At 43.4% G+C, this 144,179-nt stretch overlaps 2 protein-coding genes across 5 annotated transcripts in view; both read right to left on the minus strand.

The window, feature by feature from the left end:
• Positions 1-7,402: 7,402 nt before the first annotated feature.
• Positions 7,403-91,760, minus strand: Tjp2 (tight junction protein 2). Of its 4 annotated transcripts, none has more exons than XM_090329675.1 (23): positions 91,703-91,760; positions 51,065-51,118; positions 49,736-49,860; positions 47,440-47,542; positions 45,013-45,613; positions 39,617-39,720; positions 38,705-38,858; positions 35,336-35,444; positions 35,104-35,237; positions 33,316-33,382; positions 31,672-31,822; positions 29,051-29,159; positions 27,557-27,767; positions 26,564-26,751; positions 25,351-25,446; positions 24,250-24,329; positions 23,101-23,311; positions 15,823-15,923; positions 14,479-14,691; positions 13,234-13,344; positions 11,914-12,243; positions 9,757-9,842; positions 7,403-8,412 (listed from the first exon to the last, which is right to left on the minus strand). In XM_090329675.1, the coding sequence occupies exons 2-23, from the start codon at positions 51,107-51,109 to the stop codon at positions 8,247-8,249; spliced, it is 3,495 nt and encodes a 1,164-aa protein (XP_090185801.1). In that variant the 5' UTR covers positions 51,110-51,118; positions 91,703-91,760; the 3' UTR covers positions 7,403-8,246. The 4 variants fall into 4 exon arrangements, with proteins under 4 accessions (XP_090185801.1, XP_090185800.1, XP_090185799.1 ...); XM_090329674.1 differs by lacking the exon at positions 91,703-91,760 and adding an exon at positions 80,254-80,394; XM_090329673.1 differs by lacking the exon at positions 91,703-91,760 and adding an exon at positions 58,424-58,518.
• A 42,410-nt stretch (positions 91,761-134,170) lies between these two features.
• The window catches only part of Fxn (frataxin), a 10,734-nt gene continuing 725 nt past the window's right edge, over positions 134,171-144,179 (minus strand). The window contains exons 2-5 of the mRNA XM_090329677.1: positions 140,834-140,934; positions 138,653-138,773; positions 136,817-136,914; positions 134,171-135,640 (exon numbers count right to left, since the gene is read on the minus strand). Coding sequence (XP_090185803.1) covers positions 135,490-135,640; positions 136,817-136,914; positions 138,653-138,773; positions 140,834-140,934 — 471 coding nt within the window. The 3' untranslated portion in view covers positions 134,171-135,489. The remainder of the gene's footprint in view (positions 135,641-136,816; positions 136,915-138,652; positions 138,774-140,833; positions 140,935-144,179) is intronic.

Genomic DNA, 144,179 nt, shown 5'->3' on the forward strand with positions numbered 1-144,179 from the left:
GGCAAGCACTCTACCATGAGGCCAAACTCCCGGCCCTATGATCATCATTTTTAAAAGCAGATTTTTGAAACTATTAGCATTTCAGATACTTTACTCTACTTAGATTCTGGTATTAAGGCATTTTAAACGTTTGGAGAAGGCATAATATCTTGCATTTTCATATTTCATCTGTTTCTAGGTTGTGATTTGTTCCTCTATTAGGATGGATGTCTCTTCTAATTTTATTCAGTTGACACCTTAGTGAGTAGACTCAAGACAAAACACATGATCATAACAGCACCATCCGTGTCAGGCGATAATGGACTGTGGGGTCAGGCCAGCCAAGGTTCAGCTGAACCTCCAAATATTATATATAGTGGTAAAGCCCAACCAGAAGGAGTACATGTTAGTCAATATATCTATGACACTTCTAGAAAAGTCCAAATTATAAAAAAAAATCCTGAGCAGTCTCATTCATGGCTCAGAAAGAGAACAGGGATTACTGCAGCCAGCCCTAAGGGGTACTGTCAGAGCCAGAGCAGGGCTGCCATGAGTCTGTGGACAGCTGCTTCGCTGTATAGATTTACTAGAATATATTGAGCAGTGATATGGAAATTATATCCCTGGAAAAACAGTTTCAAAGGAGAAATAACACACTTTCCAATCTTTTGTATTTGTTGACATTGTCTCCCTATCTGTGTTTATCATTTTGCCAAATTTTCCATTCTTATAACAACTTTACTTTCAGCTAAACATACCTGTTCATAACTCCTTTGGTGAAAGTCTGGAATGCTAAAACTTAGGTTTTGCCTTCCTAAATAATCCATGTATTTCTCTCCCATTATTTTTCCATATCAACGCTTAAACTCAGGGCTTTGTGCTTTTGCCTGGCTTTCTGCTCATACCTGGTACTCAACTGCTTGAGCCATGACTCCAGTCCAGCTCTTTGCCGCTTAATTGGTAGAGTGTCATAGACTTTTCAGCTGGGCTGGCTTTGAACCACAATCCTCTATCTCTCAGGCTCCTGAGTAGCTAGGATTACAGGCATGAGCCACAAACACCCAGGTTCTCTCTTTTTGATTTGAGCTGAATATAAAGCTATGAGCTCAGTTATATAAAATAGTTATTTTACCTTCTACTTCACTGGGGTTGGGCTTGTGTCTGACTTTGCCTATTCCCAGAACAAAGTCCAGCAGCCCTGCGATGTCTATTTTATTCACTCTTATTTTGAGCCTGATGTTTGCTTGGGAATCTTACCTTCGTTGACTTCTGAGAAGAGGGGAAGTGCGGATGCAGGGAGGTTTGAGGTTTTAAAAGGCGCATCCTCCATACCAGTAAATTACTAGACAGTGTTTAAAAAAAAAGGAAACAAACAGCAGCATGGAGATACTATTTAGAAAAGGATGGTTGCATGTAAAATTCAGAAGAATAAAAGAAGGGTACTGCTGACTCACACCTGTAATCCTAGCTTTTCACAAGAGATCTGAGAATGGTGGTTCAAAGCCAGTCCAGGCAGCAAAATCTTTGAGACTTTTATCTCCAATTAGTCACCCTAAAACCAGAAGTGGAGCTGTGGCTCCAGGTTCTAGAGCACTAGCCTTGGACAGAAGAGCTCAGGGATAGTGAATGCCCAGGCCCTGAGTTTAAACCCCACAATAATGAACAAAAACAAGACAAAACAAAACTCCACAAAAACCAACAACAGATAAATGAGTTTGAATGAGTTTGGCTCAGAGAATGGAGACAGGTAGAACAGGGCTTGCTTCATTTTGTTAGTTTTATTTATTTATTTATTTAGTCAGTTCTGGCTTTGAACTCAGGGCCTGAGCAATGTCCTTGGGCTTTCTCAAGGTTAGAGCTCTACTACTTGAGCTACAGCACAGCTTTTTCTATGTATATGGTATCGAGGAATCAAACCCAGGCCTTCGTGCATGCTAGGCGAGCACTCTACCACTAGACCAAACTCCCAGCCAATTTTTTTTTGTTAGTTTTAATGAAACACTTGGTTTCTTAAATATAGGTTTGTATTAGAGAGTAAAATACTTACAATGAAAGGCAAACCAACCACAACGCATTTACTTAGGGGTGCACAAATAGAAACCTCAACTTCAAAAAGTGAGAAAAACTAGTGGCTCATACCTGTACTCCTAGCTACTCTGAGGACTGAGGTTTGAGCTAACCAGTGAGGAAAAGTCTGCAAAATTCTATCTCCAATTAACCACCAAAAAGCTGGAAGTGGAGGTATGGCTCAAATGATAAGAGTACCAGGCTTCAGAAAAAAAAAAAAAAAAAAGCCAAATGAGATCCTGAGGCCCTGAGTTCAAGCTCCAATACCAGATGTACGAAAGAATAACTGGCATCTCAAGAGTGGAAAACTGCCTCAGTTTCACTGCATCTCACTGCAGCACACTACTCATGGCAATGTAATATTGCCAGCATTGATGCAAATGTAGCAATGAAATACCTTGGACAGAGGATATTCTTCACTCTCAGAAGTTCAGCTTTACTCTTCATTCTCTTGTGCTCCAGACACTCAAAAGGGAAACCAATGAATTATCAATTCATTGTATCCTGTTATTCCTTTATTCAACACCTGCCATATGCCCCTTGCCATGGTTTAAATGGAAGGAAAAGAAGCAATTCCTTGTCACAGAATTTAGAATCTGGAGGAGGAAAAGGCCACCCAAGAGAGCACTAAACAGCATTTCATTTTGTGTTGGTACTGAGATTGAACTCATGGCCTGGGTGCTGTCCCTTAACCTTTCACTCAAAGCTGGGGAACTACCAATTGAGCCATGGCTCTCCTTCCTGATTTTTGATGGTTAATTGGCGATAAGAGTCTCACAAATGGGCAGGGGGTGTGGCCTAGTAGTAGTAGCATGCATGAGGACCGGGGTTCAATTCCTCCGTACCACATACACAGAAAAAGCCAGAAGTGGTGCTGTGGCTCAAGTGGCAGAGCACTGGCTTTGAGCAAAAGGTGTCCAAGGACAGTGCCCTGACCCTGAGAAGGCTCCAGGACTGGTGAGGAAAAAAAAAAGTCTCTCAGACTTTCCTGCCTGGGCTGGCTTTGAAATGATGCGCAAAGCTAAGCCCTCTGAGTCGCTAGGTGTATGAGTCACCAACTCCTCAGTTGTAAGCAGCACTTTTTTGGGGGGTTAGTCATGGGGTTTGAACTCAGGGCCTGGGCACTGTCCCTGAGCTTTTTCATTCAAAGCTATCCCTCTACCACTTTGAGCCACAGTACTACTTCTGCTTTTCTGGTGGTTAATTGGCGATAACTATGGGCTTTCCTGCCCAGGCTGGCTTTGAACTGTAATCCTCAGATCTCAGGCTCCTGAGTAGCTACAATTACAGGAGCGAACCACCAGCATCTGGCTAGTAAGCAACCTTTTGGACAGTATGAATTGTTATCACTTAGGAAAAAGCATAAGATACAGTGTAGTCTTGGAAGGCTTCCTGGAATAGGGAACTGTTATGAAATATTCCTCACAGACTTATATGTGCCCCTGATGGTGGCACTATTGGGGGCGGGGAAGCCTTAGGAGGTGAGCTTAGCTGGAGGGAGAAAGTCACTGAGGGTGTGGCTTTGAAGATGATATTTGGTCCCCCATTCCCTTCCTTCTGGGGGCTCTATTTCCTAGTTACCATGACTAGTTCATGCTCCATATTCTCCCCACCATAATATTCTGCTTCAAGGCAGGTCTGGAAACAGCCACTTTAGCTCAAGTAAATCTTCCCCCTGTTCAGCTGCTTCTCTTGAATATCTGTCACAACAGGAACAGCTAATTATTGGCATTAAAGGGAATACTTAAGGGACACCAGCAATTCAGAACTCGAACTGTTGAGTAGAATTATCTTTAAAAGAGGGAATGGGTGTGTGGGAACATCTATGAGTCCCTTTAGGGTAGCTAGAGAAGTCTAGGACACCAAGCAAGGTGCTTACTGCTGACTGAAGACAAACCACAGTAGAAAGATTCTGCTACTTAACAAATGTTTTTTTGTTTTTGTTTTTTTTTTCCCCCAGTCATGGCGTTTGTGCTCTGGGTCTGGATGCTGTTCCTGAGCCTTTGTGTTCAAGATTGGAGCTCTACCACTTGATCCACAGCTCTACTACAGGCTTGTTTTTGTAGTTTAGTGGAGATAAGAATCTCATGGATTTTCCTGACTGGGCTGGCTTGGAACTTGGATCCTCAGATCTCAGACTCCTGCATAGCTAGGATTATAGGTATGAGCCTTGACACCTGGTTCAAGAACAAAAAAAAAAGTTTTGCAGAAGAGATTTCCACGAGCAGACTAGGAGACCCAATCCTAAAGTTTCCATTCTTTTTCCTGCTCCCTTTCTGGCTGGTATTTTGGCTCCATTGTTTCTGGAAAGGCCCATCTTCTATGCAGGGTTTGTGCAAGAAGCGGAAAGATGTTTACTCTAAGAACTCAGGCAAGAGGCCTGCTCAGGGCAATACTGGAAGAAGCTGGAGGAACTTTCTACACCATGCTAAAGACTCTCCTTTCTTACTGGGCAACTCCAGTCTTCCCTGGACACTAGGGGCAGTAGAAAGGAGGATGTGTTCGTGAAAGGAACAAAGGGAAACATGGAAAGCCTGGGTTTGAGAAAAGAAGCAGCCCCTTCCTTCCCTCATTGCTCTGCTCTTTTTTAGGCCTCTTTAGCTTCCATGTTGACTTTTTTGTTGTTCTTCTTGGTTGTAGGGCTTGAACTCAGGGCCTGAGCTTTGTCCCCCAGCTTTTCTGCTTAAAGCTAGTGCTCTACCACTTTGAGCCACAGCTCCACTTCTGATTTTCTGGTGGGTTAGTGATCCTCAGCCTCCTGGGTAGTTAGGATTACAAGCATGAGCCACAAGTACCCAGCTATCTGAAGTTTCAGTTAAGAGGAATTTCAGAAGTTTCAGGACAGGAAGGAAATCCAAGTTCAAAGTACCACTATTCTTCTCTCTGTAGGTCTAGGCTCCACAGTCCTGTCTGATTCTGGCTCTTTCTTCCTGTTCTTAACATTTCTCCATCAGACTGCTGGACTGTCAGAGGTAAGAACAATCCTACTTCTGCTCAGCCTCTTTTGTCCAATGTCCCCCTTCAATATCTGGAAATCCACACAGTGAATACTTTTCTCTTCTCAGAAGGTAATTTCAAGCAAAGGCATCTGCCACCTTCAGGGTAGGCCTTGAGGAAAGAGATCCATACACACATCTCAAGGGTCCTGGGTCCTGTTTTCACATAGCACCCCAGAGCTTTTGTCATTTTTGTGCTACCTCTGGAATGTCACTATGTTAACAGCACAAGCCCTCACTCAAGACATTGGGAATGTGACCCTACAAGTCAAGCAAGAGACAAAGATCTTCAATCTCAGATCTATGCCAAGTTCCAGCCCGTCTGTGATACCCTAGTCCCCATGCATTGCTGGAGAAGAATGTGTCAAGGAGCTTTGATGAGGTGACCTTTGCCTTCAGAGTTTGGCTTTTGTGTATCAGAAGAGTGCCATGATTAATTTTAGTAGGGAAGACCAAGACAGGAGGGTTGCTTCATGCCACCCTGGGCAACATAGTGAGACCTCATCTCAAAAATAAGACCAATCTCATGGAATGGTAACCTCTCTGTTCATCACCTCTATCGTAATAACAGCAAACACAAAAGGACACATAAACATAAGGGTTCTGTCAGGGAGCAGAAAATTTCAATCCTATTGGATGTTTTGTTGTTGCTTAACTTTGGAGCCTTGTTCTTTTTTGTTTTGAAAATAGCATAGGGGAAACTCAGGTCTTACACTCATGTCAGGAAGGGGTGTGGGGACCCCCAAAACTTTATTTATTTATTTCAGCAGGAAAGTGCATCTAAATCCATGTGATTTCTTAATGGTTGCTAAGCTGTATGTTGCTTATAAAATGCACATAAAAATAAAATGCATATAATCTCATCTGTTATTTCTAGTGTATACAGTTGTTGATAAAGCAATTCTAAACTACTTAGTGTATGAAATCTCTTTGTAAACTCTAAAGAATCATGCAAGTAAGAGAACTTACCATGTGACTGTTTCAAGCGGGTGGTAAGTCATGGTTATTCTGTGGTGCCTGTGTTTATTTGCACAAAGACGTTCAATTCATTTAAAATGATTTCATGCCCTCCCACCAGAGCCTAAGTTTAAAGAATTAATCTTTCTAATGATCTACAAAATAGGTGGTGGATAAAACATAATAACTCTCATAATGATTATTTAGTGGAAATGTCACTGATCAAAGCTCCTGGAGTAAATTAACTACCTATTAAATGTGTAGATTTTAATCTGACAGAGAATGGCAAATTATTTCCATTCTGGTGGGAATGGTAGCTAACTACAAAGTTCTCTTTGCTGGTCTTTAAACATTAATTAATTAAAAAAAATATTTTTTTGGCCATTCCTGGGCTTGAGCTCAGGGCCCGAGCACTGTCCTTGGACTTTCTCAAGGCTAGAGCTCTACCACTTGAGCCTCAGAACCACTTACGGCTTTTTTCTATGTATGTGGTACCAAGAAACTGAACTTCGTGCATGCTAAGCAAGCACTCTACCACTAGGCAAAACTCCCAGCCTCATTAACTAATTTTTTGGTATGTAAGCTGATGCTAGGTCTTGAACTTAAGTCCTCATGCTCATACTGGGCTTTTTCATTTAAATCTCATGAACTTTCATGCCTGGGGCTAGTTTGAACTGCGATCTGAGTTGAACTGAGTAACTAGGATTATAGGCATGAGCAACCAACCCCTAAGAAAGGAACATTATTGATAGAAGATTAGACAGAAAAAAAAAGGGAAACCAAATGCAAATATAATATATCCTCAAGTACCACCCACAGATATTCATGAATATTTAAAGGGGGAGGGTTAGGGTTATGGGCGATGAGCATTTTCTTCTTTTTTCCTTCTTGTGGGTACTGGGCCTCAGCTCTGTCTCTGAGCGTTTGTGCTCAAGGCTTAGCACTCTACCACTTGAGATATAGTACCACTTCTGGATTTTTTTTTTTTTTTTGTGGGTCATGGGGCTTGAACTCTGGGCCTGGCTGTGGTACCTGAGCTCTTTAGTTCAAGGCTAGTGCTCTACTACAAGCCACAGTGCCACTTCCAGTCTTTTGGTGGTTAAATGGAGGTAAGAGTCTCATGGACCTTTCTAAATGGACTAGCTTTGAACCTCAATCCTCAGATCTCAATCTCTTGGGTAGGTAGGGTTATAGGTGTAAGCTACCAAAGCTTGGATGAGCATATTTTTAATATAGGCCTCCATTCCCAACACACACACACACACACACACACACACACACACACACACACACACACGGAAGTTGGAGGGGTAGCTCAGTTGTAAAACTTATGCTTAGTAAGTTCAAGCCCTTGGTTCTTGTCCCCAGCATGAAAGAAGTGTAGAAATCCACCACAAAGCAAATTTATTTAATGCAATGTACTCATTTTATTAAATTATAAAACTGCTGTCGACACATACACTTAGGGAAATAAAATACATTTTTCTCAAGGATCTGCTTTGGGATAGCACATGGTTTTAAACAAACAACAGAAATCTCCATATCTCCTGCTAGTGGTCTGCTTTTTATTAACACTTGCAGCCAGACTTACCAAGTATAACTCTTCTAGGTACAATAAAAATGTATGGAAAATATTACAAAGACAAATGCCTTGAAAAGAGGATGCAGCACAGGGAGGGAAACACAGCTATTAAACTGGTATCAAAATTTAGTCAAAATAAAGTTTTAGTTCACTAAGGCTTTGCATAGGAGCTTCAAAAGAAGAGAATTTAAAGACACTTCTCATCAAAGGCACTTTATAAAGTTTTCATAAAATACTTCTTTAAATTTAATTTGACTCCAACAGATTCTTTTAAAATTTCTTTTTTCACATCTGCCTCACAGTGAAACAGTCCTAAAGGAAGACATTATTGCTCCTTAATATACATATTTAAAAATACACAAAAAGGATTAGTACAGATTTTGGTCCATGGAAGCAAGTGATGTTATCCGACTGTGGTGGTGTTCTTAATTCTGAGCCCTCCCCTTTATTCCCTATCTCCAAAAAAAAAAAAGAAAAAGCCATGGAAATAAATTGCTCCAGTGTCATCAACAGAACCTGCTGTTAGTTCTGTCTGCACTGGCTGTAACCTGGTCCCTGTCACATCTCCACAATGCCCTAGAACTGGAGAAGTTCCTTTCTAGCCGGGGACTCTCACAGGAATGTCCATTGAATGCCACAGGTGAGCTCAGTCCATGTTACCCCGTCTATAATTCAGTGTCTCGGTACCTGGAGGACGAGTTGTAGTAACCCCGTTTTGTTTGCTCAGCCAGTTGCTGGCGATACTGCTCCTCCTCTGGGTCACTGCCGAAACTTCCCCTGGTGTCGTGGTAAAGCCTGGAGGGCCCTTTCTGTGGCTCAGGAGGCCTAGAACTGACAAGGTGACGGTGTTACACAAGTCCAAGGGCACAGCCAGTCCTCTAGCATCCCCTTAGGGGAGAGGCTGGAAGAAGAGCAGGCCAATCACCTGGTGTTGGGAGTTGAACTCATAGCCTCAGTGTTAACCCCCCCTTTTTTTTATTTTAAGGCTAGCACTCTAACACGGAAGCTACAGCGCCACTTCTAGTTTTCTTTCTTTCTTTTGGTACTAGGCATCAAATCTAGGATTTTGTACTTGTTAGGCAAGTGCTTTCTTTGCCACAGAGCTACGTGCTAATCCACGCCTCTTGCTTTCTACTGAAAAACTAGTAGTAGTCCGAATCACTTCAAGAATATGTGATTTAAAAACTAGGTGTTGGGGCCAGGAGTTTGCCCTAGTGGTAGAGTACTTGCCTAGTATGCACGAAGACCCAGGTTCGATTCCTTGGTACCACATGCATAGAAAAAGCCAGAAATGGTGCTGTGGCTCAAGTGGAGGAAAAAGCCAAGGACAGTGCTCAGGCCCTGAGTTCAAGCCCCAGGACTGGCAAAAAAAAAAAAAAAAACTTAGGTGTCAATAGTACACACCTACACCCCTACAATAGTACACCCCTAGCTACTCAGGAGGCTGAGATGTGGGGATTGAAGTTTGAAGGCAGCCTGGGTAATGGAGTCCATGAGACTCCTATCTCCAATAAATCTCCAAAAAGAAAAAAGTAGAACTGTGACTCAAGTGGTACAATGCTAGCTTTGAGCAAAATTGCCCAAGGTCAGTGCACAGGCCCTGAGTTCAAGCTCTAGGACCAGCACACGAGCATACACACGAGCATACACACACACACACACACACACACACACACACACACACACACACACACACAAATGTATGATTTCTTTCTTTCCTATTCCCAGAGGAAGGAAACCCTCAGACTTAAGATCTCAACAGGAAGAAGCTGGGCTAACTTCTGGTCCATCTTCCCTATGCTGATAAGTTGCTTGTGACCATGCCTTCAAACCCAGCTCAGCACAGTGGCCTGACTTTGCTAGGTGGTACAAAAAAAAAAAGGAGGAACTTGGCCAAGAACCAGAAAACAGTGACCAAACAGGCCTAAGTTCTGAGACTTCTGCTCCTCTGCTGTGCTGACACAACCTAATGTAACTTAATTCCATCTGCCATAGGACACTTAGCAGAATCAAAAATGCAGGATCATTTTCCTTGTACCATCTGTACAATTACATGTGACAGAATGGGTAAAGAGAACAGCACTTGTCACTCAGAAACATGTGAAAAAATTCTCTCTCTCAGTCCAAATGGCAGAGAAGGCCTATCCTTTGGGCACTTGCCTTGAACACGCTTACCTCATATAGTGGGGCAGGCCGGCTTCTGGCTTGGGCCCTTTCATTGGAACAGCATAGATATCTGGATGCTTCTGAGCAATTTCCACCTGTAATGATTAGGGAAAAGGGAGAGAGAATGAGGCACTGCCCAGTTCCTTTTATCTCCAGCCACCCCACTTCTCTCCCCTACCCTATCTTGGTAAGAGAGAACAACAACAACAACCAAAACAGATACACCTCTAATTTCCTAGGAGTACCTATGAAATCTCTGTTAAAAGACCCTATACCATTCTACACCTGCATGAACCTGTGAGGACACCCCACTAGGGACAGGAGAGAAGAGGTTCTAAAATCACCAAATTCAGAGACACAGACAAAATGGGTTGCCAACAGCTGGCAGGAGGAGAACATGAGGTTACTATCTGATGGGCATGAATTCTGCCTAGGGAGGATGAAGGAAGTTTCTGGCAATGGATAGTGATGACTGAAGCATGACAGGTAGAATGGCACCCAATGCCACCAAGGTATGCATTTAAAGGTATGCTGAAGTGGAATAGCTTATGTTAAGTACGTTTTATCACAATTAAAAAAAAAAAGAGGGACGTAGAAGTGTAGTTCAAGTGGCAAAGCTCCAGCCTTGAGTGGAAAAGTCAAGAGGGAACCAGGCGCCAGAGGCTCTTGCCTATAATTCTAGGAGGCTGAGATCTGAGGACTGCAGTTCAAACTCAGTCTGGGCAGGAAAGTCTATAAGACTCTTACCTCCAATTAATCACCAAAAAGCCAGAAGTAGAGTTGGGGCTCCAGTGGTAGAGCATTAATTAGCCTTGAGTATAAAAACTCAGGGATAGCATCCAGGCCCTGAGTTGAAACCCCAGGACCAGCATTCCCCCCACCATTAATAAAAAATAAAGCCAAAGGAGAGCCTAAGCCCTGACTTTAAGCCCAAAACAAAAAACAAACACTAGGAAGTAGCACTGTGGCTCAAAGTGATAGAGCACCAGCCTTGAGCTGAAGAGCTCAAGGACAGTGCCCAGGCCCAGAGTTCCAGCTCTACAACCAAGCAAAAAACAAAAACAAAACAAAAAACCCCAACCCCCCTCAAAACAAATACTAATGAACACTGTAATGTCAGCTACTTAGAAGGTGGAAGCAATAGGGCTATCTGAGCCTAGGAGTTCCAGGCCAACCTGGACAACAGTGAGGAGGAGGAAGAGGGAGGAAGAGGGAGGAAGGGGGAGGGGAGGAGGAGGAGGAGGAAGAAGGGAGGGGAGGGGAAGGAAGAAAGGAAAATATGTTCAAACGCTGTTGTGACAGAATAAATGAATAAAACTCCCTTATCCATTGGGACAGACTATACCTAAACTTACTTAAATAATTATTCTTTCCCCACATCCCGCCACCACCCACAGATGCGATCCCCTGAGGCTGCGCAGGCTAGTCTTGAACGACTTGACTCAATTGATCCTCCTGCCTCAGGCTCTCAAATAGTTGGAATTACAGGGGTGAGTCACCATTGCTTAAATTGTTCTCTGACACTGAAAGGTTACACATACACACAGGACAAACATTCAAACAGTCCTATTCCATTTTAGCACCTGAGGTCTTTGAGGAATAGACAAAGGCTCAGGTACCAAATAAATATCAGCAACATTCTAACCAAAACTACTTCTGAGAGGCACTGAGCCTTATTCCATCTGCCCGATCCAGAAGCAGATAGAATGATGAGGAGGGCCACCGAGGGTGGTAGCACTGCAGAGCCTTATCAGTCATGTGGGGCTCATGCCCCAGTACCTCATAGACAGCATGGGACACAGACTATTCATCTGGTCCACTCGTTGAGTGGAAGAGAAATGGTTCTGCAACAGCGAGCAATATGAAACGGGCACATACAACACTGTGCAGCTGACCATTTCTGTCATGTCTGTTGCAGTGTAAGAGGACTGTGTATCACTGCACTGAAATCAAACTATTTACTTTTAGTTTTTTTAACTGTAGATGTTTTTCTTTTCTGGGGTTTTTTTTCCCCCTTTTTTATTTTGGATATTAGAGATGGAACCCAAGATGTTGGCATTTGTTGGCTAGGCAAGTCCTTTGCCACTGAGCTATATCCCAGTCCAAACTATTTCAGTCTCTTCCCATGGACAGGCTGTGGTTGTGTAGAAATGTATAAACAATTACCCTGGCATTCTGGGCTTCTTGGAGCTCCTGCATTCTCTGCAATCTGGCCTTGTGATCCATCTTCTCAAATATTTTGACTTTGCCCAGAACTGATTTGGGAGCGTTTTCTTGCTCGTCAGTACTCTCTTCTGCCTCCTCACCCTCTGGGGGAGGGATGGAAGTGGAAGACTTCAAGATAGGTCGACCAAAGAGAGGTTTTGCTGCCACCGGGGGAGGGCAACTTTTGGTAGATGTGGTGAGAATTTCATTTCCGGCCATGGCTGAGAAGTTTGGTTTGTATTCCTGGGATTTGGATAAGTCATAAGATTCTTCTCTGTTATGGCTTTTAGCCTGCAAAGAACAATGACATGGTTTTCCTTTGGGTTTTGAATCTTTTTATTTTATTTTTTTTTAAATCTACATTAGTGATTTAACACACTCCATTTCCTGATCAGTTTCCAAAGATGAGGTCAACAAACGCCATTCTGATAAGGAATCAAATGTGGCAGGGCAAATGGCCCTTAGCTGGGCAATCTTGAGCCTACCTTAAGGTGTTGGGAAGTGTTGGGATGGGGACGAGGGAATGTGCTAGGCAGTAGCAAATGCTAGAGGTAGAAAAGACCTTGCATAATTATTCCTGGCTGCTGTTCTTATCATTTAGATATATGCAACCTCCTATGTCTTCATGTTGATTCTGTTCTGGATAACAATAAGTTGTTATAAATAATAATCAATAAATGAAGTTGTCCTCATATAGAGAAGCATGCTAAACAATGATAGGGATGCTGATGCATCTGAATTAGATTGTGGGCAGAAAACTTTCATTTGACAGGAAAAGAGAAACTGATTCTGAGAATGGTGATTCTAACAAGCATCATTTGGCAATTTTTCACTTTCTAAAATAGATGAACAAGTCTTTCTCCTTTTTCTCTCTAGCTCTCTCTCTTTCTTTCACTAGTGTCCTACCATTTGAGCTCTAGGTGCACTTCTAACTTTTTTTGTTGATTAACTGGAAATGAGAGTCTAAGGGACTTTTCTGTCTGGGATGGCTTCCAACCTTAATCCTCAGATCTCAGCCACCTCAGTAGGTAGCAATGTAAATCAGGCGTGAGTCACCAGCGCCTGGTGGTAACTCTTATTATCACTATGCTCTCTTCATGTTGTCTTTCCTTCCTAACTTTTCTCTACTTCATTCAAGAGCCTCTCCATCAGCCTAACATGATAAATTAGCTCTACTACCAAACACTGAGTCAAACCATTATCAACACCATTTTGTTTGTGTGCTTCCTCTTGGCTACCCATGGGGTCTCTGGAGATTCCTTTTCCTTCCCAGCCACGTACCTTGGGCGGCTCTGGCTTGAATGCCGGAGGTGGACTATTATCCCTAAGGTGATCTCGGCTAGCAACCCTCCTCATCTGAGCTCGTGGCTCTGGGCTGGGTTTCCTTATGCTCTACAAAACATAAAGATTCATTTACAACAAGAACATCCAGGCAGAGAGACGTCCATACCCTGCTTTGCTGGAGTTCTGCGAACTTGGAGAGGGTCTGCCACTGACTTGAGGAATAAATACCAGGTAACCTTTAACTAGCAACTGCTTGAGACATGTTTTATAAAACTGGCTGCATCCAAGGCAGGGGCTCTACCTTTAAAGTACAATTAAAACAGCAGTGACAAAATCCTCCTGAAGTTGAAAACAATCATGACTATTTCTAAGCAAGTTTATCTGTATGCATAAAGATTCCGATCTTTATAACTTGTCTAGTTACACTAATGTATTATTGGGGTGATGGATTCACCCCTTCAGTTTATTATATTGTAGAGGTTTTGTTTGTTTGTACTTCATAGCAAAAAAAAAATATCACTCACTAGAATGAGTCTAATGGCTAAAAGGAAGTCCAGACCTCTAATTACCCAAACATGTTTGGGTCACTGATTCTACAAACAAAGATCAATCTCCAGTGTTCGCTCAGGTACAATGAACTGTTCTGCTTCTAAATGAATCGATGCCTATTGATGCAATTTCTAGGACGCGTAAGCTCTTGACCCCTGGCTAGTGGATGCGCAGTACACGTGATCAGAGATATAATCAATCATGAAGTCAATTTTAAAAATTGAAATACAAGAGAGAAGGAAACTGATGGGGAAACACTCAGGAGCAATGGTAAGATTAGAAGGTTAAAGGCAGGTGGAGAGGAAAGGCAAGGTCTCCTAAGAGTACAGAGAGAGAGGTCTAATCAAAGGTTACAAGCAAATATAACAGGATCATATTTAAAAAGACCATTCTGCTTGTGATATTTGCACAGCTGGCCCATCAAGCCATTCATTCCTGTCATCTGTCACACCTGAGGGCAGAGGAGAGCTGACCACTGACCACTCAGCCTCTTCCAACGCCACCTGCTGGCCCTCTGTCCCACCAACTAAGTAACCACAACCTTGGAGGCACTGACTCAGAGCAAGACACTCCTTAGCCTACGCACCCCTTCCACAGCGCCCTGAGTTAACTGGCGGACAGGAAGGAAGCAATGTATACTGAATCGCCTTTCTTGCCTGTGGCTTTGCAGCCTGTGGGAATGCCTGGCCTCACCTCCTCGTGCTGCACCGGCTCAGAAGAGCGGGTGATGGAAGACACCAGCGGCTCCTCGGCTGGCTCATCCAGCTCATTGTCAGTGTAGGCACCTCCCTCGCCGTCGGTGTCTTCAAAGTCACTGATGAGGCGGCTGTCGCAACTCAGATAATCCGCGCCCATGGCGGTTAAGTAGGACATGCGATCTTCAGGATCATCATCCAAACCTTCCATCTAGAGGAATTGGTTTCGGAGGGTCAGTGGGGCCTGACGTGGCTCCTGGGAGTTGGGGAAGGAAGCTCAAGGAAACTCCCAAGGGCACAGCCAAGTTGTATAATATCTTGACATGTGCTATGAAGTGAAGGCACCTTTTCTTTTCTGAAATCACTTGGCTTCTGGGCAGATGCTTCACTTTTATGAAGGGACTCAAATCAGGGACCCTCCAAGCCTATCCTTGTAACTATCCACATCTGAGCCAGACTTCCTCAACTGCTGAACTTTTCCTTTACCATCTAGCTCTTCTTTAGCTTTACCTCTTGGTACCTGTCTTCCTGGCGATAAATGTACATGGCCTTATGTTATGTACCTACCTATCCTTAAGACTCTACATAGATAGAGGCCATATCCTCAAGCTTAGGCCTCCAGAGAGAGGATAGCCTTGAACCTTGTAGACTCAAAGGAGATGCCCTCATCATATACCCAGTATCCAAAAGATACTGGGTGACAAAGCTGTCAGTATAAAGACTCACTCACTGCCTCAAACCAGCTCATGTATGCAATATTAGTACTGAAGGCTCCTGGAATAAAGAGAACTAGAAGTTGTATATTCTCTTGTTCTTTCCTTCCTCTCTCTCATCATATTCATGAGACGTTGGCCACCCCAACTTATAGAACTATTCAGCAGAACTATTCACTATCTGCCAACTTCTCGTTCTAAACAAAATAATTAGCTTTGGCCTGTTGTATTGATTTTTTTTTGTTTTAATTTGTAACCTATTTTTTCCTCAAGGTCCTCATCCTTGCCTCTCATCTCTAAGTCTCCCATGATCTTAGTAAGCTGTGGCACACAGCACGAGATCTTGTAAACTCTGATTAGTGTACTTGGAATAGAGTAACTAGTTGCTACGTTAAAAGTAAAAGGGAAGTGAATGTAGGATTGTGTTCATCGCATTCTGCTCTTTTATAAAGTTCCCTTCTTTTTTTTTTTTTTTAAACTTAGTTGAAGAATTCACAACATGTCAGACCTGATGAACACATATGCTGGCGGGACTTCCAGCGGACATAGTATTACTACATTCACTGCCCTCTTGTGGAAAGATTCAGACACAAACGCTCACCTCACAGCAGCAAATCTAGGCCACATACCTTTCCTTCAGAAACCCAAACCGCTTCTCCCTGCTGATGCTCAATGGTGTCCTTCAAGCTGCCAAACCAGCTGTCATTGGCTGAATTTAGGTTGATGGTGGCTATAGAAATATAGAATAATATAGAAATATGGAATAATTTAGAAAGCCTTCTTGCATAAGAGGGTTAGGCACACAGTGGTAGAGCATCTGACTGCAAAAAAAAAAAGGCCTGCACTGATTCCAAGAACAACCTTTATTCAGGAAGCTACGGACATAAAACTTACATCTAATTTCTATCACATCTGAATTAAAACTGAAATGCAAGCAGTCTGAACATACATGAACACTGAATTCTTTTATTTTTTTTGGTCAGCCCTGGGGCTTGAACTCATAGCCTGGACACTGTCCCTTACCTTCTTTTGCTCAAGGATAGCACTTTACCACTTGATCCACAGAATCACTTCCTAGCCTTTTCTGTTTATGTGGAGAAATCTAACCTAAGGCCTCATGCATGTTAGGTAAGCACTCTACCACTAAGCCACATTCCCAGCCCAACAATGAATTCTTCTAAGTGAATGTAAGTAAAACTATTAACCATCTAGCTATTATAGTTTATATTACAGATAGATGTTGCAAAGTTTGCATACTGAGCTTATTTTCAGCATATCTGTTTTTAAAATTTTTTGCAGTGCTGCAGATTGAACTCAGGGCCCTGTGCATGCTAACCAAGTATTCCACCACTAAGCCATATGACCATCTCCCTCTCTCTCTCTCTCTCTCTCTCTCTCTCTATATATATATATATATATATATACATACATATATATGTGTGTATATATATGTATAGATAGATAGATATAGATATATCTGTCAGTCATAGGGGCTTGAACTCTGGGCCAGGGTGCTGTCCTTGAGCTCTTCAGCTCAAGGTTACCACCCTATCCCTAGAGCCACAGCCCCACTTCCTATTTTCCAGTGGTTAATTGGAGATAAAAGTCTCATGGTCTTTAGTGCCAGGGCTGGCTTTGAATTGAGATCCTCAGATCTCAGCCTACTGAGTAGCTAGGATTACAGGTGTGAGCCACCGTGCCCAGTTTCTAAATATATACTTTTAAAAGGGTCTGCTTACAGGAGCACAGATAATGGAGGTAAAACAAAAAGACAATATTTTAAATACCCTTACACAGATATGTATGCGTTTAAAAAATTAATGTATTGTCTACATCTAATAAAGTACTAAAAAGAACACTTTAGTGTGATTATTTTTTACACCATTCAGCTTTTTTAGAATATGTGATCCAATGAACCAAATTCAACTAAAGATATCACTTTCTTGGGGCTGGGAGTTTGGCCTAGTGGTTAAAGTGCTTGCCTAGCAAGACCCAGGTTCGATTCCTTGGTACCACATACATACAAAAAAGCTGGAAGTGGTGCTGAGGCTCAAGTGGTAGAGCTCTAGCCTTGAGAAAGTCCAAGGACAGCGCTCAGGCCCTGAGCTCAAGCCCAGGACTGGCAAAAAAAAAAAAAAAAAAGATATCACTTTCTTTCTATTCAGTCCAAAATATTTTTTACATGACAAGGGTTACTAAGGGTCAACCAGTCACTATTGCAAGTATGTTACAGTATTAGCTCATCCCAAGTTAGGGAGCCCATCTTACTAATGAGAATCTAAGGTGAAATGAACAAGCCCAAGGCCTTATACCTACATAAAGGAGGTGAATATCAACTCTGAAATTTATCTTCATTCAGGGCCTGTGGCCTTGGCAACTACAATTGCACAGTTCATCTAGAAACATAAATGTAGAGCCTAGATACAAATATACTAACATAACCAAAAATACTAAGAACTGTCTTTTGTTGGTGGTGCTAGTGGTCATGGAGCTTGAACTTGGAGCCTGGGTGCTGTCCCTGAGCTCTTTTTGTTTAAGTCTAGCACTCTAGCACTTGAGCTACAACACCACTTCTGTTTTTCTACTGGTTAATCAGAGCTAAGACTCTTAAGGACTTTCCTGCCCTAGCTGGCTTTGAACTGTGATCTTCAGATCTCAGCCTCCTGAGTAGCTAGAATTATAGACATGAGCCACCAGTGCCAGGCTCAATATATCTTTATGAACCTAATAAAGATAAACCAGGCAAATGTATCCAAAACTAATCAATTAAACTGGGCCTGAAAGCGGCAGTTTGTAGGTAAATTAGGATTGAAAGGAGTGGTATTGGGAGTTGAATTCAGGCACTCAACTATTTAAACCATGCTCTTAGCATTGATTTAGTGTTTTGTTTTTTTTTTAAAGTCACACTATCATGCTTTTAGAGAGCAGAGGTTCATATCACTTCTAAAAGAGCCATTGAACAAATTTTGTGAGCAGCTGGGCTTTAAGTTTTCCTTGAAGTAACATACAATTTCCATTTGAGAAATTCTAACACTGACCTTGAGGAATAAACAGATACACTGAACAACCCAAGGAAAATTAACCTTGATAGCATGGATTTGATTTTTTTTTCAAGTCCTGGGACTTAAACTCAGGGTCTGAGCACTGTCCTTGGGCTTTCTCAAGGCTACAGATCTACCACTTGAGCGACAGCACTACTTCCAGCTTTCTCTATGTATGTGGTACCAAGGAATCACACCCAGGTCTTTATGCATGCTAGGCAAGTAGCCAAACTCCTGGCACCATAGCACGGATTTTTGATGTTCTTACCCTGGTACTTCACAAGGATTATTGTCTCACAGCTAAAATATGATGCCATGGACTTAAATATAGAAGTGAGAATAAGCACTCCAGAAGAAAAATAAATAAATGATCTGTACAGGACATAAAAGAATGTGAAGCAGCTTTCTAAAGCTTTCTATTAGAAGCTGTCTAAGTATGGTCTTTATTTATCATAAAAGAAATCTAGGGGCCAGGAGTTTGGCCTAGTGGTAAGAGTGCTTGCCTAGCATGCACGAAGACAAGGGTTTGATTCCTCAGTACCACACACATAGAAAAAAAACTAAAAGTGGTGCTGTGGCTCAAGTGCTAGAGCCCCATCTTGAGAAAAGTCCAAAGACAGTGCTCAGGCCCTGAGGTTAAGCCCCACAACTGGCAAAAGAAAGAAAGAAAGAAAGAAAGAAAGAAAGAAAGAAAGAAAGAAAGAAAGAAAGAAAGAAAGAAAGAGAGAAAGGAAGGAAGGAGGAAAGGAAGAGAGAAAGGAAGGAAGGAGGAAAGGAAGGAAGGAGGAAAGGAAGGAAGGAGGAAAGAAAGAGAGAAATCTAAAGTTAAAAGGTTTATTTTAAAAATACAGAAACTGGGCACTGGTGGCTCACACCTTTGGCTACTCAGGAGGTTGAGATCTGAGGATCTCAGTTCAAAGCCAGCCCAGGTCAGAAAATCCTTGAGACTCTTATCTCTAATCCAATGTCTCTTATCTTCTAGAGACTCTTATTTTCCAGAAAGAGACGTGCTAGAGTGGTAGCCTTGAGCAAAAGAGCTCACAGACAGTGCCTACAACCACCACCACCACCAACAAAAGAAATACAGAAAACTGCTGGGTGCCTGTAGCTTACACATTTCAGGTGTGAACCACTGGTGCCTTGCCAAGAAGTATGTACTTAAATGGGATAAATTGTGTGCTAGGATAAATTGCATCTCAATAAAACTATTATTTGTGTGGTTCCCTCAACACCCAGATCTTGACTAAATAGGGAAGCAGCAGCAGTAGCAAGAGACCCTGCACTCCAGGGAAAATTGAGAATTATCTACTATCGTGTGGATTTCTCTCAGTGGCTCAGGATATACTAGTTGCCAGTCACAATTGTGATCCTAGTTACTCATGAGGCTGAGATCTGGAGGATTACACTTCTAAGCCAGCTGGTCAGAAAATTCAGACTCCACCTCTAATGAACCAGAAAATAGTGTGGCTTGCAGGCATAGTTCAAGTAGTAGAGCACCATCATAGCAAATACAAGACCTCGAGTTCAAACCTGAGTACCAGATTAAGAAAACAAACACAAAAAGCACTGCTTTAAACATACACACACACACACACACACACACACACACACACACACACACACAAACACTCAAAACCCAGTAATTTCTGTGGCATATACACATAAAGTCTATTTTATAGTAAAAATTGTTTTAGTTGGAAAGGGTTGAGACAAGGTTAACATGTTGGCTCATAATAAAGCATCTCTTGTTCAATCAAGATCATAAGGATAGATATTTTAATATTGTCGTAATTACGATTTCATCTGTACAGAACAGGATTTTCTTATTATGCAAAAAAAAAAAAAGGAAAGGACACTGAGTCTAATGATACTGCATGCAACATTAACTTGACTTCAAATTGCTGTGCTCATCAAAGCAATTCTAGTAGTCTCACTAAGTCATAAAAACTCTGTAAATATAAAATTATGAAAAACATGAAGTATTAATACTGCCAAAAGTTTCTGCAGCTCTTATTTGAAAAGTAGGGTTTCTGGCAGGAACAGACTACCAATCTCAACAGGTGGATTGTGAGTGAGTGTGAAATGCAGGCCATGGGAAGGAGATCAGAGTCTTTGCCAAGTTTACATGGAGCAGTCTCACAGTGCTCATGCCTGCAATCCTCACTACTCAGGAGGCTGAGATCTGAGAATTGCACATTTAAAGCCAGTCCAGACAGGCAAGTCCATGAAACTTATGTCCAATTAGTCAGCAAAGAAAAGTCAAAGGTGGAATTGTGGCTCAAGTAATAGAGCTCTAAATTTGAGCAAAAAGGAAAAGCACCAGGCCCTGAGATCAAGCTCTATTAGTGGTTCATGCATACATGTGTGCATGTACACACACACACACACACACATCTAAAAAATTATAAAACACTATGACGTAGTAAACTTGAGGCTCTTGTATCTGTTACCCAGCATCCTGTAGTACCAATACTGAAGATATAGCTAGATAAAATGAAGTGTTCACAGTGAATATCCATCTGAAACACTGGCTTTCATTTTTCCTCAACCTTTCCACCTCCTGATGGGTGCTGAGACAAAAATAACTCATGGCTGAGTGTTAGTGGCTCATGCCTGTAATCCTAGCTACTCAGGAGACTGAGATCTGAGGACAGAAGTTAGAAGCCAGCACTGGGAAGGAAAGTCCATGAGACACTTATCTCCAATTAACCACCAAAAAACCAAAGCTGGCACTAAAGCTCAATGTGGTAGAGCACTAGCCTTGAGTTGAAGAGCTGGGACAGCACCCAGGCCCAGAGTTCAAGCCCCATGACTGACTAACAAACAAACAAAAAAACAAACAAAATAGCTCATGACAGACCACTTTCTCTGGTGCACTGTCACTCAGTTACAAGATGCTACCATTGTCTAAGTGTGGATACTGGCCATCTGCTCCCCATCTCATCCCCCAATGTCTATGATATCCCCCAAAGACAAAAGCTGATGACCAACAGTGAACTCAAGAGCTGCTATCACCCTAAGATATTAAATCCATGTTCTATCCTTACGTGGCTCCCTCAAAACAAAGCATTGATTTTTCACCTCCAATTTATGTAACCCTCTTCAAGTCTCCATTGAACACAATTCACAGCAAACAGTCCTTTATTTATATAATGATAATATATATACATAGATATCTAATTACTACAGAGTCTCATGGACTGTGATCCTTCATGTCTCAGCATTCTGAGTAGCAAGAATTACAGGCACGAGTCACGAGTGCCAGGCAAGGGATTCTTTTTTTTTTTTGCCAGTCCTAGGCTTAGGCTCAGGGCCTGAGCACTGTCCCTGGATTTTCTCAAGGCTAGAGCTCTACCACTTGAACCACAGCACCACTTCTGGCTTTTTGCTACGTATGTGGTACTGAGGAATCGAACCCGGGTCTTTGTGCATGCTAGGCAAGCACTCTACCACTAGGCCAAACTCCTGGCCCAGGATTCATTTTTTTTTTAAAACAAAATTACAATGTTATCATCAAAATAAAATACAGAATAAATCTTTGAATCATTAATATCCAGAGTGTTAAAATTTCTATTGGGGGAGGCATTTTTAAATAAGAAGTAGAATAAGGAAATTATTCAAATGTGGAATGTAAAATCCGGCTATGACTCCCTCAGAAATAGTAGAGCAGATATGGCATTTGCACTTTGAACTTTGTCATTTTGATTATACAAGTGATCATAAAAAGAGCCATCATGGCCACAAGTTTGGCCTAGGGGTAGAGTGTTTGCTTAGCATGCACGAGGACCTGGGTTGGATTCCTCAGTACCACATACATAGAAAAAAGCTGGAAGTGGTGCTGAGGCTCAATTGGTAGAGCTCTAGCCTTGAGAAAGTCCAAGGACAGTGCTCAGGCCCTGAGCTCAAGCCCAGGATTGGCAAAAAAAAAAAAAAAAAAAAGAGCCATCATGCATTTGCAGGGGAGTGGATGAATCTAGAGCAAATCATGTTGAGTGAGACAAGTCAAGACCAAAGGAACAAAAAGCCCATGGTATCCTTAATATATGGCTATTAGATCCAAACAGTACAAGAGCGAGGACTCAAAAGTTGTATACCCAATGCTATGGACATGGTATTGGAAATATAAACACAACTACATAGCCATTAAAAACTTATGACTCTATACATATGTTTTATTACATAGATTAATATGTATCTACGACATACAAACCCTCAGCCTAATTTTGACTCAAAAGTTGTATACCCAATGCTATGGACGTGGTATTGGAAATATAAATACAACTACATAGCCATAAAAACTTATGACTCTATAGATATAATGTTTTATTACAGAGATTAGTATGTATCTACAACATACAAACCCTCAGCCTAATTTTGATTATGTTCTAAAATCTAAGTGCCAGTGATTGTATATAGATTCCTCTTGAATATCTGTTTGTTAAACACATCATTTGAAATATGATGTAAAAATCAATGTTAATAAATTCTTTAATTTAAAAAAAAAGAGCCATCATGTGGTAATAATCATTCTGATGAGGTTAAAATTTCTGTGCAGGACTGCAAGGCTAGAGATTGAATTGAGCTCATCAGCCAGTTCCACCTTTCCCAACACCAGATTGCTCTCTCTTGTTCTCTTTGGTTTATGTGGTACTGAGGAATCAAACCCAGGGTTTCATGCATGCAAGGCACTCACTCTACCACTAAGCCACATGCCCAGTTCTTATTCTCTTTCCTATCACCATTGCATGCATTAACATAAAAAAGAGAGAGGAACTTGTTGCAATTATTTTTTAAATGTCCTCCAAATAGAAACCTGAACACTCTGCATATTGGATGATTCAAGGATTTATTTTCAGTTTCACTGACCTGTAAAAAGATGTGAGCAAGTTTTTTTGAGCTTGTTGGCCTGGTCAAATAACTTCCGGGAACTTTTGTTGGATGTTGGATTCAACCTCTGTCTCATGGCCTTGACACCTTGTCTGGAGTCTGGGTTGAAAAAAATCACAATCGGAAACCACTGGGTATAATTCAGAAGGTCCACAGCTTTGGGAGTCACATCCAGGAGTGCGTGCTTGTCCTGTTGGGGACAGGTGAAGTACCACAGTATCAGTCTGCCTCCCTGGGTAAAGGCTGTGCCACATAAAATCTGTGTATTTAAATCAGAGAGCATTCCCTTCTAGATTGCAACCTACTTCCATATTAGCAGTTAGAAGAGCCCTAACAAAAGGAATTACAATGGTTTTTATCTCCTAGTTTTATCTCTAGCTAATAGCAAGTAAAAGAAAAAGGGTCAGTATAGCATTGTATATGGGGTGTGTGTGGGGGGGTTCGGGTGTGTGTATATATGTGTGTGAACTCAGGGCTTTGTATTCTCACTTGGCTAGTTCAAAGCTGAACGTGGTGCTCTACCACGTGAGCTACAACTCTTCTGTATAACTCTTCTGTTGGTTAATTAGAAATAAGTGTTTCATTGACGTTTCTGCCTAGGCTGGCTTTGAACTGTAATCCTTACATCTCATGCAAAACTTTTATTATAACATATGTTTTTAATTGTCCAGTGTTTACAATTGTTCAATACTAATAGTTAATGCTGTTTATTTTTGACTATCCCTAATCTATCATATATACATATGTATATATACACAAATATATGACAAAGTTCAATTTATAAATATGTATTTATGTATCTACATACAGATACATAAGGATATTTAAGGTTTGGTGTTATCCATGGTGTTCTAGGCATCTAACAAAAGTCCTAGAATATGCCCCACCCCAGATGAGGGGGAACTACAATTAATAGGTTATTTGATAAAACATTAAATATTCTGGAAAAAAAACAAACACCTTACTGCCATTGGACAGTTACTGGTGAAGACACAGTGAGACGGCTCACATTTGTATAAAGTAGTTACATTTATGATGATCAGAATTCAGATTCTACTCTACAAGAGACGAGCAAAGCATGATCCCCCTTTAGTTCTAACAATGTGGACTTTGGATGAATTTCCTTACCTGTTCAATAATTTGCCTCACAGTATTTAATCGAACAACTCCATTGGGTTTCTCAGATCCTGCATCTTTCGGTTCTGTCTCTGCAAAAGTAAAAATAGGGCTAAATAATGGGTTTTTTGTTTTTGTTTTTATAATCAATGACAACCAAAGGCTCTAACATCTGTATAATAACGAGACATCTGGGATTAAAGGATTCATGGGAGGCAGTGGTGAGGATCCATAGCACATATTTCATGTATAAAACCCAGAGTCTTGGCTGGTACCTGTGGCTCACGCCTATAATCCTAAATACTCAGGAGGTTGAGATCTGAGGATTGCGGTTCAAAGCTAGCCTGGCACAAAAGTCTGTCAGACTCTTATCTCCAATTAACAAGAAATTAATCACTAGAAAACCACAGGTGGTACTGTGGCTCGAAATAGTTAAGAGCACAAGCCTTGAGATGAAGCTCTCGGGGACAGCACCCAGGTCCAGAGTTTGAGCCCCAGGACTGGCAACCCCCCCTTTCCCCCCCCCCAAAAAAAATCCCCAGTCTTGTGCATCACTAGGCAAGAGCTTTCTACCATAGAGCTACACCAGAAGCCTGTTTAACTCAATTATAACCACAAAGAAATGGTTACGCTGGGCCAGTGGGGAGCACTCCATAAGCCAACTGGCTTGTAGTCTCTAAAACATTGTCCCAAGTTATTTAGAAACAGAGACTGGGACTAGAACTACATAATAAAAACCATTTTAAAAAAGAAAAAAAATCCTAAATATTAAATATATAATCCCTCTTTGTACCCTGAATTTAAAACAAAACAAAGCAAAGAGTTAAAGAGGACATAATAGGGACAATTGAAAAGAAATTGAAAACATTTTATACAAAATACTAACATCACTAAATACGAACTTATTTAGTATTTATTTATAATTATACTAACTCTATTTAGACTAAGTACTAATTTATATTAAATACAGGTTGAATTTCCTTTATCAGAAATGCTTGAATAGTATATATAGAAGTGCATGCCTGCCATCTCAGCATTACTATTTCAATGTTTCTGTTTGAATTTTTTCAAAGCAAATACTTTTGGAGAAATATATCACTGGCAGATACTCACTAGCAGTTTGAAAGAAGTCCGGTAACTCATTTGCCAACTTCTCCATAGCTATATCAGCAATGGGGCCAAAAAAGACCACTGGTCTCTTGAAACCAGCTGCAATGAGAAAACAAAGGTCACTGAAAGATAAGGCTACCTTTACTTCTTTCCCTATCTGGATCCCTTTTATGTTTCCCCTTGCTCTCCTGTTCTTGCTAGGAATTCTAATATTATGCTGAAGAGTTGTAGACAGCATGGACACCCTTGTCTCATTCCTGATTTTAGGGTTAATGGCTTTTGTTTGTCAGCATTAAGCATATTGCTGGTATAGGTTTGTCATAGACAGCCTTTATTATATTGAGGAATATTCCATGGATTCCTCACTTCTCCAGAGCTTTTATCATAAAGGGGTGTTGGATCTTATCAAAAGCGTTTTCTGCATCTAGTGTGATGATCATGTGGTTCTTTCTTGACCTTGGTTTTGTTGATGAGAACACAAATAGTATAATTCTTTAAGTCAAAGCCCAACAAAATAAACACCAGGAAATGGGTACATCCAAGAGGAAGGGATAGGCAAAGGGAAGAGGGGAAGATGAATGAAGGGGGAAGGACAGGAGAATGCAGCCAATGATGGGTTGTACATACCACAAAACTAAGAAAAATAGGGAAGGTGTAGGTTGAAGAAGGGTGAAAATGCTGAAAGGATGATACTGATCAAGATTTACTGTATTTTTTAACTGCTTTGTAACATGGCACCTTCTATGTACAACTACTTAAAAGATTATCTTAAAAATAAATTCTAAAAAAAGACATGTGCTAGCCTAAGTATTCAGAAAAAAAAAAAAGGCAAAAGAAGTTGGGCGCTGGTGGCTCACACCTGTAATCTTAGCGACTCAGGAGGCTGATATCTGATGATCACGGTTCAAAGTTAGCCTGGGCATGGAAGTCTGTGAGACTCTCAGATCCAATTAACCACCAGAAAACCATAAGTGGCACTGTGGCTCAAGTGGTAGAATATTAGCCTTGAGCTGAAGAACTCAGGGACAATGCCCAGGCCCAAGACAAAAAAACAAAAACAAAAAGCAAATGAAATTTGCTTCCACTGAAGGCTATGAAGTACTTGCTTTTTTGTAAGGCCCGTTATTCAAATGATTCTAACACTGTACCCGGCTTTTCTAGGAGGTGTCGTGGGTCAGGCAGAGGCCTCAAGCCTCGCCCCATGTGGCTTCCTTACCTTCTCGCAGCAACACCCTCTCGTAAGCTGGGAATTTGGTGCTCACAGACACAAGAGCTGTTAAGTCTTCCCGGCTCTTCCTCAGGTTCTTCTTCACCCCAGATCTCTGGCCACGCATTCTCCAGAAGTCTGCCCTGTCCCCAGCATTGTCTTTCTGCGCATTCTGGACACTAGCCATTTGTTCGGCTCTGAGAAGAGAAACCATGGGACGTGAGTTCTCAAGCCAGGAAATGGATGGAGCACGTGTGCATGCCATCAGCAGGAGCTAGCTAGTTTTACTTAAGAATTTGGATTAGGGAAGGCGAACCTATAAAATAAATGAGTTTAGAGTGGGGAATTGGGATCTTCCACTTCTCAATAAAGTTACAGAAGGGCAGGGCCCCTATGAAATCTATCCGAAGTAGCGCAGCACTCAACACACAGTATTTGGCTCATCTGTATTTCCTATACGTAAGAAAAGCTGTCTTTTCTATCCAAGTGGCTGGCTTAAAAGTTCCTGCTTTGACCTAGTGGCAAGCTCTTGACTATTCTGCTAAAACAATATCAGCAAGTAAAGAAAGGAAGCCAAGTACTGGTGGCTCATGCCTGTAATCCTTGCTACTCAGGAGACTGAGATCTGAGGATCGTGGTTCAAAGCCAGCCTGGGCAAGAAAGTCCCTAACACTCTTACCTCCCATTAAACCACCAGAAAACAGGTAATATTCCCTAGCCAGCAGCATTCCCTAAAAGGCAAAAGCATCTCTGCAGAATGAGGACTGAAGGAATACTTGTGTGTATTGTCCATAGTGGCAGAAAATCGTCACATGCAGCTAGGTGCAGCCACCTATCTGGGATGTGAAATACAGTAAACCATCTGTATCTACACAGCTCCAGGTCCTCTCCATAAAAGAGACATGTTTATGAAGTCATGTGTGATTTCCTTTGGGTCATTCTGTTGCTTTTTGTTGGGAGAAGCGATTTAGGATGTATGGAAATGTGTAGTCAGACACGTACCTGCTTTTGTTGGGGATTAAGCCTTTCTCCAGTTCATTTCCGATCCTCACTGCCAGCCAGTGGCCCAGCTTGCCGTCATACAGGGTATCTACCACCCGGAAGATCTCCCCTCTGGTGAAGGCCAAGCTCTGTGGACTCTCCTTCTCACACTCGAAGTGGCTTCTTATAAAAAACGAGTCCCCTCTGCCACAAGCCAGGATGTCTCTATACACTGAAAGATAAAGGCACGGTCTGCTGCACAGGGTTGAGCTGAAGACCTTTGCTATGTTACCAGCTTCTCCCAGCTCCAATCACCCCTCCTGCCCCACTCCATGCAGTGATTTCAGTGCACAGCCCTCACGGCAATCATAACCCCAACAGTAAGAAGACCCCACACTAACTTCATGAGATGTTATGAGTTCATTCTATGGGTCAACCTGCCTATGGATCAAATGTTCAAATATTTGATGGAACATTATTCTAGGTGTTTCTGGGAGAGTGTTTTCTGGATGAGATTAATCATAAATGGATGGAGTGAGTAAAACAGACTATCCTCTCTAATAAGAGTGGTTCTCACCCAAGCAGCTATAGACCTGGATAGAACAAAAGCCAGGCTATAAATGAGTCCTTGGGGTTTCACTTGAGCTACTCTCAGCACATTGCTATAGGCCTGGGCTGCTGTAGATCACACAACAGGCCAGAGCCAACAACCCTTTCCACCCGATAGCCTTTTAACTGGGATTTCAGCTTTCTTTCTTCCTGTCTCTGTACTACACTATCAGCGGTCCTGGATCCCAGGCCTTCAGATTCTCCTGGAAGTAAACATCACCTCTGATGAGCCTTCATCCTGAGAACTCACCCTATAGATCTTAGGACTTGCCAATTTCCATAATCATGCCACTCAATTCCTTGAAAGTATATGTCTCCTGTTGATTCCTTAGCTCTGATTGGTCCTGCTTTCGTGCAGAACTCTGGCTAATAGTGTTGCCAATCAACCCTCCAAAACAACAGAAAATATGCTTGCAACTCCATTTTCCAGATAGAACAAGGCCTGTCAGACTGGTAACGTTTGCAGTTGGAGCTATCAGCTACCATGGGCCCTGAACATGTGTCATATGAAATATAATAAAAACTACAGGCAGAACTTGAAGACACATCATTGTTCGGAAAAGCAGATGTGTTACAAATTCATACAACTTGTGAAATTACTTCAATAAACAAATATTTTTGTACAAAGTTAAAGGCAGCCAAATTTTTTCCATATTTTTTATATATGGAAAATAAAAATAATTATATATAATAAATACCTCATATATCATTATATGCTATGAACTATGTATTTATATATAATTATATGTACATATATTATATACAATCATTGTATTAATTATAATGATTGATGATCAATTTTACATACACACCTTCACCTGAATATGCCTACTTTTTCTAAGCCTAAGAAATCACCTTTATTCTTTCCACTTCTCTCAAGGAAACTAAATAACCAAACTTGCTTACCATCAGCCCGGCTCTGAGCCAAGATTGTCACCATTTCACCTTTGGGGATTTCTAACAGATACAGAACAGCATCCTCCCGAACCAGCCCTCTGAAGTCCAGTGTGTTTACCTGAGAGGAAGGAAAAACAGGAAATAAAAAAAAAAAGGGTATGTGGGGGGGAAATAATCATAAAGCGCTACCTGAGCATTTTGTTTGTTTTCACCTTTCCCACAGCAAAACCAGGATGTAGCCAAACTCTAGCATCTCTTCTATAACCCTTTCCAGCACTTGCTATAGGTCTGGTTTATGTGGCTCCCATTCCATCTTCCTGCTTCCTAGTTCTGACAACCACCCCATAGGGATAAACCTTTGAACTAAGGTTTTGTAACTGGATCATGTAAGAATTCTGGTCTGTGTTTGTCTCCCTCTCATGGAATCCCCCAGGGGTGGTGAAGGAGGTAATATACAAGTATGAAAATAATGATAGTAACACAATAAAAGGGTGGTGCAGCTCATGGTAAATAGCCCCAGCACTATACTTTTTGTAAATTGACTCAAACAAAATTCACAAATAGAGATCTTGAATAATTTTACTGTTCTTCTATAGTTCAACCAAGGGTGTTTAATGCCAGATATGAAGGTATACACCGATAATTCTAGCTGGAGGACTGAGAGTTGAAGACTGGACTATTTACGTAAAATCTTGTCTTGCAGCAGGGCGCTGGTAGCTTCTGTCTATAATCCTAGCTACTTAGAAGGCTGAGGTCTGAGATACAGTTCAAGGCTGGCTTTGAATTAACCTCCAGAAAACTGGAAGTGGTGCTGTAGTTCAAAGTAGTAGATCACTAGCCTTGAGCAAAAAGAGCTCAGGGATAGCACTCAGGCTCCAAGTTCAAGCCCCCGACAAACAACAACAACAACAAAACTTGTCTTATAGGGGCAGGGAGTTTTGCCTAGTGGTAGAGTGCTTGCTTAGCAAGCATAAAGACCCAGGTTCAATTCCTTGGTACCACATGCATAGAAAAAAGCCGTAAGTGGTGCTGAGGCTCAAGTGGTAGAGCTCTAGCCTTGAGAAAGTCCAAGGACAGTGCTCAGGCCCTGAGCTCAAGCCCAGGACTGGCAAAAAAAACAAAAACAAAACCAACTTGTCTTATAGACACAGAGCCACATCAATAACCCCCGCCCCCTCACCCCACAAAAACAAACAAACAAAAAAAACTATAACAAGTACTTGTGAAGTTGAAGGCATTGGTCTTACATGTATAGCTGAAACACACAGGCTTACATAATCAAGCTTCTCACCCTGCCCTTGCTTTTGGCAAAAAGCCCCACATGTAGTCCACAAAGATAGCGCATTATAAATAGCTCTAGGAAGATGAATGTCAGAGCCAGCGAGATCAGAAGGTGTCACAAAGAAAAAGACACTTGAAAATCCTAATACTAGGGCTGGGGGTTTGGCCTAGTGGTAGAGTGCTTGCCTAGCATGCATGAAGACCCGGGTTCGATTCCTCAGTACCACATACATAGAAAAAAAGCCAGAAGTGGTGCTGAGGCTCGAATGGTAGAGCTCTAGCCCTGAGAAAATCCAGGGACAGTGCTCAGGCCCTGAGCTCAAGCCCAGGACTGGCAAAAAAAAAAAATCCTAATACTTCCTAATACTGTACCTTTAAAACTATTTTAAAGCCAGGACTCCTGGCTTTCTCTTGGAATCCTAGCTACATCACGAAGTGGTGATAAGCTATAAATCAAAGATCATAGGATCTAGGCAGACATTCCCTCATGATCAGTTTCAGCCTACTGCCTTATGCATTAGTGCTCAAGAGAGCAACACAGGACACATAAACATTTATAAGATTGGCATTGTGCCCTGGTGGCTCACATATAATCCTATCGAGTCAGAAGGATGGGTTGGAAGTCATTCGGGGCAGGAAAAGTCCATGAGACTCTTATCTCCAATTAACTACCAGAAAATTAGAAGTACAGGGTGGCTCAAAGTGGTAGAGCACTAGCTCTGAACACAAAAGCTCAGGGCTAGAGCCCAGGCATTCAGTGCAAGCTCTACAACTGACAAAAACAAACAAACAAATAACAAGATCTTTAGAAGTTTCATTCATATCAATTCTTAATAGCACTGTGTGTGTGTGTGTGTGTGTGTACACGTACTGGTCTTGGGGCTTGAACTCAGGTCCTACATGATATTCCTTTTCCTCAAGGCTAGTGCTATGTCATTTAAGCTACAGAGCTACTTCCAGCTTTTTCTGAGTAGTTTACTGGACATAAGAAACTTAAGGACATTCCAGCTTCAGGTGGCTTCAAACTTTTATCCTCAGATCTCAGCCTCCTGACTGAGTAGTAAGGATTACGGGTGCGAGCCACCAGCTTTGACGTGTTTTGCATGTGTAGTTAATCAAACTAATAAAAAATAGTGGCTAGAGTTTTCAACACTATCAATTCTACAGGCATAGGAATGAGTTTGGGGTTCTAAAAACTGACAAAGCAGGACCCATCTGAGGTATATGGATTCTTTAAACTGGACGTCCATCAAGTCACAGTCTGCCTCCTTTCAGAATCTAGACTACTTTTGCATTTTTTCATACAAAAATACCCAGACAGCTCCAGAAAGGGGCCACGCTTCCCTTACCTTCAGAATCTGGTCCCCTTCTTGAAGGCCTTCCTGTTCTGCCGAGGTACCTTCCTGAATGCCAGCCACAAATATCCCCACGTCATTGCCACCAGCCAACCGCAAGCCCACGCTCTCTCCCTTCTTGAATCTCACCATCTTGGTGTTAGGGCTGTGGTGCATTTGGTTTCAGGAAGGAAAAGTGAATGAGTACAAAAAGGGGAATGAGTATATAGATGAGAGATCTGATTCCTTCTATCCCCAGAATGATTAGTTTAGTTTAGCAATCTCTCTTGTTTTTCTCATCCATTCTTTAGCCTTATCTTCCTGGGGACAGAAAGATGAATGTCAGCAGTCTCACAGCACTGGTAAAGAAAGAGAAATAGAGCCAGCGAGGTGGCTCATGCCTACAATCCTAGCTATTCAGAAGGCTGAGATCTGAGGATCAAGGTTCAAAGCCAGCCCGAGCACAAAAGAACCTGAGACTCTTATCTCCAATTAACCTCTAGAAAATGGGAAGTGGGGCTTGCTCAAGAGTAGGGCAGTAGCCTTGAGCTGAAGAGCTCAGAGAGAGTGCCTAGGCCAAAGTTCAAGCCCTATGACCCCTCCCCCCAAAAAAAAGAAAAAAAAAAAAAGAAATAGATACCAAGACATGTGAAAGGGTATCAATGTATGTGAATTAATGCACCTTCTATCTGGCAAATATCATGTAACCCTTCTATTAATTACAATAAAAAATATATGCAAAAAAAGAAATAGATAATAACTCATATCAACTTATTTAAGATGATAGTGCAAATTAAGGGTGATTATGGGGGGCTAAAATCTAGCTATCAGACTCCCAGCTTATGATTCTTCCAGAGGAAAGTTCACTAGCACTCATAGGCCTTTGTCAAATAAAGACACAGCTCTGATGTAAGGAAGGTGGCCCTAAAGCCATGTGGTGCCATAACATAGTAAGTCAGGACTCCTTGACAAGTGCAGAGCTCTGCTGTCACTCCCCTTTCTCCCAACCACACTAGACTCCTCTTGTCTCTGTGGTCCCTACAAAGGCACTCTGGGTAAGAATACTTGACCAGGGCCGGGAGTTTGGCCTAGTGGTTAAAGTGCTTGTCTAGCATGCATGAAGACCCGGGTTCGATTCCTCAGTACCACATACATAGAAAAAAGCCGGAAGTGGTGCTGAGGCTCAAGTGGTAGAGTTCTGGCCTTGAGAAAGTCCAAGGACAGTGCTCAGGCCCTGAGCTCAAGCCCAGGACTGGTTAAAAAAAAAAAAAAAAAAAAAAGAATACTTGACCAGTAAAGATAACTATGTATCTGGTCAATGCAAATATTCAAAGAACATACAAAAGTAGCCAGCTAGGGGGACAAGCACAGAAAGTACAAATGTCACCAAGTTCCTGTACTTCCACATTCTGCTTTTCTTTCCAAATGATTTCTTATGAACAGTAGCAAGAGTTTGGGTAATGATGATTAATTATGGGTAAAATCATCTGTTAGTTAAAAAAAAAAAGCAGCATTCTTTTGATTCTGATTCTTTTGGATTTCAGTTAAGGAAATGAGCTGAGAAGAAGGTAGGTGTGTGTGTGTGTGTGTGTGTGTGTGTGTGTGTGTGTGTGTGTGTGTGTGGTAGGGGGGTAGAGATAAGGGGATGAAAGTACCTACCCATATATTGCTTCATCTTCAGGACTAGGACGAAGGAAAGTTCTTGGAGCTGCTCTGGGCTGAGGAACTGTGGATGAAAAACCATTTGTGAATGAGGGTATCCCTCAGAATGTAGCTAGCCTATCACGAAGGAGGCCCTCGGCTCAATCCCCAGCACTGTAAAGCAAAAAAACAAGACAAAACTACTTATCATCTTATCAACATGTAAATAGCAAAACTGAGCCAGGAGCTGTGACTTACACCTGTAATTTGAGCTAGTTGGGAGGCAGGGATTGAAGCATAGTGATTCAGGGCTATCATGGGCATAAAAAATTTGTGAGACTATCTTGGATCAATGGCAGAACATGGTTGCACATATCTGCTTATCCCAGGAATAAAGTAAAATACATCTAAGAGCATGGCCAGTCTAAGAGGGTCTCAAATAAAGTACCAGGTTCTCAGTTCAAATTTCTCATCTCTTGTTGTCCCTCGGTTATTCTCGTATTGTTACAGTATCTTACCTTGTAATCTGGTATATTTTATATATGTCTACTTGTTTATTTGAAATAGGAAAGGGAGAAACAAGATGAGGGGAGAGGGTGGGGGAGGGAAATGGGGGCCAAGACATGAGAAAGGGTATCAATATATGTGATGTAATGCACCATCTGGTGAATATAATGTAATCCTATTAATTACAATTAAAAAAATTTTTAAAGCAGGTAAAATCCACAAAAATTATGTATTTTATTCTACATACATGTTAACACATTAAACACAAAGAGAAATCCTCTGAAATACAAGATACACAAGAAAGAGTATCTTAATGCACCTTCTATCTGGCAAATATCATGTAACCCTTTTATTAATTACAATAAAAAAAATAGTTCCCCCCCCCAAAAAAGAGTATCATATCATGCAACAATGCTATTCTGCTCATGGGCAAAAATCTTTATGCAAAACCATAATGACAACTTCAGAGTGATGGGAGCAGAGTTATGTCGAGAAGGTAGAGATCATTAATGGAGGAAAAAAGAGCTAACTCACAGCTGGCTGCCAGTGGCTCCAGCCTGTAATCCTAGCTACTCAGGAGGCTGGGCAGGAAAGTCTATGATGCACTTATCTCCCATTAACCACCAGAAAACCAAAAGTAGCATTGTGGCTCAAAATGGTAGAGGTCTAGCCTTAAGCAAGAAACTTCAGGGACAGTGCCCAGGCACTGAATTCAAGCCAAGCCCCATGACTGACTACCACCCTCCCCCCCGACAAAAGAAAGAAAAACCAATTCAGAAAATATGTCAAATTGTGACCAATTCTAATGGCATGCAGAATTGTATTTATATTTTTTCAATATTGGAAGAAAAAAAGAAGGTCCTGTTCCATTTTAGGATTTTTTGTTTTTGTTTTTTTTTTGCCAGTCCTAGGGCTTGAACTTAGGGTCTGAGCACTGTTTTGGGGCTTACTCAAGGTTAGGCTCTACCACTTGAGCCACAGTCCCACTTCCACTCTTTCTGTGTATGTGGTACCGAGGAATTGAACCCAGGGCTTCATGCAGCTAGGCCAGTACTTTAGGACCATGCTCCTAGCCCCAGGAGTTATTGTTTTGCTACCTATTATTTTATATATACATTAAAAAGATTCTCTGTCTCTCTCTCCTTCCAACTACCCTACATAAGTATATCTAACATATACTTCTAAACTCTCTTTTTGAAAATGAGTGGTCCTGAGTGATCTTATGTTTAACTTGTACAAAGGCTCAGGTTCAACCTCCAATACTCCATCCCACAAAAGGAATGATCTTAAAAGTCCCACCTGGGGGGTCCTCTTGGTATCTAGGCTCCTTGTGATTCTCTGCAACAACGGCAGCTGTGATATCCCCTGTAGACTTGAACGGGGTCGGGGTGGCACCCATCTTGGACAATCTGTTCGGTGTGTCCTCCCTTGAACTGAAGCACAGGCACGTTACCATCTCAGGTGTTATGTATGTATGCATGTGTCTGCATTTACAGTGACGTGTGCAAGAGGAAAACTTGCATCAGCTCACCTTGGCTTTTCCTTTAGCTTCTCATTAGAAGAATGATAATCATAATCCGAATACTGCTGGCGTCTCTCCTCTGGAGAAAAGGATCGGTTTGACTCTATCTCTGAGATATCTAGTTTCAAAATAATGAATTTTTAACACAATATTGAAGACATGACCAGATAATACACTAATCTCTGGAAAGGAAGACTTGGAAAATGAAGCTAAACAGGCAGAATGTGCTATTGGTTTAGTAATCGTTACATCCCTTGGAGTTAGTAGGAAAAAATGAATGATAACTTGAAGAGAAAGGCATTCATAAAGATGGAAAATTTAGAATTTTGTTTCTTTTTCATTTGGATGGTACTAGGGCTTGAACTCAGGACCTTGCACTTGCTACCACACACCTCTAGATCTTTTTATAGTGCTGACTGTCGTGGTCCAGGCAGTGGGCCCCAGTCTGCCTATTTTAGGCTTTCCATCATAGGTAGGATGACAGGCATGTGCACCTATTTCTAGCTATGAGACAAGAAGTGGAGGTCTCACAAACTGCTCTGACAAGGCTGGCGTTGAACAGTGATCCTCATGATCTCAGCTACCCAAGTATGTAGGATGACAGGCATGAGCTACAAGTGCCCACTTGTAGTGTCTCTTTTCCTTCCACTCCCTTTCCTTCAAAGCTGGTACTGAAAGTTAACAGTCAACCCTTAGTATCTGCAAAGAGACGGTTCTAAAGGCTACTCCCTAACTCCAACTCCCAGATGCGTAAGCCCTTTCTATAAAATGGCATCATAATTTGTCTATCATTTTCTGTGTGTTCTCTTGCATACTTTGAATCACTTCTATACTGCTTACAATACACAATACAATGTAAATGGTATGGAGGTAGCTGGGCTATATTGTTTGGGAATAATGACAAGAAGTCTTAAATAATGATCATTAATTAGAAAGACTGATGACCTGTGAATTGACAGGCAGTTACATTAAAGGCATGCACATGTATCATTTTATTCCTGTAAATGTAGGACAGGGCTTAGCATCGGACAGATTTTACATTTTGGAGCTCTCGAGGCATTCCCCCCTCTCCTTCCCGTAAGTATTTCTCAACTGTAGTTGGCTGAATTCTCCAGCGGAGAAGAACTCCAAAGTTATGGATCTCAACTATATTGGTCATTTCCAAATTTACTCATCCTTACCAATTACATTAGTGTGTGTCAAATTTTAATGTGTGTTCATCTAGAGATCTACTTAAAACATAGCTGTTCTGCAGCAGAGCCTGAGATTTTGCAATTGTAGTAAGACCCCAGATAGCACCAGGGTTGCCGAGGGCCTAAAGGATACATACTGAGTAATAAGAAATGAAGTAAGAAGTAAGCCAGACTCAAAGGAACATAGGCTCAATGCTTTCCCTCACTTGTCATAATCAGTAGAAACCTTGGGCTCTCCTAGCAGAGATTTACAATAGAACAAAACCTAGATACATAAGGCCATATAGAATGATGCTAAATGAAAGGACCTCCAGGATATTGAAACAAAAGCCATATAACGAGTGATTGTTGTCCTTAATATACTATGTTACCTCTCTTCTCTTTTGCTGTCTCATATTGTTACAGTATTTTACCTTGTTATCTGATATATGTGTCTGATATATGCTTTTTTTGGCTATTTGAAATAGGATAGGGAAGGGGGGAAACAAGATGAGGGGCAGTGGTGGGGGAGGGAAATGGGAACCAAGACATGAGAAAGGATATCAACGTTTGTGAAGTTATGCACCTTCTATCTGGTGAATATAATGTAACCCTTCTACTAATTACAATAAAAAATATGGAAAAAAAAAAGAAATGAAGTGAACACCTCTGGTACACAGGGACTGTGTGTGTTTTTCAACTACATACATTCCAAATAACCAAATTAACTTTCTTTAATATATATATATGTATATATATATGCATACCAAAAATAATTAGGTACCAGTGGGTCATAACTAAAATACTATCTACTCAGGAAGTGGAGATATGTGGGTGCCAGCTTGAAGCTATCCCAGCAGATAAGGCTCTTATATCCAATTAACCAGCAAAATGTCAGAAGTACAGGTGTGGCACAAATAGAAGAATACCAGCCTTGAGCTGAGCAACCTAAGGGAGAGTACCAGGTACTGAGTTCAAGTCTCAGTACATATGCAAACATCAACAAATACCTGGCAGAAAGCCTAAGAGCTGTCTGGAACTTGGTGGTTCATGTTTGTATCCTAGCTACTCAGAAGGCTGAGCACTGAGGACTGTCGGTTCAAAGGTAGCCCAGGCAGGAAAGTCGATGAGACTCTTATCTGCAATGAGGTACCAAAAAAGCCAGAAGTGTGGCTCAAGTGGTAGAGTGCTAGCCTTGAGCAAAAGCAGCACAGGGACAGAGCTCAGGCTCTGAATTCACTCCCCAGGACTAGACCGCCCCCACCCCACCCCCCCCAAAAAAAGCTTAGAAGCTTATTATTTTCTTAACTTTGTGCACAAAGGTGATTGTAGATGGTTAACAAAGAATATGAGTACTTGTTACTGGTAACTCTTAAAGTGCCAATAAAGTTAAATGTTAAAGTTAAAATGTTCCTCCACGTATAATGCATACTCAAGTAATAAATATAGATTTTAAAAGAGGAGAGGTGGGGCCAGGAGTTTGGCCTAGTGGTAAGAGTGCTTGCCTAGCATGCACGAAGACCCAGGTTCAACTCTTCAGTACCACATACATAGAAAAAAGCTGGAAGTGGTGCTGAGGCTCAAGTGGTAGAGCTCTAGCCTTGAAAAAGTCCAAGGACAGTGCTCAGGCCCTGAGCTCAAGCCCAGGACTGGCCAAAAAAAAAAAAAAAAAAAAAAGAGGAGAGGTGTCCTAGATTACTAACCAATAAAAATCACAATTTTTAGTCATTCCAAATGACTTTTGCAATCTCTGACATTGTCTCCTTTTTGTTGAAAGATACCTACTTTTTAAAAGATCGACATAAATGTATTCAAGAATACACTATTAGGAAATGTAAAAATAGCCTGGTTAGTTCTTGGAATGGCTCACACATATATTATTTACTAACAAGTTTTGCTTTCTGTGGCCTAATTAAAATAAGTCCTTTGGGAGTTCCTAAGTGCTTTGAGAATTTCATACTGAAAGCCTAATTTCAATAGACACTTTAATAATCAAACAACCACAGGCCACTTCTCTTCTGGAATTAAAGTTTAAAAGGAAGGAAGGCTTCCACAGAAAATTTAATCTGCAACTGAATGGCTTACTTAAGAGACGAGACTGAAGAAGGGCCATCTTCCTGACTTTTAGCTGGTCATTCATCCTCCTCCCCTTCTCTCTCTGCCTTCTCCCATCTCCCCACCTCCCCTTTCTCCCCCTTCTCCTCACCTTCTATTTCTGAGTCGCTGTCATTTAGTGAGGGAATGTTGATTAGGGTCTGCTTGCTGTCTCTCAACACCACCAGCTGAAGTTTCCCTCTGGATTTCTCTATCAGTTTTCGAGCATCCGTTAAAGATATGTTCTCAGTGACAGTTCCATTGATCTATATTTATGAACAACAATAATGTTCCATGTGGCACAACCATTTACAGCTCAGTAGAAAATGCCTATTTCCCCTGTGCAAACCTTCAAAGGCTTTGCTTGGATATCCTGACATGAACTTCAGGATGACTGATGGAATCCAAATAAATTGCCCTTTAAATTAAATATCACCCCACATGCCTGGATCCCAAACACAGGTGAGAAAGAGTGACAATGTACTTAAGTTACTCTGTTAATTTATTTAACTTCCAAGCTCAAGATGATAGCTTGATTTACCACTGGAACATGTTTTCTGACCAGAGAGGGTTACAGAAGCCATTAAATATTCAACATTCATATTCAAACAGCTGTCTCATCTTTCCTTAGTTTAGGAAATAGAAGCCTAAACCTTAAATAAACAATGAAGACAAAAGTATTCCCTAAGAGTTAATGGTTGTTGGATCTGTTTTTTTTTTTTAATTTAATTAGTAGAATGCCTCAGTCTGGTTTCATCTCTTTTCTTTCGGTGGTGCTGGGGATTAGCCAGTGCTTCATACATACTAGGCAAACATGGTATATATGAGAATGAACATTGTTAACCATAAGTCTGATTTTAAAAAAAGGACAAAAATAAAATCTCACCAAGCTACTCTCCCTGGACTCTAGTTTGCTACTGAGCTACCACATTAGTGAAACTGTTTTCTTATATTGGTGCTTGAATATAGAAATACAGACTAAGGTCACGTTCATGTACAACTTGCTCTGCCCTCATCCACTCACCTTAAGTATAATGTCTCCTTCATGAAGGTTGCCATCTTTGGTTGCCAGACCTGTTTTGGTCATTTCCTTGATGAAAATCTGACTCCCCAGGCGGAGGCCATACTCTAAGAGACATAAAATACACATGTATTCCATCAACTTGTTCAGAAAACTTAGTCTGGCTTTTCAGACTAAAGCCCTATCTACAAATGTAATTTTGCATAAGGGACATTCTGTAATACCAACTGGCCTGGACGCTTCAAAATTGTTAACATTATAAATTTTTTTCTTTTTTAAAGGCCGAGAGTTTGGCCTAGTAGTAGAGTGCTTGCCGGGCATGCATGAAGATCCAGGTTCAATTCCTTGGTACCACATACATAGAAGAAAAAAAAAAAAGCCAGAAGTGGTGCTATGACTCAAGTGGTAGAGCTCTAGCTTTGAGAAACCCAAAGGACAGTGCTGAGGCCCTGAGCCCAAGCCCAGGACTGGCAAAAATAAATAATAAGTAAATAAATAAATAAGGATGCACAGGATTAAAAAAGTAATGCAGGAGCTAGGAGTTTGGCCGAGTGGTACAGTGCTTGCCTAGCATGCATGAAGACCAGGGTTTGATTCCTCAGTTCTACATACTTAGAAAAAGCCAGAAGTGGTGCTGTGGCTCAAGTGGTAGGGCTCTAGTCTTGAGAAAGCCCAAGAACAGTGCTCAGGCCCTGAGTTCAAGCCCCACAACTGTAAAAAAAAAAAAGAAAAAGTAATGCAGTTTGTGGCTACTGGCTCATGTCTGTAATCTTAACTACTTAGGAGCCTGAGATCTGAAGTTCATGGTTCAAAGAAGACAGTTGGGGCAGGAAACTCCATGACACTATTATCTCTAATAAACTACTCAAAACAAAAACAAAAACAGAAGCAACACTGTGGCTCAAGTGATAGAACACTTTCCTTGAGCTAAAGAAGCTCAGGGAACCACTATGGAAAGCAGTGTGGCAGTGCCTCAAAAGGCTAAACATAGAACTCCCCTATGACCCAGCAATTCCACTACTTGGCATTTACCCAACGACCCAGAAACAAGGACATACTAAACCCACTAGCACAACCATGTTCATTGCAGCACTATTCACCCTAGCAAAGATATGGAACCAACCTAGATGTCCCTCAGTTGATGAGTGGATCAACAAGTTGTGGTATTTGTACACAATGGAATTCTATGCTGCTGTCAGAAAGAATGACATCGCCCCATTTGTTAGGAAATGGAAAGACTTAGAAAAAATCATATTAAGTGAAGTAAGCCAGACTCAAAGGAACTTAGGCTCAATGGTTTCCCTCATTCATCATAATCAGTAGAAACCTTGGGCTCTACTAGCAGAGATTTGCAATAGAGCAAAATCTTGATACATAAGGCCATATAATGTGAAGCTAATTGAAAGGACCTCCAGGATAGTGAAACAAAAGCCATATAATGAATGATTGTTGTCCTTAATGTACTATGTTGTCTCTCATCTCCTTTGCTGTCCCTTGGTTATCTCATATTGGTATAGTATCTCACTTTGTTATCTGATATATTGAACTTATTTGTATTTGGATATTTGAAATTTGATAGGGAAGGGGGGAAAACCAAGACGGGTGGGGGGTGTGGGGGGGGAGGGAAACGGGTACCAAGACATGTGAAAGGGTATCAATGTATGTGAATTAATGCACCTTCTATCTGGCAAATATCATGTAACCCTTTTACTAATTACAATAAAAAAAAAAAAAAAAAAAAAAAAAAAGAAGCTCAGGGATAGTTCTCAGGCCCAGAGTTTGAGCCATAGGACTAGCACCAAAAATGAAGTGATACACAAACCATCGTCAGATTAACATGAAAGTAGGGTGAGATGAGTTCCATTATTTTAGAACAATTTCAAATTGAACCATCCTCTATTAAAAGGCTATTTGTATTTATCTCCTTAATTACGATTATAATAGTGATGGAGACGGTTATTCCTGTCCTTGAGATTTTATTCCTGGGAAGGGGTAACACTGTCTGTAACTCACTTTCAAGAGCTCTAAAAAGAACCATTGTATGAGAAAGCACAAGGAGTGGGGGTAGACAGGAAAGAAAACCTGAGAAGGAGGAAGAGAAACAAAGCAAATACAACAAATTTTTCCCAAGAGATAAAACTCTGTCTAAAGGCTACGTGGGTGTGTACAAGATGAACAGTTTTCAAATAAAGAAAGAAAGGAGGGAAGGAGGGAGGGAGAGAGAGGGAAGGAGGGAGGGAGTGAGAAGGGGAGAAGGGAAGGAGGGGAGAAGGGAAGAGGACTTGTAATTAAGTTAACAGGAAAGATATGGAGTCAACTCATAAACTTAAGAGTAGACTTGTTAAAAGTCACCTTCCTGCAATAATAAAAAGGATGTATACACATACTCCGCATACTCCCCCCCCCACACACATATATACATCTTAGAATGCAGAAAATCAAAACCTGAAGGGGACAGGGACTTCTTCCATGAGTGCTGACATGTATAACTCACTTACATTGTTATACTGCCTTTATCTTCTTACAAACTTAATTTGGGAAGTGGCCCTGTGGCTCAAGGGGTAGGGCAGTAGCCTTGAGTTGAAGAGCTCAGGGATATTGCCCAGGCCAAGTTCAAGTCCCACAACTGAAAAAAAAAAAAATTCACTTGTAGGATAGAGGGGGTGAGATTGAATGGAATACAGTATAAACATGTGGAAATGTGAGAAAATGTCTCCTGTATAACTGATGTAAGCTAATTTAAAAGGTAAATAAATAAACTCTCACTATAATGTTTGCAAATAGACTTACTGGTACTTATCCAGTGGGTATCTCTTAAAAGAAAAAAGTAGCCAGGTGCTTAGCTACACAAGAGGTTAAGAACTGAGAATTATGGTTCAAAGCCAGCTTAAACTCTGAGTTTGGGCACTGTCCTTGGACACTTTTTGCTCAAGGCTAGCTAGCGCTCTGCCACTTGAGCCACAGCACCACTTCCAACTTTTTCTGTGTATGTGGTACTGAGGAATCAAACTGAGGGCTTTGTGTATGTGAGGCGAGCACTCTACCACTAGGGTACACTCCTGCCCTCCATGAGTCTCTTATCTCCAATTAATTCCAAAAACCTAGAAGTGGAGCTGTGGCTCAAGTGGTAGTGTTAGCCTGAGGCAAAGAGTTCAGAATAGTACCAGGCCCTAAGTACAAACCCCAGGACTGGCAAAAAAAAGAAAGGAAGAAAGGAAGGAAGAAAGGAAGAAAGGAAGAAAGGAAGAAAGGAAGAAAGAAAGAAAGAAAGAAAGAAAGAAAGAAAGAAAGAAAGAAAGAAAGAGAAAACCATAAATTTGGCTGACCAATTTTTAAGACTTAAAAGATTCCACACAAAGTCCTTATATCCTACATCTTCCTCAGAAATTTCACAATCTCAACTTTCACCCTCCCCCCCCTCCTAGCCTGGACTCCAGGTATCCCATTACTGATCTCCTTGAGCTATTCTTGGGTTGTTTGAGTAGGGATTCCCTTTTATAACTCAGCTCTTCAAGAAAAATCAAGGGAAAGAAGCCCACTCACTGGTCAGGCTACTTAAAATGCAAATCCCCAAACTAAAAAAGCATAGTCATTCATTTGGTTTCTTTATCTTTTTCTTTTTCCCTCTCTTGCTCCTTATCATATTTTCTTCTTGAAAGAAGAGCAATAAGAGAACAAAAGGCATGTCACAAAGAACTTTTAAAGTCAGAAGATAAGAACAGATCCTAGGACACCAGGAATACCTCAGCGGCAGGCTCAAAAGCCCAGTGCATTCAACTCCCAGCTTCAGATCTGCTGTCTCAAGGGATGCAGCTGAGATTCCAGCTCCATCACTGATTAGATTCCACCCATGGGCAAGTCACTACCCTGGTCTGAGAATCTTCTCACAGTTCACAGGTGTGCTAACAGCTTACAGTCACTGCCTGGGACTTCAATGGATCGGTCACAGGACTAAATATTAAGTCCAAGGATCCAGGATTATAGCACAGGACAGGAGGATGGGGCCTGTCCCTACCTCCTCTAGGATATACTCCAACTGTATTCCTGATCCTGAGCTGTAACAGCTCATTCCTATGAAGTTGCCTAGCACACACACTTGTGAACAATACAGCATTTACTCAGCCCTGTCCTTGGCATAGAGGCAAACTCAATCAAGATGGGCCTGAACACTGCCTGCTCTCTTGGCTTCTCCAACTTCAGATGTGTCAAGCTCCTGGAGAGAGCATGTTATTTCACACGTGTGCATTGTAGGGACCTACCCAGTGTGCTCTGATTCAGTGGGGGGGGGGAGGGAGGTTCGGCCTGAGATCTGTTGGGGAGGTGGGGGAGGAAAGGGGCTGAGAATCTGCACTTCACAAATGTCCAATTAATAAATTGCTTTGTTCCATTAGCCTTGAAACACAACTTTATGCAACATCTGTGCTTCACTCTCATAGAATAAACATGTAGAAGAGTAAAAGAGCTCTCTCTCCGTGTGGCTGGGAGGCCCAAACAAATTAATAAAAGCTAAGGGGTTCAAGCCACTCTGCCACACATCTTAAGATGCCAGGTCAGCCAGGTTAGCACAGGACTTCTGTGCCTCAGTCCCATAGAATAAAGATGCAAGAGCCTAAAAGAAGTATCTTCTGAGGAGGCTGTGGGGATTAAATAAGCCAGTAGGATCCAAGCATTCAGGTTAGATGCCAGCCAATAGGAACCGGCTTTCAGGTTAATGCCAGTCAAGAGGAGCCGGGCTTTCAGGCTAATGCCAGCCAAGAGGAACCGGCGCCCAGGTTAATGCCAGCCAATAGGAGCCAGGAGTTCAGGTTAATGCCAGCCAATAGGAACCGGTGTTCAGGTTAATGCAACCAAAAGGATCCAGGCATCCAGGTTAATACCAGCTAATAGGAGCCAGCGTTCTGGATAATGCCAGCCAATAGAAGCCGGTGTTCAGGTTAATGCCAGCCAATAGAAGTCGGCGTTCAGGTTAATGTAACCAATAGGAGCTGGGCGTTCGGGTTAATACCAGCCCATAGGAGCCGGGCGTCCAGATTAATACCAGCCAATAGGAACTGGGCATTCAGGTTAATGCCAGCCAATAGGAGCCAGGCGTTCAGGTTAATGCCAGCCAATAGGAGCCAGGCATTCAGGTTAATACCAGCCAACAGGAACCGGCGTTCAGGTTAATGTCAGCCAATAGGAGCCAGGCTTTCAGGTTAATGCCAGCCAATAGGATCCGGGCGTTCAGGTTAATGCCAGCCAATAGGAACCATCGTTCAGGTTAATGCCAGCCAATAGGAGCCAGGCGTTCAGGTTAATGCCAGCCAATAGGAGCCGGGCGTTCAGGTTCGGCACCAGGTCGGCACTACTGTTACTGTTGGAGTGATGCTCGCTCGTTGGCCTGCATCACGCATGCCTACCTTCATTCGCTTTGCTTTTGGTCAGAAGGACCCCGATGGGCCTGTCGGGGTCCAGGCGGCCCCTGGGCTCGGGGCTGGGGCTGCGTGAGCGCAGGAGCTCCCGGCTGCGGCTCCGAGCGCTGTCATAGCGCGCCTCGGGCTGGGCCTGGCGGCGGTCGCCAGCACCAGGGCTGTAGGTGGGCTCGAAGTCAGGGTCATAGCTGCGGTGATAGGTGCGCTCGTAGTCCCGGTCAATGCTCCGGCCGCGGCTGGGGTTCCGCTTCCGGGATGACCCAAAGTCTTCATCCAGGCCGCGCTCCAGGCTGCGGCCCCGGCAGCGCCCATAGTCATCCAGGCCGCGCTCCAGGCTGCGGCCCCGGCTGCGCTCCTGGCTGCGGTCCTGACCCCGGCTGCTGCTCCGTGTGCGATGCTGGGCACGGCCCCGGTCCGAGCCATCTTCCCAGCTGCGGCTGAGCCCCTCGTGGCTGCTGTGATGGCTCCTCTCGCTAAACCCGCTACGGAAACTTCGGCCATCAAACTCATCCATCACTTCAAAAGCCTGGTCATCATGACTGAGGGCTGGGCTGCTATGCGTCGGGGCCTTCCGGGGCCGCTTGACCACCTGTGAGTACACAAACACAGTCATGGGAAAGATGACCGAGGGTCCTGGTTCTAGTTTCAGTAAAGCTATGCCACCAGCCAGGCGGGTTGGCACAGCACCTGTGATCTGAACTTGCAGAGGCAGAAGCAGGAAGATGCCCAGTGCAGGCCTACCTGAACTTCAGAGGGAGCGAGGCCCTATCTCAGAAACATCCACAAGGGATGATGGCGGGGTTCTGCATACCATACCTGCCTACCCTGCTGCCTTTGCAAAAACGGAAGAGGAAAAGGAAGAACAGAAGAGGAAAAGAAAGAACCACAAGGCTGGGTTCTGGTGGTTCACACCTATAATCCTAGCTACTCAGGAGGCTGAGATCTGAGGATCCAAGTTCAGAGCCAGCTGGGGGCAGGAAAATCCATGAGATTCTTAACTCCAATTAACCACCAAAAAAAAAAAAAAAAGCCAAAGCAGAGCTTAAGTGCAAGAGCACCAGCATTGGGTAAAAAGGCAAAGCAAGACCTCAAGAACTGGAATTTAAGTCTCAGAACTGGCATGTACATACACACACACACACACACACACACACACACACACATCTCTTAAACCACTTTGTTCTTCTCAACTCACTAAGCCTCAGGCTACTCATCTAGAACCAGAGGCATAAAAACCTCACAAGGTTAGAATCGCTTAGACAGTGCCAAGAACTAAGCCTGCTTTCTGTCCAACTGTGAAAAATCAAAGGGCTGAAACGTGCCCACTTATAAAGATCAAAGGAGAACTCATGAAGTGAGATACTCTGTAAATAACTTCCTAAAGTCTTCAAAAAGTTAGTCATTTTGGAGGTGGGAGCAGAGTGGAGAGGCACCCTTCTAAATAAAATCTAAAGAGATAATCAAATTCAATGAATGAACTTTGATCCTGGTAGCAGAAAATATCAAAAGAAGGTCTATTAAAAAACATTTTGTTTAGGTACTCAGTGGCTTGCACCTCCATAATCTTAGCTACTCAGGAGGCTGAGATCTGAGGATTACAGCTCAAAGCCAGCCTGGACAGAAAAGTCTGAGTCTCTTAACTCAAACTTAGAAAAAGCTGGAACCAGAACTGTGGATCAAGTAGTAGAGTGCTAGCCTTGAGCACAAAGATGCACAGGGACAGTGCCCTGAGTTCAAGCCCCATGACTGAACCCCCCTACCAAAAAAAAATCTTGATATACAATGTATAATAATGTGGAGCCGGGAGTTTGGCCTAGTGGTTAAAGTGCTTGCCTAGCATGCATGAAGACCCAGGTTCGAATCCTTGATACCACATATAGAAAAAAGCCAGAAGTGGTGCTGAGGCTCAAGTGGTAGAGCTCTAGCCTTGAGAAAGTCCAAGGACAGTGCTCAGGCCCTGAGCTCAAGCCCAGAACTGGCAAAAAAAAAAAAAAAAAAAAAAAAAACCCACAATGTATAATAATGTAGTTATTAGGTATGATTACAGCATTAAGAGCATGTAAAGAATGTATTCTTTCTTAGCACATGAGCACAGTAGCCAGCAAGACTGTGATTATCAGATTCTCTGAAACTTTTCTCAGTTAAGAAATATTTACCTAGCATGCCCAAGGAGTCCTGGGTGCAGTCCCCAGTGCCACAAAGTAATGGAAAAAAGAAAATACTCCACACTTGGATCCACTGGCCGTAGCAGAAAGGCAAGTAAGACTGTAAGGATAATTTACACATATCTTCACACCATCCATAACTAAGGATTCAAGGCATTAACAGGTCCTAGATTACATAACTCTTCAGCAGCAACTAGTAATTTTCTACTGGGCATGGAAACAAAATGTTCCAAGCCACCCCAGCACTTACAATGGCAGCAATCTTCCCGCTTTTTCTCAGCTGCTGAACTGCAAATGAATGGGGTACATCCTCCATGGGGGTGCCATTAACCATGACCACCCTGTCATTTTCTCTGAAATAAGAAATAAAAATGAGTTGTGGACAACTCCCACTTTGGATATCATAATAGACTAGAGGCTGCAAATGCAGATTTTCCCAAAGCACTTATGAAAGACCCAGTGTCTAATGGATCTCAAATGTTGCTGTCAGCTCTCCTAAGGAGAGAAAGTAAGAGGCATAAGCTCACTTTTTGAGTGTCTCCTGCGAGCCCCAGAGGGGGCCAGAGCCACCTTCTCCAGGCTATCCCAAGAGACCTCTATAATGGTGGGGTTCAGACATCAAAATCCATTTCTCTATCCATCCTGTTAGCTGACGTGCATGAAAAATGCATGGATGTTTCCAATCCTTATTCTCCTAAAACACATGCAGATCTATCTGTGCTTTATGTGAAGGGAAGGTCAAGAATGTTCCTCAGAGTCTCTTTATGAGGTGATGTTGTGGTAATGGTTGTTTAGGGTTTGAATTGAGAGTGTTGCATTTGGTAAGCAGATGCTATGTTCCTTGAGTCACATCTCCATTCCATGTTCCTCAGATTTGCAATTTTGGGTGGGTTGTGGGGCTTGAACTCAGCCAGCGCGCTGTCCCTGAGCTCTTCAGCTCAAGGCTACCACCTTTCCCACTTCCATTTTCTAGAGGTTAATTGGAGATAAGAATCTCAGGTCCTTTTCTGTCTTGGCTGGCTTTGAACCTTGATCCTCAGATCTCAGCTTCCTGAGTAGCTAGGATTACAGGCGTGAGCCATAGCACCCGGCTGCAAGAACATTTTAAGACCTTGGAGTTCTATTACTTTATCTCATCCCCAAAATAATTCCAAGTTTTGTATGGCTTCACATGAAGGACTGCTGTTTTTGATAAAGCCAGAGAGGCTTGAAATACTAAAAGATCCTCAACACTTAAGCTATCTAGCCAAGGACTTAGGCACTGTCTCTTCAGGCCAGAAGAAAACTGGCTATGGGAAAAGTTGTGTTTTTCTGTAGTGAATTTTCCTATTACTTACATCCCAATGACAAACAGGTAACTAACCAAAAGACTCTTCATTAAATTCTTGTGTGTGTGTGTGTGTGTGTGTGTGTGTGTGTGTGTGTGTGTTTGGGTGGTAGGGGGGTGCTCGGGTTCAGATTCAGGGCCTCATACATGCTAGCACATACATGATTTATTATTTAGCTTACATCCCCAGACATTTTCATTAAATTCTTCAAAAATATAAATAGAAATAAATATGAATAATGTTTGGTAGACATGGAGTATGTTGCTTTTAAATTTAACTTTTAAAATCATTTCATTATTAAGTAGCTATGTACAAAGATTACAAGTCAAGTATGAGTACAGTATTTCTTGGTCCATGTCACTCCTTCCTTAGTTCCCCACACACACATTTTCTTCCTTCCCATCCCTTTCCTCAAATTAACAGTTCAGCTTTTACATAACGTACATTGAATATAATGACTGCATTTGGTCCCCCTCCCCTCCTCCTTTCCTTATTCTTCCTCAGTGCCCCTCCCTGATATGCTTTCACTTCCTGGCATTCATTTTGTTAAACAATTCATGAACTGTTCAGGAGTTACACTGTTGGACTCCTCCCCCAAAGAATTCCATCCCTTAGTCAGTTTGTATGTGCATGTGTGGATAGATAGGCATAAAACCCTGCATATGTTAAGTGATGGCTAAAACATCTAGATTAGTAAAGCACACTCCTGTGGATAACTGAAGATTTTCCTAGAGATTTTAATTAAATAGAAAAGGTCTTTCTTGAATGCAGGTGGCACATGCCCATAGGCTGGGGCCCCAAATGAAGGGAATATGAAATAAAAGATGGACAAAGAAAAAGGCTTAGAGAACAAACTGCAATGTGAGCTACTCTGTTTACCATTCCCTCCCCTGCCAGGAAGGACTGGCACTGACAGCCAAAATAAGTGATCTCTCTCCTTAAACTATTTTCTCAGGTCTTTTGTCATAGGGATAGGAAGTTTAACGCAGGAATGACTCTTCCCTAGGAAGAATGCTTGTAATTCCCTTCCTACAGAAAACTATGCATCCTGCCACCAAAGCTTGAACATTCCCCAAGGTTTAAGAGACTGGGAAAAATACCAAATGCTAGTTGTAGTTTCACATCCCACTTGAAACTTTTCCACTGTTCTATAAAAAGTGTTTTATTTTTCATTTAAAGCACACACCAACCGGAGCCCCCCGTCTAAGGTCAACTCACTGAAGCAGACCATCAGCAGGGCCGCCGGGAAGCACGTCAGAAATGACGATGGACGTTTCTCCATTCTCAAAATGGGGATTGTCTCTGCCTCCAGACACAGCAATTCCAAATCCTCTTTTGGAATCCTGTTGGGGGGGAAGAGGTAGGAGAAAAAATGGAAAATCCTCCTGTAAGTGGCTTTCAGGATTTATTACAAGTATTCAGTAAAAAGGTCAAGTCAATAACCAGAGACAGCAAGAGCAGATGGGACATGCAGAAACAAATGAAAACCAGATAAAGCATCATTGTGGTCAGCTGATGGGTTTGTAATGGGGGGTGAGGGGAAGAGAACCCTTATCTAAAAGAAACAGCCTTGTCAAACTGGAAAACATTGACCTGCAGACTGGAGCCAGAAACTGGCAGGGAAGGAACAAGATCTTCTGTGTAAATAGGGGGGTGCTGGCAGAAAGGAACTGTACCTGTTTGTGTCATGCTGTCCTGAGCTGGAACAACTGCAATTAAGATGAGATCTGGGCTAAAACTATATTTTTAAAGTACATCTTGAACTTCAACGTAGATGTGCTAGCGATTTCATTTGAATGTGGGATGCAGAGAAGCGTATAGGCTTTAAAGATAAGAATCTGTCCCCTGGACTTAGGCAGAGACAGGAAGAGTGAGTTCCAGGCTGGTCAGGAATTAAAAAAAAAAAAAAAAATCAAGCTAAACAAACAAGATAAAAATCTGAGCATAAAAGTAAGTGCATTGAGGACCAGGAGTTTGGCCTAGTGGTAAGAGTGCTTGCCTAGCATACACGAAGACCCAGGTTCGATTCCTTGGTACCACATACACAGAACAAGCTGGAAGTGGTGCTATGGCTCGAGTGGTAGAGCTCTAAGTCTTGAGAAAGCCCAAGGATAGTGCTCAAGGCCTGAGTTCAAGCCCTGGGACTGGCAAAAAAAAAATAATAATGAGTGTTGAGCTTTCCTGAGAAAGCAAAGCAGTCAACCATTCCATGAACAGCAATGTATACCAGTGAGCCAAGATAATGTATCATCGTAAATTATTTCAAGGTGTATAAAGCTAATCCCAGTTTCATCCATAGACATGGGTAAATGTGGACTCTTATCTTAAATCAGGTTGATGATGTCAAAAGTTACTCTAAGAATAAAAGACAAGTTTTAGTTTACCACCAAGGAAAAGCCAACCCACGCTGCCAATTGACAACAAACAACTGCACATTTAAACCAAGGCGAGTCACTGTCTATGAATCATCCAGACAACAATGGATCTGGAAGCAGCAGCATCAAGCACCTGATTCAGACACTGCCATGTGAAATGTGCACAACTCACCTTTTGCAGGGTCACAGTATACTGCTCCCATATCAGCTCTTCCATGTCTGGGGCCTATTTGAAAATAAACGAAACAGCCTGATCAAAATCATACATACTTTAGGGATAGAAAGAAAAGCGTCATTTGAAAATAGCTCAATATGAAGTCCAGATATTTTCTATATGCCAAAAACAGGATAATTATCCATAATGTAATATCTATTTTAATGCAATTCTCCTTCCTGAAAATAGTGATCTTAATAATCCTAGAAGTTAGAGAGAGAGAGAGAGAGAGAGAACGAACCCTTACAGTGAGTGAGATGAGGAGCCTTTTAATATCTCCACTCTAATAAAACACTGTCATCATAAAAATGTCTTTAAAACTATTTAGTTTCAGCTGGGTACTGGTGGTTCACATCAATATTCTCAACTACTCAGGAGACTGAGATCTAAGGATCTGGGTTAGGTTCCAAACCAGCCCAGACAGACAAATCTGAAACTCTTATCTCTAATTAATCAACAGAAAGCTGGAGCTAGAGGCCTGGCTCAAATGGTAGAGTACCAGCCAAGCAAGAGCACGAGGCCCTGTGTTCAAGCTCCAGTAATCAGCACAAAGCAAACAAAACATCTAGTTAGAGCAGATTTATTTTTTTATTTTATTTTATTTTTATTTTAATGGCTTTTTCCTACCTCCCCTTCTCCCCTTTTTCTAGCCAAGTCTTCTGCATATTTAAACCTACAGAAATCTTTTACCCTGGTAAAAATCCACTGCCATTTTACTCTGGCTTTTCCTCTACCAGGAACAGTGAATGAAGAAAGCATTGCATGCTTTTTGTTCAAGGCTAGCACTCTACCACTTGAGCCACAGCATCACTTCTGGCTTTTTCTGTGTATGTGGTACTGAGGAATTGAACCTTCGTGCATACTAGGCAAGCACTCTACCACTAGACTACGCACCCAGCCCTAAACAATTCACTTTTATTTCTTTTGTCGGTCGTGGGCACTTAAAGAACAACATTTTGTTAAGGCTAGACATGTCAAGAAAGCCACAGATAAAGCTGGCACTAAACAGGCATTTCACCAGGAGATTGGGAAGACACAAAGTTAAGACAGCACCAGGGTAGGAAATGAGAGCCAGATACATTAGAAAACTCTCTTTAGTGTTTGAGGGGAGAACTGAGATGCTAGCCTGCCTGCCCAGGGCAATTGTAGAAATAACTAAAAATATCTCCCTGGAGACATCTCATCAATAGAGCTGGGTGAAGATTGGGAAGTAAAATCGCTATGGGTATGGCCATACACCTTCCCAAATCTGCCCCAAATGGTTTGGCATTGAGAGTACCACTAAATGCAGTTGCCAGGCCTCTGCAAGACAGCTGCTTTATTAGAGAACCTCCCAGATATGTACCTGAGGAATATGAGCTCACAAGCAGGACAGGTACACAATGCAAGTCACCTTTGGTGAGTTAAAGGAAACAAAGGACAATTTGGCAATGTCAAACCACAGACCAAAAGACAAATGGATATACAGTGTGCAGTCTTCTGTTTTACACATGAAGAGGCATTAAAAGCAGAAGTGTCATAGATTGAAAATAAACTGAAAGTAGGCAACATTAGATTAAGACAAGTAATAAGTTAGAAGATCAACAAGAAAAAATGACCCAGAACACAAGGGTAGGAAGTGTATCAGAAGCCAGAAGCACAGGTTCCAGGTATTGTGCAGGTAAATTGTAAAAGATGCCAGGACATCCATGAGAGGAGAAATCTAATATCCAAGACAGTGATGGCCTTTCTTAAGCTGAAGGTTTCTTTGAGTCAAGAAATCCAAAACAGCTAAATGCCGGTGGCTCACACCTGTAATCCTAGCTACCTGCGAGGCTGAGAGCTGAGGACTGCAGTTCAAAGACAGCTCAGAAAGGAAAGTCTGTGAGATTCTTATCTCCTAGTAACCATCAAAAGGCCAGAAGTGAAGCTGTAGCTCAAGCAGGAGATTGCTGGTCCTGTGCAAAAAAAGCTCTAGGGCAGAGCACAGACAGCACAGTTCCTGAGTTCAGCCTCTAGGACAGACAGACACAAGAGATAAAATAAGGCAAATAAAAAAACGCAAAGCATCAAAAGGCAGACTTAAGGGGAAAAGAGGGTTAAGAGAAATGAGAGTAACAGGGGTTTTTAGAAATGTAGAAGGGAAAATGGGGGAAATAAGAACCGGGGGGGTAAATATGATAAAAGCATGTTATGTCATAAATGTGTGTATAATACACATATCAATCAAACAGAAAACAAAGACAAAAAGAAAAGGTTAAAATGAGAAAAAGTCAAATCTAGTGGTAGAGTGCTTGCCTAGCATGCATGAAGAGCCGGGTTTGACTCTTCAGTACCACATACACAGAAAAAGCCAGAATTGGTGCTGTGGCTCAAGTAGTAGAGCCTTAAGAAAGCCCAAAGACAGTCCTCAGGCCCTGAGTTTAAGCCCCAAAATGATACCATAATTGAATTATATAAATAAAAGACACTGGTGGGTAGCATACAACCTAAAATAATTTCAGAAAAACTCTCGAGCTCTAGATTTAGAAGATACTTTTGTAATCCAACTGACCAGTCCTACAGTGACACAGGAGAAATGTACACAATGTGAAAAATAGTCAGATAATGTGCTCCTCTGCTTCTTATTGAGCAAACGCTCCAGCTCAGGGTGAAATGGTGGGCACAGTATAAAGGCAATTATATCCGTTGGTGTCTGTGGCAACAGATTAGTAGAGGCAATTTTGTTTGCCCAGAAGATCAGCAACTGTAACTAATAATAATTTCCTCTAAAAAATGAATTATCTTTAATTCCTCTCCCTCTTATTTCTGGGACATTGACTTAGCTAAAACAATCTGGTTCCAAAAGATTAAAAAAAAAATTTCAAGGATTAAAAAAGAAAAAAGCAATTCAAACAAATCACCTATAAAGTTTAAAAAAAAAAAAAGACAACCAACAGGCCAGGTATTTGCTGTGGTTCATGCCTATAATTCTAGCTATTCAGGAGGCTAAGATCTAAGGACAGGGGCAATAAAGTTTGTGAGACTCTTATTTCCAATTAACCACCAGAGGTGGCACTGTGGCTCAAGTGGTAGAACGCTGGCATTGAGCAAAAGCTCACAGATAGCCACGAAACCCTGAATTCAAGTTCCAGGACCAGCATAAGAGAAAGAGGGATGGAGGGGGGGTAAAGAGAGGGAGGAAGGGAAGCAAAGAGGTAGAGGAAGGGACAGGGAGAGGGAGGGAAGGAGAGAGGCAGAGAAGGAGAGAGGGAGAAAAGGAGAGGGAGGGGGGAGAGGGAGGGAAGAAGAGAGAAAGAGAGGGAGAGAAGGAGGGAGGGATGGAAGAAGGAAAAGAAACAAAGAAACAAAGAACACAAGTGAAGAAGGGCAAGCAAGCAAGTTGTTCTTGTGTGCCTGCAATGGAGGCAAGTTTCAAGCTACAGTGAAATACATAAACATCCCAGAAGATTGTCATCTAAGCTGTGAAAATCTTGTGTCAGGGATCTTTGAGTACCTTCAATTTTCTTCTTCCTTTCAGCGGCATTGGGGTTTGAACTTGAGACTTGAATTTGTTAAGCTGGTACTTTTCTACTTGAGCCATTTTAACTTTACTTCTCAGATAGGGTCTCAGGTTTTTCCGAAGGCAAGCTTGGACCATGATCCTATTCTCTCTCTATGCCTTTCTTAGAGCTGAGAATACATTCTCAAGCTGAGAGGAGGGAGTCTCACTTTTTGCCTGAGTCCAATCTCTGTCTCCATAGCTCGGATTACAGTGTGAACCACTCAGTCTGTTTACTTTTGGTATTTAGATGCCAGGGCCTTGTGTATGGAAAGTAAATGATCTACTGCTAAGCTACACTCCTAGTCCTTATAAAAAAAAAAATTGAATGTTCCTATAGTATATACATTATATGTAGTTGATGTTGTTTGTCAGTACTGGATGGGGATTGTCTGGCATAGAAGAGGCATTCAAAGTTTTTCTCCACAATAAACCAAGATATAGTCCCAATCAATTCAACCTTTCCACTAAGTTGTCTGGTGCCTGAAGACCACACAATTTGGTATGCAACTGAGCTGACTCTAACAGACTATGTCTTATCTTGCTTAGTAAGCTGAGATATTAACATTAACTACTAAATGTAGTATTAAAAAAAAATTCTGTCCTGCCACACACTGTGATTATACAGAATCTTACATTTTAAGAAATGTGAGGAAAATGCGGTAAAACTAAATTTTTATGGCATTGGAGGTATATAGCTCAGTGGTAAAGCAGACACTTTGCACTAAGTTTGCTCCCTACCACCAAAAAATAAGTAAATAAATTGGAAAAAAAAGTGTTCCCTTAAATATTAAAAACACACAACTATGTACATTTATCCCACAGAGCTTTAGCTTTTTGCGAAGTCTTCCAGCAAACCTGGAAGTTGTTCACTAATTCATCCATTTGTTTCTTCAAAAAAATATTTACTGAAGCAACAGGTGGTGGTTCATGCCTATAATGCTAGCCACTCAAGAGAGAGATCAGACAAATCATGGTTCCATGTTAAAAAATCATGAATAAGCTGGGTGTGGTGGTATGTGTCCATCACGCTGGTCCAAGCTAGCAGAGCAGAAAGGCTATACTATATTCAAAAACTCATGAGCCAAAAGAGCTGGGACTTCCATGGTAGAGCACTTGCCTACCAAACACAAACTCCAATACCCACCACCAAAAATATTCTTTTTCTATTGAACCACCAGGACATGCCAAGCATATGGTTTGTTGTATTCAAACACTTCAGAGAATAAAATAATCAAACACAAGCTGGGTGCTAGTGCCTGTACTCCTAGCTACTCAAAGACTGAGATTTGAAGATCTAGGTTTGCAATCTGTAAGACTCTTATTGCCAATTAACCACCAAAAAGCCAGAAGTGGAGCTGTGGCTCAAGTGGTAGAGTAAAAAACCTCTGGGACAGACTGCAGGCCCTGAGTGCAAACCTCAGTCTGGCAGCGCAAAAAAAAAGAAAAGAAAAGAAAAAGAAAAAGGAAAAAAAAGTCAAGGTCTTGTGGAGTGTACTGGTTCCCATGGGTGTACCCAGAAAGTAAACCTCTGTCTTCCCTACCTCATTTATCTGTTATCTCTTCAGAAACACACAGCACCCTGCTAATCACACTTGTTCCTCCAATATCAGTGCTGGGTACATCCCAGGGGATGGACTGCCAGCAGAGCTCTCTCCCTGTTCAAACTGGGCCACAGGGCTCTCTGGCCCGACCCCACCCACCAACTCTGACTCAGTGTCAATGCAGAGATCTTCTCAGCACAGCAAGAATACCAGCAGGTGGCTGCTGGTGGATTGGGAAGGCCGCTAAGGCAGGACAGGGGTGGGGGCATAGCACACACGTGTTAGAATTACAGGTGTCTATGCTCTATGCTCTACAACACAATGACTCTCCTGGGCAGACAGAGAGGCCATAGGGTATCTAAGCAACAGCATCCTCAACACAACACCTGCAAACAACCCAGGAATTCCTCAAAAGCACAATGGATATGCATATCCATGGTATCACCCATATGATAAGCATAACACGTTGCACTGCAAGGAAAACAAGACAGACACACAGACACACAGATACACAGACACACAGACACACACACACTCACACACACACACACACGCACAACTGAATGCTACGTGAAAGACATCCCAGATGTACAATGTGGCATCATTTTTATCTAATTAAAAAAACAACTGGAGCCAGGAGTTTGGCCTAGTGGTAGAATGCTTGCCTAGCATGCACAAAGATCTAGGTTCGATTCCTCAGTACCCCCCCACACATGCACACACACATACACACACAACCGGAAGTGGTGCTGTGGCTCTCGTGGTAGAGCTCTAGCCTTGAGAAAGCTCTAGGACAGTGCCCAGGCCACATAACTCAAGCTCAGGGGAGCTTATACATAGAAACTAGATCCAAATTATAAACAATACGTGAAAAGACATACAGGGGTATATGCATATATACACAAACAAAAAGGATGCATATATACATATACAAAAAGGATGGTATACTCAGGGAAGTATTCCAAGGTGTAATTCCTTGAACAAATATCGAATTGTTAGCAAATGAATACCAAGACGCTAAAACTTTTTTATGGGGGAGGGAGGTAGGGGCAGAGGGCTGGTAGGGCAAACAAAGAGAAGTGGGCAAATACAGTCATTATATTCAATGAAAATGGAACTACATAACCTGAGTGTTACGTAGGAAAAATGGGGGAAGAATAGAAAGAGTGACATCAATCAAAATGCACTTATAACGTAACTTGCTCAACTGAAATAGCTTCATACAACTCCTTAAAATTAAAAAAAAATAGCAAAGTCTTGTTTGTACAACTTTTAGGTTCTATGCCTACCAAGTGCTGCTTTTCTTTCTTTTCTTTTCTTTTTTTTTTTTGCCAGTCCTGGGCTTGAGCTCAGGGCCTGAGCACTGTCCTTGGATTTTCTCAAGGCTAGCGCTCTACCACTTGAGCCTCATCCCCACTTCCGGCTTTTTCTATGTATGTGGTACCGAGGAATCGAACCCGGGTCTTCATGCATGCTAGGCAAGCACTTTAACTACTAGGCCAAACTCCCGGCCCCCAAGTGCTGCTTTTTAATAATGGGAGTCGCAGCTCAAAACAAAGACTACCAAAGCTGTGTATGGGGCCAAGCTGAATGAAAGCCCCCATCCATGTAAGTAAATCAATAAAGTTACATGTTACCCATCTTTAAACTATTAAGAAAGGGAGGGGAAAAAAAGAAGGCAGAAGTATTTCAACAATTTCTAAGACCTAAGAATTTCTAGGCATAAGAATAAGAATGTAGATTTCTGCCGTATAAGAAAGCAACACAAGAAATCCTCAAACCCACAAAACAATACTTACATCTCTAGGCATGGAGGAAAACAGGGCAATCTACCCCTAGTCCCCAAGCAGCCTTTAATTCACAAATGCAGAAACCATCCATTCCTCTAAGAACTGCTAGTAATAGAATCTGGGAGGGTAAAAAAACTGGGAGAAAAAGAGGGAGGGGGCAACACTGTTCAAAAAAAATATGTACTGATGACCTGACATATGTAACCGTAACCCCTGTTCAGCACCTTTTACAAAAAAAATAATAATTAAAAATATAGGAAAGAAAAAGACAAGGCTTTCAAAGTCCACCTTAGAAGGCAATGCAGCCTGCAGTCTCCCCATTCCATTTACTCAAAGCACTCAGAACATAACTTAATCCCAGGAAAAATAAAGGGGTGGCAGTGAGAGGGGGGCTTTGCTCCCCACTATTCCAGAAAAGCAAAGATGGCAAAGAAAAAGGGGGAAAGCTCACTGAGGGACTCACATGGCCTTTCAATCGCCCAAACTTTTTCACAGCCTGGATCCACATTCTCTGGAGGGCCTGAGCAGGCTTCATGCCGCTGCAGCAAGGAGCTGTGCACTGCCTCCCTCCCTGCGGCTCACCCATTCTCCTCACTCCACGTGGTTACGTAAGATGGATACAATAGTGGCCCACATTCCCTCCCAGCAAATCCTGTTGTCATCTTGCACAGTGACACATCCATACGGGGGGGGGGCGGGGGGGAACCACTGCTCTCGGTGAAAAGCACCACTTGGGAAGCCCCAAAAAAGAAAAAGTAGTTTGAATGTGCATTGTCTTAGCAGCCTTCTTGCCTTCCTCTCCCACCCCAGGATCAGAATCTTTCCTCCAGGCATGGAGGATGATCTGGCCATTCTAGCAGGATTTATTATGAGCACTTGGCCTTCCAATCTACAGGTCCTGCATCTTCAGATTCAACCCAGTGCATCATAAGTATTTTTTAAGATGAAAGAAAAAAAAAATCAGCACTTAGAAGACCAGGACTGGGGGAGGGGAGGAGATCTAAAGTCCAAGACCAAGCAGGACTACATAATAAGACTATCTCAAAAATGCAAACAATATCTGACTGCAACCATTCTGTACATCACCTTTAGCAATGAAAAATGAATAACAATGATGCAGAGACTTTTTCCGTCATTATGACAACTTTACACAGCACTCACATTACAAGTGCAGTCTAAATCATCTAAAGATGCTTTGGACATGTGTGTTACACACACACCAAACCACTTTCATGTGAAGGATCTCAGCTCTGAACATGTGAGGGTACATCGATATCCTAGATTCAATCCTTCCATGAGAGGAAGGATGACTTGTCGACGACACGTTCTAATGGGACCCTGTAGACCCTCTGGGAACCAAATCCAGTCAGCTAGAAATAAGCTAGCAGCCTTTCAGATAAACTGGACTGCTGGTGATTACATAGAAATTTAAAGTCAAAATGTTCCACATTCTTGAAGATAAGCAGGGGAAGATAAGACCTGGGCAGTTGGTACAGCGAGGACCTGACTCAGGGACAGAGCCCAGGCCAGCAAAGTTCTCCCCTCTTCTAAACTTGGCATAAAGTTAGCAGATTAAAGAACAAAAGGCCCAGCCATTTCTCTGTCCATGTGATGTGGGGGGGTAGGGGGATGTACTTCAGGGATGGGGGTTGGAAATAACAATTTAGGATTCTCCCCCCCCTTTTTTTTTAAAGAATTCTAAACAGAGCAAATTGTATGGAATTGCTGCTACTTTCTAGCTGAGTGCAGGATTTGGGGGCCTATGAGGTAGATTAGAAGGCCCCGGGGTATGAGTTACACAGGTAGACTGCTATTAAATCTTGTGTATACACTGTTAAAGTTAATGAAGCATATTCCTTTCCATGTTTATGTTTTTTTCCCTTTTACTGGCACTTTGAACTCAGGGCCCAGCTTAGTGGTTGAGGTGAATGTTATCTTGTGCCTTTTTTTTTTTTTTTTGGTCTAGGCTGATATATGAAACAAGATCTCCCAATCCCCTCTTCCTGTGGCTCTAGGACTACTCTTGGTGTGAGCCACCATGACTGGCTTATTTTCCTATTCTTTCACAGTGTTTTGTTCACTTTAAGCAAACAGACATCTTCCCCTGCTGGCCTCTGGTTTTGCAAATATTACACTTCTCCAAAGTGGGCTTTTCTTGCCTACTTTTGATCTTTATCACCAACAGACAAGCTGAGCTGTAAACAGGAAGGAAAGATGGCAGAGGCAGTGACAGCAGCAATGGTGAGTGAGTGGCAAGAGGTGACAGCAGTCGAGGACCCAGGGGTGAAAACAGCAAGAGGCCAGAGTAGCAAGAACACAACTGTAGAGGTCAGCTGGGGCAGAAATACTAGGAAGCTGAAGTCATGCAGATAATGGATGGCTGTGAAGAGCTCCAGGAAAAAGGGTTCCAGGGAGCTGCCAGGCCTGAAGTGCTAAGGCTGTCCAAGACGTGCCCCACGGTCCAAGACATCCAAGACCTGCACCACGGCCCAAGACATCCAAGACCTGCCCCACGGTCCAAGACATCCAAGACCTGCCCCACGGTCCAAGACATCCAAGACCTGCCCCACGGTCCAAGACATCCAAGACCTGCCCCACGGTCCAAGACATCCAAGACCTGCCCCACGGTCCAAGACATCCAAGACCTGCACCACGGTCAGGGAATGAGAATTCTAACATGCATGTCATTATATAGCTGAGAGTTCCAGTATCCAAGGCCTACTCAGAAGCTCTAACACTAGTGGGCATTGCCTGCCACTGGAAGCTGGAAATCACAACGACTGAAACTATTGCTTCTAAAGCCTGGAGCCATGGGTTCCCTAGCTCTCTGGGCTTGAGGCTGTGAGCCTCTGGGTTCAGTCCTTAAGCCTTAGGCACTCACAGGCTGGCATCTGCAACACTAAAGAGTTTTCCCTCATCTACCCAAGATTGCTCTCTGGGTAGAACAAACAGACGCCAGCCAACTAGTAGGGTGTCCCAGGGCATCCTTGTTGTCACGCTGCATATTATATACCACAGAAATAGGCCAAGAAATTTGCAGATGAACAGTATGTCATGTGATAATTTGAGACTGAAATGGTCATCAATTTGGACCATGAATCAAATAAAGACATCTCTTTCTCTCTGTCTCTGTCTCTCTCATACATTCACACGTACCAGTAAATAATTACATCAAAGACCTCTACACCTACAGTGCTGGCACATTAAGCCATAATTGAAACAGACCATTATTGTTTGTAATTACAAAGAAGCCATTAATAAGCCAAAAAGGAAGCTACTAATTTGTCAACAAAGACACATCCTGGTCTACTCTGTGATTTTTCCAGCCTGACTCAACCCACTTAACATTAAAAAAAAAAACACAGCTTCACTTTAAGTACAAACAACCACCCCATAGTGGATACCAAGATAAAGAAAATTATACACTGCTTTGGGAAAAGTCAGTGAAAGCCTGCCTATTAGAGCTGCTGGGCCACATGCTGCCAGAGGAAGTGAATCCCACACGACATACAAGGTAAATCATCCCTCCCAGATGTGTGGCACCCACAATGTGATAAGAGGGGGACAGTTCCTGCTGTGGATCAACAAGTCTGGTTAGACCCTAAAACCCACAGAACATGAAGAGACCTGAGTCTCAAAGGCAGTCTCTCCTACCAGAGTGCCAACACAGAAGTGTAAAGACACTTGCCTTTCAGTACAGCATTAGCCAAGCGCTTGTGAGAAATGCAGTCTGTTAGGCCCTACATGGGACCTGTTCTTAAGACTAAACATTTCACAGGCCAGGCCTGGTGACACATGCTGGGAATCCTAACTTCTCCAGAGGCAAAAGAAGGGGATCACAGTCTGGGACAGGTCTAGGCAAAAGCATGAGACCCTATCTAAAATAAAGCAAAAAGAGCTAGAAGTATGGCACAATAGATGACTTGCCCAGCAAGTATAAGGGTCCCAGTTCAAACCTCAGTTCTGACTTCTACCCCCCAATAAAAGCATTTTCAGCAGAGAATGTATGCGTTCAAGTTTGAAAAGCACTTACACATGGCAGCCCTCCCCCACAGAATGTTCTGCAGTGACAACACACCAAAACTTTGCTCTCCAGCATGAAAACACTCATCACAGCTGGGCACAGTAGCTCATGCCTGTAATCTTAGCTACTCAGGAGGCTGAGTTCTGAGGATCTCGATTCAAAGCCAGCCTGGGCACTAAAGTCTGTGAGACTCTTATCTCCAATTAACCACTAGAAAACCAGAAGTGGCACTGTGGCTCAGGGGGTAGGGCAGTATCCTTGAGCTGAAAAGCCTAGGGATAACACCCAGGTCTTGGGAAGGGTGGTAGCCTTGAGCTGAAGAGCTCAGGGACAGGGCCCAGGTCCAGAGTTCAAGCCCTACAACAGGCAAAAAACAAAGCAACAACAACAAAAACACTAATCACACATGACCATGTAGGCAGTGTGACTGTGGAGGTTCACTTAATTTGAATTCATTAAACTGCGTAAATACTCATATGCACTGCTTCACACAAATAGTTCTAAGACTTTTTTTTTTTTTTTTTTTTTTTTGCCAGTCCTGGGCTTGAGATCAGGGATTGAGCCCTGTCCTTGGACTTTCTCGAGGCTAGAGCTCTACCACTTGAGCCTCAGCACCACTTCTGGCTTTTTTCTATGTATGTGGTACCGAGGAATTCAACCCGGTCTTTGTGCATGCTAGGCAAGCACTTTAACCACTAGGCCAAACTCCCGGCCAGTTCTGACTTTTTGAAAAGATGTCCCATATTTTTTTTTTTCCTGCCATGGTACTGGGCTTAAACTTGGGACCTCGTGTTTATACCATTTGAGTCAGGCCCCCAGCCCTTTCCTTTGCTTGATTTTGCTTTTGTGACCAAGTCTTGCTGACTTTGTCAAGACTGGCCTCCAAGTAACAATCTTCCCGCCTCCATCTCCCACGTAACTTGGATTACAGGTATTTGCTGTGCCTAGCTAATGACATCTTCTGTTTTGTTTCATTTGTCATACTGGGGATTGAACTCAGGGCTCTGAGCTTGCTAGATAAGTGCTCTAGTGAAACCTGGAAGGGGCAAAGCGAGGTTTCATTTCTCATGACAAAGAGAAACACAAGTTAACTTTCTGAAGCAGCCGTGTTTCCGGGCTAGATGAAGATGTCACTTTCAAGTTTCATGCGTGACATGATACATGAGATAGGACAGTTCTCCCAATGTTTTCCATTATGGCTCACATGGGAAATTCCAACCAAAGGAGACATTTGCTTAAAATTTTAAGTTACACATTACTGATCTCCTCTCAAAAACTCACACTTGCCTTGTAACTCAAACTGCAATCAAAAAGATTATGCTCTATTAAAGCATTAGAAGGCACAAAAATTTTCCTTTTGGTAGAATTTGTGGTTTTCCAGCAATCAGCAAAGATCAATGTCTTGTATATGTAGTTGACACTGGTAATCCACTAGGTGGCGCAATTGTGCAGAAATTAACAGGAAAAGATTGCTATTTGCTTTCAAACATACAATTTCAAAATAGAAATTAGAGACTGACTAGAATAATTACATTAAGGAAGTGGAGGTGTGGCTGAAGTGGCAGAACATTAGTTATAAGCAAAAAGCCAAGACCTAGGGCTGGGTATGTGGCTTAGTGGTAGAGTGCTTGTCTAGCATGAAGTCCTCGGTTCGATTCCTCAGTACCACATAAATAGAAAAAGCCAGGAGTGGTACTATGGCTCAGGTGGTAGAGTATTTGTTAGCCTTGAACAAAAGTAACTCAGAGACAGTGCCCCAGGATTGGCAAAAAAAAAAAAAAAAAAAAAAGCCTATAACTCAAAGGCCTGAATTCAAATCCCTGTACAAACACAAAATAACAACAGCAACATTAAAACTTCTGCTTTTACAAGACTCAAGGCAAAATTACAAATAGCCAGGGAAGTTTAAAAGCAGAAAGCTATACTTTTGATTCATTAACATAAATACAAAATGTTTTAAGAAAAGTTTTAAAAATTTTGTGCTAGGTTTGTGGTCATACATCCTTAATATTTGCTACTCAAGGGGCTGAGATAAGGGGAATAGGAAGTTTAAGAGTAACCTGGGCAAGGGAAATGGGGACAAAAACATGGAGGGGGTATGAATGTATGTGAAATAATGCTCCTTCTATCTGGTGAATGTAACTGTAACCCCTCTATTCATTACAATTAAAAAAAAAAAAGATTAACCTGGGCAATTCAGGGAGGTGTTGTTTCATAATGTAAATAATAATAATAGTAACTTGATTTTAAAAAAGAAAGAAAAAGAAAGAGGACCTGGGAGCTGTACCTTACACTATGGTCCTAGCTACTCAGGATGCTGCGATCTAAAGATCCAATTTCCAAGCCCGCACAGGCAAGAAAATCTATGAGACTCTTATCTCCAATTAACTATGAAAAAGTTACAAGTAGAACTGTGGTTCCAGTAGTAGAGCACTAGCCTTGCACAAAAAGGCTCAGGGATGGGATCAGGTCCCTGAGTTCAAGCCCCAGACCAGCACTGAAAAAGAAGGAGGGAGGGAGGGAAGAAAGGAAAGAGGAAGAAGTTGGAGATAGAGCTCAATGGTAGAGCACTTGCCTAGGATGTATTAGGCCATGGGTAACATCTGAGAACCAGATGTTCAGTAACAATGTAACAGCATGTTATAGCCAATGGGTATGATCTAAACTCTGGATGCCCACACAAAAGGTGACAAGAGCCCAGGGGGGCAAACCATACTATCAGGAAGTATTCATGAGAAACAGAGGGCCACATTACCTGTCCACTGGTACCACATCTGCTTCCCCTGGGGCTGGTGCAAGGAGCCCCCAGCATAGCACTAAGTTTTTCCAGTTGGAGGCTGAAGCTCTGTCTTATCATTAAGTAGTTATCTGACCTGGAAGTTGTCTGAGCAGCCTGGAGATTCTTACCAATCTGGTTATAATTTTATGTGAAGAATCACACAAAAGGGTACAAACAAAAAACTCCAGCAATCCATAGTGATAAGTATTTAATAGAAGATTGGAAAACCTGATTGCAGGGTACTTCTTTGAACACAAAGCCCACCAAAAAAGATACACCTCTTTCCTCAAGTGAAATGGTAGGCTAGGATGTAGAGGGTATCACTAGTCCAAAACCCTGTCACATCCCTTGAGTGAGAGGGACAATTATCTTCTGATAATTTTTCTTCTGAAGCACATTTCTTTTTTTCCTTTTTCTTTTCTTTCATTAATTCATTCATTTTTCTTTTCTTTTTGTGCATGGTCCTAGGGCTTGAACTCAGGGCCTGGGCACTATCCCACAGCACCACTTTTTTTTTTCCTTGGTAGTTTCTTGGAGATAAACAGTCTCAGATTTTGTTGCCTAAGCAGCCTTTGAACCTGAAAGCTCAGATGTCAGCCTCCTGAGTAGCTAGGATTACAGGCATGAGCCACCAACACCAGGATGTAGCACAAGTATTTAAGAAGTGGATCCACCCAGTGCTTTATTGTTACTCTGAAGTTTCCTCAGGCAGGAAGTAAGAATAGTTTGGGAAATGAAAAGGCTAACAACCTTACAGCATAACAAACCGGGCCAGAGAGAGCCAAGAATTTCTGAAATGCAGAAATGTTAGACGGCAGAGGAGACAGTTCATGCGATGTTGTTTTCCTATATCCCCAAAGCACACACAACATGCTTACAAGTTTCCATTCTGCACACCTCCTTGAATTACATCACAGCTTCACCTAGACGAAATCTACCCTCATGAAATCTACCCTCACAACTTCTCAAGGCTCAGTGCCAGGTGACCTTCCTAGCCTGAAGCCAGAAGAAACCAGTCCTGCAGGTCAGTATTGCCCCTGGCCTTTCTCCCACCCAGAGCACAGCCAAGAGCAGTGCAGATCGGATATCCGGGGTCCCCACCCTCCTGACCTACTATTTTCAGATGGCAAAACAACCTGCAGGAAAAACCCAAGCATCTAGCTGAGGTTCATTTGATTCATTTCAGTATTTTTTTTCCTGGCGGTACTGGAGTTTGAACTCAGAGCTACAGTTGAGCCACACCCCAGCCCAAAACTTTTGATTCCTGATACCATAACAGGGTGAAGAAAAAGACCCTAAAACAAAGAGGTGGTGCCCAGAACCTAGGGCAAAATTGCCTTAGGGAGGCACTCAGGGAATTAAAACCATTACTCACCACACAGGTGAAGTTAAGAGGCTGCTCACCATTCTATACCAGCACACTGGCCTAAGCTTGGAATCAAGAACTGACACTCTAAGTAGAAACTCCGGTCAGCTCTGGGTCTTGCCTGAGGCAGCCACAAAAGAAAGACACCCCTACTAGAGCTGGGAAGGTAGTTTAGGAAAGAAAGGTTGTATTTAGAAACTTTCTAGCTCTTTCTACTCCCCCCACCCCACCCCACAACTTGTTGGTCTGGTTTTCAGTGTCCTCCTTTCCTCACCCTGTCCCAAAGTCAACAACTAATTGGAACTCCATATCTACTCCATCACCAAACACTGAGGAATTGAAGGCAGGAAAATGTCTACGTTCCAGACCAGATTGGGGGGGAGGGGAAGATTCTCACTAGATGTCCACATAGGGTCTCTACTTGATATCACCAGAAAGGTAACTGTTTAACTCCAGCCTCACTATTTTAAGAGATCTACTTTGATTCCAAGCTAACTTGTGGTAGAATTCTCACCCTCCACAGGCAAGTTTCCAAAAGGCATTTAAACTTTCTATTCCTCCAACTCACCATAATTTGTAGCCATAAGTTTTCATGAAATTAAACACAGTTAGAGAGGGAGGGGCAGGTCATTTCTAATCAGAGGCTATCCACACTTATAAGTATGGTGGTATTGGTGGCTCATGCCTCTAAACCTAGCTATTCAAAAGGCTGCGTTCTGAGGATCAGGATTTGAAGTCCGCCTAGGGAAGATAACAGTGAGCTTGTTCTGATTAACCACCAAAAAACATAAAGTGGGGCTATGGTGTTAGCACTGAGCAGAAGCCTCAGGGACAGTGCCTATGTCCTAAGTTCAAACCCCAGGAGTGGCACTGGATATCTTATCTATTTCTCCATAAAGCTGCATCTTAAGATCTCTGGGGCTTGAGACAGTAATGGACAGATTTGCCTCTGAGGACTTGAGTGCTTGTCTTAGCAATTCCCTGCTAGTATTCTCATTATATTCAGTGATGATCTTAAACACCTAGAAATCAACAGGGAGCCTTCTCTTCATTTGCCAGTGTGGTTCGAAGAAACAGAAGCTGCTCAGAAATTGGGAGAACTTACTGGTTGCAAATTAGTCACACATACCAGGGATCAAATCCCTTTCCTGTGACAAACTGTGTGTCCCTGGGCAAGTTTCTTCAGGTTATCACTGACTTAAAACTGTCTGGGAGAGTCCAGGGAGAGCCATACCTAGGGCCTGTCTTACCTGCTCTGGCCAGTGCCTCCTTCTTCCCAGACTCATGAGCAAAAATTCAGGATGGACAGCAAAAAAGGAGTGTCCCTTCCTCTGTCCTGGGACAATTCATGTAGTGTCTGTCCCCACCAGGATTCAAGAAAATCAGGGGACACAGGCTGTTCTAGAAGTTCCAAGCTCCATCTGTGAGTGTTGAGTGGCTTCCAGTTGGTTGAGTCTTGTCAGGACTGGGATTTGAACTCAGGGTCTTACACTTGTGAGGCAGGTGCTCTCTCCAACTGAACTATTCACCAAGCCTTTTGTGGTTCTGTTATTTTTTTTCCCCAGATAAAGCATTGGTCTTACAGGGGTTTTGCCACACCCCCCATCCCTATCCTCTTACCCAGGTAACTCGGATTAAAGCCAGTGCTAACATGCCCAGCCCCCAATAGTGTCATCAACAGGTCAAAGGTAAGGCTTGTTTCATGAAACATAATCTCACAAATGTTTTGGGCACAGGCCAGCCACAAACCTAGATCTTTCTTTTCAGATCTCTGGGTCCTAAGTAGCTGGGATTACAGGTATGAGCAGCTGTGTTTTCAATTTATGGGTCCAGTAACAGAGCTACAGATTCAATGGAGATCTATGCTTTCCTCAAAGTACATCTACGTAGACGCCCCAATTTTAGTGTCAATTAACAAGAAACAAAAGAAGACAGGCACTAATGACTCATGGCTATAATACTAGCTACTCAGGAGGCTGAGATCTGAGGACCACAGTTCAAAGCCAGTCTAGGCAGGAATAGTTCCTGAGACTCGTATCTCCAATTAATCACAAAAAGTCAGAAGTGGAGCTGTGGCTCAAGTGGTAGAGCGCTAGCATTCAGCAAACGAGGTCAGGCACAGCACCCAGTCTCTGAATTCAAGCACCAGTACTTATTAGAAAAGGGGGGGGGGGAATAGAGAGAGAAGAAAAAGGAAATAGAGAGGGAAGGAGGGAGGGAGGGAGGGAAGGGAGGAAGAGAAGGAGAGAGGGAGGGATATTTCTCACTCCATCCTCTGAATCTATCCTCCTTTCTCTTTTCCTTTCATCTTCCTTCATTTATCCATCAACTATTCTATGCTGGGCCTAAGAAAATAGAGCCAGACTCCCCTGGATTCTTCCCCAGCCAATGTTGGAATCCAGGACTATTCAGGTGGGGTTGGGGGGTGGGGGTATTCAGATCAACAGTGACAACACTCCACAAGAAGGGCTGGACTCAACTGAGGGCTCTTTGCTTTTGTGCATATTGTTGAAACACAATGCGATGGAGGCCACTGAACACATCAGAGTTGAGACAGACTAGGCAGCTCACTTTCTGTGACATTTGCCTGAATAAATCATTAGCTGAAGTAGAAAGCCAAAAGGAGACTGGAAATGGCCCAGAGGATCCGGTACTGCTGCTTTCCTCCTTGATAGCTGGGATAGAGCCCAATCAGGCCAGCATTCCCATTTCGTCACCTGTCAGAGGCGGGGACAACTGAAGCCCATATTTGGAGCTTCCTACTAACAGAGGCAGAAATCCCCAGACACCAACCTGTCCAACCTATCAACAGATTCTCTGAGGCACAGCACACTGACCATAAATATGCTCTCTGTGCTGATGTTAGGCTTGCTGGAGAAATAAATCATAAATGGGGATACTTGGAAATCTGGCAATGGAATCCTTTTATTTTTAATCCAATGTGATTTCCCCACATTTTTCTGGCAGAAAAGCCTACAGAGGAATTTATCTTTAAAAAGTGGGCAACAGGCCGGGAGTTTGGCCTAGTGGTTAAAGTGCTTGCCTAGCATGCACGAAGACCCGGGTTCGATTCCTCGGTACCACATACATAGAAAAAAGCCAGAAGTGGTGCTGAGGCTCAAGTGGTAGAGCTCTAGCCTTGAGAAAGTCCAAGGACAGTGCTCAGGCCCTGAGCCCAAGCCCAGGACTGGCAAAAAAAAAAGTGGGCAACAATGGGCCGGGAGTTTGGCCTAGTGGTTAAAGTGCTTGCCTAGCATGCACAAAGGCCCGGGTTCGATTCCTCGGTAGCACATACATAGAAAAAAGCTGGAAGTGGTGCTGAGGCTCAAGTGGTAGAGTGCTAAGCCTTGAGAAAGTCCAAGGACAGTGCTCAGGCCCTGAGCCCAAGCCCAGGACTGGCAAAAAAAAAAGTGGGCAACAAGCCAGGTGCGGTGTACCTCACTCCTGTAATCCTAGCTACTCAGGAGGCTGAGATCTGAGGATCCTGGTTCAAAGCCAACCAGGGCACTAAAGAACCATGAGATTCTTATCTCCAATTGACCACTAGAAAACCGAAGTGGGGCTGTGGCTTAAGGGGTAGGGCAGTAGCCTTGACCTGAAGAGCTCAGGGACAGCACCCTGGCCAAGCGTTCAAGCCCCATGACCAAAAAAAAGGGGGGAGGGCAACAAACCAATTCCAGATGGAGAAAGAAAGAAGGAAGAAAAAGTGATTTCAGATGTGCTTTGTCTTGGGAGTTTTGTTGGGGGTTTTTGGCAGGGTGGCACTACTGGGGTTTGAAATCAGGAGTTTGGTTTACATTTGCTAGGAAGGCCCTCTACCACTTGAGCCATTTATCCAGCTTTCCTTTTGCTGGCTAATTTGAAGCTAGAGTCTCATATTTTTCCCAGGCTAGCCTGGAATGAGATCCTCTGATTTATGCTCCTCTCATACCTAGAATAATAGGCACATGCTACCACACCCAGATTTTTAGTAGCAAGAGGAATCTACCAACCTTTTTCCAGGCTGGCCTCAAATTGTTATCCTTCTCATCTCAGCCTCTCAAGTAGCTGGGAGGTCAGCTGTGAGGCACCACACACCAGGTGTGAGCTGGTGTTTTGTTTTGTTTTAATCCCTGCTATAGTGTATTAATCCATACCAGTACTAACCATGGCTGTTGATGGTGTTTGTGTACAATCTTTAAAAGATACTATCAAAGAAATATAAATCCTTTTCTGTACAAAGCAAGACCACAGGTCCCTTCCTCAAGCACTACTAGCTGACTTATTGATAAATATCTAAATCAGAAAGATAACTAAATGTGCGTGGCAGGTTAGCTCAGTGGTACACTGAGTGTGTAAAGTGAGCGTGTATACTGGCTTCAATCCCCAATACAGCCACAAAATAAAAGAAATACAGCCTTATAACCCAGTTCTGCTGTGGAAGGAGTGAGGGACTGAATTAGGTCACTGCCCAGCAGCAGCTAGCTCCAGCTCCATTTTCTACCCTGCAGACACTGAAAGTCTTTGTTCATTGTGTAGCCGCCACAATGTGGATGGCTCCTCCGTCCCCTGACTAAAAGTCTAGAGAAGACAAGAGATAAAATGGGATTCCGTCAACATACTTCTTAGTACATTGAAACCTGCTCATCTCGGGGCTGAAATGAAGTGATCGGGGTTGTACTATACACAGCACCTCAAGGAGTCACCAGTGATTCTGAGACCACTGTCTCTGGCTAACCCAAAGGGCTTCAGAATCATAATGGAAAGTCTTTCCATGTAAAAGATCCCCCAACATCCTAAACTGAAGAAAAACTCAATCCTCCCCACATGTGTCAGAGTGTTCCAGACTTTTACCTAAGCAACACCCAAGATGGAAATAATTAGGACAAGCCACTGGCTGCCAAATGTTTGGGTAGATTGAGAACTGTCAGCCTGATAGTTAAGACATAGATGAGGATAAAAATCAAATCTGTCCAATTCATTTGACAAAAGATAAAAGAAATTAGAGGTGGGGAAGGGAGGAGAAGACCATTATAAACCAGATTTAACTTTATTAAAAACTACTAATTTATAGAGTGGCTCCAAAAAGAAAGCAGTTTCATAAAGTCACACATCAAAGCTGCAGTTCTTAGAATGAAGCCACGTTTCATTTCTACAATCATTTGAAAATTGTTAGGTCTTTTCCTCTCTCTCTGTCTCTCTTTCTCTCTCTGTCTCCCTCCCTCTTCTCCCCTTTCTCTCTGGTGGGTCATGGGGTTTGAACTCTGGGCCTGAGCGCTGTCCCTGAACTCTTTAGCTCAAGGCTACCCCACCCCCCACTCCTTGAGCCTCAGCCCCACTTCCCATTTTCTAGTGACCAATTGGTCTTTAGTGCTGGGGCTGGCTTTGAACCAGGATCCTCAGATCTCAGCCTCCTGAGTAGCTAAGATTATAGGCCTCTCCTTCTCCCTCTGCCCCCCACCCCTTCCTTCTCCTTCTCCTCCTCCAGCAATGGTAAAGACAAAACTCAGGGCCTGGAACATGCTAGGCAACCTGACTTCCCTAACTGTAACCCCTCTGTACATCACCTTTATAGTAATTATGAGGCAAGTAGCTCTTTGTCACTTGTACTGTAACAGGTGACAACATCAGAGGGGTTAAGAGCATGAATTACAGAGCTCAATGTAGTGAAGGCTACTAACTTGGTAACTCAAAGCAACCCCCACTCCCTGCCACTTCAGAGGTGTCCAGACTACTTTCAAGCTTGCTGGCACTTCGCTTCTGGTTGTACATCAGCCCTGAGGCCTCCAATTCCCTTGTAGGAACATTCTGGCAGCCAAGTGCACATGTTTAAAATCTGGAAGGATGAAGGGAAACAGAGCCGTTTGTTTTTCCTTTTCCTGTAAGGGGCTGCTGGTGGTGGCCCTCGCAGCAGAAGCGGCTGACTGTACCTCACCCACCCTGGGAATGCAGAAGTGGAGGGGACTGAAGGGTTTTGGAGGAGGAGTTGGCTAAAGGTGGCAGCAGCTCCCTAATTTCCTGAAAGTGGGCCGTGGGCCCAGGGTCTTCACTCTAATAGGAGGTCCTAATACACTGGAACTGAGTCCCTTCTTCTAGAGATTGCGAGAGTAACCTGTTTACCCGACAGAACCCGGAATCAGAGGTACAAAACGACTATTTTAGCATTGCCTGTAATCCTAGCTGCTCAGGAAGTCGAGATCTGAGGATCACAGTTCAAAGTCAGCAGGGCAAGAAAGTTCATGAGACTATCTCCAATGAATCACCAGAAAACCACAAGTGGTACTGTAGCTCAAACTGGTAGAGCGCTAGCCTTGAGCTGAAGAGCTCAAGGACAGCGCCTAGGCTCAGAGTTCAAAGCCCCATGATGGACAAAAAAAAAAAAAAATTCTCTAGTTGTAGGCATCAGAAAAACAATCCATCAAACTAAAAGACATCATCCATCTCTCCACTTGAAAACAAAGCTTTGTAAACAAAGCTTAAATAAATTTGTATAAAAATTATACTTAATAAAACACCAGAAACATAACAGAAAAGGCTTTATCATGAGTAAGTGAGCTTTGGGAGTAAGACTTTGGATTTCACTGTTTCTCTGGAAAAATGGTTTCTCTGGAAATATTTTAAGCAAACATTTCCAGGAGAGGAGGGGAAAAGGGAAAGCAGATGAGAGGGGGGGGGTGAGGCAGAGGAAGAGAGGAAGGGGGGAAGGAAAAAAGAAGGAAGGGGGAAAAGAGGGAAAAAGAAGGAAGGAAGGAAGGAAGGAAGGAAGGAAGGAAGGAAGGAAGGAAGAAGGGAGGGAGGGAGGGAGGGAGGGAGGGAGGGAGGGAGGGAGGGAGGGAAATACTCATGTGCATGTGCATTTAGGCTGTGCCAGGAAGGGGGCCACCAGAAAGTTCAAAGGGAAGTTGGGAAGGCCTTATGTTACTGAGTGCTACTTGCTTGTCTTTAGCCTTAACAATAACAGCAGAGGGGAAAGCACAAGGCCTTTCCGTTGAATCCCTGGGAAATTTCACACGTCTCACATGCCATAGATCTCTTCCCCCTCTTAAAACTCATCCAGACACTAAGCAGACCAGACCGAGGAAGGCAAGGTCACAGCCTGGTGGTCACCGAGCTGACAGGACTCAGTGAGCAAAGGACCTTTGCAGATGGAAAGCAGGAGGTGACCTTGTGCCCATTTACAATGAAGAAACCATAGAAGGGCTCCCACCTGCAGGCCTGCCCCCCCTCTTCCAGGCCCAAGCCACCTCAGATGTGTCCTTGGGCAAAAGAAGAATGCAACAAACTCCCTGGATGTGGCTTTCACAGGAAAGGGCTGCTGAGAAGATGGCTGCAATCCTGGCTGGGACTGAAGAAGAGGGAAGAGAACCCAGTGTGCGTTATTCAAGCTGCAACTGAATAATGTATCCTTCTAGCACTCTGCCAGCTAACCTGCTACCAGTCACTCTGGGAGTTCCAAATTTGTCTTTAAATTTTAAAGTATCTCAGAAGGAATTTACTGGTTCTCTTCTGAAAAGAAAACTTTAAATACCCATAAACACACAGTTATCATATAGAGTGTGTGTGTATGTGTAACTAACTGTAGGACTGTTTGGCAGAATTAGTGGAAACAGGGAGGCAAAGAGACCATTAGAGGTGGATAATACTGAAGCTTCTTATATCTGTCAATGAAGATGGCAAAATAAAACACACTGGAAGCTGTTGAGTAGAGTAGTGGAGATGATGTGGAGGGTAAGAGCATGGAACTTAAACTGATTAAAGTACTGTAAGATACCACTAGGAACTTCTTTTGAAAAATCAGTATCCACTTAGAATAATGAATGATAAGAATGATAAACAGGTCCTGTCCTGGGGTAGGGGTAGTCACGGGATAGGACAGGGCTGGCAGACACGATGGAGGGTGACTGTGGTCAAAGTATTCTATGTGTATGTGTGAAAAATGGATCAATAAAGCTTGCTGAAATTGGTTTGGGGAGAGAGGAGTGTAAGTTTGATCAAGATACACTGTATGCATACATGGACATGTCAAAATGTAACAAAGTGATGACAACAGAATGTGAAAAAGAAAAAAAAAGGAAACAAAAGCAATACCTGAAGGAACTAGGATAGTCTAACAGTAAGTGAGATTATTTAGAATGGTCTTTAGTCTACATTTAAGCACTTACAGTATCCACACTATTAAAATATACCCCTTCCCTTTTCTTCCTACTCTCTGTACAGTTCAATCTTTCTCTCCCCTTTTCTCTCTCCTTTCTCCCTCCCTTCCCTACTCTCTGCACATCTCTATCTTGAGCAGGGCAGATGGTTCAATTCTGCTAATAAACTCTCCTCGGCCTGAACAACCACACAGAGGGCTCCCTTATCCAAAACTTACAACTTACACTTACAACCAGAGAAGTCTATAAGGGGTTATCAACTAAGCAAATGACAATTAAGGTTTATGCTGAAGTTATCCAACTAATTAGAGATGGAAGGTAAATTGCTTCTATTGAAAAGCAAAGATCTAGACCCTGGTGAGTTGGTGAATGCCTATAATCCCAGCATTTAGGAGGCTCAGAACTGAGGGGCTAAGGATGGTAAGTTTGAGACACAAGCCTGGGCTACATAGAGAGAATCTGTCTCAAGGTGAGGCAGGGAGACAGTCTGGATTTAATTGTACAATTTGTATGTGTGTGTGTGTGTCTTGAATTTAGGGCCCACAGATTAACTTTAGCTCTTTCCCTCAAAGCTGGTATTCTACCACTTGAGCCACAGCTCTACTTCCAGCTTTTAGTGCTTTAATGGAGTCTCATGGACTTCTCTGTCTTGTCTGGTTTTGAACTTAATCCTCAGATTTCAGCTTCCTGGGCAGGTGTTAACTACCAGTAACTGGCTAATTCTACAATTTCTTGTACGAAAGGAATCCATGCTTCCAAATTCACAGCTAGTCTTTGGTCATCCCCAGCTTCTCCCAACAGCCTTCCCACAATGAGTCAAGAGTGGATTCTTAGTAGATGTGGCTGGTGCCCAGAGGATGACATTGTGACTCAGAGGTGGGAGGGGCTGCCAGCTGGTGGGAAGTGACTTGTGCCAACCTGCATGCAGCAGGAATGATAAGGGCAGGAGTAAACAGGGGCAGGTGCCCTGGGACCAATCCTAGCAAAGACAGCAGAGGACTCAAAGGAACTGAAAGAGGGGAAGAGCGGAAGCTCCAGGGACTGAGTTTATCAGGAAGTTCCTTGGACATGATTCATCCCTTTCAAATCTAGAAATGTTTACAGTTTTGCTAATTAACTCCCACAGATAATTTCATTCTGCCTGGATGAGTCTATTTCGGAACAGTAACTGAGAGATTTGTGGGCAGCAGGGTTTGACTCCTATAAACTTAGTGTACATTTCTGGCTCCTTTCCCCAGGGTGAAACTCCACCCGCCCAGATTCTCCTGTGTCCAGGTGTGGCCATCCTTGTAAGGTAAAAAGAAGAAACTAACATGGCAGCTCCAATCACTTCTTTCCAAGCTCACATCCCAAAGAGTTCTCAACAAATACCAACAATGAACCACAAAATGTGGATGGCCTTCAAGCAAACTAAGGCATTTCAAGCAGCTTTCTTTTTCTTGCTACTGGGAAGAATGAAGCCCTTTGCTGAGGGCTGAGGGTCAGAGCCTGTAATCCTAGCTACTCCAGGGGCTGAGATCTAAAGATCCTGGTCTGGTTCTAGCCAGATCAGCCACAAAAAGACTGAAAGTTTGAGATTCGTTTCTTCAAATAACCACACACAAAAAAAAGCCAGAAGTGGTGCTCTGGCCCTGGGTTCAAGCTTAAGGACAGGCAAAACAACACAAACAAACAACAAAAAGAATTAAGGTCCTAGCAACTCCATGTTCTGGGAGGGGTTCACAGATTCCCATAAGTATTAGGGAAACATTACTTCCCAGATCATCTTCAATTCCAGGGACCAAATCTAAACTATCTGTAACATTCTCACACCTCTTCAGTACAAAGGCCTAAATATAACTGGATTTAAACCATTATTATCAATATGGCCTAGTAACTGTTACCTCCTAGGCCAGAACAACTTACCCAATTGTTCCTTTCCCACAATGCACTGCATATAATTCCCTCCAAACAACGCTAACTTATATACTAGCATATTCGGTCCCAGAATTACACAGGGTGTCTACAGACTGAGGCATACTGTTATTAAAGTTTGCACACACAATGTTATTTTCCCTGGGCATGTAATGCATACATTTAATATGGTTGATTAAAATGTACAATGGAAGTAGTAATAACTACAGTGATGGATTATAAAATTTTACATTCAGGGCCAGGAGTTTGTCCTAGTTGTAAGAGTCCTTCCCTAGCATGCACAAAGACCAGGGTTTCGATTCCTTGGTATCACAAACATAGAAAAAGCTGGAAGTGGTGGTATTGGCTTACGTGGTAGAGCATTAGACCTTGAGAAAGCCCAAGGAAAGTGCTCAGGCCCTGAGTTCAAGCCCCAGGAATGGCAAAAAAAAAAAAAAAAAAAAAACCAGAAACAAAAACAAACAAAACAAAAAAACCCTAAAGTTTACATTCACATAAACACAGGTAAAATCAGTAAATGCTTTTAAGACATGGTACCAGGAGTTTGCCCTACTGGTAGAGTGCTTGCCTTAGCATGCACAAAGTCCTCGGTTTGATTCCTCGATACACATACACAGTAAAAAGCTGGAAGTGGTGCTGTGGTTCAAGTGGTAGAGCACTAGCCTTGAAAAAGCTCAAGGACAGTGCGCAGGCCCTGAGTTCAAGCCCCAGGACTGGCAAAAAAAAAAAAAAGTAAAAGTAAAAAATAAATAAACCTTTTTCTAGCAGGACTTCAGTGGCTCATGCAGTAATCCCAGCTACTCAGGAGGCTCTGAGGATCATGGTTCAAAGCCAGCCCCCCAGGCACAAAAGTCTATGAGACTCTTAACTCCAAGTAACCATCAGAAAACCAGAAGTGGTGCAGTGGTTCAAAGTGGTAGCCTTGAGGTGAAGAGCTCAGGGACAGTGCCCAGGCCTAGAGTTCAAGCCTCATGACAAAAAAAAGAAAAACATTTTCTACAGATCAATGCATGTCCAATCAAAATAAAATTAGGGACTGGGAGTTTGGCCTACTGGTAAAGTGTTTGCCTAGCATGCACCAAAGCCGACTGGGCAGAGGCCATTCTGATCAACAATGCCTCTTCTTAGGAGTCAGCTCTTAAACGAGTGAATTTTTAATCTGTAGCCATAACTCATTAATGGGGCTTGTTTTAGATAATAAGCAAAGCCTTGCCTACTGGCTCACAGCCTTGGTGGAGGTATGTGGAAAGTTCGGTGACTAACAACCCTTCCTAATTCTTAGCTCCACACTCCCCCACCCTACCCACACCTCATGACACACCCTGGCCAAATTTCTGACTTTTTAAACTACTGAACTACAAACAATTATACAGAGTGACCTACAAGTGGCCCCACCTAATTTCAAGAACTTCAAGTCTCAAAAACAACAACACAACAACAACAACAACAACAAAAACCCAAAAAACAGACAACTTTCAAAGAGGGGGCAGGGGAGAAAAAGAAAAGAAACAAAACAAACAAACAAACAAAAGCCTGGGCTAAACCCAGAATTAATGAGGGGAATTTTATGGCCTCCCTTTGCCTAGGGACGAATTCACAAAGTTCTCACCCTGGCCCTGGAGTCAAATGAAAGTTGGCTGTAACCTTCTGTCAATGTGCAAAGAACTAGATCAAAAGTTAAATAAATGTAGGCAGAAGTCATTGCAAAAGAAATTCCCCAAGGGATGATATAAAAATTTATTTGGTCTTAAGCCTATGCCTGCCTCAAAAATAGTAACATTTACTGTGTAGGGACTGGAGTGGAATTCGCACTGGAGAAGCTTGTTCACTAGAAAAAGTCAAGACTAATAGTTAATGTGATTGTCCCTTCTCTCCCCAAATTCTGTAACAGGCACTCAAAGCCTGGACAACTCTCTTCTCCATTTTTTTTCCCATTTCCAAGTATTTTGCACCTGTTACCATTAACTGTTAAAACTCAACCTCCCTAGTCCACTCCAAATGCCATACTTACAATGTGTTTACTGCTTTCTTCAGTGTTTTGGGGTTCTAAGACAAACTACTATTCACTAGTCACCCACTCTAGCCCTAGGCTGCTAGAGCTCCTAACTTTGGGAGGCAACCAGTGACACCCCACCCTTTGTTGTACTTCCGAATTGCAGAGGTTGCATCAGAATTAAACACTCCTTCCCTCCCTCGGTCCTAGGAATCCCAACAGAGACCTGAATTGAAAACAGAAGTGGAAAAGCTTCAGGTCACTCAGACTCCAAGGTAGAAACTGTGTCTTACTCAATTTTGTATACCCAGTATACAAAGTGACTGGCAGTTAAGATGAGATATTCAGGTATTAAGTATTTACTCAGTGGTACTGAGATGGTGACTGCCTAGAGCTGGGCATAAAGTACAAAAGTTATGTGTGAGAGCTCTGGACGGATGGACAGACACACACACAGACACACACACACACACACACACACACACACACACACAGAGTTATAGTCACACTTCAGGAGGGGAAAAAAAAATTCCCCCTTCATCACTCTTCGGTGGTGGATCTGAACAAAACTCAAAAAGCATCTCAAAAGCCATTGTTGCCGAGGTAACAACCTCCCTCCCTCCCTCTCCCCCCCCCCCCCCCCCCCCCCCCCCCCCCCCGCCCTTCCCACAGCCAGGAAACTACAGCAACACCCTGTGTTGTATATGTAAAAAGTTCTCACAGGTCTCTTCACTGCTGGTTTGCTCCCCTAACAAGACTGTGGTCCAGGCTTTTATTCCACATACTATGGTGGAGAGGTCTAAACAAACCGAATGCAATAAACCAATGCCATTTCTGCTAGTCGAGATATTAAAAGGCACCAAGGCACCTGGCCACAAATGCAATTGCTACTATTTCCTCAGTGTAAACCATCTGGATATGCTCAGTGGAGGAATGTTACCTAAGGACTGGGGGACAAAGGTAAACCTGTTTTCCCAAAGAGAGCATCAACCCTGACCACCCAGAGAGCTGAAGCCCAGAGGCCTCTTCCCTCCCTGCTGGGCTCCCTGGGGGGAGAGTCGAGTGTGGGACGAAGTGTGCTGGCCAGGCCGCCTCTGTGAGCTGAGGAACCTCTCTGGAAACTTAGGAAAACCACAAGCCTTATTACTCAGGCCAGACAGCTGGCTCCACCGGGAAGCGGCTCTTCCTGAGAACTGAGAGCAGAGAGGAGGTGGGAGGCTGTCTGCCATTACTCAGTGCTGAGAGCGGCACTCCCCAGCCCTCCACCTCTCAAGACTGTCCAAACCCTGCCGCTGAAATCCCTGATTATTTATAACTGGAAATACACGGCTGGTAAAAGTAGAAACGTGACAAATATGAAAAGACAAAACAAACTGGTGACAGGTAAGTGAATGGCCAAGTACTAAGCATTCATCTACTCTCTGGCTGGAGTTGCTCCCAGACTCTCAACTCCATTCCCTACTGAGAAATAGCTTGACTTACACTGCTGAGGCAGAAAGAGGGGGTGGGGGGAGAAGAGAGGAGGAGGAAGAAGAGGAGGGGGAGGAGGGGAAGGGGAAGAGAAGAAATGAAGGAGGAAGAGGAGGGGGAGGAGGAGGAGGAAGAAACAGACGACCCTCAACCTGCTGTCTGCTTCTCTCCTTCACACACGCCAGTAACTTTGTATTCTGCACCCGTGTGGTCTGAAACAGTCTCGCCGAGCGGACGACAGACACAGTAGCAAGACATTCCGGGCAGGAATTCAGACACAGACCTCCCCCCCCCAACACACACACACACACACACACACACACACACACACACACACACACACACACACACACACACGTGTGACCTACCTCCACCCCCAGTGCCCCCCACACGCACACCCGCACCGAGGAAGGGGCACCAGAGGGAGAGAAACAGGGCGCAGAAGCCATCACTGCGGTCGGGGGGGAATCTATTCCGCACCCAGAGGGAGACTCGCCGCTCCCCCCCGCCCCGGTGTTCCCGAACACCCCAGGGAGACGCCAGGAGCCTGGCGCTCGCTCCTGCGCTCGCCTCCCGGTTCCCGGCGAACCCCGGCGGGCGGGGGTGGACACTCACACGGGGCCATCCTGACAGGTCCCTCCGGGGTCCGAACCCGCGGTCTCCCCGCACCCGCATCTCGGACGCGGGCGCCGCTGCTCCTCCTCCTCCTCCCGCCCCGGCTGGCGGTCTCCCTCCCGCACCCGCGGCCGCCGCCGGCACCTCCGCGCGGAAGGCGGGGCCGCAGCCGCCCTTTGGTCCCTCCTCCCGCGGCGCCCCGCCTCCGCGCCCGCCCGGCGGCCCGGGAAAACTCTTGGGGCGCCACCATTGTCACCCATGCGGGGGTGGGGGGAGAAGGGGAGGATCTTGCTGTCACCCACGCCTCCCCGCCCCCCACAGCGGAGGTTCCCACGAGGGTTCTCTTCATTCATGAATCCACAACTGGGAGCAGACGCAGGGCTGGAGGCCTCTTGGGTTCCCCCCTACCGCCCCAGGCCTGAGGGTTGTGAGACGCCCCGCCTGCGCGCGCGCGCGCGCGCGCGCACACACGCACACACACACACACACGCACACACACATCCAGGGCTGGCACCGTGGTTCGCTCCGAAGTCCTACGGGGAAGGCGCCCCCCGCGCGCCCCCGCACCGCGCACCGGAGCGCGCCAGCCGCGCAGCCCGGCGCGCTGGCCTCGGTCCCCGGGCTTCCCCGCCACCACCCCCGGGGGCCGCCGTGGGCACCGCTTGGGAGAATACCGCGTGGCTTTCACACGGGAAACTGGGGAAACCATCCCCCCACGAAGAGTTTTTCCATTCCTCTCCAAGGCACTGCATTCCCCCCCCCCCCCAAATTCTCAGCGCCACCGCTGCTTACAACTCTTTGAGGGTATAACTTAATCCAGATTAAATATTTTAAACAGGACTTTCCAGGACAGCGTCTGCCAGGTTACCACTTGGCCCACCATGCCAAACCACTGCCATAAAAGAGTAAAATAAAATCGTCTCTACCCGCCCCCCCCCCCCCCGGTCATCTGCTTATACCTTCTCCGATGGCATCCATCTCATTCTACCGGCCCATTTCTCCCTTTCAGAATCGCCTAGGTGCTGATAATGTTCTCATTCGAACCTAGGAGGGTGGAACTAGACACACCGACTCAGAACGCGGTGGGCGATCCGAGAGGGGCCTTAGAAAAGCTTTCTCCTCAGCTTGAATTTTTAAAAAATAAAGCACACCTGGGCCACCATTCCTGAGTTACGAGGTCAGAGGTAAAAAGGTAAGACAGGTCTGGAGGTTACCACCCCTCCCCGATGAGATTCAGATGCTTGGCAGACTGGGAAGAAAAGTTGCTTCACTTCCTGCCTAATCAGAGCAAGCTTGGCAGTTCGTGTGGAAAAAACAAGTTCCTCACATGGAATAGCCTTCCTGGATGGCTCCCTCCTGGCTCCTTTGTGGGGGGGAAGGAGAGGAGGGTTTAAATTCCTGTCCTGGAACTTCAAGTCTACACCAAGGCACTGGGGTTGTATGGAAATGTCACTCTCCTGGTCTAAGCACCTATTTTTTTTTTTTAATGCCTCCCCAAATGAGGAGGTGCTGATTTATAATAATAGCATTTGGGAGCCAGTCACACCTAAGTGACGTGAGTTTACACCACTAGTGTTTAAAGAGGAAGAAAAGATGCAGAATGTAGCAATTACATCTGCTGAATGATGGCCCTTTTCTCTCTAGAGTTGAGCTATCAAAGATGATGATAGTCACTTGCCACCCACAGGGGAGGGAAGAAGGGAAAACTCAACTTCTCTGTCATGGTAGAAGTCTCCATGGGCTAAGACTACCAGGCCTATTCTTATCATTATTGACTGCACAGGTGACCAAATGTATACACCACCTTCTGGCCCAACACCTGACAGTAAACATTGAATAATGACTTGTTAGAAAGCCTGATTTAATTAATGCACTGGCATTGCTGATAGCATGGTCCTGAGTGCAGACACCTGGGCACTGTTTCATGCGCTCCTTTTTGCTCAAGGATAGTGCTGTACCACTTGTGGCTTTTTCTGTGATTAATTAGAGACAAGAGTCTTATGGACTTTCTTGCCCTTGCTGGCTTGAAACTGTGATCTTCAGACCTCAGTCTCCTAAGTAGCTAGGATTTTTTTTCTTTTATTATTTTCTTTTTAAATTGGTTTTCTTCTAAAAAGAAAAGAAATAGGAAACCCCAAAACTTCCCACCCAGTATAAAACCAACCAACATATACTCAGAATATGTTGAAATAGAAATAGAAATACCAGCACAAGCTGGCCTGGAACTCCTGATCCTCCTGCTTCAGCTTCTGTACTGGTATTACAGTGGCCTGGTTCTAAATCAACACAGCTCTTTGGAGAAACAATTGATTAGTCTATAGTAATTCAACATAGAGTTGTACATTTCAAACCGCCTTCTTAAGCCAGGTGTAGATGGTTATGCTTCTAATGCTAGCTATTCAAGAAATTCAGATCTGAGGATCCCAATTTGAAGCCAGCCCCAGGAGAAAAGTCCTTAAGACTCTTATCTCTAATAACCAGCAAAAAGCAGGGATGGAGGCACAGCTCAAGTGGTGGAGCTCCAACCTGGGGCAAAAAAAAAGCCAGGCAAAAGCATGAGACCCTGAATTCAAGCCCAGTGCTAGTAACACAATTTTTAAAAGAGAAACACTTCTGCACTCTTATTAGTATTAATCACCAGGGCCAATCACCCCCTCTCAATAAAATATACAAGCCAAGCAGTAGATGGGCAAGTAAGAAAACTGAAGTGCTGAGATTCCCAGTAAACACAGGTCATCTGGGAGTTCTTGGGGCTACCTACTGGTTTCTTACCCCTACTGGGTCTAGAGAAGCCTTCCCAGCAATAGTGTGTACATTTAAGGAGTGTGTTTGTGATGCAGAAAGAAGGGAGAAAGCCTTCCTGGAGAAGGGAAGAGCACGTAGAAAAACAAGGAATGAAGTCATGGCCCGAGGTGCACTTGCCCAAGCGAGCAGGTTCTGTTCCCACAGAAGTGAGATTAGATTGGCATTTTTCTACAGATCTCTGGTCAGCTTTGTTTTATTTATTTTTTTCAAGATAGATTTAGCAGTTGGTTGGGGGAGCGGGGGAGTGGTTTCGGTAAGAATTGATTCCACAAAAGCTGCCTTTCTGTGGGGATACAGGGAAGAGGGGAAGGCGAACAAAGTCAGACAAGAGAGAACCAGATTCAAGAGAAACTATAAAGGAAGTGGATTAGCAGGCTGATGACTTGACTGATTAGGTAAGGGGAGCCACAAGGGAAAAGAGCCCAGAGCAACTCTCAGGTTCCTGAGAGCAGATGACACTGCCTTTAACCAAAATAGAGAATACAGGAGTGGGAGCAGAAGCATGACTAGCTAGGGGCAGCCGTCCAATGACTATGCATCATTCAGGTGGAGGTGTGAGGTAATATAACACTCATCAACCTTCTACGTGAGACATGAACGGTAGAGGGATGTGGAGATCGTACACATGTCACGAAAGTTGAAGCTTGAGAAGGGATGGGGCAATCTAGAGACGCCATGTCACTGAAGGGTCGAGAGAATCCAAGACAGGGCTCAATTAGAATGCCAATACTTATTTTTTAGGTCCAAGATTAGAACTCAAACTTACTACCTAATACTTTTGCTCATTGGCTAGCACTCTATCACAACTGAGCCTCATCTCCAATCCCTAGAATGCCAATACTGACAGTTAATAATGGAGGCAATGCCATGAAGGAAAGGAGGGGAGGGGAATTCTGGAGAAGTATGGGCCAAGAGCCATGGGGGATAAGATTAAAGAAGGATGTGAACTTTGACTAAGAATGTGAAACTTTGAGTAAGTTAAGAACAGAATATATTCCTAACTGCTCATAAGAGATCCCTGCTTCTTTTGGTCAGAGCTGATCTAAAAGAAAGAAGGGTCTGGAGGTTAGATTACAGGGGGTGATTGCTTATCAGGCAGCAGGTCACTAGATACTTCATCCTAATCATGATGGAAACCATTAAGGTCCAGTGATGGAGGACTAGTTAATCAACTTACGTAGCAAAGCATCACAGAAAAGCACAATACAAGCTCAGCAACGCTGGCTCGAGGCTCATACTTGTAATCACTTGAGCCATAAACTCCCCACTCCTCCCAATTATTTTGCTGATTAATTGGAGAATTGGACATAAGAGTTTTGAGGATGGGTCTTCCCAGGCTGCAATCTTCAGGATTCAGACACCAAGAGTAGCTAGGACTATAGGATTGAGCCACTTGCACCTCGCTCAATGTTTTTAAAAGCTCTCTCGTGCTCTCTGTCTCTCTCTGTCTTTCTCTCTCTCTGTCTCTATCTCTCTCTCCCTCTCCCCTCTCCCTCCCTTTCTCCCTCTCTCCCACTCTCTCCCCTCTCTCCTCCTCTCCCCCCACTTCCCTCCCCCCCCCACAGTCCTGGATCTTGAACTCAGGATTTGGGCACTGTCCTTGGGCTTGCTCAAGGCTAATGCTCTGCCCCTTGAGCAACAGCACCACTTCCAGCTTTTTCTGTGTATGTGGTACCAGGTTTTCATGCATGCTAGGCAAGCACTCTACCACTAGGCCATGTTCCTGACTCCATAATTTTTTTTTTATGTCGGTGGTGGGGCTTAACTCTGGGCCTGGATGCTATCCCTAAGCTCTTCACCTAAAGGCTAGAGCTCTACCACTCTGAGCCACAGAGCCACTCCCTTCACTTTTCTTTTGAGCAATTTTTTCTTTGGGGAAAGTGATTAGATGCCCATCTTCCCAAATACCAAATGGTTAGATAAGGAAGTACTTACTTGATTATGAATCATTGATTGGTTCATTTTTTTAATTTTTATTTTTTTGTCAGTTGTGGGGCTTGAACTCTGGGCCTGGGTGCTGTCCCTGAGCTCTTCAGCTCAAGGGTAGTGCTCTCTCCCACTTTGAGCCACAGCACCACTTCCAGTTTTATGGTAGTTAATTGGAGATAAGAGTCTCAGAGACTTTCGAGACTGGACTGGCTTTGAACGGTGATCCTCGAATCTCAGCCGAAACATATTAAACCTGCACTCTATACTGTCCTACACTGCCAGCCCCTAATAATACATTTCTGAAATGAGATACTCCCATTCAAATATGGATAGGCTACAGAGGAAGATGCAACATAACTAAGTTCAATTCTAAGCTCCCTAGGTTTGTAAAGATTACAAAGAGAATAACCAGTTCTGAAGCTCTCATTTGGCACCTAGAAGCATATAAACTAAACAGAACCACCCCGGTCCTGGTGATTCACCTCTGTAATCTGAGCTACTCGGGAAGCTGAGGTCTAATGAGCCCTTCTCAAAGCCAGGGCTGGCAAGATAAGAACACTCTTATCTCCAATTAATCAACAAACCTGAAAATGGAGCTATGGCTCAAGTGGTAAAGCACTGGCCTTGAGTGAAAAATTAGTACTAAGAGACAGGCACCCCAACAACAAGGGGGAGAGAAACCCAGAGAACAGAAGAATTGTAACATAAATAAGGTCCTACTACAGCATTCAATTTAAAACAGAAACCAAGAACAAAGCTTGATTTGATGCTATGGAAAGGAAAAGAATCTTGAATAATGGCCCAGGTGATGCTCAGCAGGAAAGCTCTTGCCCACGAACCTGGGTTTCTTCCACCACTTGAGCCATGGCTCCACTTTTAGCTTTTTGGTGATTAGTTGAAAATAAGAGTTTCAGGGACTCTCCTGTCAGGGCTGGCTTTGCACAGTGCTCTTCAGATCTCAGCCTCCCGAGGAGCTAGGATTATAGGCATGAACCATGCACCACTGGACCCCACTTTATGTCGTTTTCGATTTTGACAAGGATTTCATTACGTAGTCCAGGCTGGCACCCACCTCACCATGCTGGCATTCCAGATAGGCACTACTACACCAGCTTCCTGCTTAGATTCTCCTTTCTGCCAAAAATAGAAAGCAGCTCTGCAGGAGTGGCTGTCAGGAAGTGGTGCTCTCAGGACACAGCAAGGGGATGGCATCCAGTTGGTTGTTTCCTTCACCGGAAAACAAAGCCTTTTGGAGCACACATTACAGGGCTCTGAAAGGTGAGGAGGCCTAGTCAGGAGAAGGGAGTCTGAAGAGGGCATTAGGGATGCAGTGGCCAAAGAAAGCACAGGGGCCTATTACTCTGTTCCTCTTTTGCACTTGATTAGTATTATCTTAACAATACACTGTCGAGGATGGGTCATTGTCAGTACAAGTTTTCAGACACTCAGTGTGGTAAAGCACTAGGTTTGAACACAAAGAGCTCAGAGACAGCACACAGGCCCTGAGTTCAAGCCCCGGGATTAGCTGGCTTTTAGGAGAATTCCAGGGTACACACCTCCAAGCCAGTAGGTAGAGGTCAAGAGAGTACTCAGCCTCGTGAACAAGGGCTGGAGCCAGAGCAAAGCCCAACACTAATCAGAAGGAGCCAATAAGCAAATGCTTTTTCTCTATGGTGGTAGTAGGGTTTGAATTCAGAGTCTCACACTTCCTACCCAGGCACTCTTCACACTTTTTAACACTTAACTCTTAACACTATACCCCTACTTTTGGTTTGTTTGTTTTAGTTGATTTGTGAATTAGGATCGCATGGTTTTGCTGAGAGCTGGTCTAGGACCACCACCCTACGACGCCATATAGTTGGGACTCCAGATGGCTCTGACATCTTCAGCTTATTAGTTGAGATGGGGTGGGACTTAATATCTATAGCCTCACATTACAACCCTCCTGATTTCTACCTCCCAAGCAGTTGTAACTACAAGTAGGGGGTTGGGGTGGAGAAAGGGGGGTGCAGATTTTCATTTTTTGACAGAGTTTGGATGTGTAGCACAGGCTGGCCTGGAACGTGTGATCTTGCCGTCTCTGCTTCCTGAATTCTAGGATTGCAGGGGTTTTGCACCAGAAGCATCTCTTAGAGTCTGATCTAGAGAAGAAAGGTGCTCCTGTGAGTGTGAGTGTGCTTGTCAGCCCTGAGGAATTCTTCTTCTCCAACAGGAAGGATGTCCTGGGTCCTCAGAGAGGCTGTGTTGGCCTGACTGTAGCTTTTATTAGTGCACTGGTGTTTACACTGCACAGATGAAAGCCATGAGCTCCCCAGGACCAGATGCTGACCTGCTAACCTCCATTCAAAAACCAGCAACAACAAACTAAGAACAGGGCTTGGCACTGCTGATAGGATGCACACATGGGACCGTGCACTGCACTCACTCACGTGCGCCCTCCCTGCCACCTGGATGCTGGGAGGAGGCTAAGGGAGGAGGCTTTTTGCCTGAGGTCCTCCTCAGGTACAGGAAGGGTATATACAGAATGGAAACCCAGCTTCAAAAGACTCAAATCCTATCCTCAGCCTTGCACCGAAGGCTCATGCCTATAATTCTAGCTACTCAGGAGGCTGAGATCTGAAGATCCTGGTTTAAAGCCAGCCTGGGCAGGAAATTCTGTGAAGAATCTTACCTCTAATAAACTACTCCCCCAAAAAGTCAGTAAGTGGAACTGTGGCTCAAGTAGAGGTCTAAAGAGCAAAAGAAGCTCAGAAACAGTGTGCCCAGGTCACGAGTTCAAATGTAGGAGTGACACCAGAAAGAAACAACACCAAACCTGGGAGCACATAATGCCACACTTTGGAAAAGAGACCTCTGGCTTGAGAAGGAGCTGGGTGATAGAAGCCTTGCCGAGTGGGGACTTGCATGTGATCTCCAGAACTGCAAAAAGGACAGTGAAATGCAGCCAGGGGCCAGGGGTTCCCATCTGCAATCCTAGCTACTCAGGAAGATGAGATCTGAGGATTGGGGTTCACACTGGGAAGAAGGGCAACAGTGCAAAGCACTAGGACTGCCAGGGGAACAGCCCTACCCACTTCAACTCCTCAGGCTGTGCTGCCTTGCCATCTTCAGGGCACAGGGCACCAGCTGTAGGAGGCCTACGTGCATGAGAACACAGACCCTTTTCCAGACATTTGGCTGTGAACGGTGACAGGAGGCGGGAAAGCTGGGTCATCTTCTCTTGGACATATTAAACTCATGATTCAGGACCTAACTTAAGTGTCACCTATGTGTTATATTAACATATCTAAGCCAACACTAAAGGAGGCTGAAGCTGGAGGATCTCAAGTTAGAGGCCAGCCTGAGCTACATACATGGAGAGTTCCAAGACAGCCTGACCTACATAGCAAGAGTCTGTCTCAAAAATAAATAAAAATAAAAAACACCAAAACTAAACAAACAAACCAAAAAAGTCCGCACATGAAAGATTTCCAGGAAAAGTCTAGAAGGTCTGTTTTGATTTCACACGTAAAGCATGCACTCAGATTTATTTGTCTGGAAAACACATTGAGCTCGAACAAACACATTAGAAAGTTAAGAAGAAAGCCCTCTTACGGGCCAGACAAGGTGACAAACTCACACATATAATCCCAGTTACAGAGGCAGAGGTTAAGGTCAGTCCAGCAAGAAGTTGGCAAGACTTCCATCTCAACAAAAAAAGCTGGGAATGGTAGTATCCCTTTGTAATCCCAGCTAGCCAAGAAGAGCAAGTAGGAGGGCATCAGTCCAACACAGGCACTGAGAGAAAACTCAAGGCTCTATCTGAAAAAACAAAAGACCGACAGCAAACGTGTGAAGATGTGCCTCAAGTGACAGTGGATCTACCTCACAAATACAAGGCACTGAGTTCAAACCCCAGTGCAGCCAAAAAAGAAAAGGCCTTCTTGTGCTTTTCCGCCACTTGAATGGCATACAAACTATTCCTAATATCTGAACCGCTAAAGCAACAGTCTTTGTACATTAGTATCCAGAACAGTGGTCTCTCACTTTCAACACTGAGAGAAGAAAACAGGAAATTATCCTGTGGGCATTAAAAAAGCTATCTTTAAAAAAAAAAATCTCGATGACAGGACAAACTGCTCATTTTGCTTGAACCCCAGATGCTGAAACACTTCCAAGTAAATGTACAAGTCAATGCAGTTAAGTACACATTTCAGAGCTAGGAACACATGGTTAGACTATTTGCACTTACTAACAGGCCCTTCTGAGAAGGTGATAGAAGACCACAGCTGCCAGGCGCCAGTGGCTCACCCCTGTCATCCTAGCGACTCAGGAGGCTGAGATAGGAGGATCCAGCCAGCCCAGGCAGGACAGCCTGTGAGACTCTTATCTCTAGTCCACAAGTGGCATTGTGGCTGTAAGTGGTGGATCACCAACCTTGAGCAAAAAGAGCTTGTAGGCAATACTCAGGACTACAGTTCAAGCCCCATGACCAATTAAATAAATAAAATTAAAAGCACCTGCAGCAGAAATTAGATCTAAAAGACATTGGAATAGGACAAAATACACAGAATTCTAGATACTCACATTCGGTGGGATCAAAAGACAATAACCATGCCACTGGTGGATGGAGATGGGAGAGAGGGAATGGGAGACAATGAGGGAACAGATGACACTATGTGAAAGAAATGTACCTATTTCCAAATGTATGTAGAGGTAACCCCCTGTATAGCACATCTAAAACAACAATAAATTGCGGGGGGCAGAGAACCCCATTCTGTTCTGTACCAGGGCACCAGGGCACACCTCTTCCCCCAGCAAAGCAATTTCAATTTCTCTTTTCCCTTCCCTGCCTCCATGAAGTGACCAACCTCCCCATTCATTCCACTACCATAATGCTCTTCTCAGCACAGCCTGGAACCATGCATCTTCTGAAACTATGAATCAAAACAAATCCTTCTTCCCCTACAGTTTTCTTTCTTTCTTTTCTTTTTTTTTTTTTTTTTTGCCAGTCCTGGGGCTTGAACTCAGGGCCTGGGCACTGTCCTTGGACACTTTTTGCTCAAGACTAGCACTCTGCCACTTCAGCCACTACACCACTTTCAGCATTTTTTCTATGTATGTGTTACTGAGGGCTTCGTGCATGCTGGGAGAGCACTCTGCCACTAGGCTATGCTCCTGGCCTCCTTTCCTTTCCTTTCCTTTCCTTTCCTTTCCTTTCCTTTCCTTTCCTTTCCTTTCCTTTCCTTTCCTTTCCTTTCCTTCCCTTCCCTTCCCTTCCCTTCCCTTCCCTCTCCTCTCCTCTCCTCTCCTCTCCTCTCCTCTCCTCTCCTCTCCTCTCCTCTCCTCTCCTCTCCTCTCCTCTCCTCTCCTCTCCTCCCCTCCCCTCCCCTCCCTCCCTCCCTCCCTTCTTTTCTTTTCTTTTCTTTTCTTTCTTTCTTTCTTTCTTTCTTTCTTTCTTTCTTTCTTTCTTTCTTTCTTTCTTTCTTTCTTTCTTTCTTTTGGTTAGTTGTTTGGCTTGAACTCAGGGCCTGGGTACTATCCCTGGGCTTTTCTGCTCAAGCCTAGAACTCTACCATGTTGAGCCACAGCTCTATTTCTGGTTTTCTGGTGGTTAATTGAAGATAGGAGGCAGTTCAAAGCCCAGGCAGGCTTTGAACTGTGATCCTCAGATCTCAGCTTCCTGAGTAGCCAAGATTACAAGTGTGAGCCACCAGCATCCAGCTTCCTTCAGTTGTTTCTGTCAAGTATTTTTTTCACAGCAACAACAACCAAATCTGTCTTGCATAATCTCTACGCAGACTCTAAGAAAGGCACTGTACACTGATAGTTCACGCCTGTAATCCTAGCTATTCAGGAGGTTGAGATGTGAGGACAACAGTTCAAAGCCAACCCAGGCAGGAAATTCCATGAGCCTTTATTTTTTCCTTTTTCCATTTTTTTTTTTTATTGTCAAGATAATGTATAGAGAGGTTACAGTGACATTGTCAGGTAGTAGTATATTACTTCTTGCACACTGATACCCTTTCTCATGTTTTTGTCCTTGTTTCCCACCCCCACTTCTCAATCATCTTGTTTTCCGCCTTCCCTTCCATGAGACTTTTATCTCGGCCTCCTGAGTAACTAGGATTACAGGTATGAGTCACCAGTACTCAGCTTGTTATACAAGCTTTTCTTTTTCTTTATTGGTCACAGGGCTTGAACTCAGGGGCTGGGCACCTGTCCCTGAGCTACTTTTGCTCAAGGCCAGTACTTTACCACTTGATCCACAGCGTCACTTTGGGCTGTTTCTGTGTATGTGACACTGAGGAATTGAACCCATGGCTTCATGCATGCTAGGCAAGCACTCTATCCCTGACCCACATTCCCAGCCCCCTTGTCACAAAGTCTTACTACCTCCTCCACATGAACAAACATGACCTACCAAAAAACTATCTCCAATCCCAGACACCAGGATCATCAAATGCCAATGCCACCTGGCAGGCATGGATCGGGAGTCACAGGGGTTGTGCTTCATGTGCTTTGTCCCCAGCATTGGCAGTGCCAAGCTAGACCTATCAATCCAGACACAAATGCAGGGAAGGTGTTTCTGTTCTTAGGTAACTGGGATATCACCATCAGCTTTTCCTCAAAAATGTACAGATCAAGAACATCAAACATAGTGATCTTGATTACATCTGTGATGTGAAAAAGTATACATCCATAATAACTAGGTTGATAAGAGACAAGCACATACCTGGGAAGGCAGACTGTGCAAAGGCCCAGGTCTCTGCTTTGGGGTATACTTCTGCCTCGATCTGTAGCTAGGGTGCCAATCCCACTCACAGGGAGAAGATAATAACGTGGTATTCTGCACCCTGGAGAAAACAGTATGGTTAAAATCCGGCCTAGAACCAGGCAACAATGGCTCACGTCTCTAATACTAGCTACTCAGGAGGCTGAGATTTGACAATCACGGTTCAAAGGCAGCCCGTGCAGAAAAGTCCATGAGATTCTTATCTCCAACCAACCACCAAAAAGCTGAAAGTGGAGCTGTGACTTAAGTGGTATAGTCCAAATCTGGAATGAAAAAGCTCAGAGACAGTGCTCAGGCACTGAGTTCAAGCACCACAACTAACAACAAAAAAAGGGGGGGGGGCTTCATCTTCTGTGTGAAAAAAAAATATATGTACAACAGGTTAGACAACAGATAGATATCCTTGGGAGTTTTGGGTTGTTGTTTTGTTTTGCTTTTTTGCCAGTCCTAGGGCTTGAACTCAGGGCCTAGGCACTGTCCTTCAGCTTCTTTTGCTCAATGCTAACACTCTACCACTTGAGGTACAGCACCACTTCCAGCTTTTTCTGTGTATGTGGTACTGAGGAATCAAACCCAGGGCTTCATGCATGCTAGGCAAGCACTCTACCACTAAGCCACATTCCCAGACCCCATTTTTTTAGATTGAACCTTACTATATAGGCTAGGCTAGTCTCCAACTTTTGGTCCTCTTGGGCCTTCAGAATGGTTGCATTACAGGCATGTGGAGAACAAGAAACCCCTCTTCCCCTCTCTACTTCATCAATATCTAGATTTAAACTCAGGGCTTCCAACTTGTTTGGCTTGCTTGCTTTGGCTTGGTCTTTGACCTCTTGAGTTACATACCTCCAGCCAAAAAAACCTTTAAAAAAAAATGGTGTTCCTATTTTCAAGTGTTTTAGGAAAACTAGTATACACTTGAAAGGGTATCTGCTTTCCATAGTTTGTATTAACACTGGTTTTATCCTAATAATTGTGGGTTGTCACCACTGAAGAAAAACCAAGGAATTCTGTTTCACTATCAGTGCAAAGAAACTCAAGAAAAAGTCCTGCTGCACCCTCTTGACCCCTGCCTGGGCCTTCTCACGATCGAAGGGAGACCTGCTCATCTCCTTAGGCCGGGGTCATGCCACCTCTTGGTGAAGGGGAAGAATGTGGCTTCTCTCGGGCATCTATGTAGAATACCCTAACTTCCTACATAAGGAACATAAGTAAAAGACCAGTGGTTTTTATTTGAACAGGCGAGAGGCTACTTCCTTTTCCAGGGATCAGCAGAAAATGTAGGCAAAGACTAAAACCTGGGCCATCTGGACATCCTACAAAGCAAGCAGCGGATTAGAGCCCAGCGGACACCGTTTCTATTATTACTTGCAAAGATAAATAAATGACTATCGAATCAAGATGGGCTTGTTACGCTTTTGACCTGAATATGGATTTTTTTTCTACAGGAATCAGCACCAGAGAATTTGTTTTCATGACAATGGTTTGCTTTTTAACTCAATCAGTTTGGGAGTTTTTTTTTCTTTGTTAGTTGGTTTGCATTTCTAAGAAATCCTGGCTTTAAACTTCCTTATTGTTATGGTCCAGGGATTTTTTTGACATGTGTAAGACCTAGTAATAACGACCACTTCTACTAACCAGGTATTCTCTAAATTATAAAAAAAATAATGGAAAGAAAACATTTGGTAGAAACAAGCAAAATGTATTTTAGAGTTTCAATAGTTTTGACAGATATGTCAAATTAATGCCAGGTAATGTGAGTTAGAATTGAAATTTGAAATGAAAAACACCAAGCTAGGGAATGTGGCTTGGTGGTAGAGTTCTTGCCTGGCCATTATGAAGCTGTGTTCAAATACCAGTACAAAGGGGGGGGGGGGGAAGGGAGGGAGGGAGAGAGGGAGGGAGGGAGAGAGGGAGGGAGGAAAAAACAACAGATGCTCGTGCTTCTGTGTTGCAGTGTCAATTACTTTTTTCCCCCTTTCTTCATTTAGAACTATACGAAAGTGAATGGGCACTGGAAGGGATTTGCTTTGTGGGGACCCTGCACTGAGCTATAGACATGTGTCTAGGTCTCCCAACCTCTGTGGCAGTGAATTTGGAATACAGGAGCCCATTGTTGCTTGGAAGCTGTTTTGGCAAATCAAGTGACTATGCAGCTTGCCAAACAAGCCCACTCACAACTCTATCCTTCCAGACAACAAGAAAACAGACTAAAGGAGGCCAGGGAGAAGGGAATAAATTCCTTGAGGTTTTAAATACCAGATCATGCCTGACTCACAATTATATTTTACAACACAAGAGATCAGCTCCTGAAGAAAAAGAAAAAACAACAGCAACAAAAACAACCCTATGTAGAACTGTCATACATTGTAGCTGTCAGACAACTTCTCAGAAGGATGAAAGTGATGGAATGCTTGGAAGAAGAATTGGCCTCACCAATTAATGAGGCTTCCCCACAAATCTCTGATCTTTGCATGAATGTTCAAAGATCCCCCTCCACAGAACAACCTACCTTTCTCCCCACAGAGACCTTTAACAAAGCCAAGATCACAGAGACAGTAAGCAGGCTGTAATGGAGCAAGCATCTATCTTTGGATTCCTGCTTCTCCCTGTGCGGTCCATAGACTGGACCACCCACCTCACCAGGAAGGCACAGTGCTTGGAAGCTTATTAGGTATGTAGACCTTCAAGTCCTACCAAACCCCACAGAATCTGTCTGTCATAGGGCTTGATCTCAGGGCCTGGGTACTGTCCCTAAGCTCTTTTGTTCAAGGCTAGCATACTACTGTTGTTTGATTTGGTTTGTTTTTTTTTTTTTCCTACTGGTTAATTAGAGATAAGAGCTTCATGGTCTTTAATGCCCGAGCTGGCTTTGAACCAAGATCCTCAGATCTCAGCCTCCTGGGTAGGTAGCTAGGATCACAGACGTGAGCCACCATGCCTGGCCGCACTACTGCTTTGAGCCACAGTTCCACCTCCAGTGTTCTGGTGGCTAATTGGTGATATTACTCTCATGGCCTTTCCTGTCCAGGTTGATTTTCAACCTCGATCCTCAGAACTCAGCCTCTTGAATAGCTGGGATTACAGGTGTGCACTACCACCAGCGCCTGGGCAGAACCTGCATTTTAGCAATGATTTAATTATGCCAGGTGATTTTGAGAGATGTAAAACTGATAAATGACATGAACGGGTCTGCAGGAAGTAAACCTTCCTCATACACCTAGAAAGAAGAGTTTACTAGAAGCATATTATCGAAGGATAAACTTACCAAAAAGCTGGACGTGGAGCTGTGGTTCAAGTGGTAGAATGCTAGCCTTGAGCACAAAATGTCAGGGACAAAGCCTAGGTCCTGAGTTCAAGCCCTAGTGCAGGCGTGTGCGCGCGCACACACACACACACACACACACACACACATCCTGTAATAATAACACCTCAGAATTCCGTTATATCCCCAGAACCTACTGAGGAAATAAGTATTAATTTTGAATAAAAAATACCTTTTGGGAGCTGGGGAAAAGTATCCATCTAACCTAATGCCTCCCTTTCAGTACTATTGATATTTTGGCCAGAGGCTGTCTTGCATATGGCAGGATATTGTGCAGGTTTTCTGGCAAAGTTGGGCCCTTAGCACATCTGTTTATCTTCTTTCAGTGTTGACAATGCCATCCAAGAATAATATAATTATATTTTTAATCAACTGGAAAGCATTATACTCACCAAAAAGAAATAAGGTCTCACTGAAGAACTCAGTATCTGTTATGCCCATACCAGAAATGGCACTTTTATCCTCACAGAGTCCCAAAATAGCCAAAAAAGTGGGTGTATATATTTGTGTGAGTATGTGTGCATATATCCACACATACATATATATGGGTGTGTACATATACATATACATGTACACATAGATATATGCACACATCTATACGTATGTACACATACATATATATTCACATATATCCATATATATGTAAGTGTGGGTATATGCCTTTTTTATATATATCAAAGAAATATATCATATATTTTAATATATCAGTATATATCATTATACATTACTATTATATCATATGTTATTACCTAGTATTCCTTATCATTATATCAGTATGTATCATTATATATTTTGACACATAAATATATATTATTTCTATGATACATATGTATCATATGATACATATACATACTCTTCCAGCTGCCTCTGCTTACCCAGTGTGCTGCCAAAGGTTCGCGTGTCTTCTGCTCTCTGGTAGAAGTTCCCTTTTGTTAAGTGGAGTGATCCCCACTGCTGCCTCCAGAATTGATATGTATTTCTTGTACCTCATCCTGCCTCTCTAAACAAATCCTTGTCACTTTCAGTCTCTTTTCAGCCAGGAGCTTCTGCTCCTTTGAGTGTTCTGTTTTTGTGCCTAGCTAGTAGACCTATCTAACACAGCCAATAGGGCTGAGGTGAGAAGAAACCAAACCAGGAAGAATGTCATTATTCTGTGAGACTAGAGAACTCTGAATAAAGCACTAATGATCCTCAGATGACGGGCGTTTTAAACACAGCTATCTAATGTACACTCCCCAATTAATCTGCCCATAAATCTCTGAAGCAAACTAATCCTTCATGTATTAATGGCGCACAGTGATTTATCTCAAGGTCTGATAATAATTGCTCAAAAAGCCTGGTTGCTTCTGGATGTACTAAAATCACAAACAGATTTGCTCTGAGATTTGCTCTTTCTGCAAATCTCTAAAAGGCTGTGCCTTGACAAATAGGAATTTCATTACAATTGTCGTTTTATAACTGCGTTTTGGACTGCCATAAACTTCTTGCCTGAGTCAATAGCAAAAAATATATTAGTTCAGAAACAATTCTAGGTTTTCTCTTCTTATTTTTCTTTTCTTTTTGGTACTAGTTTGGGGGCTTGGAATTGGGGTCTAGGAGCTGTCTCGCAGTTCCATTTCCAACAATTATGGGGTTTTAAACATTTTTAAATACCTAAAGCCAAAGATGGATGAGCCTTTCATGCATGAAAATATCTTTTTTAGAGATGCACAAAAACATATGTGTGGGGAGTTTAATGATGCTGGGATTTGAACTAGGTATGGGTGCTGTCTTTTAGCTTTTTCTGCTCAAAGCTACAGCTCTACTACTTGAGTTACAGCCTTCAGCTGTACTTCCAAATTTCTAGTGCTTAATTGGAAATAAGAGTCTCTCACAGGCTTTTCAGTCTGGGCTGGCTTTGAACTGTGGTCCTCAGATTTCAGCCTCCTTAAGTAGCTAGGATTTTAGACCTGAGCTACTGGTGCCTAGCATGCTTGCCAAGCACGCATGATGCCCTGGGTTTGATTCCTCAGTGCCACATACATAGAAAAAGCCAGAAGCTGGGCCAGAGCGAGCGGGCCAGAGCGAGCGGGCCGGAGCGAGCGGGGCCGGAGCGAGCGGGGCCGGAGCGAGCGGGGCCTGAGCTAGAAAGGGGGCCTAGCCGGGCCGGAGCGAGCGGGGCCAGAAAGAGAAAGGGGCCAAAAAAAAAAAAAAAAAAAAAGAAAAAGCCAGAAGTGGTGCTGTGGGTCAAGTGGTAGAGTGCTAGCCTTGAGAAAGCCCAAGGATAGTGCTCAGGCCCTGAATTCTAGCCCCAGGACTAACAAGAAAAAAAGAAAATTCAAGGACCTTCCTTACCCTCTATCAGCATGGAAAATGTGGACTTCCTTCATGGTCCAGATGATGGACCATGATACCTAACCCACACTGGACAGCCAGTCTTCTATGGGATGAAAATATGATACTAGGGCCGGGAGTTTGGCCTAGTGGTTAAAGTGCTTGCCTAGCATGCATGAAGACCCGGGTTCGATTCCTCGGTACCACATACATAGAAAAAAGCCGGAAGTGGTGCTGAGGCTCAAGTGGTAGAGCTCTAGCCTTGAGAAAGTCCAAGGACAGTGCTCAGGCCCTGAGCTCAAGCCCAGGACTGGCAAAAAAAAAAAAAAAAAGAAAAGAAAGAAAATATGATACTAGAAGAGGACTGTCCTCTTGTCATTAGAATAGTGACAAGAGCTGATAGGAAGCTAGGACTCTTACAGTTATGCATCCTGCCTCAGGGAGGGACTTCATCACTGAGTCTTTAAGAAAACAGCACCAAGAGAAATGTCATCACAGGCGACCTCAGCTATGAAAGCTAATAAACTGACTTCTGAAGTGTACTTTTACTTGTGCTCTGTTGCTCTGACAGAATATACGTCCTCCTTCACCAACTTCTCCAAGCCATTTTTTTTCTACTTGGTATGGCAATATATAGGAATTATGATGCTTCTTGTCTGAACAAACTCATGTATAAAAGAGAACTAGAATACAGATGGAGATATGACATAGCAATTCTGATTAGCACAGTTATTCCAAACAACTTGCCCACCTTCCTGATCAAAAACCTTGACCCGACTTCTACAGATGGGCTTTCGGCAATAGCTTTCCCGCAAGTGTTTTGTCTCCAACTTCCCTGTCCTCAGTCTGAATGACCTAAGTCTTTAAAATATTTGAGCACATCAATACTGTTTGGGATTCAATTAAAAAACACTAAACTCTTTCCCTTTTGTACTCTCAGTCCTTAAAAAGGTAAGTGCTTACGCTTTTATTTTGTGTTTGAGACACTATATAGACATTACATAATTTATATACAATATACCATATATATATATGTGAGATACCTATGTATCATACACACACACACACACACTGAGCCACTGAAACACTTCCAGTTTTTGGTTAACTGGAGATAAAAGTCTCAGGATCTTCCTTACCTGGGCTTGGCTTCAAACAGTGATCCTCAAATCTCAGCTTCCTCAGTAGCTAGCAATATAGGCCACTAGCACACAGCTGCCTTTGGGCTTTCCTCAAAGCTAGCACTCTACCACTTGAGCCACAGCACTATTTCTGGCTTTTTCTATGTATGTGGTAATCAAAGAATCGAACCCAGGTTCTTGTGCATGCTAGGTAAGCACTCTACCAAGAGGCCAAACTCCCAGCCCCTGGATTTTTTTTTTAAAGCTCCTACATATTCAACTTATTAAGGCCCTTGTTAGATGCATTGTTGTCGAAGTCCATAAAACTTTTATCTCCAATTAACTACTAGAAAACTGTAAGTGGTTCTGTGGCTCAAAGTATTAGAGCACTAGCTTTGAGCAAAAAAAGCTCATGGACAATGCCCAGGTCCTGAGTTCAGGCCCCACAACTGACAAAAATAAAATTTGCAAAGGGTTCAATTCAACTTTCTAGGCTATCCTTTCAGCTGAGTACCTATGTATTTCACTGTGCAGAAGCTTTTTAGCTTGATGAAATTACATTTGTCTATTATACTTGCTAAGCCCTTGGATTTCTCCTTAGCAAGTTCCTGTCTATGCCAGTAAATTCTAATGTTTCTCCTACTTCTTCTTATACTAGTTTCAAAATTTCAGGTTTTACACTGAAGTCTTTGATCAGTTTTGAATTGATATTAGTATGGCAATAGAGACCTAGTTTCAATCGTCTGAATATGGATAGCCAATTTTCCTAATGGCATTTGTTGAAGAGGCTGTTTTTATTCCAACTTCTTTTCTTTTGGTTCCTTTCTCAAAAATCAATGGTTATGTGTATATGGCTTTGTTTCTAAGTCTTTTATTCTATTGTATTAGTTTTCAGTTTTGTTTTTGTGCCAGAACCAAGTTGTTCTATAGTAAAGATGAAAGATTAGAGTTATAAAACCTTCACTATTGCTATTTATGCTTTGACTATTTGGGTTCCATGTAATTTGTTAAGAAATTGTTTTCTCTATTTCTTATAGATCAACTTTGGCAGAATGACTATTTTCAAGATAGTCATTCTGCCAATCTATGAGCATGTGAGGTCTTTCCACTTCCCAGTATTTTCTTCAATCCCTTAAAAAAATTTTTTATGCCAGTCCTGGGGTTTGAACTCAAGACTTGGGCTCTGGTAGGCTAGTGCTCTACTAGTTGAGCCACAGCTCCACTCCTGGCTTTTTTGGGGGGTGCAGGGGGGGGTACTTTTAGTAGAGAGAAGACTTTCATGGACTTTCCTGCTCAAGATGGCATCCCACTGTGATTCGCAGATCTCAGTCTCCTGGATAGCTAGGATTGTAGGCATGAGCCCCCAGTACCTGACTTCTTCAATTTCTTTCTAGAAAGTTTTATCATTTTCACTGTAGAAGTTCTTTGTTGCCTTGGTTAGGTGTTTTTCTAGGAGTTTTATTATCCTTCTACTTGCTGTCTCCAATTGCTCATCATTGGTATAAAAAAGGCTACAGATTTTTTTTTTTTTTTGCCAGTCCTGGGCTTGGGCTCAGGGCCTGAGCACTATCCTTGGACTTTCTCAAGGCTAGAGATCTACCACTTGAGCCTCAGCATCACTTCTGGCTTTTTTTCTATGTATGTAGTACCGAGGAATCGAACCTGGGTCTTTGAACATGCTAGGTGAGCACTCTAACACTGGGCCAAACTCCTGCCCCCAGACTACAGATTTTTTGCATTTACTGGGGCATGAACTCAGGGGCTCAAACTCAAAGCCTCATACTTGCTTGACTTGTGCTCTACCACTTGAACCAGCCAAACTTTTAGCTCGTTATTATTTTGGAGAAGAGACTCTTTCAGACTTTTCTGCCCAGGCAAGCTTTGAACCAGGATTCTCTAGGTTTTAGTAGTAAACTTTCTAAGTAGCTACAATTGCTAGGTTTCAGTAAGCTCTCTAAGTAGCTAGTAGAATTGCCTGCCTGATAGGTGAAGTTTTCTAACAAACTAACACTACCAGAAGATTAAGAGCTGTCACATGACTTTGCCTGATTATATAATTCATATAATCTGACCACAGTAAAAACAAGAACAAGGCAAAGAGGATTTCATATGAGAATAGTTCATTTCCATAGTATGAATAAATATTACTCCCACTGGTTGTTGGACAATTAGTACCAGTTAGTTACAAGAATTCTTTTATAGGCTAAGTTTGAAGTTGGTTGGCTCCAGCTGCCACCCCTGAAAAATGCTCTGATACAGCCTTCATTTACTCATACAGGAACATGTAATTATACTCACACAACAGTCTTTGTTCTACCAAACTGTGTTACTAATGATGCCTTATAAAAATTACTATATAACCCTCTCAAATAAGAAATTAAGCCTGAGTAAGCACAACAAAAATCCAGCTAAACTTGTTACCCATAGGAGGCTGTTTTACTGCAATGAAAGTGACACAAGTAAGGCCTGTTTGAAAGTTTCATTTGCTATTGGAATTTCTAGCTTCCTCGCCCCCCCCCAGAGCTGAGGCCTTGAGGCAAATGTTCTTCCACTGAGCTAAATCCCCATGTTTAGCATACAGCTCTTTCTAAATGATTCTTATCCATGCTGATCTCATGTTGCATTGAACTTGAATCTTTCCTTAACAAAATAATTATTGCGGGGCCAAGAGTTTGGCCTAGTGGTAGAGTGCTTGCCTAGCATGCACGAAGACCCAGGTTCGATTCCTCGGCACCACATGCATGGGAAAAAGCCAGAAATGGTGCTGTGGCTCAAGTGGCAGAATGCTAGCCTTGAGGAAAAAAGCCCAAGGACAGTTCTCAAGCCCTGAGTTCAAGCCCTAGGACTGGCGCAAAAAAAAAAAAAAAAAAAAAAAAAAAGAAAGAAAAGAAAATGGGAAGTGGGGCTTGGCTCAAGGGCAGGGCAGTTGCCTTGAGCTGAAGAGTTCAGAGACAGAGCCCAGGCAGAGTTCAAATCCCATGACCCACAAAAAAAAAAAAAAAAGAAACAAAATAATTGTTGCTTCAGCAAATATTACAAAGAATTTGTTTTCTACACATGAGATTATATGACTTTCTGATTTATTCAGTTCTTACATTGTCCTGTTTGAATGAATTATTTTATAATTTACATGGAGGAAAGAATCTAGCCAAAATACCTTTTATAGATATGTAGTTATAATGCTATTTTCTCTATAATTTCAGAAGTTCTTTACTAATATACATTTAGTTTGTAGATTCCCTTCAAGTTCTAGAAAGTCTTTACAACTACAACCATTGCTTCAGAATCATGTAGCTAGCCTTATGCCAGTGGCTCATGGCTGCTATTCTAGAAAATCACAGGCTGAGAGAGCTGATGCTTGTGGTTCGCAGCCAGCCTAAGCAGACAAATCCATGAGACTCTTTTCGCCAATTAACTAGCAAAAAGCTAGATATGAAGAAGTGGTAGAGCACATCATTAAAAAAAAAAAATAGGTGAGTGAGCATATAAAGCCCTGAGTTCAAGCCCTAGTACTGGCACAATCTAAAGAGGGAGGGAGAAGAGGGGGAGAGGGGGAGAGGGAGGGAGGGAGGGAGAGAGGGAGAGGAGAGGGAAAGAGAGAGGGGGAGGAAGAGAGAGAGAGAGGGAAAGAGGGAGGGAAAGAGGGAGGGAGAGAGAGGGAGAGAGGGAGGGGGAAAGAGAGGGGGAGGGAAAGGCAGAGAGAAGCAGACTACAAAAATGTAAAAGAATTATCAAAAACTTAGCCGGGCACCATGGCTGGTGCCTGTAATCCTAGCTACTCAGGAGACTAAGATCTCAGAATCAAGGTTCAAAGCCAGCCTGGGCACTGAAGTCCATGAGATTCTCCAATTAACCAATGGAAAACCAGAAGTGGCACTTTGGCTCAAGGGGTAGGCCAGTAGCCTCGAGCTGAAAAGCTCAGGGACAGCGCCCAGGCCCAGAGTTCACGTCCCACAACCAACAAAAAAAACAATTATCAAAAACTTAAAAGTGATACCAGCTGGGTATCACTGGCTCATGCCTCTAAGGATCTCAAGAAGTCAAAAGATCCAGAGGTTCAAGGTTCAAAGACATCCTGGACAGAAAAAGTTTGACTCTATATCCAATTAACCAGTATAAGCCAGGTTGCAGGCATGACTTAAGTGGTAGAGTGCCAGGTGAGCAAATTTGAGTTCAGGATAGGCTCTAAGTTCAAACCCCAGTGCAGGCCAAAGGAGGAAGAGGAGGAGGGGCCGGAAGCGGGAGGGGGGGAAGTTAAAGCTAATTAATTACAGTTCTTATAGCCCTAGTTCAGACCAAACTAGTGTCTCTTTTAAATCATCCTCTGAAGTACGCACTATTGGATTTAAAGATTAGCCTGGAGCCTCAGGTGTGGCTTAGTTGATAAATTACTAGCCTGGAGGAAGCTTTGAATACCATTCACAGCACCACAACAAATAATCATTATCTTCAACAAGAAGCCAGAAAATCTATAATCCAATCCAATCCTTTCAATAGTTATTTACCATCAATCTCTATCCTCTACAATCACTGGGTAAAACTTCAGAACAATATTCCTCCCTTCAGCAAGTCTGGTTTGTTTTTTTTTTTTTTAACCAGTCATGGGGCTTTGAACTCAAGACCTGAGCTCTGTCTCTAAGCTTTTTTGCTCAAGGCTAACACTGTACCATTTTCAGCCACAGTTCCACTTCCGGTTTTCTGGTGATTAATTGGAGATAAGAGTCTTGTGGACTTTGCAGGCTGGGCTGGCTTCTAACCTCTATGCTCTGCAATCAGTCCCCAGAATAGCTAGGATTATAGGCGGAGGCACCAGCTTGAAGGTGTGTGTCTTCCACCAATTCTCACACTAAGAGTGTAAAGTCATTCCCCTGCTCCAACATAGCCTGCCTACCTGATGCCCCAGCCAATGTATGGTAACTGCATCAGTCTATAACTTTCTTTTGTTCTAAGACCATAAAAGTTCACGTGACTGCTTCCAAGGGTGAGTTTCTTATTCAGGATAGCCTGAATCCATGCTCCAGGCTGTGGACACTCAGACTTGACTCAGAATAAACTCTGTTTCCCACGGCCCACAAGTGTTTTGCATCTACAATAACCTTCCCGACCCTGTCATGTTCTCAACAAAAGCACTTTTTGACTGATAAGAACTAGGAGCCCTAAGGGACTCCCAATTCCCTACCCCAACAAGTTAAAGACCTAGAAAAGCAAGCCTGGTCTGGTGGCTCACACCTGTAATCCTAGCTACTGAGGAGGCTGCCATCTGAGAACTGCAGTTCAAAGCCAGTACAGGCAGAAAAGTCTATGAGACTCTTATTCCCAATTAACCACCAAAAAGCCAACAATGGAGGTATGGCTCATGTGCTAGAGTACCGATGTTGAGGAGAAAAGCTAAAGGACAGTGTCCAGGCCCTACGCTCAAGATCTAACATGGGTACCCCCCATACACGTGGATATAATGGTTAAGATAAGAGCTTGGGACCCCTTTTTCAAGCCCAAGAGATGGCTTCCATCTTCAGTAGCAATGAGGCCTCCTTGCAAATGCAAGGTACATAAGCAAAAGGGTTTCTGGACCATGACTCCTGCAGGAAGGACATGAGCCACTTTCTGCAATTCACTGCTGCCTTTTTTTTTTTTGTGGGGGGGGTGGGGGTGGGATCAGTAGAGGGGCTTGAACTCAGGGCCTGGGCACTGTCCTTAAGCTCTTTAGTTCAAAGCTAGCACTCTACCACTTTGAACCATAGCACTACTCCGTTTTCTGCTGATTAGTTAGAGATAAAAGCCTCATGGATTTTCTGCCTGTGCTAGCTTTGAACTGCAATGTGTACCTAAGATTACAGATATTGAGCCACCGGTGTCCAGCTATCAATGCTATTGTTGGTTTGTTTTTGTTTTTGTTTTTGCCATTCCCAGGGCTTGAACTCAGGGCCTGAGCACAGTCCTTGGGCTTTCTCAGGAGTAGAGCTCTACCATTTGAGCTACAGCACCATTTCTGGCTTTTTCTATGTATGTGGTACAGAGGAATTGAACCTGGGTCTTCCTGTATGCTAGGCAAGCACTCTACCACTAGGCCAAACTCCCAGCCCCGAGTTTATTTTATTTCGTCAAGCCATAGGACTTGAATTCTGGGCCTGGGTGTTGTCCCTGAGCTTATCGATGCCCTTTTGAACTCTTTTCTATATTGCAAACCTGACCTTCACCGGGTGGATTGTCAAAAACACTCTGAGCCATCAGCACCCACTCAAAATCAGCTTATATCCAGTTATGCTAAGAAGACTGGGTGTCAGGTCGCACACGTCTTTAAAGGTATTAAGCTGAGCAGACAACCACAGAAAGGAGGTCAGTTTTAGTGCTGACAGTCACTGTGTAGATAAAGGAGTAGCTGCAATTTACCTTGGTTCTGGGCTAGATCTGACAGGTAAGAAGAGGGAGGAGTCAGTCATGAGCCACGTGACTCCAGCCTGAGGGACTTACAGGGTCTCTCAGCTAATAGAGGGCCCTCTATACTCAATCTTGTGCTCCCAAACCATCCAGCTGGCTACCCAGTAATGCTGCCTTCCAGGAGTGCTGGCAAGGTCAGGCCTTGCACCTGCCACCTGCTGGCAGCTCTGTGCCTTCCACCACCAAGACTCCATAGGTCCTCACGCTCCTGAATTTTGGTTAGAAGGTGGAGGGCCTTTGATGCCTTGGTCTCTTCATCATTGCCCCTACCAACCCCACCCTTCTACACCAACCCTGAGTTTGGACCTTAGCACCTGTCTGTCCACACGCACGCACGCACGCACGCACGCACACACGCACGCACATGTCTGCCAGGAATCCAACCCTCCACTCTTTAACTCCCCCCACCTTACCCATCCTCACAGGCTCCAAACTTTGTCACTGTAAGACTCTTATGCCAGCATTCCAAGTGGGGACTTCTATTAGAGAGGCTAGATTCTCAGGACTACTGAATCAGAAACTTCAGGATTGAGGCCTGGTGGTCTGTGTTTTAATCAGCCCTTAGATGGTAGAGCTACATACTAATCATATTTGGTAATCACTTTAGGTGGTCCATCAAAGTCCACCACTGTCTCAAGCACTTCTCAAAAAGTCTCTCTTTCCCCTCCCCCTCCCCATCTCTCCACCCCTCCTCTTCCCAACCCTTTTTTTCCCCCTGCCTGTCTTGGGGCTTGAATTCAGGGCCTGGGTACCATCCCTGAAACATTTATGTACACGGCTACCACTTGACCCACAGCTCCACTTCTGCTTAAGTAAAGATAAAAAGAGTTTCACACACTTTCTGCCCCAGACTAGCTACAAACTACAACATTCAGATCTCAATCTCCTGAGTAGCTAGGATTATAGACTCCTGTAAGAAACAAAATAAAACAAAAACAAAACCCACAAACACAAACATGAGCTACCGGTGCTTGGCTTGATTTTTTTTCTTTTTGCTTTTATCCTTTTAAATTGGTTTAAAGCTTATAAGAGAATTACAAACACTCAGTTAATAAAATGTATGAAGTAAGCTAAAATGTGACTAAAAAAATGGGTAGCCTTTTCTGTCATCTTTACATAATAAATTCCTCCCAAATGTGGAGAAGAGATAATGATAGCTTTTATTATCATGTTAGAGTTTACGAGCACTTTTACGAATAAGGGCTTTTTGAATCTTCTCTATAATCATGGAAGGCTGTAATTATTGTCCAAATTCTGCAATTATTCACAATTGAGGCATACGACAGCTCTGAGTTCACGAGATGAATCTGCTTTCTCCACTGGTGAAAGCAGACAGCAGGGTCTTGCTAGTTAATCCAGGCTGATCTGAACTTTCCATTCTCCTCCTATATAGCAGGATTTAAGTGACCATCACCTCCCAATCTCCTGAGTGGTAGGATTATGGATATGTATCAGCATCAGTATGCCCAGCTATGTGTCCTTTTGTGTATGAGTGAGAGTAATGGGGCTTAAACTTAGGACCTGGTGCTGTTTTTCAGCTTTTTCTACTCAATTATGACACTCTACCACTTAAGTCACAGCTCCACTTCTGCTTTTTTTCCCCCCCAGTTCTGGGCTTGAGCTCAGTGCCTGAGCACGGTCCTTGGACTTTCTCAAGGCTAGAACTCTACCACTTGAGCCTCAGTACCTGGGAATCGAACCTGGGTCTTCGTACATGCTAGGCAAGCACTCAACTAATAGGCCAAATGCCAGGCCCCACTTCTGTTTTTTGACAGTCAATGGAGATACAGAGTTTCCCAGACTTTCTTGCCCAGGCTAGCTTTGAACCACAATCTGCAGATTTCAGCCTCCTGAGTAGCTAGGATTACAGGTGTGAGCCATCAGTGCACAGCGCATGCTCTTTCATTCACACTTATGTAGCATCTCTGGGAACCAGGTAATACTGCCAGGTTGATATATGCAGCTGACATTTCTGATCCATCTCAGCAAGAAAAGCATTCCAGATTTTTGCTGTGAGCTGAGCTAGCTACATTATCACCACAGTCAAATATAATCGAGTTCATTTGAGATACCAGGTTCGTGAAAGAACACTGATCTCAAGTCTCTGCTCCTTTGGAATTTACCTCACTACTGGTTCATCATTTTATTTGCTTCAGGACCTACTGCAGGGCTTAATATGCAAAAAGCATTGAGTGAAGAGCTAATGAATGCACAGCTTCTTGGGGTGAAGGGGAATAAGCAGGCAGAGATTTAACCTTCTACATACAAGACCAAGGAAAGAACCATGGTTTCAAGCAAGGAGAGCCTCAATTTTCTCTTCTATAAAATGAGAAAAAGGACCAGGCACATAGGTTCATTACCATTAATCCAATTTCTTAGGGAGGCAGAGATTGGGAAGATTGCAGTTAGAGTCCAGGCAGGACAACATACTCTTAGCAGGCTAGACAGGGGGTGATAGTTACCTATAGTCCCAGCTAACTGTCAGGCCCATCCATGAGAGGATCACAGTGTGAGGCCAGGCCCTAGAATAAAATGCAAGACCCCATCTTAAAAAAGGGCTCTGCAAGTAAAATCCTGCCTAGGAAGCAAAATATCCTGAGCTCAAATCTCAGTGCTTCCAAAAAAAAAAAAACCTTTTCCAACTTATCTTCTCAGGATAGCTGATGCATCTAATCATGATATTATCTAAAAACCCGTGATTTATAATGTGCACAAAACAAATGTTCAATGATAGACCTCTTGCTTAGCATATATAAGACCCTGGGTCCAATCGGGAGCAATATAATAATAATAATAATAATAATAATAATAAAATAATAATAATAATAATGCACCTCAGAAGTAATCCAAGTGACTTCCACACCAGAATTGTCCAAGGTGCTACTAAATCTACACCTTCCTAAACCTACACTTTCTTAAACCTACACCTTCCAATGTAAAGACTCTGGTTCAATAGTTTGGGAGTGGTGAGAAAGATTCCATTTACATTAAGCTACCACTTGGTTTCCTACAAAGCACTTTGGGTACATTTCCTAAGGGATATTTTCTCATATGTGGACTACAAAGTAGCATTTTTCTCTCCAGATCAAACACTGAACTATGTTATTTCAGAAGACAATGTATAAAAGAATCAGAAGCCTTTTCTCCTTTGCCTTAGGAAAATGAAAAGGAATTAACAGTGTGAAATTGTGGGAATGCATGAATCCTTCAAAGAGGGAGAACTTTATCAAACTCTTTCTCACTTCAAGGAAACTCTACCAAAAGAAGTTGAAATTCCTTCCTACCCAGTTGAGAGTTCTAATCAAAGGATGTGTGTGTGTGTGTGTGTGTGTGTGTGTGTGTGTGTGTTGCAATACTGGGGCTTGAACTCAGGTCCTGGACCTTGTTTCCAAGCTGTTTTGTTGGTGCTTGACCACTTGAGCCACAGCTCCACTTCTGGCCTTTTTTTTTGGGGGGGGGGGAGTATTGCTTGTTAATTGGAGCTAAAAGTCTCACATATTTTTCCTGCCCAGGCTAGCTATGAACCAAGATCCTCAGATATTAGCCTCCTCAGTAACTAGGATGGCACCAGGGCCAGGCTCTATGAAAGTTTCTTTTGCTTTATTCTTCCTTTTTTTTTTTTTTTTTTTTAACTAGTCCTGGGGCTTCAACTCAGGATCTGGGCACTGTTCCTGAGCTTTTTTATTTGCTCAAGACTAGTGCTCTATCACTTGAGCCACAACATCACTTCTGGCTTTTTCTGTGCATATGGTACTGAGGAATTGAACCCACAGTTTTGTGCATGTAAGGTAAGCACTCTACCACTAGGCCACACTTCAAGCCCTCAATGAGAGTTTTAACACTATCAAAGTCTAGGGTCTTATGAAAAACAGGAATATGAGATATATGAAGGTTCTCATTTAAGTCTTATCCATATCCTTGACTGTATTCTTCCTCCATAATAATGAATTTCCTTTTAAGTTTTTTTTTTTCTTACCAGTCCTGGGGCTTGAACTCAGGGCCTAAGAACTGTCCTTGGGCTTTTTTAAGTCTAGAGCCACTTGAGCCACAGCATCACTTTCAGCTTTTTCTATGTATGTGGTTCTGAGGAATTGAACCTGGGTCTTTGTGCATGCTAGGCAAGCACTTTACCACTAGGCCCAACTCCCAGCCCATGAATTTCTTGATAGATGAATAAAAGTTTTTATTGGCTCATCCATTTATATGTTCCCACTGAAAAAAATCATGTTTTCAAACCACAGGCTGAACTGCTTTAAACAAATGCAAGCAGATGGGCCCGGGAGTTTGACCTAGCGGTTAAAGTGCTTGACTAGCATGCACAAAGACTCGGGTTCGATTCCTCAGTATCCCACATACACAACCAAGCCGGAAGTGGCAGAGACGAGACACAACCAAACTAGGAAAAGTGGCAGAGACAAGACTGCGACGGCGACAGAGAGCGAAAGAAGCGAGCTGAGCTGAAGTGAACAGAGCCCAACCGAGTGGTGGCCGGAGCGAGCGGGACCGGAGCGAGCGGGACCGGAGCGAGCGGGACCGGAGCTAGAAAGGGGGCCTAGCCGGGCCGAAGCGAGCAGGGCCGGAGCGAGCGGGGCCAGAAAGAGAAAGGGGCCAAAAAAAAAAAACAAAAAAAAACAAATGCAAGCAGATAACTTTCATGACTGCAAGATTTTTCTAAATTATACAAACATTTTCACAGCTAAGAATGACACCATTAACAGACACTAAGCTTCTGCTTTTGCTAAGATGCACTCTTTTATTTACTGTTTTAATTTTTTGCTTTTTCTTATTCAGTAAATTTGTTTCATTGGGCAGTATTAAAGTCTGAAGTCAGTAATTCACCACTAACCCAAACCTCTAGCCCTTTTGCTCTCTCTCTTTCACCAGGTCAGGCAGTACTACAACCCTCTTATATTGTACATACTTCCTGATACAGCTGGGGTGACAGAAGTGTCCCACAACAAACAGGAAAAACTAGTCCTGGGGCTTGAACTCAGTGCTTAAATTCTGTCCCCAAGTTTCTTTTGATCAAGACTAGCACTCTACCATTTGAGCCACAGCGCCACCTCTGGCTTTTTTCTGTGCATGTAGTACTGAGGAATTGAACCTAGGGTTTCATGCATGTAAGGTAAGCACTCTACCACTAACCCACATTCCCAGACCTAGAATTAATTTAAAAAGCAGAAGAAAAAGCTTGATGTCCCTGCCTCCACTTGATATGTGACTCTAAGTCATTAACTCAGCAATCACTTTGCAATCACCTTGGAATCTATAAAGAACAGGACTTACTGATAAGAATTATTATTATTATTATTATTATTATTATTATTATTACTACTACTACTACTATTACTACCAGGCTTGAATTCAGGGCCTGGGTACAGTTGCAAAGCTTTTGTGCTCAAGGCTAATAGTACTCTACCACTTTGAGCCAAAGCACCAATTCTGGCTTTTGGGTAATTAATTGGAGAAAAGAATCTCCAGGACTTTGTTGCCTGGACCCCATCCTCAGATCAAGGACTCCTGATCAGCTAGGATTATAAGTGTGAGCCCGACACCCCTCTTGATAAGATCTTTCTCTCTTTATTTGCCAGTCCTAGGACTTGAACTCAGGGCCTGAGCACTGTCCTTGGGCTTTCTCAAAGCTAGTGCTCTACCACCTGAGCCACAGCACCACTTCCAGCTTTTTCTATGTATGAAGTAGCAGGGAATTAAACCCAGGGTTCATACATGCTAGGCAAGCACTCTACCATTAGGCCATACTCTCAGCCCCTGATAAGATCTTTACAAGGAGAGATTTAGGGAATTTCTGCCCGGAAGAAAAATAGCAGAATTCCTCTTCAAGGCAGACCACTGACCAGCCAAGAATGATTTGCTCATCCTGAGCAGAAAATTGCTGTGACAGATACCACAACTCTAGAATTCTCCCTAATCAACCAGGCCATACTTTGACCAGGCCTATTTAATAAGTGTACACAACGCCCTCCACTCCCAGCCAGTTCCTTGCCTATTTAAACTCAAAGATGGCTGAAGATGGGCTGAAGTGCTGCCTTCCCCAGGTAAGTCCCAGGCGGAGTGAAAAATCTCTCTTTTCTTTATGATTACCAGCTCTTTATTTAGCTTATGGGGCTAGTTGGGAAGAACCTGGCAAATGGAACCCCAAGAATTGAGACTTAGGGCCTAGAACTCCAGTATTAGCTGGAGTGTGACATTCAGTTTTAACAATAAAACAGAAACAAAACAGAAGAGGTTTTGGAAAATGGTTTCAAATCTCTTTTTCTGATATCTCAGTCTTGTGGTATCTTAGTATATATCCTAGTATAGTGTGTGTGTGTGTGTGTGTGTGTGTGTGTGTGTGCCTGCCAGTCCTGGGGCTTGAACTTAGGGGCTGGGCACTGTTCTTGAGCTTGAGTCACTGCTCTACTTCTGGCTTTTGAATGATTCATTGAAGATAGAGTCTCACAGACAGGCTTTCCTGCCTGGGCTGGTGTCAAACCATGATCTTCATGTCTCAACCTTCTGAGTACCTAGAAATACAGGTATGAACCACTGGCACTCAGCCAATCTTAAACCAACTAACAAATACAAACAAAACACCTGCATAACTCCAGTCACAAGAAGAGCAGATCCAAATCTGTAGAAGAGAAGGAGACAGTGCAATTAATCTGTCGCTATTAGGAGAAATCACATGCTACGAATTACAGACTACAGTGTCTGGTCCACTCAGGCATTCCCAAATGTTTACTTAGATTCTGCCTGCACGACTCTACTTCTGCCTTACATTACTATCCAAACATTTTCAGTTGAGCTAATAGTTAACTGCCTTCCCAATCTGGAGAGGGACAAAGGGCTGGGGCACAGGTGACAAAAGTGTTAGGTCTCTATCATTAAAATAAGATCCAAGCAAGGCTCTGGTGGCTCATGCCTATAAAGAATCCTAACTACTCAGGAAGCTGAGATCTGAACGTCTCGGTTCAAAACCAGTCCAGGCAAGATAGTCCATGAGACTCTTCTCTCCAATTAACTACCCCCAAACCAGAAGTGGAGCAGTGGATCCAGAGACAAAGTGCTAACCTTGCGCAAAGAAGCTCAGGGTCTTAGTTCAGGCCCTGAGTTCAAAGCCCCACAAAGACAAAAAAGAAAAAAAAAACGATTCATTAAGATAATTAACATAAGATCCAGATAAAAGTCAATAGAAATGTGATTCAAAAATCTCTCCAGCCCTTAGGGTGGGGTGTGAGAACTGGTGTTTTCAAAGTCCCTAGGCAAAATCTTGGAATCTAACTCCCTTCACCAGGAAATGCAGAGGAGAAACCTGGCCTCTCGGAAGAATTGGTTAAGGGTTTCACTAATCTACCACCCAAGTTGTAAACGCTGAGAAACGTTGGTGGGCGGAGCCTCACAGCAGTGCCCGCCCACCTGGAGGGGGGGTGAGGGCAGGAACTGCAGAGGAAGGACTTGCCAGGTTGGGAGTGGCACCGAGAGCCCTGGTGCAGGCTTCCACAGTCTGGAAAATACCCTCCTCGGGCGCGAAGAATGCCTGGCATCCTGTGGCCTTTTTCCAACATAAAGGTTTCCAACTTGGCTTTGACAGAGAGTTCTAGACACGAGAACTTGGTTGGCACGGCAGGTAGTTGAGGAAGATCAAGGACAACTTGGCGACAACTCGGTCCATGGGTTCGAAAGTCCAAACAAATATATACACGTAGCGTTTTCCGCGTTCCCCCCAAGGCTCTGCCGGGCACCACGGGCAGCTCTGGCCTGTGTGGTGAGCGCCTCCATGTGACCAGCGCCTGCGCCCCGGCCATCCATGCCACCGGCTCCAGTGCCCGGGGAGACTCCAAGCCCCTGAGAACCTAGCAAATCACAGAGCTCCTTCTTCCCCGGGGACAAGAAGGTGCCAGGCACCTGTAGCTGGCCTGGGTGTGGAGAAGACTCACCTCAGATCAGTCCCTGAAAGAACCCATCACATGGGAATGGGGGTGGAGGGGGAGAGGAAACAAAAGCCAAAGTGGCGGGGCGGCGGGTGGGGGGGGGACGCAATCAACTACACCGCACGCCACGAAGAAGGGAGGGCGATGGGGACCTCAACTCCAGTCACAGTCACTCTTGCTGTTGGGCGGATCCGAGCCACCCCAAAACAGTGGTCCGCTCTACGAAAGTCGGGGACGGGGAAGAAAGCCACATGCAGGCAACGCCCCAGGGCAGGTGGCCGCGCCAGGGGTGGTAGCCTACCCGGATCCCCGTGGGGAGAAGGAGGAGGAGGAGGAGAAGGAGGGTACTCGCCTGGAGTAGGGTGGCGGCGGCGGCGGTGAGTTCAGGCGCTCGGGCCAGCGACGGAGAGTGTGTCCCCCCCGGCCAGGCTTGGGGCGCGCGCGTCGCTGGAGCGCAGAGGCAGCCCGGGATTGGGCGGGCGCCAGTGGCCCGGGCCGCCCCGCTCCGGTGTATTGTGACTCAAGCTATTTCCTGTTTGGAGGGTTAGGAGAAAGGAAAAAAAAAAATCGGTCTAGAGTGGGGGTTGGGGAAGGTTGGGCAGTGAAGAGGGCAGGGCTGTGGCTCCCCAGGGGAGGGGCGGGGAGGGCTGTCACCTGCTACTCTGCGATCAGGGAGTGTGGCCAAGCACTGGAGACCCGGCGGCGGGGGAAAAAATCCTTTTGAAAGATCAGCTTCTTCCTGCGCTACTTTGGGTGTATCGGGAAGGGCCAGGCGAGGAGCGGGGAGCCTAGCGCGAGTCGTTGTGAGTTAGTGGGGGTGGTTTTACTTCTGTTTGGGGAGGTAGAGAGGGGCTCGTGCTGGAAAGCGAACTGGGGTGATCAGCTTCCATTCCCCGCCCCCTCGGACCTTGTCCTCAGCCTGGATCACCGGGTCTGAGGCCTCCATCCGGAAATACCGGTTTCTCTCTGGGGATGGCAGGTGAGGGCGGAACGCCAAGCCCAAGGAAGAATTCTCCCAGCGCCTCCGGCTGCGCTCCCGTTAAAAACCCGGGGAGGATAACGGGGAATAAGCTTCAATGGCTACCAAAGTTCCACTTTGAAATGGTGAAAACATTCCTCAGATGCACAGAGAATGAATGCACTTCCTATCTCAGAAGTACATTTAAGAATGGTGATTCCATAAACCCGGCACCTCTGTAATCCTGGCTGTTCCGGAGGCTGAGATCTGAGGATCACGGTTGAAAGCCAACCCGAGCACGAAAGTCCATGCAACTCCTATCCCAATTAACCACCAGAAAACCGGAGCCCTGTGGCTCAAGTGGTAGAGTGCCAGCCTTGAGCAAGAAAAAAAAAAAAGGTCAAAGTCAGTGCACAGGCCCTGAGTTCAAGTCCCAGGAGTGGCACACACACACACACACACACACACACACACGCAGAGGATGTGTCTCAGGATGACTAAATAGTTGACAAGGAAATTATTCCAACCAATTAAGAAGTGACAAAATCTTATACCACCATTCTGCAAAATAATGGATGGAGGTGACAATCAACAACAAAAAAGATCACCAGACATCGTGTATCTTCTGCTGGAAATCCACAACTCCACAACTGGTACACTCTTAGCCAAAGAAAAACCCGACTATGACTTTTGCAGTCTACAAAAAAGTCCTGGAATTGAAGACTATGTTTAACACCACTACTCCAATTACCAGCAAAATCTAAAATATCTAAAGGGCAGATCACCTCCCCATCCCCTCAACAAGTAGCAAACATTAAAAACAAACAAACAAAACCCCAGATGAAGAACATGTGATTGTAGCTACTTTGGGAGGCAAAGATAGGAAGATTTCAGTTCACAGCCAGCTAAGGCAAAAAAATAAAAAATAGCAAGGCTATCTTAAAGAACAAGCTGAGAATGGTGTACCTGTCTATAATTCCAGCCATGGAGAGCCATAAGTAGAAGCCTCATAGGTGGGCCAGTATAAAAAGTGAAAGATCCCAGTGGAGGGAAAAAAAAAGCTCAAGCAAAAAGGGCTGGATGGATAGCTCAAATGTCCAGCACCTATGTAGCAAGCTTAAAGTCCTGAGTTCAAATCCTGGTTCAAAAGCCTATTGGTTCAAAAGCTTAGATGATCTCCATAAAACACAACATGTAAATTGTGTTTGCATCCTGGGTCCACTGGCTTGGTGATAGATAGGAGGGTATGTATAGTTTGTACAAGGCTCTAAGCTCAAATCCCAGTAGTATAAACAAATACATAAACATGCACAAATAACACTGAAAAGTATTATGGAACATTTGGGGAGATTTTATGTTCTCTGAGTGAATATTTAGGGAAAAATAAAATTTCATTTTCAAATGACATTGATTTAACACCATGCTATCGCACTGGTGTTGGGGTAGATTATTTATTATGGGTATTTGTACATGTGACTATGCATGCACACACTATGAAATACCCATTTTGTTTCTTTTTGTTTGGAATATGCGTGGGGGAGGGGGAGGGCTAGAAGGGGTCTAGTGGGTCATTGCCATGACCTTTGCTTCCCTTCTTTTCCTCCTGGGTACAGCTGGGTACATCCTTTGTGCTTTCCAGTGCTCAGCACCACACCATTTGCCATAGCTAGTAAACACTGATGTCCACTCCAAGACTAAACAGTTCAAAATCTGCCCAGCCAAGTCAAAGGGGCCACCTCTGGGGTCACAAGAACAGAAGTGAGAAAAACAGTAAGAACTCGGAGTTGTGGCTCAGGGCTTAGCAGGGCTGCTGCCTGCTCTGCCACTGGTACCCAGACAGCTCCATGGGTGCCAGTGTCCCCGATAGGGAGACAAAGCCTGATTCTGTTGCCTCTGTGACAGGGGCTCTTGTGTTCTGTGTCCTGGGGCCCTGAAGTCAGTAGCCAACTTCACCTGCAGGCTGGGCAAACAGGAAGTGAAAAAGTCAAATACCAGTGTGTTTTCCTTACTGGCAGAGGGGCAGCAAGAAGTCAAAGACTTGCTCCTTTTTTTTTTTTTTTTTTTGTCTGTTGTAGGGCTTGAACTCAGGGCCTGAGTGCTGATGTCCCTGAGCTCTTTTGCTCAAGGCTGCGCTCTACCGTCTTGAGCCACAGCACCACTTCTAGTTTTCTGGAGATGATTGAAGACTCTCATGGACTTTCCCAGCCTGGGCTGGCTTTGAGCCACAGTCAGCAGATCTCAGCCTCCTGAGTAGCTAGCCACTAGCACCCAACTTGATTCTCTCTCTCTCTCCCTCCCTCCTTCCCTCCCTCCCTCCCCTCTCTCTCTCATAACTGTGTTTGAATCCAGAGACTCACTATCCTGGCCAAGTGTCTACCTTTAAGCTACATTCTTGCTTGCCTTTGCTACCGGTTGTATGTGAGCTCCCGACTTCTCTTCTCTCTCTCCTCTCTCCTCTCTCTGTCTATTCTATCTCTCTCCTCTCTGTCTGTCTCTCTCTTCTCTCTTTCCCTCTCTCCCTTCCTTTCTTTTTTGGTGCCAGTCCTGGGACTTGAACTCCGAGCCTGGTACTATCCCTGAGCTATTTTGTTCAAGACTAGCGCTATACCACTTGAGTCACACCTCCACTTCTAGCTCTTAGATACTTAATTGGAGATAAGGGTCCCACAGATGTTCCTTCCCTGTGCTGGCTTCCAACCTCTATTCTCAGATCTTAGTCTCCTGAGTAGCTAGTATTACTAGTGCCAGGCTCAGTTTCTTATTCATTTTTTAAATCTCTTGGTATTTTGTTGCAATATTTTCATTTTTTTTTTCTTTTGGGCACTAGTGGTGAGTAAACCCAGGACCTCTCTTTCTCTTGAGCCAGAAGTGGAGCTATGGGTCAGTGCAGAGTATCAGCCTTGAGTGAAAAAGCCCAGGACAGACCCCAACTTCAAGCCTCAGTATTTAGAAGAAAAAAAATAAAGAAAAGAAAAAGTTTTCAAAGGAATTTTAGATTTTTTTTCTTAATTTTATTTGGGATGACCACTTGAGTCTGTGTAGTCTAACATGCAAAGGTCTCCAAAAATACATTGTTACAAAAAAAAGGATACATTTCTGAACAACACATAGAAATCCATCCATTTATGCAATGAACACATACACAGATGTTCAAATTCATAAAGAGGTCACCAGCTCAGCCCCAGCTATTGACTGGAAAGTTGAGGGCGGGAGGAGTGGGTGAAGGGCTGGGGTATAGCTCAATGATAGAAAGTTTGCCTAGCATATGTGGGGGTCCTGGGTTCCATCCTCAGCCTGGAAGCGGGGCAGGGCAGGGGGAGGGAGAAAGGTAGGGAGGGAGGGTTGCCCGAGGATGGAACAGGATCAGCTGCATCACAAAATAGGCCAGCCAAGTGTGTTAGGGTCACATGACCTTCAGCTGCACCTGTGTGACCTGAGGCAGGGCCTCTGCTGGACCTGGAGCATGCCTGGCTCCCTCTCCTCCTCTGTACTTGGTAAGCAAGGGCCCTTCCTTCTCTGAGAAGAGGTAAGTGGGGCAGGTTAGCACTCAGCCTGTAGCTATCCATGCATATCTGGTGTTACCAAGAAAAGTAAGAGGAACAGCTCATGGCAGCCCCTTCTCCTGAGTCTCTTGGTTCAAGAGGACTTCGATTCCTTTTCACACAAATACAGTCCACCCCACTGTGCCATGATGTCTTTAGTCATTCAATATATGAATACATGTATGTATGTATGTATGTATGTATGTATGTATGTATGTATGTGCATTGCTTTTTCTGGTGGTTAATTGGTGATAAGAGCCTTTCAGACTTTCCTCGTGAAAATGCTTGTGAACTCTTGATTCTCCTGCTTCAGTAAACTCTTCCTCCCTCTCCTCCTCTTCCTCTTCTTCCTTCCTTTCTTTTTCTTTTTGCCAGTCCTGGGGCTTGATTTCAGGGCCTGGGCACTGTCCTTGGGCTTTCTCAAGTCTAGAGCTCTACCACTTGAGCCACAGCATCATTTCTGGCTTTTTCTATGTATATGTGGTACTACGGAATCGAACCTGGGTCTCCTGCATGCTAGGCAAACACTCTACCACTAGGCTAAACTCCTGGCCCTCTTCCTTCCTCCCTTTCTTCCTCCCTCTCTCTTTCTCTATTCTTTCTTTCTTTCCTCCCTTCCTCCCTCCCTTTTTTCTCCCTCCTCTCCTCTTTCCTTCTCTCCCCTTCCCTTTATTCTTTCATTTTTTTCCTTTCTTTCTTCCTTCCTTCCCTTCCTTCCTTCCTTCCTTCCTTCCTTTTTCTTCTTTCTTCTTCCCTTTTCCTCCTTCTGTAACGGGATTTTGAATTCAGAACTTTGTGCACTTACTCAGCTTGCTTGCTCTGCTGGCCCTATACCACTTAAGCCCAGCTTTTTTTTTTTTTGCCAGTCCTGGGGCTTGAGAGCTGTCCTGGGGCTTTCTCAAGGCTAGATCTCTACAGCACCATTTCTGGCTTTTTCTATGTATATGGTACCAAAGAATTGAACCCAGGTCTTTGTGCATGCTAGGTAAGCACTTTACCACTAGGCCAAACTCCCTCTAGGCCAGCTTTTCATTGGTTAATTAGAGATGGCGCTTCTCAGACTTTTCATTGTAGGCTATTCTCTAGATGTCAGCCTCCTTGAGTAGGATTACAGTCATTAGCTATTGTGCCCCACGTTAGCAAACTCCTTATCTACCTGCCTCCATGTCCTGAGTGCGGAGATTATAGTGATATACCACCAAACCCAGCAAATCTTTTAATTTAGACTCTCTACAGAGACTGGGTTTACTTCTAAATTCATTAATGATTTGGGCAAAACCTTGACAAACTTGCCTAAAATATCACTTCTAATCAGGGGGACATGGCCTGCTTTTGTGGTATTCAATGATAATGGTTATTTTGGTGAACAGCTCATAAAGAAGTTTTGTAAGCCAGACACTGTTGGCTCACACTGTAATCCTAGCTACTCAGGAGGCTGAGATCTGAGGACTGTGGTTCAAAGCCAACCCAGATAGAAAAGTCTGTGAGAACCTGGCACTAGTGGCTCATGCCTATAGCTACTCAGGAGGCTGAGATCTAAGGATCTTGGTTCAAAGCTAGCCCAGGAACTAGTCTGTGAGATTCTTTTTTTTTTTTTGAGTTATATTACCAACATTTTAAATTTTTTTTCATATATCTTTTATTGTAATTAATAGAAGGGTTACATGATATTTGCCAGACAGAAGGTGCATTAATTCACATACACTGATATCCTTCCATGTGTCTTGGACCCCATTTCCCTCCCCCCCACCCCCATCCCTCATCTTGTTTTCCCCCCTTCCCTATCCAATTTCAAATAATCAAATACATATATATCCGATATATCAGGTAACAAAGTGAGATACTGTAACAATATGAGATAACCAAGGGACAGCAAAAGAGATGAGAGATAACACAAACACAGTACCTTAAGGTCAACAATGTCTGTGAGATTCTTATCTCCAATTAACCACCAGAAAGCCAGAAGTGGCTCTGTGGCTCAAGTGGTAGAGCATTAGCCTTGATCTGAAGAGCTCGGGGACAGAATCTTGGTCCAACAAAAACTTTGTGTTGGGCATTTGTTAACAATCCAAAGATCACAATAGTTTTCAGTTGTATCTTGTAGATCCTACTTTTATTTATTTATTTATTTGTTTATTTATTTATTTATTTATTTTGCCAGTCCTGGGCTTGAGCTCGGGGCCTGAGCACTGTCCTTAGGTTTTCTCAAGGCTAGAGCTCTACCACTTGAGCCTCAGCACCACTTCTGGCTTATTTATTTTTTTTTATGAGGTCTTGGAGCTTGATCTCAGGTCCTGGTTGCTTTCCCTAAGCTTTTGTGCTCAAGGCTAGCACTTTACCCCTTGAACTATAGCTCTACTTCTAGCTGTTTACTGCTTAATTGTCAATAAGACCCTTTGGTCTTTCCTGGCCAGGTTGGCTTCAAACCTCCATCTTCAGATCTTAGGCCCCTGAGTAGCTCAGAGGGAGTCACATGTGCCTAGCTAGGATCCTAAGTTTAAATTCAGATAGAAATACACGATTTTTCATAAACTTGAACAAAGTGCCAGTAAGAAATATGGATATATAGACATCTATATGTAGATATAGACATTCAGTGGATGCCTTTGTAGAAAATGAAGGTATTGTTACTGATTAGATCTGGTATGCAAATCAATTTGTTTATTTGGATTCTCAAAAACATTTACCATTATAATAGCTTTGCAGTAATTACAGTGGATATTTTCCCTTCTTTTTTTTTTTTTTTTTTTTTTTTGCCCGTCCTGGGCTTGAGCTCAAGGCCTCAGCACTGTCCTTGGACTTTCTCAAGTCTAGAGCTCTAGCACTTGAGCTTCAGCACTATTTCTGGCTTTTTTTTCCTATGTTTGTGGTACCGAGGAATCAAACCTGGGTCTTTGTGCATGCTAGGCAAGCACTCTACCACTAGGCCAAACCCCCGGCCCCGGATATTTTCCTTTCTATGCCAATGATAAAAATGAAAGGCTGATAGACAAAGTTGCCTCATGCTTATTAGGCATAGGGTGACAGTGGAGTTATTAGGGATGCTGCCAAGACAATGACTACTTATTTGGCACAGAAGGCTGGTGACATAAAACTGAGACTGAATGAGCACGCTGATGGCCTTGAGATTCTTCAGTTCAAATTAATAATGAGCCAAATCATAGCACATGCCTGTAAATCTCCCTCCATTAGACTCCTAGAGTCTAAGGTAGGACTTACTTCGGTTGACCTAAATATCTCAGAGGGGCCTTATTTCAAAAAGAAAGGAAGAAAGAAAGGAAGAAAGAAAGAAAGAAAGAAAGAAAGAAAGAAAGAAAGAAAGAAAGAGAGAGAGAGAAAGAGAGAGAGAGAGAAAGAAAGAAAGAAAGAAAGGGGAAAGAAAGAAAAGAAAAATAAAAGAAAGAGAAGGAAAAGAAAGAAAAAAAATGAAACACAGGACAAATGAAGTATCAGAAAACTGGTAATTTGTAGGTTAGGTCTGTAAATTGCTCCAACCATATGGGAGAACAAAAAAAGCATTTCTGACCTCTGGATGTAGTTCAATGGTAAAACATGCTTTGCCTACGTGAAGCCCCCAAGGTTTGACTCCCTAATACCATCCAACAGCACCAGTACCTCCCAAGGAAAAAAAATGCAAAATAAGCCTGGTTCAAAAAGCCAGAGACTGCAGCTGGGCACGAGTGGCTCATGCCTATAATCTCAACTATTCAGGAAGCTGAGAACTGAGGTAAGAGGTTGGAAGCCAGCCCTGAGAAGGAGATTCTTACCTCCAGTTAATCACCAGAAAAACAGAAGTGACACTGTGACTCAAAGTGGCTAACTTTGAGCAAAAAGAACTCGAGGACAGCATTCAGGCTTTGAGTTCAAATCCCATAACTGACCAAAAAAAAAAAAGGCAAAAAAGCCCAACAACAACAACAAAGCTGGGTGCCGTGCCTCACACCTGTAATCCTAGCTACTCTGTAGGCTGAGATATGAGGATCTTGGTTCAAAGCCAGCCCAGGCACTAAAGTTTGTGAGACTCTTATCTTCAATTAATCACTAGAAAGTAGGAAGTGGGGCTGTGGCTCTAGGGGTAGGGCAGTAGCCTTGAGCTGAAGAGCTTAGGGACAGCGCCCAGGCCCTGAGTTCAAGCTCCATGATCACCACCACCATCAACAACAATAACAAGACACCAAAGACTGCATGTGTTTGTTCATTTGTAGACTCCAGACTTCAAAGGCGTACATATACATCATAAGCCTATGCATATACTTACATATACATACTTATATACTCACATGTATATCTAGAACTTGACTGTAACGGAGGCAGGCAGAGAGTACAGGGTCTCCAGTTATTAGATCCACCCGCTGGTCTGCCCCAACCTCAGGAACACCCCAAGACTGCTAAGAGGTCCTGATAAAATTCCTGTGGTCAGTCTAATGGATGCCACACCCAGATAACCAGGATTTTTGTTCAGCCAAGTAGAACCCTCACCCAGTGTTATGGGCAGGGCCAAGGACAGAGTCCTTAGAATAATCTCTCAGCATCACCAGGCCTAGGATCACAGGTGGCCACTGCCCACTATTTATGAGGAGCATGCCCACGTTCATTCCGACAGGTTTCCATAGGTCAGGGCATGCGCCAACACCCATCTGTTACCTGAAGCCCCACCAGTCAGTCAACACCTGTCAGTTAGTCAGAGTGCAGGCCAAAGAAGGACAGGACCCCAGCTCCACCCAGAGACTTCCTCACTCTTCTTGTCAATCTTGATAAGGTGAAGACAGTGTTACCCCTCAGGGTTATAGCACTGGCTCAGCCTGATGAGGTAATTTGAGAGTTGCATGCTTTTGCTTTCATTAAACCTAAGTTTTTCAAACCCAAGCACCTGATGGTTTTGCTTTCATTAAACCTAAGTTTCTCAACCCCAAGCACCTGATGGCTCAAGCCTGGAATCCCAGCTACACAGGAGAATGATATATGAGGATCACAGCATGAAACCACCCTGGAAACAAAGTCCCTGAGATTATTATTATTATTTTTTGATTGGTTGTGGGGCTTGAACTCATGGCCTGGGTGGTGTCCCTGGGCTTTTACACTCAAGGCTAGCTCTCTACTACTTTGAATCACAGCACCATTTCTGGTTTTCTGGTGGTTCATTGGAGAAAAGAGTCTTAAGGACTTACATGTCTCGGCTGGCTTCAAACCTTGATTCTCAGATCTCTGCCTCCTGAATATCTAGGTTTATAAGCATGAGCCAATGGTACCTGGTCCTGAGATTCCTATCCAATTAACCACATACATACAAAAGCCAAAAGTGTGGTTCAAGTGGTCAAGAGCCAGCCTTGAGCAGAAAAAGCTCTAGGGCAGCAACCAAGCATGGAGTACTGGCATAAAGGACAGAAAGAGACAGACAGAGATAGAGACAGAGAAAGAGAGAAAGAGATTAAAAAAGAGAGAAAGGAAAGAAAGAAAAAAGGGAGAAAGAAAAAGAAAGGAAGAGGAAAGCAGGAAGGTAGAAAGAATGAAAGCCCAGAGCTAGTCTGTAACCATAGCTACTCAGGAAGCTAAGATTTAAAGATCCCTATTCAAAGCCAGCTTGGGCAGAAAAGTCTCTAAGAGACTTTTATCTCCAATTAGTCACTCAAAAACCCAAAGTGGTGCTGTGGCTCAAAGTGATAGAGCCCTAGCCTTGAGTATAAAAGCTCAGGGCAATGCCTAGACCCCTAGATTAAAAAAAAAATAAATTAATTAAATTTAAAAATATAGATATTGCCAGGTGCCCACAGCTCATGCCTGTAATCCCAGCTATCAAGAGCCTGAGATCTGGGACTGGGAATGTGACATTGTGATAGAGTGCTTACCTAGTATATGTGAAGTCCTGGGTTCAATTCCTCAGTACCACATAAACAGAAAAAGCTGGACGTGGCGCTGTGGCTCAAGTGGTAGAGTACTGGCCTTGAGCAAAAGAAGCTAAGGGACAGTGGCCAGGCCCTTAGTTCAAGCACCAGGTTGAGGTTTGAAGCCAGCTTGGCAGAAAAGATCAGGAGATCCTTTATATCCAATTAGTAAATGGAGCTGGCTCAAATGACAGAGCACCAGCCTTGAGCACAAAAGCTCAGGAAAAGCACCCAGGTGGAATTCAAGCCCGAGGACTGGCACCAAAAAAAAAAAAAACAAACCAAAAAAACCCCCAAAAAACCAACAAAACAAAACAAAACAAAAAATACCTGTCTTATAGACTTGTTAGTGTTAGAGATTCTGTATGTATATGTAGATCAGGTCCATGGGACTCTAGACTCTTTCTCCTATACCATGTATCCCTACTTAGGGTTCTGATTGGCAGAAAAAGACCTCCACCCAAAATACACACAGAAGTGTGGATATAGCATAGTGGTAGAGCACTTACTTAGCCTGTACTAGGTCCTGATCATTGATTATACATTGTTTCATATCATTATTGACTTTGTTCAGATTTGTTAACCATTAACCCCGAGTTTGCAGAGTAAAACAAGAGTACTGGCTCTCCCCATGGTGGATTATTTATTTATTTACTTATCTATTTGTTTATCTCAATTCTGGGGTTTGAACTCAGATGTATATGGGAGCTATGGCTCAAGTAATAACAATACGGGCCTTAAGCAAAAAGAAGCTCAGGTATAGATCCAGGCTCTAAATTCAAGCCCAACAATAAGCATGGACAAGCGCACACACACACACACACACACACACACACACACACACACACACACACACACAGTATCTACCATCTTCCTAGAAACTATTTTAGTTAAACTACATCGTATTCCAAGAATTGTCTTTCCAGGGGGTGGAGGTGTGGCTCAGCAGTAGAGTGCTAGCTGAGGAAGGATTGTTTTTCCTGACAGGCTTTGGGCTGGTGTCCTGGTTTCAGATGATTGCTTGGATTAACTTTAACCCCTTTCAAACTAGCCAATCACACAAAATTGTGATCCTAAGTTCTGACCAATTAGAACAGTGGGCAGTAACTTGCAAGGGATAAAATTTGCCCACGTAGTATACTTATTCATTTGGTGTGTGTAAGACATCCTTCTGCAGAAGTAAACTTCACCTTGTCAAGTTCCCTTTTAGTTGGTATCCTTATGATTATGTGACACCCCAATAACCAGCTTCTCAGGCTCACATTGTCTCCACATGACCCTGGCTAGGAAACTTCCCAGCTTCAAATTCTGGTCCCAAATAAGTAAAAAAAAAAAAAAAAAAAAATTAATCCCATCTTCTCTTCCCCCTCCTCCCCTGCCGTGTGTGTGTGTGTGTGTGTGTGTGTGTGTGTGTGTGTGTGTGTGTGTATGTGTGTATGCACATATACTACTTGGGCTTGAACTCAGGGCCTCATGCTCTCAATCAGCTTTTTTTCTGCTCACAGCTGGTATCCTAGCACTGTAGCCACCCCTCCAAATCCTGTTTTTTTGCCTGGTTAATTGGAGAGAAGAGTTTCTCCAAGTTATCCTGTGCTGGCTGGTTCTGAACCTCAGTTCTCAGAGCTCAGCTTCTTGAGTAGAGGATTATAGACGTGAGCCACTAGCCTGTCTACTATTCATTTCTTGACTTGATAGAAAGCAATGTTCCTTTCAAGAATGTTCTGTATGTTCCTTTGCTAATAAAAACCACAGTATGTGTGTGGAGGGCAGGGGGTGGGGGGAGGGGCGGGTGAGAACCAAACAGTCAAATAATTCAAAAGCTACTCACCTAGCTCCCAGGCTGACCTCTGCATTTTGCTGTCCGGGTTGCTTTGCATCCACCTTGCAGTTCCAGGAGATGGAGACCAGAGGTCGTTCAATGTCTCGTCTGTTTGGTAAGCATGGCCTTCATGCTTTTCCAGCTGGAGCAGCCACAACTACCCCTTAGCTGTTCTGAAAGAAGGAATGTGTCTGCTGGTGGATCTGGCAATTGTTGCCCTGCCATGTCTGTGAGAAGTTCACTGGAATCCTGGAATGACTAATATGAGGAGCTGAGCTAATTATCCTCACCTATGGTTCCCAAGGCAACAGCCCCAGAGGAGCCTGGGTAACAAGATCCTTACCCACTCACTTGGGAGATATCATTTGTCCCTTACTTACAAATACCCTGCTGGATATGATTCATACAGGCTTCTGCCTTCTAGTGAGCAACAGAACAGCACCCAGCAAGGGTTTGTTAGTTCCTGCCATGTAGTTTCATGCCCACTGTGTAGCTTAAGACTCTCCAGTACGTGTGTGTGTGTGTGTGTGTGTGTGTGTGTGTGTGTGTGTGTGTGTGTGTGTGTGTGTTGGTACTGGAGCTTGACTCAGTGCCTTGGCACTATCCCTTAGCGTTTTTTAACTCAAGGGTAGCATTCTACCTCTTGAGCCACACCACCACAGCACCACTTACAGCTTGTGTTAATTAATTGGAAATAGCAGTCTCCTGGACAATCTTTCCAAGGCTAGCTTTGAACTATAGTCCTGAGATCTCAGCCTCCTGAGTAGCTAGTGTTAGAGATGTGAACCACTGGTGCACCTTTTTTATAGGTGCATTCATTACATACAGGACAGCACAGATTAAGTGTTCTTTATTTGAAAAGTATGGGACCAAAAATACTTATAAAAAAATTTTTTTTTGGTGGGTCATGGGGCTTGAACTCTGGGCCTGGTCGCTGCCCCTTCAGTGCAAGGCTACTGCCCTACCCCTTGAGTCACAGCCCTACTTCCCATTTTCTAGTGATTAATTGAAGAGTCTCACAGTCTTTAGTGTCCAGACTGGCTTTTTGGTATTGTGTCAATGCTAAAAAAAATCTGGGGTTTTGGAACATTTTAGATGCTTGGTTTTCCAATTAGGGAGACTCAACTTTTTTTTTTTTTTTGCCAGTCCTGGGCTTGAGCTCAGGGCCTGAGCACTGTCCTTGATCTTTCTCAAGGCTAGAGCTCTACCATTTGAGCCACAGCACCACTTCCGGCTTTTTTCTATGTATGTGGTACTGAGGAATCGAACCCGGGTCTTCGTGCATGCCAGGCAAACACTAACCACTAGGCAAAACTCCCGGCCCGAGACTCAACTTATATTTCTCCCTTTCCCCCATCCCATGTCTGCTTACTGGAGACCTCTTTCTTCACATAGCCAAGATCCATAATCAAAGAAGTCTGAGAACTGAAGGGGGATGGAGCCATCAATCAGTGGTAGAGTGCCTGTCAAGAATTCATGAGGTCCTAGGTTCAATTCTCAGCTCTACCAAAACACAAAAGTAAATTAACAAGATGGGCCAGCTTTGACAGAAAGAAAATTCTGAGGCCTGGAGTTCCGTCTTGTGGTAGAGTGCTTGCCTAACATGCATGGAGACCCGGGTTCAATTCCTTGGTACCACGTCCATAGAAAAAGCCTGAAATGGTGATATGACTCAAATGGTAATACTCTAGCCTTAAGATAGCCCAAGGACAGTGCTCAGGCCCCAAGTTTAAGCCCCAGGACTGGGAAAAAAAAAAAAGAGAGAGAAAGAAAATTCATGGGATTCTTATTTCCAATTAGCCAGCAAAATGTACAGTATTCATAAACAGCTTTGTTGAATGATAGCTCCATTGCACAACTAATGATAATAAAAATACTCAAAAAGAAAAAATTGGAAGTGAAGCTAAGGTTCAGGTGGTAGAGTGCTAGCCTTAATCCAGTGCCTTAGACCGCTCGGCCACACTACTGTGGCTAGAGTGCTAGCCTTGAGGGAAACAAAAGAAAAAAAAGCTAAGGGACAGTGCCCAGGCTTTGAGTTCAAGCCCTAGCACCAATACAATAAACAATACTACCACCCATTTATAATTCTCACTAGGAGACTATTACTGGGGTGTCCTTAAAAAGGTCATGCCAACAGCTCAGGCCTGTCCAGGTGCCAATTTCTTTCTTTTTTTTGCCAGTCCTGGGCATAAGCTCAGGGCCTGGGCATTGTCCCTGGATTTTCTCAAGGCTAGAGCTCTACCACTTGAGCCACAGCACCACTTCTGGCTTTTTTCTATGTATGTGGTACCGAGGAATGGAACCGGGGTCTTCGTGCATGCTAGGCAAGCACTCTACCACTAGGCCAAACTCCCGGCCCCCAGGTGCCAATTTCTAATGCTTACGTGACAAGATGGTGGCTCCCACCGATAATAGCTATTCAGGAGGCTGAGATCTGAGGATCGACATTCAAAGCCAGCAAAGTCCTTCCCTCCTGAGACTCCTATCTCCCATTAACCACTCAAAAACAGGAAATAGATCTGTGGCTCAAAAGAGTAGAGTGCTAGCCTTGAACAAAAGAGCTCAGAGACTGCACCCAGGCCCTGAGTTCAAGCCCCAGGACTGACTCCGCCCCCCCCCCAAATACCTTAGCTTCTCATGAGATTGGCTCACTCAGTTGCTTGCTCTTTGAGAAATACTTATTCTTTCGGATTACTGAGAAAGATATTTATTTATTTATTTATTTATTGCAGTGTGGGGAATTGAACCCAGGGTTTCATGCACGCCAGCTACATATTTTATTTTTATATAGATCCATGATTTCTTAGCTACAATTCCAAAATTTTATGGACTTATCTCTGAAATCAAGTCTCTAAAAAAAGTTGGCAGCAAAATCTGACCTAAACTGATATAACACAACATATTTATTCCACTCATATAAATAACTCCACATTTACAAACATGGATTTGATTGTAGGATATTATCCATTATTTAAATTTTTTATTATCTTTAAGTAGTTGTACAAAGGAAGTGCCATGTAATAAAGCAGTCTATAAATACAATACATCTTAATCAGTGTCATCTTCAACATTCTTACCCATTTCGACCCACTCTCTTCTCTTGCCTTTCTTTCTTTTCTTTTCTTTCTTTCTCTTTCTTTCTTTCTCTTTCTCTTTTCTTCCTCTCTTTTTCCCTCTCTCTTTTTTCTCTCCTCTCTTTCTTTTCTCTCTCTCTCTCTTTCTTTCCTTTTTTTTTTTTTGTTGGTTGATGGGGGCTTGAACTCAGGGCCTCAGTGCTGTCTGTCCCTAAGCTTTTTCACTTAAGGCTAGCACTGTACCACTTTGAGCCACAGCTCTGGTTTTCTGGTGGTTAGTTAAGATAAGAGTCTCCTGGACTTTCCCACCTGGGGTTGGCTTTGAACCTCAATCCTCAGATCTCATCCTCCTGAGTTGCTAGGATTGCAGACATGAGTCACTGGTGCCTGGCTTTATTTTTCTTAATTTTGTGGTTATACAATTAATTCTTGACTGTATGTCCAGTATTGCTTTTTTTAAAAATTTTAATGTATAGGGGGTTACAGTTATATTCGCCAGATAGAAGATACATTACTTCTCTTATATTGATACCCCTTCTCATGTTTTTGTCCCCGTTTCCTTCCCCCACCCCTCCCCTCATTTTCCCCCCTCCTTTTTTAAGTAAACATATATATAAAATATAAGGCAACAAAGTCAGATACTGTAACAATCTGAGATTAACGAAAGGGCAACACAAGAGAAGAGAAAAAAAAAGATAGTACATTAAGAACAATAGTCGCTCATAGTTAAGCTCTTGTTTCCCTGTCTTGGGTCCAGTATTTCTTGAAGGCATCGTATAATAATAGAAATAATACAAAGCACCCCATTTCTGAAAAATTCTAAATTCTCATAACTCACAGGTTTGAAACAAAGAGCTGTGGACATAAACAATCAAACCTGAATATATTATTCACATATCATATTCACATATGAAATGATGAAATGTCCCTGTTTCAAAAACAGTGTCTCAAAACACACATCTAAATGCTCACAAGGGCATTCTTTAATGGCCTTATGGAAAAATTTCATAATCATTCTACAGACCTCACAATTCTAGCACTGAAGTTTACACTGGTCTGCCTACTCAACCTGGGTTGTCCCGTCTGAAAGGCAAATCAACTCCATTTCCTTTTTCTGTTCTCCTATCAGTAAGAAAATAAGTGCCCGCCTAGGGCAAATACCCTCCAGTTTCTCTGTTTAGTTTCTAGTGAAACTAGAAGAGTGACTACCAGTTCTGTCCCTTTTGTGTATCACTTAACTTCCTTTTGGTGACTGTGGAATAAGTTTTGGTTCTATGACTCTAGAATGACCTCATCATGGTAAGTTAATCATTCAAAATACAGTATCCAGATAAGCCTGGTGCTGGTGGCTTCTAGCTACTCAAGAAGCTGAGATATGAGGGTTGTGGCTGCCAGCTTGGGCCGGAAAGGCCAGGAGGCTCATCACCAATTAACCACCAGAAAACTGGAAGTGCAACTGTGTCTCAAAGTGGTAAAGCATTAACCTTGAGTGAAAAAGCTTAGAGACAATACTCAGGCCCTGAGTTCAAGCCCCGTAACTGACACACACACACACACACACACACACACACACACACACACACAAAGTCAGAAAGGAAACACAAACTCATTGATTTGATTTTTGTTCACAATCACCATGTACTCTTTGATGTTTGGTTCTAGGACGGGTGGTAGCATAGTACAGGCTTAAGGCACAATCCTTGTGAGGTTTTTTTTTTTTTTCTGATTAATTGGAGATAAGAAGAATTTCAGATTTATTTGTCCAGACTGACTTTGAACCTTGATTCTCAGACCTCAGTCTACTGAGGAGTAGTTAGGATGATAGGCATTTAGTCCCTCCCTTTTCTTTTTTTTTTTTTTTTGCCAGTCCTGGGCTTGAGCTCAGGGCCTGAGCACTGTCCTTGGACTTTCTCAAGGCTAGAGCTCTACCACTTGAGACTCAGCACCACTTCCGGCTTTTTTCTATGTATGTGGTACCGAGGAATCGAACCCGGGTCTTTGTGCATGCTAGGCAAGCACTTTAACCACTAGGCCAAACTCCCAGCCCAAGTCCCTCCCTTTTCTTAAAACAATTTCAACAGGTTGAATTTGTCCTTGTTCCATTTTTATATGCATATAAAGTACGTCAGCCATATTTACCTTCCTTCACATTCTATAGGCCCTCCCTCTCCTGAGGGTACCCCACTGCCAACAGATTAACCTCATCTATTATGTCACCCTGTCTCTGACTTTTTAATAGTGTTTAATGGCTTGCTTTCTGCTGTGTTGTGTTTGGTCCCAGACCTGGGCCTGAAACTTTGTGGATGCCCATAGAGATTTTCTAAATTCATGAAAGCCAGCAAGAAAGCTATTGTACAAGTAAACTTCCAGTCCTACTTTTTCCTTCCTCTGGTTCAGTTCATTATCTTGGGTCATCTTTTCAAAACACACATTTGCTCTTATTATTATTCCCAGACCCTAAGTTTCCATGCTTAGGGAAAATAAAAACATACTATTTTTTTTTTTTTTTTTTTTTTTTTTTTGCCAGTCCTGGGCTTAAGCTCAGGGCCTGAGCACTGTCCTTGGATTTTTCTCAAGGCTAAAGCTCTACCACTTGAGCCTCAGCACCACTTCCGGCTTTTTCTAAGTATATGGTACCAAGGAGTCGAACCCGGGTCCTCGTGCATGCTGGGCAAGCACTCTACCAATAGGCCAAACTCCCGGCCCCAAAACATAGTATTTTTTTAAGAGTAGAAAAAAAATGCTAACCATGGAATGTGACAAGGGATCAACTCTCCCTGTCACCTAAGAATGAACAAAGATACTAGGAAAGAAGTAAATTAACTCATCTGGGCACTGGTGGCTCATGCCTACAATCTAAGCTACTCAGGAGACTGAGATCAGAGAACTGAAGTTCAAAGCCATCCTGGGCAGGAAACTCCATGAGATTCTTATCCCCAGTTAAACACCAAAAGAGCTGCAAGCAGAGTTGTGGCTCAAGTGGTAGAGTGCTGGCCGTGAGCAAAAATGCTCAGGGACAGTGCCCAGGCCCAGAGTTCAAGCCCCAGGACCAACAATAAATATATAAATAAATAATAAAAAGCAAAAATAAATAAAAAGAAGTAAATCAACTCAGTGACTTATTACAAACCCAAATAACAACAACAAAATCCCCCAAACCAGTGGTGCCTTTCACTAACAGTGGAAGACACAGTGAGCAGACAGCATGATATTTTAGTTTCTTTGAATTGAAATTTTATGTAAAAATAAAGCCACATTACTTACAGATCATGGTAGGGTGACTAGTACAAGAACAAAACCCAATTCCTTCTCTCCAGATTCATGGTCTCCATAATCCAGACCCTACCCTGCTTTACTTTTCCTGTTTAAGAGATCAGATCTTGGAGCTGGCATGTGACTCAGTGGTAGAGCATGTAGAAGGCCCTCAAGTGGATCCTAGCATCAAATGGGAAAAAGAATAGATGTGACAGAGTCACACTGTTGTCACAACGCCTGAGCAAAAGCCACCCACCCTATTCATTCTTTTTAAATTTTTTTTTATCATTTTTAATGATGTACCATGATGTTTATTTTTATTTTTAGTTAATTTATTGTTATTCTAGAGGTGATATGCAGAGGAATTACATGAATCAGGTGATGAATAAATTTCCTTTGGTATAGTGCCTTCGGTTCCCTTACTCTCTCCCAGTCCCTCCTTCCTGTCTTCATCCACAAATTGGATAATTCACTTTCATCCACGTCCAGTGAGCTCTACTGCAGCGCTTCCCACCCTCCCCGTCTCTTTTGCAGCTGGAACTATAGATGCACACTTCTGTGCCTCTTCCTTCTCTCTGCCAGTCTATCATCGCTCTGTGGTCCTTGCACGCCAGCAATGATAGTTCTTCTCATAGGTTCACGGTCCCCAAGCCCCGCCTCTCACCTCTCTTCTAATCATTTCTGTATCCAAAGCACCTGCTCTTCAGGCCTTAATCAGTGGCCATGACCTGCTCCACCTGCCACACCTGTATTCACACTTGTATTCACACCTGTGTTCACACCTGTATTTGTCCTCCATGAAAGTTTCAAATTTTCTCCAACAATCTTTCCCTAAATCAAAAGCAATCATTTATTTCCGTAAGCTACGATGGCATTTGATTTTGAGCCTCTCTGGCAGTATTATTTTGGGGTCTGTTATGGTTTGGATATGAAACATCCCCCCAAAACTCATGTGGTGAAGGCTTGGCTCTCAGTTTCCCAGTATAGAAAAATGTCTAGAGATGAGGCCAGATTGGAACAAAGAAGTTACTTTCAAAAAGAAGCAGGACATGCTTTTGGAAAATATATTTTGTCCCATTTCAGTTTCTTTTTTTTTCCTCTGAGTAAATTAATAAATATTGGGAAAAAAAAACCCACAAGGCTTAACAGATTCCTTGATTAAATTTACCAAGTCAATTCTTTATTACCAAGTCAATTCTTTAACATAAACACAGCACTAATATATATATAGAAAAGTAACAATAAAGCAAAAATAAAAACAAAAAATTAAATATAGAAATGTTAAGGTCACTCACTGGTGGGCTCAAAGAACAGTTTTGGAGTTGGATACCTGTAGCTCAATTCTATAATCCTAGCTACTCAGGAACCTCAATTTGAGGTTCTTATATCTAATTAACCAGCAAAAATTTCAAAGTGGAGCTGTGGTCCAAGTGGTAGAGTACCAGGAGTGAGCGTAAAGCTGAGAGACAGTGCTAAGGCCCTGTGTTCAAGCCCCAGTATTGATGCACATGCACACAAAATAAGCAACATAATAACAAATAAATCTACTGAACAACAGTAATATGTGGCATTCTTGGGGTCCCCAAATGGGCAGCAGTCAGCCTTGCATGAGTCTTTAGACTTGAGTGGGTGCCTACGCCTGACTTTTCACAGTAGAAATGCTTGGAAGCCACTCTGCTGCTAAGGCATAAGTGTTTTCCTCAATAGTCTAAACAAATCTTCAGTGACTAGACATACAACAAAGCAGTTCTGATACATTCTATTTCATCACCTATACTCAGGGGAAAATAGAAACTGAATTGAAGCTTGAGTCAGGGCCTTGGAAGGAATGTCAGGATTTAGTCTAACTGCCAGGGTTGGTTCAGAACAAGGGCTCCTGGCATGTCTTCATCTGACAGTACACTGCACAGCCAGGAAGCACCCCAAACTCTTATGAAATTTCACACACCTGTCCCTTCTTTTCTTTATTAATGCCAATCCTGGAGCTTAAACTCATGGCCTGGGCCCCGTCCCTGAGCTATTTTGCTCAAGGCTAGTGCTCTACCACTTGAGCCACAGCTCCATTTCTGGCTTTTTGGTGGTTAATTTGAGATAAGTCCCTTGTATTTTCTAGCCTCAGCTGACTTTGCACCCCGATCCTCAGCTCTCAGCCTCCTGAGTAGATAGGATTATAGGTGTGAGCCACACATGCGTAATTTTACTTACTGTCTTACTTTTACACTCAAAATTTGCCCCTAAATTCAAAAAGTAATTTTGTGAAGAAAAGAAACATTGTCCGTACCCACTTGGTATTTTATTTTAAACAAAAGAATGTTGAGTTTGGTTTGTCCACTGCAAAAGCCTTTGCTACACATTTGCATGGAATTGCCATTGATCAATCTTTTCCTATGGTAATGGTGCTGAGGATTGAAAACAGGCCTAGGAGGTTAAGCTAGTGTTCTACTACTTGAGCCACACAAAAAGCAAACACAAGCAAGAGTCTGGTAGAAATCTGGTGTTTTAATTCTAGAATCTAGGGCCTTTTTGTTTGAGGTGTAAATGAACAGAGTAGATAGTTTAATATTCTTAATCCAGGATGAATGTAATAAAGGATAGCTATTACTTTATCATGCAGTCAGTTAAAATTCCAGTAGATAAATAAATACTAATACCAGTACATTCACCTTCTAGCGTAAAAGTTGTTCACTGTCATCCCTTTAGCTACCTAATGGAGTCAAGGCTTGCTTGATAGCTGTCCAACAGGACCACTGACTGCTGATAATCAAAAGTATTCTATCCTTTCACCACAGACAGGGCAGGGAGCTTGTGGATTGCATCCACAAAGCTTGAAGCAAGGGTGGGACTAGAGCCTTTCCTATGAATGTTATCTTTCATGTCTGTCTCTTCATTTTGCTTTTTTCTTTTGTCAGTCATAGGGCTTGAACTCAGGGCCTGGGTGCTGTCCCTGAGTTTTTGTGCTCAAGGCTAGTGCTTTGTTACTTTTTGTGATAGCTCCATTTCTGGTTTCCTGATAGTTCATAAGAGAAAGAGGCTCACAGACTTTCTTGCCTGGGCTGGCTTTGAACCTCGATTCTCAGATCTCAGCCTCCTGGGTAGCTAGGATTATAAGTGGGAGCCACTGGTGCCTGTGTGTCTCTGCATATTTAAAATCTCAGCAATCAATGTTGTGTAATTCTCAGAGCTTTTGTTTTTCTATGGTTTGTTTTCAGATTTGTGTTGCAGCTGATAGTAAAATGACATTTAAATTGTGTGCATATTTATGTGTGTGTATAAAACACATTCACACTTACACACACACACATGATGACACACATACAGGAATATATAGAAGGAAGCAATAGAATCTTACAACCAGGCCTCCTGGAGAACCCAGCACAGGCCACACTCCTGGGTGGGCACAAATGCCATGGTCTTTAGTGTCTTTCTTTTGACACTCCAGTGGGCAAGGGCCGGAGGACACTGATAAGTGATGCTTTGGTGAGCCTCATTTTCACTGGCCAGCAGTCAATCCTACCCAGAGCTTTCCAAGAATGAAAAGTAAAGACAGATCCTTTCTCTTCCTGGAATCGTTCCTTCTTATCCTTGTTCTTGTTGAATTTTTATTATCATATTAAGGAATAAGGGTAAGATATAAGAGCCAGATACTGACTTGCCTGGTTCAAAGCCATACCTGGCAGGAAGGTCTGAGAGACTCTTATCTCCAGTGAACCACCAGAAAACCAGAAATGGAGCTGTGGCTCAGGCTCAGAGTGGTAGAGCCCTAGCCTGGAGAGAAAAAGCTCAGGGACAGCACCCACCCAGAGTTCAAGCCCCATGACCTGGCATAAAAAAAATTAAATAAAATTAAAAACATAAGAGATAAGGGGTCACTTAGGGGAAAAGGAAGTAAGATAATCAACCAAAGGAATGAACATTAGGATTCTGGGCCCCAGGTGGGTAGTGACACATTCTTTTCAGAGGTGACACACACAAAGTGACCGTGCTCACCAAGGAATGGAAAAAACCCACTCAAGCTGCAGAAGGAAGCTGGATCTTGGTGTGACAGCTTTTAATGTCTTTAAGGTAGGGCGGGCCCTCAAGTGCCTTTTCCAGAATAGGCCAAGGAAGACAAGTCCATTTTGGTTTTGAAGGCCTCCGTCAGCTCCTGGGCCAGCAGCTCGTGGAGGGACATCCCGTCATGGGAGTAGACCCAGTGCTTCCCTGTCCAGTCGTAACGCTTGGGTCCACTGGAAGACAAGATGAATGCCCAGTAAGTAAGTCCCTGCAAACCTGTGTGCTGATCTGGCCTGAGCATGTGCCAAGGCACTGGCTATTGGAAGGGATGGGGCTTCTGGAAAATGCTGAGGTTCACGGAGGGGTGCCCTTACTGGGGAAGGGACAGAGGAGGCGGGGATAGCGAGCCCACCCCCCTACTTCTCTCTGCCTTGTCTACCTAGACATTTTTTTTTAACTTTTTGTTTGTTTATGTATTACTGAGGAATCGAACCCAGGGACTCATGCTCAATAGGCAAGCACTCTACCACCAAGCCACATTCCTAGCTGAGTCTTAGCTATTTTGAATGAGCTACATCTCTGTCACGATGTCTTGTCTAGCTACAGATGGGAACCTCTAAAACGGAGAAACCAAATTAACCTTTCTTCTTTTTTTTTTGGTCAGTCGTGGGGCTTGAACTCTGGGCCGGGGTCCCTGAGCTCTTCAGCTCAAAGCTACCACCCTATCCCTGGAGCCACAGCACCATTCTGGTTTTCTGGTAGTTAACTGGAGACAAGAGTCTCATGGACTTTAGTGCTCAGGCTGGCACAAAATGCCAGTCTCTCCCCTGGAACAATTTCCAGAACATTCTGAAGACCTTTATTGTGAGTTCCTACACATCACCTTTGCAGCTTCACATCTGATACCAGATATCATAGAGCAGTGTTCTGAAATCACATCCCTTTCTGTGCGACTGATGTGATGTGTGTCTTACTCTGTTAGTGAAATGAGGTGAAATTCACATAACTCTAACTTTATTTGATTTTTAAAATAAATTTACTTATTTATTTTTGCTAGTCCTGGGCTCAAACTCTGGGCTTGGGCACCATCTCTGAGCTCCTTTTTACTCAAGACTAGTGCTCTATTACTTCGAGGCACAGAACCCCTTCTGGTTTTCTGGTGGTTATTTGGAAATAAGAGTCTCATGGGGACTGTCTTGCCCAGGATGGCTTCAAACCAGGAGCCTCAGATCTCAGCCTCCTGAGTATCTAGGATTACAAGTGTGAGCCACTGGTGCCTGGCTATACCAACTTTAAAACAAACATTTCGGAGGCATTTACTACAACCACAATGTTGTGTGGTCACTACATCTATTTAGATCTGTAACATCTGCATTATCCCAAAAGGGGATTTTGAGTTTTGATCAAACCTGGAGGGAGAAGACAGCCAGATCTGCTTGTTGGGGGTCTGCTTGTTGATCACATAGGTTCCTAGAGCTCCACCCAGCTTGACTGTTAGCACACCACTCTGCAAAAAGGGCAGATAAAAGAAACAAAACCAGTTGCTTTGGATTTTGTTCACAGCAACACATTACCTGAGCTATACCATAAAGAAATGCCTTGCCAGACACCAGTGGCTTATATCTCCAATTCTAGCTACCAGGAAACAAATATTCAGAGAATTATGGTTCAAAGGCAGGCAGAGAAGTTGATGAAACTACATTTCTGATAAAAAGCTAGGCTAGAAGTGTGTCCCAAGTGGTAGAGCAGCACTAGATGTGAACAAGAAATCCAACAGAGTGCAGAGGCCTGCCTTTTCTATCCAGTTAGCTTTGGACTGCAACTCTCAGATCTCAGACTCCTGAGCAGCTAGGAATACAGCACTTGATAAAAAGAGCCATCAGTGCTTGGTAAACGAATTTTACTTTTGTGCTGGCCATGGGGTTTGAACAGATGAACAAAGACTGGGTATGTGGCTCACTGCTAGAACACTTGCCTGGCACATGTAAGACCTTGGGTTTGATTCCCAGCACAGCCAATAAGTAGACAAATAAATAGACACAGATGGATGTCACATGTTTGTGCCTTTTTTTTTTTTTTTTTGACAGTTCTGGGGCTTGAACTTAGGGTCTTAGCACTATCCTTGGGCTTTTTTAAGGCTAGTGCTCTAACACCTGAACCACAGCACTACTTCCAGCTTTTTCTGTGTATGTGGTACAAAGAATCGTGTATGCTAGGTAAGCACTCTTACCACTAGGCCACACTCCTGGCCCCAAATGTGTGACTTCTTAAGAAATAATAACGATAAAGACACACTTTATCATTTTTCCCCTATTACTTTAGTTGACAGCGACTGTCCTACAAAATCCAGTGATTTAATTCAGAGTGCACATCAGGACAGTTTCTAGTATTAATTAACGGCTGTCATGATGAAGCTCTGTCCCTGGGGAATGGCTTTGGTTCTAAGGCCTCCGCAGTAATTCTAATAGAGAAAGGTCTGCCACCTGGCGGCCGGTAGAATAAAGACCAGCACTTCTTTGTCTTCTGGAATCCAGGCTTACTACACTCAACTCACAAGTTCTCAGACCAACTAGCTGCACATCGTAATCAATCACCTGGGGAACATGAACAAATTCCAGTTCCCAGCCCAGGGGATATTCCAGGGCAATTAATTCAAAATCTCTAGGGGTGGGAGCTAGAGATTCACATTAGAATCCTAGAGCTTTTCAAAAATGTGCTTCCCAAGAATGCAGCTACATGAGACTGGAGCAGGATGGGTTAAGTCTTAGGAACTATTCCCTACTTCAGATCATCTGTCTACTGTAGTTCAGTGCTTCCCAGGTCACCTGCTATGCAGATGCATGGCCAGGCCTTACTGGATTTACCTTCAGAAGTATCAGGAGAAGCTGGAGAATCTGTTGCTTTTGTTTTCTCTTGTTTTTAGTGCTGGGGATTGAGCCCAGCATGTTAAATATTATACCAAAAGCTCTTCTTGACCTTCCCCGGGAACCAGAACTTGCCTATTTTTTTTTGGTGCTGGAACTAAGGGCTTCAACTCAGGGTCTGGCTGCTGCCCTTTAGCATTTTTTTTTTCTCTCCAAAGCTGGCCCACTACCCCTCAAGCCACAGCTCCACTTTTCCATGGTTAATTGTAGATAACAGTCTCATGGACTTTCCTAGGGCTTTGAACTCTGATCCTCAGATCTCAGCCTCCTGAATAGCTAAGATTACAGATGTAAGCCTGGGTTGCAACAAGCTATAATTACCCCAAAGGAGACATCATAGTCCTTCAATGTATAAGGCTTATCTGCGAGGTCCTCAAAAAATTCGGCCAAGGAGTCCAGCGTCTCCTCTGCTAATCTTTCATAGGTAGTCTCATCAAGTGAGCTGCAGGGGGAGGGGAAGACAAAATAATCCAACACATGGTTACCAAACCACTCCATTTTATTAATATGAACTTCGTGTGCATATTCATTTCATTAATTTTTTTTTGCTGGTATTGGGATTTGAACTCAGGGTCTCATCTAGGTTGGTTTTGCTTACTTTCTTGCTCAGCTGGCACTCTAGAACTGTTCACATGATAAAGACAAGAAATAAGAAGAATTCTCCACAGAGAGAAGCATTCTGAACCTCAGATAGGGCTGCAGGCAAGTGATCTGGATAATTACTTTGCTAAAGTAAACTGCATTCACAAGCGGTGGTCCATGGAATGCATGCAACAAAAATGCAAGCCACACCCATCAAAAAAATGCACCTTGCTGGATGTTCATAGCAGAATTACTGTATAGTGCCAACCTGAAAACTGTCCAGTACCCAGGTCATACCATGGAAAACGATAGCTTACTCACACAGTAGAATGCTACAAAGCGATAGCTTACTCACACAGTAGAATGCTACAAAGCAAAACAGAACTGTCTTTAGCTACAAGAGCAACATGAATGAATGTGAGAAACATAACTGACAGAAAGAAGCTGCCCAGAAACATATTTATACCTAATAACAATTACAATGTCTAAAGGGAAATCCAGGTAAAAAAGCAGATGGGTACCAGTAGCTCACACCTGTAATCCTAGTTACTCAGGAGGCTGAGATCTGAGGATTACAATTCAAAGCCGGGCTGGTCTGGAAAGTCTATGAGACTTTTATCTCATAATTAACTAGCAAAAATCTGGAAGTGGAGCCAGCTGTGAATAAAAAAGCTAAGGGATGCTAGGTACACAGCCTAGTGATTGAGCGCTTGCCTCGCATGCATGAAACCCTGGGTTCAATTCTTTGGTACCACATAAACAGAAAAAGCTGGAAGTGGTGCTGTGGCTCAAGTGGTAGAGTGCTAGCTTTGAGTTCAAGCCCAAGGACAGTGCTTAGGCCCAAGCCCCAAGACTGGCAAACAACAACGACAACAAAAACAAAAACAAAATATAACCAACAATAACAAAAAGCTAAGGGAAAGTGGCCCTTGTTCAAGCCTCATTACTAGCACAAAAAACAAACAAACAAACAAAACAAAAGCCAGGAAAACTAATCAAGTTTGTAAGAACTCAAATCTGGCTATTTTTTAGGTTTTTTTTTCTTTCTCAGTGTAAAAATACTGCTATAACTGCTGGACACGGTGGCTCACGCCTGTCATCCTAGCTACTCACGAGGCTGAGATCTGAGGATTATGGTTTGAAGCCAGCTCAAGTAGGAAAGTCCATGAGACTCTCCAATTAACTAAAAAAGCCAGAAGTGGAGCTGTGCCTCAAGTGCTAGAGTGCTTTCCTCCATCACTAAAGCTCAGGGACAGTGCCCAGGCCTTGAGTTCAAACTTCAAAACTGGTGCACGCGTGCGCACACGTGTACACACACACACACACACACACACACACACACACACACACACACACACACACACATTGCTATCCCTGATCACGATGTTGCATGACCATGCTTCTAGCACTGTGGAAGCTGGGGCAGAAGGATCTTGAGTTCAAGACCAGCCTGGTCACCATAGTAAGACCCTGCCTCTGAAAATCAAACAAAACCTTACTAAAAAAAAAAAAAAAGTGCCAGATTTCGGTAAGTCCACAAGGACAGAAAGCAGATCCAGGGTTTTATAGGTGTAGGGGGAAGGGAGGGCCAGCCAGCATATAACTGCTAGGCAGAACAGGGTTTCTTTCTAGAGTGCTGAAAATGAAAACGTTCTGGGATTATGCAGCCCATGAAGATACAAGATATCCTGAGCTGTACCTTTAAGAACGGTGAATCTGATGAGCTCTCTGTTACAGCAGCCCAGCCTACTTTAACTAGAAAACCTTAACAAAACACAGGGACAACCTAATGTCCAGTAGGGGATTGCGTTAGTGGATGCAGGAACATCCACTGTGCTATTGAAGAAATGAGAGGCTCAATGGGAGAGGGAGGGGCGGGGGAAGCCCAGCTCTCCCAAGAGGAAGGTATTTGAGTCTTACCTTGAGTTGTGCAAAGTTCCAGAGCTCCTCCGATGTATCTCCCAGCAGACACTCTGCTTTTGGACGTTCAGAAGGTGGTTGAGGTAGTGGAGGTTCAAACGCTGAAGCACAGTTAAGAAGAACAATGTATTACCACCCTCGGTCTCCCGTAATCCATGTGTATGTACAAGAGAACCCACAGTAAATAACTATTTCTTATATTTTACTTTTTACTACACACACACATACACACACACACTATGTATATATATATATATATATATATATTTTTTTTTTCTTTTGTCAGTTGTGGGGCTTGAACTTAGCCCAGACATTGTCCCTGAGCTCTTCAGCTCAAGGCTACCACCCTACCCTTTTAGCCACACTGCCACTTCTGGTTTTCTGGTGGTTAATTGGAGATAAGAGTCTCTGGGACTTTAGTGCCCAGGCTGGCTTTGAACCTCTATGCTCAGATCTCAGTCTCCTGAGTAGCTAGGATTATAGGGGTGAGCCACCGTGCTTTGCCTCTGGCTATATTCTTATAGATTGTTTCTCACCCTCTTACTGTGCACTAAAATGGGTCTGCCACTCTCTGCCTAATCTTGTGCTGCCCAAAAGGGTAGCTATGAACCAAATGTAGGAATGTAAACTTGAGGTGTGTTAAGCATAGTGGTTCATACACATAATTCCAGCCACATGGGAAGCTGAACTTGGGAAGACTATGGTTCAAAAAGTTTACAAGCTCCCATCTCAACCAATATTTCGGTGTGGTGGTGCCTGCCTGCTATCTTAGCAATAGCAGGCAAGATAAGATAGAAAGATTCTGGGAGAATAAAAGGAGACCCTGTATCAAAATAATCAGTGTAAAAAAGGGGCCGGGGGCTGGGAGTTTGGTCTAGTGGTAGAGTGCTTGCCTAGCACACCCAAAGACTGGGGTTCAATCCCTTGGTACCATATACATAGAAAAGAAGGAAGTGGTGCTGTGGCTCAAGTGGTAGGGCGCTAGCTGTGAAGAAAACTCAAGGAAAGTTCTCAGGCTCTGAGTTCAAGCCCTTGGACTGGCAAAAAAAAAAGGTGGGGGAAGGCATGGCTTAGTGGTAGAGTACCTACCTAGCAAGCAAGAAGCCACGAGTTCAAATTTCAGTACTGCCACAAAACTGAATTGATTGAAAATAAAATAAAGTCAATCCTATAGCTATGTGGCCACATTCTAAGGGTCCAGTGGCTATATGTGGCCAGTGGCAAACACAGAGAACCTGTGTGTGTGTGTGTGTGTGTGTGTGTGTGTGTGTGTGTGTGTGTGTGTGTGTGTGTGTACGTGTTCTGGCTTGAAGTCAAGACACCTCAAGTTCTCACTTGGTTTTTTTTTTTTTTTCAGCTCAAGGCTGGCCCCTCTACTTCTGGCTTTTTACTGGTTATATGAAGATACGAATCTTGGAGATTTTTCTGCCTAGGCTGGCTTTGAACTGTAATCTTCAGATCTCAGTAGCTAGATTATAGGTATGAGACAGGTATGAGACATTAGCACCCAGCTAGGTGTATAGTGAAACAGATTAAAATAAGTATAATGTTATTAAAAAATTTTATGTATGTTGAGAGTAATTTGTCTATGTGAACCTTCATTTTCAATTGTGATTGTGTGTGTGTGTGTGCTGGTCCTGGGTCTTGAATCCAGAAGCCTGGTTGTTGTCCCTGAGCTTTTACTCAAGCATAGCACTCTATCACTTAAGCCATAGCTTTACTTCTTCTGCCTTTTTTAGTAGTTTACTGGAGATAAGTTTCATGGATTTTTCTGCCCAGGCTGGCTTTGAACTGTGATCCTCAGATCTTAGTCTCCTAAGAAACTGGGCTTACATGTGTGAGCCACTGGTGCCACACTTGACTTATTTTTTTCTAGTGCTGGATATTGGACCTGTTTGCATGCCATGCAAATTCTCTACCACAGAGCTCGAGCTCCAGTTCCAGCTCCTCATTGTAACTCTGACAAAATCCAGATACAGCTCAGGCAGTTCCAGAGAAACTGAATGTCTGAACGGAAATCTGCTAGATAGAAGTGCATAAATAAGGGGAACAAAAAAGTAAGATCTGACATTACTGATTACATGATGAAATGGTATTTTGGAACTACTAGGTCAAATATATTGGGGGAATTAATCTCACTTGGTTTTTACTTCTTCAGCATAGCTACTAGACGGTTTAGAACAAAGCATGTGGTTTCCATGCTGTTTCTGCCTTAGATACAAGTTTAGAGAAGGCTGTGGAGGAGGTGGCCAGCCAACTCAGGCCCTGATGAATTTCAGCCCTGAGGATCCTCAGGGCCTTAAAATAATTATGCGAGGAGGGGTGGGGGAAGTCCAGTTGCCTCAGCCATTCACCCAAACTGTGAAAATCCCCAAGCTGCAGCATGCCAACCGTGGAGTGGGCAGGATACACAATGATTAAGTTAGGCTAGAAAAAAAGAGACCCAAATGGGGGAACAATATTGCCAATGACTTGGAAAGCCCCTGGGGATTGCTAACCAGTGCAGACCTTCTCACTCAGGAGACTAGCACCAGCCACCACTTCTTTTCATTCTCCTAAATTAAAATACTGGCAACCCACCTGCCCACGTAGGCATGGTGGAAGCTTAAGCTTGGAGGCTCCAGGTAAGGATGGCACAAGAGTGAGCAGGGAAGGGCTGCTTTAGGAAGGGATTCCACATCTGCCTGTAACTCTAGAAAAGGAGGGAAAGCATATTAACAAAGGGTCTCCAACACAGCCTGGGCTGAACACTGGGCGTCTGCAGGCTGTTTAAGTCGACTTGGTGCTCTACCTACCACATCCCTGGGCTTATGTCCAAACTCTGAGCTCCATATATAGTTGGGCTGGACCTTACCTGGCTCCACTGTCTCCACTACTCGACTGGAGAGTGCCCAACCCTGTCTGCCCTTTGCCCTTTTTGGAATGTGCCTTCCATCACTCTGTTGGCATCCTTGAGATTGGAATTAAAAAACCCATGGGTCAGTTATTTCTATGTATTGCTAAGGAAATAAGGGAGGGACCAATTTGAGGTGTGAGTCTGTGTGTGTGTGTGTGTGTGTGTGTGTGTGTGTGTAATGGGACTTGAACTCAAGGCCTGGGTGCTGTCCCTGAGCATTTTCTTTGCTCAAGGCTGGTGTTCTACCACTTGAGCCACAGCTCCACTTCCACTTCTTGGCGGTTAACTGGAGATAAGAATCACAGATTTTCCTGCCCAGGGTCACTTTGAACCTCCACCTTCAGATCTCAGCCTCCTGAGTTGCTAGGATGACAGGCCGGAGCCAATGCACCTGGCTGAGGTTTTAAAGTCTGTAGCCCAATATGATCTTCAAGGCAGATCCTCCTCTCC

Source organism: Megascapheus bottae, chromosome 3, assembly GCF_031878675.1.
Source record: "Megascapheus bottae isolate mThoBot1 chromosome 3, mThoBot2.hap1, whole genome shotgun sequence".
In the NCBI taxonomy this organism is placed as follows: domain Eukaryota; kingdom Metazoa; phylum Chordata; class Mammalia; order Rodentia; family Geomyidae; genus Megascapheus; species Megascapheus bottae.

Bases quoted from the DNA above. Each gene is read 5' to 3' on its own strand.
- Tjp2 (XM_090329673.1), bottom strand. From the start codon at position 58,495: ATGAAGCCTGCTCAGGCCCTCCAGAGAATGTGGATCCAGGCTGTGAAA. The intron at 35,238-35,335 runs GTGAGCTGATGC...CCTGTGCTTCAG, and splicing joins AAGCTAAAGGAAAAGCCAAG to TTCAAGGGAGGACACACCGA. The intron at 8,413-9,756 runs GTAAGCGTGTTC...TCACCTTGTCAG, and splicing joins GGCCTGCCCCACTATATGAG to TTCTAGGCCTCCTGAGCCAC.